The sequence below is a fragment of the Chlorocebus sabaeus genome, chromosome 9, assembly GCF_047675955.1.
Source record: "Chlorocebus sabaeus isolate Y175 chromosome 9, mChlSab1.0.hap1, whole genome shotgun sequence".
NCBI lineage: Eukaryota > Metazoa > Chordata > Mammalia > Primates > Cercopithecidae > Chlorocebus > Chlorocebus sabaeus.
This window is the reverse complement of record NC_132912.1, coordinates 52,767,474-52,910,639: the sequence shown is the minus strand read 5'-3', so window position 1 is coordinate 52,910,639 and position 143,166 is coordinate 52,767,474. Positions and strand designations below refer to the sequence as shown.

Here is a 143,166-nt window from a genome sequence, read left to right as displayed (position 1 = left end):
CTCACCTCTGTGAGAGATGGCGTATGGAGGCGCTTCAGAAGTAAAGAATTCCGTGAATGCAAAGCAGTGGGATTACTGTTATATCATTAGTGCATCCAGCTGAAGAGAATAGATCCAGTAGTCTTGGTTCACAGCCCTCTGCAGCAGGAATTCCAGGACTTACTTCCTACTCCATCCCTTTTCTCTATCACTGTGTCTTCCACCTTACATGGAAATCAGCCTGCAAGTTCCTCTCCTCGATGAGATGGCGAGCACCCTGCAGGTGAAATCCATATATCATCATGGGGCTTGTGTCTTACATGCCACGGACAGGCCCTGGCACAAGGAGAGAGCTCCAGGGAAGTTTTCCGTGGTGGGTTGATGGTAAAGGTGCCACTCACTGCTGAATATTTGGTGCTGGATAGGAGTCCAGCATGGGAAGGGGCCAGGGCTCAGGCTGCTGCAGCCACAGTCTCCTGCCTGCCTTTCCTTGCCTCCAAGGACCTCATGTGATACAGCAACTGGACTGAGACTCTGTGGCTTTCCCTACTGTTGACCCACTACAGAGGCCTCCAGAACTCAAGGCCATGGCTGCAGCTTCCTTCACTCCGTGCTCTGACCACTGAGCTGACTTGCCCCAGATAATGTGCCATGAATCTTTCAAAGCTTCCTCAGGGTATTGGGCATCCCGGGCATCCCAGTGGCCTTCAGTAGGATCGGGGCAGGGAGTCCTGGGAGTCTAACTTCATGGGGCACTGGCTGAAAAAAGCAGGGGTCCCCTTCCTCCAGCCAGCCAGGGAAAAAGGAGAAAGGGCTCCAATGAGTGTGAATATCTTACCTTGGGGGTTATGGCCTAGTCCTCTGGATGCTGAACCAGGCCCAAGGCTTCATCTGTGTGTGGACCAGACAGCCTGTCCTTGAAGGGAAAGAAATGTCAAGACTGCTTCTGGGCTGCCTTGGATGGGATGTCTCTGCATGGCTCTGTTGGCTCAGACCAACCCTCCAGCAGAGTGGACAGTGACTGGCCTACTGTAGCCTCCTAGGGCAGGGTATTCATGTGCTGGAGCCCTGGAAGAGCCTCCTCATAAGCCGGCATTGGTTCTGCACAGGGGTTCTGGCACAGGGCTCTCATGCTGACCAAGAACCCGTGGAACTGACACCCAAGACAAGTGCTCTTTGAGCCAGCAGCTCTCTTCCTGGAGCTGTTTATCTTATCGCTTCTTTTGGTCACATCTCCCATTCAGTTCCTTTGTTCATTTTTGTGTTGGATTTTGGGCAGATTTCTTGGGCCACTCTCTTGGACACAGCTTGCGCTTGTCCTGTGGTGCCATCTACTGCTGGCTGCTCCAGGTGACCACTTGCCAGCAAAGCCCAGGCTCTGGGACCCATCTATTTTGTGAAAAGGCCACATGCACAAAGCAACCCCCAAATGCCAAAGGAGCCAAGAGACCAAAGAAGGAGGCAGACAAATCCAGTTTGTTGGTATTGAGTGTTTTATTGAGGGAACTTATAGGCAGAAGGGTGGTCTTGGGTGACCACAAGACAGGCAGATCTCTGCACTGTTACACACGGAGCCAAGGCTTATATACCATAGTAAACGGATGTACGTGCTCCAGCAAGACAATGAAAGGCAGTGCACCAGACCAAGCAAGAATGCCATGTGCATCATAGCCCAGAATTTGCACAATAACATCAAGCTTGCTTTGATCTAAAAGCAGGAGTACATATTCTTGCACTCGGGACAGTAAATAAAGTAGGAGTCAGGAGGCATTCATGGGACTGGGGCTAATCAGAAGTCAATATGGCAAACTAGCATCCAAGATGGAGTCACTTTTGTCTTCACATCACCCCAGAAAGATGCCATTGTCTAAACTTCCCAAGGAATTGGGGGCCTCAGGCCCCCCTGGACCCTGCGCAGGTGCCTGGAGTTGCTTCTCTTTATTAGTCTTGTTGGTGCCAAGATGCTGGGGACACAGATGACTTCAGGTGCAGACACGTTTGAGGACGGAGGGCCAGGTCAGGCATCTGGGGAAGGTACTTGGTGCTAAGAATTGGGACAGTGGGTAGAAGCCTCAATGAGTGTGTTCTGTGCCCCAGTATCACCTGGAGCTTGTAGATAATGCAGCATCCTTGTTGCCAGCCCAGCTCGATTGAATCCAAATCAACGTTTTATCAGATCCCAGGTTAATTGTGTGCACATTAAAGTTTAAGAAGCTCTGCTCTAAGAAACAGGTTGCCCTGGAGCCTAGAGTCACTGGGTAAGCAACTGTAGACACCCATGCTAGTTTTGGGAATGTCTCTAAAATTGTTATTGCTGAAAAGGTGCATTCGGTTTTGGTTGTCTGTCTCACCTCTGGCTGCATGTAGTCATATTTTTTGTGAGGCTTTTTCATTCTTTTGATAAATATTTGCCATGTGCATAGTTTGCAAAGATATGTTCATAGTGAACATGGCTTCTTGGATTCTTGTCTATTTCACTTAAAACTGTATCATCAATAGTTTTTCATCTTGCTGGATATCGTTTTCTTTTTCTTTCTTTTTTTTTTTTGAGACGGAGTTTCACTCATGCTGCCCAGGCTGGAGTGCAATGGCGCGATCTTGGCTCACTGCAACTTCCACCTCCTGGATTCAAGTAATTCTCCTGCCTCAGCCTCCCATGTAACTGGGATTACAGGTGCCTGCCACCACACCCAGCAAATTTTTTTTTTTAATTTTTTTTAATTTTTTTTTATTTTTAGTGGAGACGGGGTTTCACTATATTGGCCAGGCTGGTCTCGAACTCCTGACCTCAGGTGATCCGCCCTGCTCTGCCTTCCAAAGTGCTGGGATTACAGGCATGAGCCACTGCCTGGCCTAGATATCATTTTTGATGGCTGCTTATGAGTGTAGAAACTGCCCCAATGAAAGCCAGCACCTCTCAGTATCTCTAGCTCCTGGGGGTGGTGGGGGGTGGGGGTGGGGGGCATCTGTAGCCAGCAAATGGACCCTCTGCCACCCATTGTGGGAGGAACCCATCTTACAGAGGAGGATCATGGCTGGAATTAGAGACTCATACCACAAAGACTGACTGGGAACCCTTGGAGGATGTTAAACTTTATCACGTCCTGGCTGAGTGCTAAAACCCTGCCTAATGCTATCCTTTCTTTATTAAAGTATTGATGTGGCCTTTTTTCCCCCCTCCTTTACAAAGGTAATCATATTCATTATGAAAGATATATAATATATACAAAAATAAAATTATAAAAAGGAAATTATCAGGAGTTCCACCACTCAAACATAATCACTGTTTACATTTTGGGGAGTCATTTTAAAAGTTTTCATATGCATAGTCATATACATATGTTTTTTTTCAAAAACTGATTGAGATCGTAGTATGTCCATATGGGTACTTATATATCATATTTAAGGATTGTTTTATATCTTTTTTGTTTAATCTGATACAAAATTTTATTCACTTGTTTATTCATTAAACAAATATGTCAGACACTATGTTAGCTGTGGGGATACAGTGGTTAGTAATCAGACATTGTCCCTGTTCTATGGAACTTAGAATCCATTGATAGATATATCCTATGTCCTCAATATCATCTGTTGTGGCATTCTAAGCGGTCTCTAGACCTGTTGCATAGAGTTTTATGGTGAACGTCTATGCAAAGAACCTTTTCTATATTTGGGATTATTTCCATAGGAGAGATTTCCAGAAGTGGAATTAACAAAGGGCATGGACATTTTTCAAGGCTCTTGACGTGTGCTGCAAAATTGATTTCCAAAAAAGGTCTGGAACAATTTGCACTCCCCGAAGAGTGCCCATTTCACCGTATCCTGGCTACTGTTGGTGATTTACCATTAACCAAAAGATTTTGACTTGAATCACCCAGACTGGAGGGTGTCCCAGCTCCTGCCTCCAGGTCCAGCAAGCATTGTGGGCACTGACCTTTCAAGGCTAGTCTAACCCTGTCCCTCTGTGAAACCTTTGGGGGTTCCACAAAGCCTTTAGGATTGCAGGACCACATAACTTATCCAAACAGGGATACTCGAGCATGAAAGGGGCCGCCATGAGTAATCACACTGGGACAACAGGCAAAACTACCCTGGGAAATGGGAACATGAGATCATCCTACTATAGATAAATCTGATCCCTTTAACATAGCTTGAATTCAACCCTCTCCACTATCTGGCCCCAACTTACCTGTTCAACCTCTTTGCATCCTGACATATCACACGATTCAGTCACACTGGGCCTGCAATTACCAACCATGCCTTGGGTGTCACTGTCTCTGTACAACTGCTCCTGCCATTCCCTCCTCCTGCCTCTAGCCACCTCACCTCCCGCCAGTCTGCAATGCCCCCCTAACCCATCTGTGTAGGTCCAAATCCCACCCTTGCTTCAAAGCACAAATTAAATGGTACCATTCAATACTGCTTTCATTCAACAAACATGTACTGACTGCTTAGGATGTGTCAGGCACATAGAGTACAAGACCGAAAACATCCCACCTCCTGTGGAACTTTAATTTCTGTGCACAACTGTGACAACTGGTCCTAAAAATGAACACAAAGTGATGTGCCAGACAGTCTGCCCTGTTATGGTTTTGAATAGACACACCCACCACCCCACAAGATTGTGAGCTCTTTGAGGGCAAAATCTAAGAGGCTCATCCTCCACCCTTGCAGAACCTGACACACCCTTGGATAGAGCAGGCACTCAAGCATTTGCCAAGTGAAGAATTAATATTAAATAAGCTTACCTATTCACCCTGCAAGAGTTTTCTAATAACCAGTTCTGGGTTCTCCATGAATCTGAGATCAAAGGGGAGACTAAATGTCCCCATACCTTAGAGAAACACCCCCAGGTCCTACCACTGTGACTCTCTGTCCACCCTGATGCTGGAAGAAACTGAAGTCACCAGATTCACTGATTGCTGCCTCTCGTGAAGTTAAGTGACTCATCCAAGGTCACACAGCTAGATAGTGACTGAGCCACTGGAGGGGTCAGGAGGTGAGACAGGAAAGACTCAGAATGCACGAGTGGATAAGTCACCAAAGGAGTCACTGGAGTGGAGGGGCCTGGAGGGGAAGGTTACACTGAGAGCTGGAATGGCCAGAGAAGAGCAAACAAGCTAATAGCCCCAAAGATCTCCATTGTCCCCAGATCCCATTCGCTGTCATCTCCTGAAGAACATCACTCTTGTACCATCTGCTCCTTTTTGCACAAAACTCCTCCAAACCCTTGTCTAACTTCTCTCTCTCTCTCTCTCTCTCTCTCTCTCTCTCTGTGTTCTTTTAGAGACAGGGTCTTGCTCTGTCACCCAGGCTGGAATGCAGTGGCATGATCATAGCTCACTGCAACCTCGAACTGCTGGGCTTAAGTGATCCTCTCACCTCAGCCTCCCGAATAGCTAGGACCACAGGTGCACACCACCATGTTCAGCTAATTAAAAAATTAATTTTTTTTTTGGTAGAAACTGGGTCTCTCTATATTGCCCAGGCTGGTTTTTCTTTTTTTTCTTTTTTTTCCTTTTTTGTAGAGACGAGGTCTCTCTCTGTTGCCCAGGTTGGTCTTGAACTCCTGGCCTCAAGTGATCCTCCTGTCTCGGCCTCCCAAAGTGCTGGGATTGGCATGGGATACTGTGCCTGGCCCCCTGTCTAATCCTGAAGCTTCCACTTCCTCTCCTCTTATGTGCTCACCAGTCCATTCATATAGCTCTTGCCAAGGTCATCAATGACCTCCATGTTGCCAAATCCTGTGGCCAGTTCTCAGTCTTGTCTGATATGGTTGTCAGCTGTACTAGGCAGTTGGTCACTCCCTTCTCCTTGAGACTCCTGCATGTGGCTTTTTCAGGGCATAATGGTCGTGGCTCTCTCTGCCTTATTGGGCTCTCCTTCCCCATCTTCTTTCCTGGACTCTTGTTGCCCTGACTTTGGGACATTGGAGCATCCCCAAGGAGCCACGGAGGTCCTCTCATTCCCTTGGTGAGCTCACCCAGTTTTCTGGTGCTAAATGCCACAAATATCCTAATGTTCCCCAATGTGTCTCCAGTCTGAACTTCTCCCTGACCTCCGGATTTGGGTGTCCAGGCATGCTTTGTGTTTCCTGGACACCAGTCGGCATCTCAAACTTGGCAAAACTCCGGATTTGTCCCTGCTACCTCCTTCCTCAGTGTCCTTTTCATGAAAGGGCAAGTCCTGCTTTTCATTTGCTTGGGCCACAGTCTTTGTGTCATATGTCTTGGGCCACACAGACATAGAGTCTCCTCCTATTCACACCCCTCATCCAATCTATCAGTGAGTTCTGTAAGCTCTGCCTTCAAAATGTTCTCAGAATGACCACTTCTCACTGCCTCCAGGCTCTGCCCTCGGGTTCAAGCCACCGTTCTCCCTACTGCAATCATGGCAGAGGCCTCCTCTCTGGACTCATTCAGCCAGAGTGATCCACTGAAATTAGTCAGGTGCCTCTACAACTTTGTTCAAAACCCTCCAGTGGCTTTCCATCATACTCAGGGCAAATTTCACAGTCACAGTCTGCACCTGTGTCTGCAGACCATCCACCCCCTCTCTGGCCTCACTTCCTACTGCCCTTCCCCTCACCCACTCCTCTTCAGCAGTGGTTGCTCCTCTGCTATCTTTTGAACAGGCTAAGACTGCTCCCGCCTCAGGCCTTTCTACTTCCTACTCTTGCTGCTTGGAACGCCACCCCTTGATATCAACTTTCTCCCTTGCTCCCTTCACCTTAAGTGAACCTTTATTAGATTAATTTCCTGGCTGGGCATGGTGGTTTGTGCCTGTAATCTCAGCACTTTGGGAGGCCAAAGCAGGCAGATCACTTGAGCCCAGGAACTCAAGACCAGTCCAGACAACATAGTGAAACCTCATCTCTACAAAAATTACAAAAATCAGCTGGGCATGGTGGCACAAGCCTGTGTTCTGAGCTACTTGGGAGGCTGAGGTGGGAGGATTGACTGAGCACAGGTCAAGGCTGCAGTGAGCTGTGATCACACCATTGCATACCAGCCTGGGCAACAGAATGAAAGCCTGTCTCAAAAAAAAAAAAGACTAATTTTTTAACCATCCTGTAAAAATATAACCATCCTCCCTCTCTCTTCCCTTTCCTGCCAGGTTTCTGCCACGGAACTTAGCACATTGACAGGTTCCTTGTTGAGGGTCTCCACTCCCTCATTAGAACATGAACCCCATGGAAGCAGGCACTGTAGATGTTTTATTTACTGTCCAGCTCTCAGCAAGCACAGCCTGTTCATGAGAGGTGCAGAAGAAATATCGACAGTACAAGTGAATTTCCAACTGTTATAATTCATCAGTGGAGAGCTGCACTCAAGCCTCTTATTTGTGGAGAGCGGGCATCTGGTATTGTAGCTGTTTGGTCCCAAGTTTGACAGTCGTTGTCTGCTGACTGTGTGACCTGAAGCAGCTCCCTTTGCATCCTGGTTTCCTGGTTTGTAATAATAAACACTGGCTGCCATGTATTTAGTGCCCCAACCACTGTGCCAGATGCTTTATACACATTGCCTCCCCTCAATCCTGAGATCAGATAGATGAAGAAACTGAAGCTTATAGAGGTGAAATAATCTTTTCCACATTTTCAGTAAGAGCCAAAGTTGAAACCCAATCAGTTGTCTTCCAAAGTCTAAGACTTAGACTGTTGTAGCAGGAAAGACAGTCGGTCAGATGACCTCCAAGTGGCCTTGAAGCTCATAGCTAGAGAGTATGAGCTTTATGGGCAATGGAGAGGCACTGAAAGGTTTTAAGCAGGGGGATGGCATGGTCAGGTTACATGGAGGGAGAGTAGTGTGGCTGGATTGGCCTGCATTCCCCAGAAAGCAGAAGCTGGGGTTGAGGTCTATGAGCTTTACCTTTATTAGGGAGAAAGATCCCAGGGAACAGAATGAAGAATACGGGGAAGGAGACAGGGAAGGAGGGAGAGTCAATCTGAAGATGTGCTACTGAGCTGGCAGCTGATTACTCGATGCCTCTTAAAAGCATCTCAGGACAGTTTGTCTGGATGCAAAAAGAGGTAAGAACTCATCCATCGGCTCCCGTATTCCCTTGGCAAAGGTTTGTACATGTAGCATTACCTCCCCACAGTCTGGGGACACACAGGAACACTGAATATACCTGGACATGAACAGAGCAGTTCCTGCGGAGGTGAGAAGGATGTTTGGGGTGTGAGGTGAGGAGCCATCAGGTCACACCTGTGTGAAGCCGGTGATCTCTCTCAAAGCTGGTGCCTTAGTGGGTGCTGGACCAAGAGGCCAGTGAGAACAAGAGGATCAGAAGCAGAGCATAAACAGCATCCAATTCAGGGTCAGAGGAGGTGGTGTGGGCTGAACTGTGTCCCCCCAAACTCATATATTGAATTCCTAACCCACAGCACCTCATCATGTGACCTTCTTTGGAAGCGGTGTCATTGCAGATATAATTGGTTAAGATGAGGTCACACTGGAGTATAGTGCGTCCCTGATCCAATCCCTTGGCAAAGGTTCTACATGGAGCATTGTCCATACAAGACTAGTGTCCTTATAAGAAGAGGAAATTTGGACACAGAAACACACACAGGGAGGATGCGTTGTGACCATGAAGAGTTCAGGGTAGTCCTTCTACAAGCCAAAGCATGCTGAAGATGGACGTAAACCACTAGAAGCTGGGGGAGAGGCACCCAACAGGCTCCCTCACAGCCTTCCGAGGGAGCCAACCCTGCTGACACCTTGACCTTGAACTCGCAGCCTCCAGAACTGTGAGACCATAAGTTTCTGTCATTTTAGCCATTCTGTCTGTGACGCTTTGTTGTGGCAACCCCAGGAAACTAACAGAGGAGGTGAGATTGGGGGCAGTGAGGCCCATCTGTCGGGGGCATCATGTCAGTCAGGCACTCAGTAGCTAGGGAAAAATCCCAAACTCAAGTGGGTCGTGGCAAAATGGGGAACTTATCAGTTCATGGAATGGGGCTCTCCAAAGGAAGTTCTTTGACTTCAGGCTTGATTCAGGGGTTTGAACGAAGATGGTAGGGCTCTCTTGTCCTTGCCCCCTTGTCTCCACATGTTTTGAACTGCACGTTTGTGTGCCTCCAGAATTCCTATGTTGAAGCCATAACCCACAATGGGATGGTATGTGGAGGTGCAGCCTTTGAGAAGTGATTAGATTTAGTTGAGGTTATGGGGATTCTTCATGATGGGCTTAGGCTCTTACAAGAAGAGACCAAAGAGCATACTCTCTCTCTCTTTCTGCCATGTGAAGATACATCAGGGAGATGTCTGTCTGCAACCCACTAAGAGAGCCCTCACTAGGAAACAAGCAGGCCAGTACCCTAGTCTGTAGGACTCCCCAGGCTCTAGAACTGTGAGAAATAAATTTCTGTTGTTTATAAGTCACCCAGCTTAAGGCATTTTGTCACAGCAGCCAGAACAGACCAAGAGAGGTACCTGTGTCTTGATCTCTTGACAGAGCCTTGGCCGAGGCCGACCCAGCCATGACAGAGAGAGAGACAGAGAGAGAGAGAGACAAAGAGAGAGAAAGAGAGAGAGAGAGGCAGGGCTGGGCCGTGCCTGACTGGGGTGTGGACTGATCCAGAGCTGGCAGTGGGCCAGAGGAAGTTCAGTTCCCCAGGGCTGGATCTGGTGAGAGGACATGGAGGTCAGCAAACAAAGTTAGGGTCCTGAGGCACAGGGTGGGGGTGGGGTTCAGCAAGGAGGTCTTGGTGGACAGGACGGGGCAGCTGGCAGAGGAGCTGGTTCTCCAGAGCTGAGACCAGAGATGACACCAGGTCAGTGGCCCTTCACCTGTGTTCTGTGGCCTCACTTCTGTAGAGAATCGAGGCCAGCTTCAGGGTCAAGCTTCTTGGCTGGAAGCTGGGAGTTGTTGCTGTGGTTCACTGAGTTGCAGGGATACAGTGATGACTGAGAAAATGCTGAAGAGACCTGGAAGTCCTCCAGAGAAGAAATCTGATTCTTACAGCCCTGTGGAGAGACAGTCTGGGAAGGCTTTTCTTCCTAGAGTACCTCTTCAAGGTTCTGATACACCTCACAACCCCTACAAATACAGACAGACTGGACTGGGGCTCCCAGGTCCGGAGGAGATATTGGGAAAGGGTCCGCGGAGCACAGCAAGATGTCTGCTTAGCTGGCGGTGGCCAGCGCTCCTGGCCTGGGCAGCTGAGCAGGCATCTGCAAGGGGTCTTGACAACGTTTGGTGGAGCAGGAGGGTGCTTGAGAGTACGGCTGCATAATCGTGGCCTTGAGGTTTCTTATTATTTAAATGTCACCACTTATTTGAAACTAATTCCTGTCAGACTGCAAAACGTTTATCAGTGTAACTGGGTGCTGGCACAAAGCTCTCTTAAAATACATATCCTTTCATTCATAAAGCTATTAATGGGACATTCGATTAGGCATCTTTTTGACTGCCAAGGAAACCATACAGAAAGCAGGGCATGCATTCAGAACAAAGAACTCCAGCTTGCAGGCGAAAACTCTGCGATAGCCATATCTCCCCCGCCAGATAGTGTGCTTTGTGATGGCTGGCAGCCTGCGCCCCTTGGAAATGTCATTTGTAGGCCCTTCTGGGTTTGTGACTAAAGGGTGGGTGGTGGATCTACAAAGGATTTCCCAAAAAGAAGGCCTTCTTCACATACCTTTTGTTCTGTGGACTGATCCACTTGTCCCACCCACATACCTGTGGCAGGTGGGAGACTTGTGCCTTAATTGGGCAGCTGTGAGCACCAGTTTTTTCCCCAAATTCCTGGGCGCTGTCCAAGCATGCTGTCATTTGGCAGTGGGGCCTCAATCACATCCTGATGGAGAAAATGTGGAGGTTTCTCATCCGCTTATATAACGATTCAGAGGCTGGAGTCTGTTCCACTTTTTGTCCAGTATGTAGCTTTAAAATAGTTATATATAACATGGAACAGTATGACATGAAAAGAGAGAGGTTTACAGAGGGAGATGGGAAGCGTGACAGTCCTTGCTTGTGGGGTTAGCCTCTCCAGTCCTGAATTCTTCTGTGTCCCCACATCCTGCTTGTCTGGAAAACGGCTGCAGCTTGCTACTTTGATTCTTGGCCTTCCAGAAACTGGACTTCTGGCCCATCTTTTCATCTCTTTGGAGAAACAAACAAAAAACAGCAATCTCGTCATAATTAAAATTCACTGTGATATAAAGTTGCTCTAAAAGTAGTACAATTAAAATTAAAATTTATTTCATTTCTTGAGCTGACATTTCAGACAGCCCAGTGGCCTCCCACTAAACTCAAAGGTGATGAGTGTCTGCTCAGTCTCACCTCCTGGGCTTCTGTTCCAGCGTGAGTCTGAGCTCCATTCAACTCTTCCCGGGCCTTTTCAGCTCTAGGTGTAAAGGTTCAGTGTGAACTCATAGAAAGAAGACATGCTTTTCAGTCAACAGATCTGAATTCTTATAAGGATTGTCTTATAGTCGTTGGTCTCAGCTTCCATATTTGTACAGTGAGGATCATGGTACAGCGGCTGGACAGAAAGCCCTCAGACTGGCTTAGGACAGACGGAGTGGTCATTTGCATTCCAAGGCGGGGTTGGACAACGAAACCAGAGCTGTCCAGTGTGGTGGCCATGGGCCACATGTGACTCCTGAGCACGTGAAATGGGACTGGCACAAATTGAGATGTGCCAAGTATAAATTACACATTACATTTCAAAGACAGCCCCAACAAAGAATGTGAAGTGTCTCATTAATAATTTTGTATATTGATTATATGTTGAAATAGTAATATTTTAGATATATTGGGTTAAAGTATGAAAATCAACATCAACCTTTTCGTTTTACTTTCACTATTTTTTAGAGCAGCTTTATAGTCACAGCGAAACGGAGCAGAAAGCATAGTGACTTCCCGTATCCTTCCTGGGCCCCAAACATGCACAGGCTCCCCGTTAGCTACACCGTCCACTAGAGTGGTGCGTCTGTTTCAGTTGATGCCAGACTCCGTGGTTTTCGTCAGGGTTCGCTCTTGGTGTTGTACGTTCTATGGGTTTGGACAAATGCCTCATGACATGTATCCACCATTATAGTATCACACAGAACAGCTTCATGACCCTAAAAGTCCTCTGTGTCTTACCTATTTATCACCTCCTTTCCTGTTAAACCCTGGCAACCACTGATCTTTTCACCATCTCCATAATTTTGTCTTTTTCAGAATGCCATGTAGTTGGAATAATACAGGGTGTTGTCTTTTCAGATTGGCTTTTTTCACTTAGTAATAAGCATTTAAAGTTCCTCCATTGCTTTTCATGGCTTGACAGCTCATTTCTTTTTATAGCTGAGTGATATTCCATTGTCTGGATGTGCCAAAGTTTATTTATCCATTCACCTACTCAGGGACATCTTGGTTGCTTCCAAGTTTTGGCAATGATGAATAAAGCTACTGTAAACATCCACGTGCAGGTTTTTATGTGAACATAAGCTTTCAAGTCCTTTGGGTAAATATCAAGGAGTGCTTTTGCTGGATTGTATGGCAACGGTGTGTTTAGTTTTGTAAGCCACTGCCAAACTTCAGCCAATTCCTGGTTTCCCTGTTCTCTACAGGCTGGTCTCACAAAGCTGGTCTCCTGCAGAGCTCCAAGGAAGCTGGTTTTTGCTGAATCTGAAGATGATCAACACTGGTAGGATGCTGCTGTGTCATAGGCTGGAACCCCAGCTCCTGATCTTGCTGGTGTGTCTGCAACCCCACCTGCCTCCCCCGTGAGCTGGAAGAGCAGGGCTGACAGCCAGAGTTCTGCCATACCGTGCTACGATTGGATCCTAGGCTCTGACCCCACCAGGCCAGGGGCTGTGTTTCCCTGATCATATAAGCCCAAGGTCCAAGGTCGCTCTCCTGGAGTCTGATATCAGCCCGGCTGGGTTCCAGCGCGCTGCCCTGGAACGGGTCAGAATGCTTGTTCCTGAGCTTATCTCTGTGAATTTTCCCTGATGAACTCTGATTTGGCAGGCAGTGTGTGGGCTGTTAAGTACTTTTCCCTTGTTTGCTCAAGTTTGGGGCACCAAGATCATTCCCACAGCCTTTTGTTTCAGCTTGCTAAAGGGAAGCTGCTCTCACCCTCTTCAGCTTGCTAAAGGGAGGTGGAGTTCTGAGGAAGGCAGGAACTTTGGGGGATGTTGAAAGTTGCCTCTGTTAGCTGTGCCTACCACCTCCTTCTAATCCTCCTCTCGCTGCCCAGATCCCCCGCTACAATGCATTACCCAGACCTGCCCCCTACCACCCAGAAGCTATGGGGGCTCTGATCCAAGCCCCACACTTGTCCGAAAGAGGTGCTTGGGCCCCACAGAAGCCTTGTCAAATGATGGCAGCTGTTTTCTGATAGTTCAATGGATCTGCCACCTACTCAGAGAAGTCTGGAAGTTGCTAACTCTCTCAGAGTCTCAGATTCCCTAGTAGTCAAACGAAGGCTTTGAACCAGAATATTTTCAAGAATTTGTGCTCTTCTAAGAGTCCATGTTTTTTTTTAAGTTAATTTAAGTTTTAAAATTTATTTTTTATTTATTTAAAAATTTTTATTTATTTTAAAAAATCTTTTATTTTAGGTTTCGGGGTACATCTGCAGGTTTGTTACATAGATAAACTCGTGTCATGGGGATTTGTTGCACAGATTATTTAATCACTCAGGTACTGAGCCTAGTACCCAATAATTATTTTTCTGATCCTCTCCCTCATCTTACTCTCCACACTCAAGTAGGCCCCAGTGTCTGTTGTTCTCCTCTTTGTGCCCATGGGCTCTCATCATTTAGCTCCCATTTATAAGTGAGAACATGTGGTATTTTGTTTTCTGTTCCTGTGCTAATTTGCTAAGGATAATGGCCTCCAGCTCTATCCTACACTATGGAATACTATGGAATGAGACCATGGAATGAGACCATGTTCCTGTAAAGGACATGATCTCATTCTTTTTTATGGCTGCATAGTATTCCGTAGTGTATATGTACCACATTTTCTTTATCCAATCTACTATTGATGGGCATTTAGGTTGATTCCATGTCTTTGCTATTGTGAATAGTGATGCAATGAACATATGCATGCACGTGTCTTTATGGTAGAACGATTTATATTCCTTTGCGTATATACCCCGTAATAGGATTTCTGGGTTGAACGGTAGTTCTGTCTTTAGGTCTTTGGGGAATTACCTCACTGTTTTCCACAACGATTGAACTAATTTACACTCCCAACAACAGTGTATAAGCATTCCTTTTTCTCTACAACCTTACCAGCATCTGTTATTTTTTGAGTCTATGATTTATCTTTGTGGGAAATAGAGCAATTTTGTGGCCCTCCAACCTCTCCATGGAATGAAGTAGAGATCTGCCAGCAAAGCCAGTATCAGGACCAAGTGGAATATCCAGTACATGGCAGGTGCTGTGTGATTTTTGTTAAAATCATAGTCTCATTTTAAGAGGACTGTCCTGATTCTTCTGGCCCTGCACACACAGGCCAAGCTTGATTCCATGGCTCTTCCAGCTAATTTCCTCATCTAAGTTAGTATTAGCCATATCCAAGTCTGAGCTGTGCTATTAAAAGCCAGAACAACAGCCTCATCGCTCCCATCGACGGGCATGTGGTACTAGATAACAAGCCATAAATGTCCAAACTGTTGAGAAAAAATGTGAGATGAGTTGAGGGGGACACAGGTTGCCAGCCTGCCACTCCAGGCCCTGTGCTGGCCTGGGTGCAGCCCTGTGTTCCGTGATGCTGCCCTGTCTCCCAGTGTCAGACTTGAGCCTTCCCAGGAAACTTTTCCATGGGGCTCTGAGCCTCCTCCTCCCTCCTGCCTCGCCTGAACTGGCCCCACACTCAGGACTGGGAAGTGTCAAAGTATCTGAGCCTGGGGGAAGGAACAAATGCAAAGCACGTGAGGATTCCTCCTCTGGGGAGAGTCTATCCCATAAGTAATGACATCACAGTTCCCCAGCCTTCCAGGATGGCATCCTCAAGGTCATCTTCATCTTCTCTTCCTCTACAGGCTCTGCCACTGCAGCTACAAACTTGGCAAAGTTTCCATTAGGGAAAATACTCCCCATGACTTTGCCAGCCCCTGTTCTGGATCTTCTTCCCCTCAGAGCCGAGCCCCGCAAGAGTGTTCTACGCACCTGGCCACCACACTCTCACTTTCTCTTTGCTTCTCAGCTGACAGGCATTCTCACCTCCATCACTGCTGAAACTGCTCTGCATAAAAGCTGGTCTCTACTAAAGATAAAGAAAATTAGCTGGGCATGGTGGTGGGCACCTGTAATCCCAGCTACTTGGGAGGCTGAGGCAGGAGAATTGCTTGAACCCAGGAGGCAGAGGTTGCAGTGAGCTGAGATCACGCCACTGCACTCCACCCTGGGCACTAAGAGCAAAACTGTGTCTCAAAAAACAAAACAAAACAAACAAAAGCACAAGTGGCATATTCTTGCCATGTGATTTTGATTCTTGCAATATTCGATCTTTGCAACTTCATTCTTGACATCACCTCCCTGAAATCTCTTCCCTTAGCTCCCATGGCATGACTCCAGCTAGGTCCTCTGTCCCTCACATGCCAGGCTTTCCTGGTTCTGTGTAGCTTTTGTGTCCTGTGCCCTCCCCGCCACACTCCATGAGCAATTGCAACTGTGCCCTGTTCCCAGACTCACACCTTCTCCAGTCTCTGTCTACCTGCAGGCTGGATGCCTCCACGGGGTGTTCCACACATATCTCAAGTGCAAGTCCAAAGCAATATGTGGGTCCTTCTCAGATTCCAGCTGGATTTTCCATCACAGTTATTCCTATTGTGAACCACTGAATTTCCCAATTAGGGGCATCTGATTCAGTCTTGTTCCTTTAGCTTGGACGACCTCAAGAACCTCCCTCAATGACATATCTGCCTCCAGGCCTTTTGTCCAGTGATCCTTTCTCTGGACAAGGTCACACATCTGACCTTGACTCTCCCACTCAGCAGTTCCTGCCCTCTGGAGGATGGGGTCCCCGTGCTTTCATATGGCCCCTGGCCATCCACAGCATCCCCCTGGCTGGCCTTCCTCTCCTGCTTGTTCCGGCGCCCCCTCACTCCCACCCCATGTTTGAATCCACAGACTCCTTATTTTTGGGTCATCACAGATGCCACACTGTGCCCAACTCAATGCCTACCGAATCTCATGCTTTCCAATTCCAAGTTTACCTTCTCTGAACATTTTTCCTGGCTCCCTTGTTTCTTGTCTGCATCCCTGGATTTTGCACTTTGCCATGTTCCTGTTGGGCACTTAGGGAATCTTAGAGCTGGAAGGATGCAAGAGAGTCTCCATCTTTCCACCTGGCTGTAACCCCTGCAAGCAAAGGGTTTAGGCTGTTATCTCCTGGGCAGCCTGCACAGTGCCTGGCCCAGAATAATGCCCCCGAGAGGACAGTAACTTGGTTTCCACCTTGAAGAACAGATGGTGGAGCTTGAAGGTGCGCTGGCCTCCAAGAGGGGACCAGGGAGCTGCAAGGCCAGCGAGCCCATCTTCCCCATGACGCAGCCAATCAAGACTCCAGAGGGCTCCAGCAACAGCATGAAAAAAATAGCTCTTCATACAAAGCATGGAAACTGGACTTCGGGGCCTAGGGGAATGGGGCTTGTCTGCCTCTATTTAAGAAAGCAGGACAGGCTGGGGGCGGTAATCCCAGCACTTTGGGAGGCCAAGGCGGGTGGATCACAAGGTCGGGAGTTCAAGACCCATCTGGCCAACATGGTAAATCCCCGTCTCTACCAAAAATACAAAAAATTAGCCAGGCTTGGGGGCAAGCATCTGTAATCCCAGCTACTCCGGAGGCTGAGGCAGAGAATTGCTTGAATTTGGAAGGTGGAGTTTGCAGTGAGCCGAAATCATGCCACTGCACTCCTGCTTGGGCAACAGAGCAAGACTTCATCTAAAAAAAAAAAAAAAAAAGGAAAGAAAGAAAGAAAGAAAGAAAGAAAGAAAGAAAGAAAGAAAGAAAGAAAGAAAGAAAAAGAAAGAAAGAAAGAAAGAAAGAAAGAAAGCAGGACAGTATATTGCAAATTAAGCTCAATACAAAAAGAGAAAGAGATGGAGAGAGAGAGAAAGAGGGAGGGAGGAAGGGAGGGAGAAGAGTGGGAAGGAAATGGGCAGGCAGGCAGACCATGGTCCCCTGCCAATTCTCTGGGCACCGGTGGAAGCAAGTTCTGTATCTCAGGAACAGTACTTTATCACCTGATTGTACTTCCTCCACCTTTCCCCAGGCAGAACTATTGACCCAGGGATCTACAACATTTGTATATATCAACACAGAAAACAATTAACAAATGCTTACATTCCTGTGCAAATATGCAAACTTCCTTCTGCAGACAGGGGTAAGCAGACACCTGGCAGTATTTTTAGAAATATTTAAGAAACACAGTCCAGGTAAGAAGCAGGCTGCTGTGCCCTCCTCTGGGAGGGCCAGTACCTGGAAGCATCTATTTTTCTCTGTCTTCCCTGCTGTGCTCTGAGCATGGGGATGGTTCTTGTCCTTGTCCTTCAATCTCTATTAAAGCTGGCATTTTCAGCTGGGCATGGTGGCTCACGTCTGTAATCCCAGCACTTTGGGAGGCCGAGGTAGATGGATCACTGGAGGTCAGGAGTTTGAGATCAGCCTGGCCAACATGGTGAAACCCTGCCTCTGATAAAAATACAAAAATTAGCTGGGCGTGGTAGCGTGTGCCTCAAGTCCCAGCTACTCAGGAGGCTGAGGCACCAGGATCGCTTGCACCCGGGAAGCAGAGGTTGCAGGGAGCCAAGATTGTGCCACGGCACTCCAGCCTGGGGGACAGAGACTCCATCTCAAAAAAAGAAAAAAAAGAAAAAACAAGCTGGCATTTTCTTCAGTGCTTACGCTGTACCAGATACATGCATTTACTGACTTCACAATGAGAGGGAAGCCACTATGTATGTCATCAGTGAAGGAGGGTCATTTGGGAAGCATTATCAAATGCCACCTACTACGGGCCAGGCCCGTGGCAACGGGAAGCAGCACTACACAGAAGGAAAAGGCATGTGGAGAAGCTCAGAGCTGACAGGGGAGTCTACATTTGATTGTAAGATTTCTGTACAAAATGCCTTTCTGTGTGCTGTATCATATGGTGAAAGATAAGAAACAATAGAATGTCCAGCAATAGAATGTCCAGAGAAGGCTGGACATGACAGGCTGCTTTTTAACAGCACGGGGAAAAGCTGGCAATCTGTTAAATATTTTAAAATCAGGATACTAAGCCGCAGACTATGTGCCTCATTATTTAGAAGTGCACTTATACATTCACAGAAATACCCCTGGAAGGAAATATCCCAGTGGTCATGGGATTGTAGTAACATTTTTGTTTGTACTTTTTATATTTCTTAAATTAAAAATTCCTTATGCATAGTTGAAAAGCCTGTCCAGGAAGCTTTGTAGGGTCCTCTGAGTTCTTGGTGTTTTGTCAGCGGAGGCTGGTTTGAGTCATTCCTGTAGGAGAGCTACCTAAAGCAAAATGAAGGGGAAGCAGGAAATGCAAGTTTCTAAACTTCTCACACCTTTTGCAAAATTGCTTTCCTGCAAGGCTGTGCTGCTTCACCTGCTCCCCCACCAGCTGGTGTGAGAGGCACAGGGTTTGGAGCAGACAGCTGTGTCCGAAGGGATGGTGTTCTGTCTGATGACACTTAGTGGCAGTCCACTTTTCTCCCACAGGATGCTGGCTGATCTAGTTGCCAAGGCTCTTGCCTAGGTCTTATCTCCAAACATGCAGGCATGGTTAAGAGATGAGAAATACACATGTTTGGACAAGAGACTGGAGCACAGTTCAGTCAGCCTCAGTAGCATTATCTCCAAGAGCAAATGCGTGCTGCTGTTGCTGGAGACCTTACTCCTCTGCCTTGGCTGAAAGTCTGTCTGAACCGTCTGTTGTCTCCAGAGCAACAGGAAGTTTGCAGGAGGCCTGTTCACTCCAGGTGTTATTGCTGTCACTGAGATGGTGCCAACCCTACAGGCAGCAGGAGACCAATTGCTATGGCAGAGAGAGCCTTAAGTGGGGAGCCAGGCAGCCTGGGGACCCTGGGCCACAGCTTCCTTCCCTGTGATGTGCACTCTCATGCCCTTCCCACTCAAACATCCAGTCATTCTGCATGTCCTGGTAGAGGGAGATGCCAGGCAAACCCTCAGGGTAACCTCAGCACCTGGAAAAACTACTCAGTGGGTTTGCTCAGTGTCATTTGAGGATCCCAACCTTGAAGGTTTTGGACTTGGGATCACACATGGTTTCAATCAGAGTGTTAGGATGGGGATCTGTCTAGTTCAGGCATCTCAAGTTAGAGATGAGAAACCGGACTCAGAAGTCTGACGGTCCTTGGAGGCTGGCCGAGAGGAAGACCTGAGGCTCCCGGTCTCCCTGCATGGGCACCTCATACCACTTTGCTTTTCCCTGCCCCATGTCAAGAGCAAGCTGGAGCTGAATTTGGGGCTCCCCATTGGACTCCGAGCCTGATTTCTTCCATACTCAATGACCAGGAGGCCATTTGTAGGAGGCTGGGATGAGCAAAGTGGGGCAAAGTGCCCCCTGCCTCCAAGTGCTCGCATGGAGGTTGGGCAGTCAGAAGCCATAGGGGAGAAACCCCAGGACTTTATCAGAACAGAGAGAAGGGCACCCTCCCTTCCTGGGCCCTGCCAGACTCTTGGCAGAAAGTCAGGGCTACTCATGGGGCGGGCAATGGGAGAAGGAGGGAGGGGCAGGGACAGTCTGTTCTAGCCCTCCTGTGTTCGTCCTGAGCCGAGTCACTGAGGCCTGCAGTACAGCTGTGACACAGCTTTTGGAGTGTCCTGGTAGAAGGGCTTTGGACTACAAGTGGGGCATTGGAAGCAGATTTCTTTCTATACTAAGGCAGTAGATCCCCTGGCCTTGCGATCTGTTCCTGAAAATGTGAGTTGTACCTTGAACCACAAAATGGGCTGTGGGGTGCAGCTTGGTGTGTTGGAAAGAGGGCTTTGGATGTGGGCTACAACTGCATCATCCTTGCTCAGTTCCCATGTGGCAGGGGTGCTCCTGCCCGGTCTGGGGCAGTCTGGCAGGCTGCTTCATAGCTCCAAGCCTGGATCTGCAAAAACTGGCAAGGAGTAGAGGTCTCCCCATGGAGCAGTGCCTGAACCTGTAGCCCTTGCAGCAGACACTCCTGGCTCCTGGGCGCCTCACTCATCATGGCTCCTCACTTCCTTAGTCATCTCGGGCCGCTATTGCAGAATGCCACACACCAGGTGGCATGTGGAAAACATGAGTTTATTTCTTACAGTTCTGGAGGCTGGGAAGTCCAGGATCAAGGAACTGACATACGTGGTTTCTGGTGAGGACCTCTTCCTCTTTCATAGACAGTGTCTTCTTGCTGTGTCCTCACATGGCAGAAGGGGTGAGGGATCTCTCCAGGGTCTTTTGTAAGGGACCTAATCATCCCCCAACAACCCAGCCTCCTGATAGCATCACCTTGAGGTTTAGGATTTCAGCACATGCACTTTGGGTAAACACAGTCAGTCTAGAGCATCCTCCCTCCCCACCACGGGCTCTGCTCCCAGGCGAATGTCCACACCCAAGGGGGGCCCCAAGTCTTCCTTAAGTCTCTTTGCCCAGGACAGACTGTGCTGAAAGGGCTCACCTAATCTCCTGATATGGTTTGGCTGTGTCTCCACCCAAATCTCATCTTGAATGATAGCTCCCATAATTCCCACATGTCGTGGGAGGGACCTGGTGGGAGGTAATTGTATCATGTGGGCGGGTCTTTCCCATGCTGCTCTCATGATGCTGATAAGTCTCACGAGATCTGATGGTTTTATAAAGAGGAGTTCCCCTGCACATGCTCTCTTTTGCCTGCCTCCATGTAGGATGTGACTTTGCTCCTCATACACCCTCCACCATGACTGAGAGACGTCTCCCGCCATGTGGAACTGTCAGTCAGTTAAAACTTTTTCTTTTACCCAGTCTTGGATATGTCTTTATTAGCAGTGTGAGAATGAGTTAATACATCTCCTGACAGCCTGGGACCCCCTCACCCCTCAACCCTCTTCAGTCTCTTCTTGTACAGGTTTCCTCTCCTCCAGCCCCATCTTGCTCCTTGTGACTTCTTTCTTCCTTAAACTCTCTGTACTCCCTCCTGCTCCCAGGATTTTGTATCTGCTGTTTCCTCTGCCTGGAATGTACTCCTCCTGGCCTACAGTTCCCAGCTAGCCTGGAGTGGAGAGCTTCTATGTCACTCTCTCTGGGATGCTCTTGCTGACCCCCAAGACTGGCTCAGGCCCTGAGTTCAACCGTCTTGTGGTTCAGAGAATTCCTGGGCGTAGCCATGCCCTCACTTGTGCTTCCAGTACCACATGGGGTTGCTGGGCTATTGTCCACCTCCTCAGGGGCATCTGCTTCCTCAGAACAGGGCCTGGGCCTTTTGTCCCCTAGGATTCCAGTGCCAGCACAGAGTGGGCTCAGCTGCAGACACTCAGCAATGTTGACTGCATCAGGAGGCAGCAGGTGACTCAATGTTATGGGCTCATAGGAAAACCCCTCTCCTCTTCAGAGGGCCTTACCCTGAGGTGGCCTCACCCCAGTTGTCTTCACTGGGTAAGGGCCTCTTTGTCCACCCCCTGCTGCCTCACTAACCTCCCTGGCCTCGGACAGATCTAAACTCAAGTCAAAACCAGGGTGGAGACGGGCCTACATCAGCTCCGGAGAGGGACAGCCTGAGTTCCCCTCCCTCTGGTCCCATTTCCTTGCGAGGATCAGCCTCTTCCTGGACGATGACACCAGGGCTCTTCACCTCCCGGGGAGGGATCCAGCCCACGTCTGTGGCTCTGGTCTGGGCCCTGAGGGGACACACAGTAAGTGGTAAACACAGAGGGACCGGGCCATGAGCCAAACAATGTCCTCAATGGTTAAGATGTATAGGCCAGAGGGAAGTTGATCAGGGAATAAACTTAGAAGCATCCAGGGACTGATGGGGAAGGAGCTCTACTTGGAGGACCTGTGATGCAAGTTATAGAATCAAAGATGTGGCCCCTGGCTTTGCTGTGTCCTCCTGGGATGGGTAGCAGGACAGAAGCCACCATGCAGAGAGTAGTCACACACACTTGGGCTTGCTTTAACCTGGGTCTTTCTTTACCAATGCATTTCTGGTTACACTGGGGAAACCTAGGTGGCTAACACATTTTTTTAGGGGTCAGAAGACATGGGTGCACTTTCTTTCTTTCTCCCTGCACCCTAGCCACACTGGCCTTCGAGTTTGTAGAATGCCTACACTCTGCTCTGCCTCAGGGCCTCTGCATATACTGTGCTCACTTTATGGAAAGCTTTGCTCTCAATCTCATCCAACCCCTTTAATTATTTGAATGCTATCCATCCTTCAACATTCAGTTCAAATATCATAGCCAGAATAGGTAAAATCTGTGTAATAAACTCTCTTAGTTTCCTCCAATTTTTTCTTCCTAACATTTATCTAGGTTTGTAGTCACGTATTTTTTGTGGCAGTTGGGCTAATATCTGCCTCCTCACTAGTGTTTAACCACTAGTTAAACACTAGAGGCTTAATCTCTGAGGTCACATCCCTGAGGGCAGAGAGAGGAGTGACTGGTCCAGTCTTATTCCCAACATCAAGGCCAGAGCCTGTCAGGCAGCAAATGCTCAGTAAGCATTTGTTGAGTTGACTTTGAATTGTCAGAGCCAGAGGGAGGGTTTAGCATTGACACATGGAGGACATCATGGGAGAAGCCACATTTCGTTAGGACCTGGCCCTGGGGAGCTTTCTTAAGCCAAAGGCTTGGGTCTGCCATCCCTTCCATCCAAGGAGGAGTCTGAAGACAGGGTCAGCATTTTGCTTGTCCTCCACAGTTGCTAACTCTTTTTTTTCTTTTTTTTTTTTTTGAGACAAAGTCTCCCTCTGTCACCCAGGCTGGAGTGCAGTGGCGTGACTAAAGCTCACTGCAACCTCCACCTCCTGGTGTCAGGCAATTCTCCTGCCTCAGCCTCCTGAGTAGCTGAGGTTACAGGCATGTGCCACCATGCCCAGCTGATTTTTGTATTTACAGTTAGAGACGGGGTTTCACCATATTGGCCAGGTTGGTCTTGAACTCCTGACCTTTTGATCCATCTTCCTTGGCTTCCCTAAGTGCTGGGATTACAGGCATGAGCCACCGAGCCTGACCCACAGTTGCTAACTCTTAACACACAGGAGATTTCATGTAAAAATTGTGACTTGCATCTTCTTTTGAAGAATCTGAAGTTGAGCAGCCCTGGCCTGCATTCGTGCATGGCTGCCTTTGTGGGATCTTGGTCACAGCTGGCCCTTTGCGTGGGCATGCTACTCTTCAGTTAGCTGGACCCTCTTCACTAATTTTTAGCCCTGCTTGCTCCTATTAGCAGGTGTGGACTTTTACCTGAGCACACAGATTAGAAAGAGATGGAAAAACCACATGGCCTTGCAGAATAAGTGAGATCTCATCTCCATGCAATGAAGAATCAGTGGCAGGCCTCTTTGCAGAACCTCCCTGGAGGGGGATTGCTATGGTTGCATGTGTCCCACAAAGTTTATGTGTTGGAAACTTAATCCCCAATGCAGCAGTTTTGAGAGGAGGGAGTAACGTAGAGAAAAATATCCAGAAATCTGTGCAAGTGATATGGTTTGGCTCTATGTCCCCACCCAAATCTCTTGTTGAATTGTGGTCTTCAGTGTTGGAGGAGGGGCCTGGGGGGAGGTGACTGGATCATGGGGGCGGATTTCCCCCTCACTGTTCTTGTCATAGTGAGTCAGTTCTCATGAGATCATCACTCTCCCTCCTGCTCCAACATGTGAAGGATGTGTTTGCTTCCTCTTTCCCTTCTGCCAGGATTTTAAGTTTCCTGAGGCTTCCCCAACCATGCTTCCTGTACAGCCTGTGGAACTGTGAATCAACTAAACCTCTTTTCCTCATAAATTGCCCAGTCTCAGGTCATTCTTTATAGCAGCGTGAGAACAGATTAATACAACAGGGTTCCCCATGGATCTGTTATAAAAATTAGGTTGAGGATGTCTATCATGAAACTCCAGGAGGATGGACAAAGGGTGACTGGAAAGCAGAGAGCGGGCACTTTCAGAGTTCATGTGGGGCATGGGGGGACTCCTGCATTCCTACCAGCCAGAGTGGAGCATCCTTGTAGAAAATCTGGTGTGTTCAGTTTAGATCCCAGAAAAGTCATATCTTGGCAGGAAGAGTAAAGAAACCCTAAAATAAAGTCTAATCCAACCCCTTTCCTTCAGCCAAAGCTTCAAAACAAACCTCAAAAGGGTCAGGGTAATTTGTATGTAACTCAGTTGGCTTCCAGAAAAATATCTACCAGTCTTTACAGGAGGACAACAAAATCCAGCATTAAGTAAGGTATAATTAATAATGTTCAGTGTCATTTAAGAAATAGAGACATGTAAAGATGCACAAAAGTGCAACTCCTACCAGGAGAAAAACCATTCAATAGAAATACACTCAGGAATGATGGATGTTGGAAATAGCACACAAAGGATTTAAAACACCAATTACAGATATACACATGAATTTAAAGGAAACATGAAAGTAATTATCAAAGAAGGAGAAAAATTCAAAAGGAAATACTAGAGCTGAAAATAAAATATCTTAAATAAAAAATTTCTTAATGAACAGATTAGACTTGAAGAAGAAAAGATCAGTGAACTTGAATGTTGCAATAGAAACTTTCGAAACTAAAACTCAATCAAAAGAGACTTAAAAAATGTAAATGAATCTTTAGTAACCTGTGGGAAAATACCCATACAAGTATGGGTCACATACTTGTAATTGGAAGCTGAGAAGGAAAGGAAAGAGGGAAGAGAAAAAAATATTTGAAGAAATAATGGTAAAAAATGCTCCAAATTTGATGAAACATATAGAACCACCCATCCACGATGCTCAATAGATCTAAAGCAAGATAAACACAAAGAAAATTATGCAAGGTAAAACATAATCCAATTGCTAAATACCAGTGCTAAGAAATGTGGGTGGGTTTCATCAAATCTAATGAAGACGTCAATAGGACAGACAGACTGACTCTCCTGCAAGTTAGAGAGAAGTTCATCCTGACTGACTGCTTTGAGCTGGGACATGGTTTTTTTCCTGCCATTGGACTTGAACTGAAATATCAGCTTTTTCTGAGTCTTGGGCCTGCCAGCCCTTGAACTGGAAGTACACCATTGGCTCTGCTCTTTCCAGCTTACTAACCGCAGATTTTGGGACTTGTCAGCCTCCATAATCATAGGAGCCAATTTCTTACACATACACACACACACACACACACACACACACACACACGTTATGTATACGTATAAAATTATATATAATTATATATTTAAGTATAATCATATCTATCTATTCCAAAATTGGTTCTCTAATCTGATTACATTTAAAGTTGCTAATAACTTTATTTCCAGTTGTAAAGAGAGCACTAATAGTCCATGGCATGATCTAGCAATAAAGATATCACCAATGGATACTCCTAATCAACCCCTTATGAGAGACAAGGAGCTGGGTGACTGTGTATACTTTCAATTATTTTCCTCAAACTAACAAATATAATAAGACTGTCCAGGTGTTTCTAATGTGAAGTGATACTAAGCGGACAAAGGATGAAAAATTACTTACTTAATAGTAAGTATGTGGGTAAATACAAAGGCTTTTCTCATTTTTAAATTTCCTTAAAAGATAATTGACTGTTTAAACAAAAATAATAACGACATACTGTGTGGTTTATAACATATTAAAGCAAAATATGTAATGATAGCACGATGGACAGAATGGAGGAAATGGAAGTATATGATTGTAAGGTCTTACATTGTACATAAAATGTTTTAATAGTGTATTTGTGACAAGCTAATGATACATATTGTGTACCCTAATGCAACCACTAAACATGAAGCCAGAGTTATAGCTAATGAACTCACAGTGGAGATAAAATAGAACCATAACATTTTTAACTCCTCTAAAAGAAATCAAGAAAAGAGAAATAAAGGATGAAGAACAGATGAAATGAACAGAGAACAAATGACAAATGGTAGATTTATACCCAACTATACTGATAATTATATTAAATGAAACTAGTCTAAAAATTCCAATAAAAAGACACATATTTTTAGATGGTATAATAAGGAAAGATTCAACTCTATGTTGTCTAAAGACCTCAATAATTTAAAGGCATATGTAGGTTAAAAGTAAGAGGATGGAAAAAAACATACAATGTAGCACCAATTACAAGAAAGTCCGAGGGGCTAGTTAAATATCAGAAAAAGTAAACTTCAGAACAAGAAATAAAAGAGAACATTTCATAATGATAAATTTATCAGAAAGAGAAAAATTCTAAACATGTATTCACCTAATAATAGAACTTCAAAATATGACAAAGAAATGGACAGAACTGAAGGGGGAAGTACAGAAATCTACACTTATATTTACAAATTGTCATACTTGTCTCTCAGTAACTTATATAACAAGTAGAAAAAATGATAAAAGGAGTAGGACACTTGAACAATACTATTAACTGACTTGATTTAATTGACGCCTATAGAACCTTCTACCTAAATACAGATTTTTAGGTGGAGTGTTCTATATCCTAGGAATGCAAAGTCAGTTTAATCAACAGTGCAATAAATCAATCAATGCAATTCACCATATTTGTAGAATCCACATTTTTTCCAATTGAACACAAAACATTCATTAAAATGGACCATATCTGGGGCAGAAAACAAGTTTTTATACATTTAGGAGGACCAAAGTAATATAGAACATGTTATCTAAATTCAATGGAACTAAAATGGAAATTAATAGCAGAAGGATATCTAGAAAATCCCCAAGTATTTGGAAATTGAGCAACATACTTTTAAATAATACGTGGATCAAAGAGAAAATCACAAAAGATCTTTTAAAATAATTTTTTCTAAATAAGAATTAGAACACAGAATGTCAAAACTTTTGTAATGACTAGAGACAAATTTATAACTTTAAATAATTTTTATTAGAAAATATAAAAAGTCCAAGGTCAATGATTTAAGTTTTACTTTAAGAAGTTGGAAAAAGAGGAACCAATTAAACCTAACGTAAGTAGAAGAAAGGAAATCAAGTTAATAGTAGAAAACAATGTAATAGAAAAAGGAATAATAGGCCGGGCGCGGTGGCTCAAGCCTGTAATCCCAGCACTTTGGGAGGCCGAGACGGGCGGATCACGAGGTCAAGAGATCGAGACCATCCTGGCTAACACGGTGAAACCCCGTCTCTACTAAAAAAAAAATACAAAAAACTAGCCGGGCGAGGTGGCGGGCGCCTGTAGTCCCAAGCTGCTCCGGAGGCTGAGGCAGGAGAATGGCGTAAACCCGGGAGGCGGAGCTTGCAGTGAGCTGAGATCCGGCCACTGCACTCCAGCCCGGGCTACAGAGCAAGACTCCATCTCAAAAAAAAAAAAAAAAAAAAAGGAATAATAAAGAAAGTCAATAAGATAAAAAATTATTTGAAAGGATCAATAAAATTGATAAACTCCTAATAAAAAGTCATAAAACAAATTACCAACATCACTAATAAAAGAGGGAATAAAAATTACAGACAATGCAGAGATTACAGAAATAATATGGGGATATTATAGAAGCTTTATGGCAACAAATTTGACAACCCAGAGGAAATGGGAACATTTTTCCAAAGAAAAATTACTGAAGGCTACTGAAGAAAAAAATAGATAACCTGAATAGCTCTATAACCGTTAAATAAATTAACTTTGTAATTAAAAACCTTCACACAAGGAAAATTCCAGGCTCCAATGACTTCACTAGTGAATTCAATCAAATATTTAAGGAAGTAGTAGTATCACTTTTATACAAACTTGCAGAAAGTAAAGGAGGAGGAAAGACTTTCTAACTTAATTTATGAGGTCAGCATAACCCTGATATCAAACGCAGAGAAAAAATACTCCAAGAAAAAAATCTTATAGGCCAATGTCCACAAGGAATATACATGCAGTTGGGCACCATGACTCGTGCCTGTAATCCCAGCACTTTGAGAGACTGAGGCGGGTGGATCACTTGAGGCCAGGAGTTCAAGACCAGCCTGGGCAACATGGTGAAATCCCATCTCTACTAAAAATGCAAAAAATTAGCTGGGTGTGGTAGTGTACGCATGTAATCCCCACTACTCAGGAAGCTGAGGCAGGAGAATCACTTGAACCTGGGAGGTGGAGGTTGCAGTGAGCTGAGATTGAACCATTGCACTCCAGCCTGGAAGACAGAGTCTTGCTCTGTCTCCAACAAACAAACAAACAAACAAATAAACCGGGAATATACATGCAAACATCCTTAAAATATTTTAGTATGGTGAATCTGGGAATATATGTAGAGGGTAATACACCATGACCAAGAGTGCTTATCCTAGAAATAAAAAGTTAATCAGTGCAATTGATCAATCAATGAATGCAGTTCTAGTAGTTTAAAGCAGAAAACCCATGTGATGATCTAGATAGATGTTATAAAAGCATTTGATAATGTGCAATACCCATTCATGATGTACTTTTTCAAAAAAAATAAAATCCTCTTAAAATGCTGGAGTAGAAGGGAACTTCATCAACCTGAAAAAACGCAGTCATGAAAAACCTACAGGTATCATCAAACTTAATAGTGAAAGACAATGTTTTCCTCCTCAGGTTGGGAGTGAGGCAGGAATGTCCACTTTTGCTATGGTCATTCAACATTGTATCAGAAGTCCTAGGTGGTACAATAAGGTAAGAAGAAATACCAACATAAGATTTGAAAGGAGGAAGTAAAACTGATTCCATTCATAGAGGAAATAATAATGTACCTGAAAATCCTAAGGAACTTACAAAAAAGTTACTAAAATAAGTAAATTTAGCAAAGTCATAAGATACAATGGTCAACAAACAAAAGATCAGTTGTTTTCCTAAATTCTGGCACATTGGAAGATTAAATTCTATAAATAATACTGTTTATAGTGCCATTTGAAAATAGTTACAAGATGAGCAAAACCACTATGTAAAAAACTATGAAACGTTGTGGAGACAAAGTGAAGCAGGCCTAAATAAAAGTAGACATGTACCATATGTATGGATTGGAAGCTCAGTATTGTCAAGAAGTCAGCTGTACTGATTTTTGGTGGAAATTGACAAAGCGATTCCAAAATCTACATGGAAGTAGAAATAATCTAGAATAGTCAGAGCAATTTTTAAAAAGAACGAATGTTGAATACCTATCTACTTTATTTCAAGATTATAGAAAAGCCAGTAATTAAGACATGTGGTATAGGTTTTAGTTTAGACAAGTCGGTCAGTGGAACAGAATCAGATGTCCTGTTTCTGGACATACATAATATGTTGATTTCTGACAAAGTTACCAAAGTAATTTGATGGGGAAAAAGATAGTTTTTGAATAAATGGTGCTAAAACAAGTGAAGATCTATATGTGAAAAAAGTGAACTTCAACTCTTACCTATACCATAACTTGAAATGGATCACAGACAAAATAAAAGCTAAATTTGTAAAGCTTCTAGAGAAAAACATAAAAGAAAATCTTCACAACTTGGGCAAGCAAAGATTTCTCAGGGCACAAAAAGTTTTCAAGGAGAAAAATTGATAAATAGGCCTTATTGAAATTAAAAGCTTTGGTCTACAAAAGGCACCATGAAGGGAAAATGAAAGGGCAAGTTGGAGACCAGGAGAAAATATACACAGGTATCTGGCAAAGTAATGGTATGCAAATTTAAAAAGAACCCCGGAAGATCAATAACAAGAAGACAATATAACTTGATCAAAATGGGCAGAAAAGTTTGAGCAGACACTTCCCAAAACAACCAATAAACACATGAAAAGATGCACTGCAGCATTACGCATCAGGGAAATGTGACAGCCCCTCACACCACGAGGATGCCTGAACTTAAAGATCGACAATTCCGAATTTTTGTAAGAATCGGGAGCAACTAGATCTCTTGTACAATGTTAGTGGAAATTCAGGATTAATACTGTCACTTCGAAAAACAGTTTGGAAGTTTCTTATGAATTTAAATATATACTTACTATACAAACCAGAAATTTCCACATCAAGTTAAAAAGCTGCACAGCAAAGGAAATGACAAAGTGAAGAGACAGCCCACAGAATGGGAGAAAATATTTGTAAACTACCCATCTGATCAATAACCAGAATGTATGGAAAGCTCAAACAACTAAATAGGAAGAAATCTAATAATATAATTTAAAATGGCCAAAATATGTGAATAGCCACTTCTCAAAAGAGGTCATACAAATGACACACAGTCATATGAAAAGGTGCTCAACATCATTGACTATCAGAGATACGCAAATCAAAACTACAATGGGATATCATGTCAACCGGGTTAAAATGGCTTTTATCCAAAAGAAAGGCGATAACCAACGCTGGCGAGGATGTGGAGAAAAGCAAACCCTATACACTGTTGGTGGGAATGTAGATTAATACAGCCACTAGGATGAACAGTATGGAGGTTCCCCAAACAACTGAAAATAGAGCTACCTATGATCCAGCAATCCTACTGGCAAGTAAATACCCAAAAGAAAGGAAATTAGTATATCAAAGAGATATCTGCACTCTCATGTTTATTTCAACACTATTCACAATAGCCAAGATTTGAAATCACTCTAACTGTTCACCAATAGACAAATGGATAAAGAAACTGTGGTACATATATACAACGGAGTACTATTCAGCCATAAAAAGAGAATAAGATCCTGTCATTTGCAACAACATGGATGGAATTAGATGACAAAATGTTAAATGAAATAAAAAAGGCACAGAAACACAAATTTTGCATGTTCTTACTCATTTGTGGGAGCTAAAAATTAAAAATATTGAACTTATGGAGACAGAGGGTGAAATGATGGTCACCAGAGCCGGGAAAAGGTTGGGGGTTGGGGGGTAGGAAACGGGGATGGTTAATGGGTACAAAAGTATAGTTAAATACAATGAATAAGATATAGTATTAATAGGTTGGCCAGTCAATGATAATTTTTAGCATATTTAAAAATAAGTAAATGTGTATAATTGGAATATTCGTATCACAAAGAAATGATAAATGCTTGAGGTGATGGATACCTTATTTACCTGATGTGATTATTACACATAGTATGCCTGTATCAAAACACCTCATGTACTCCGTAAATATATATACCTACTATGCACCCATAAAAATAAAAATAAAAAAACCCAGAAATTCCACTCCTAGGTATTTATTTACTCAAGAGGAATAAAAACACTTGTGTTCACAAGGACTTATAAACAAATATTTGTAACAATTTTAATAGCCTCAAACTGGGGAAAAACCCCAAACAGTAGAATGGATAAGCAAATTGTGATATAGCTGCAGAATGGAACACTACCCAACACTAAAGCAGGAGAGATTACAGATACACATGACAAGGAGAATGGAGCTCAGAAACATTATGATGAGTGAAAGGAGCCCACACAAGAGACGAGAGTCATGGTGATATAGTTTGGCTGTGTCCCCACCCAAATCTCATCTTGAATCCCATGTGTTGTGGGAGGGACACAGTGGAGGGTAATGGAATCATGGGGGCAGATCTTTCCTGTGCTGTTCTCATGATAGTGAATAAACCTCATGAGATGTGATGGTGTTATATGGGGGAGTTCCCCTGCACAAGCACTCTCTTTGCCTGCTGCCATCCATGTAAGACACGACTTGCTCCTCCTTGCCTCCCACCATGATTGTGAGGTGTCCCCAGCCACTTGAAACTGTAAGTCCATTAAATCTCTTTTTTTTTGTAAATTGCCCAGTCTTGGGTATGTCTTTATCAGCAGCGTGAAAACGGATTAATACACAAGGGATGCTCGATGACAGTGATGCATTCTCAGAAACACATCACTAGGGGATTTTGCCATTGTGTGAACATCATAGAGTGTACTTACACAAACCTAAATGGTACAGCCTACTACACACCTGGGCTCTATGGTATAGTCTACTGCTCCTAGGCTACCATGTTTTATTTCCTAGCATATGACTATACTGAATACTGCAGGCAACTGTAACACAGTAATATTCGTATATCCAAACATAGCTAAACATAGGAAGGGTAGAGTAAAAATATAGCATAAAAGATAAAAAGTAGTGCACCTCTGTAGGGCATCTACCATGAATGAAGCTTGCAGGTCTGGAAGTTGCTCTGGATGAGCTAGTGAGTGAGTGGTGAGTGAATGTGAAGTCCCAGGACATCACTGTACACTATTACAGATTTTATAAACACTATACCTTTAGGTTACACTAAATGTATTTAAAATTTTTTTTCTTCCTTCAATAATAAATGGACCTTAGCTTTATTATGTTATCAAGTTTAATTTTTTTAACTTTTTGAGTTTTTATAATAATAATTAGCTTAAGACACAAACACATTGTACAGCTGTACAAAAATATTTTCTTTCTTTATATCCTTATCCTATAAGTTTTTTTCTTTTTTTTAAATTTTAAATTAGAAAAAAATTAAAATGAAGACACACACACATTAGCCCACACCCACCCAGGGTCAGGATTATCAATATCACTGTGTTCCACCTCCGCATCTTGTCCTACCAGATGGTCTTCTGGGGCAATCATGCACATGGAGCTGTCATCTCCTGAAATGAGAGTGCCTTGTTCTGGAATCCCTCCTGAAGAACCTGCCTGAGTATATTTTACATTAACTTTTTTTTTTTTTTAATAAGTAGAAGGAGTGCATTGTAAAATAATCATAAAAGTATAGTATAGTAAATACATAAGCTGCTAGCAGTCATTTTTTACTGCCAGGTACTATGCACTATAAATAATTGTATGTGCTAGATTTTATACAACCAGCAGTGCAGTAGGTTTGTTTACACCAGCATCACCATAAACACCTAAGTAATGCATTGCACTAGGCTGTTGCCAGGTGACAAGATTCTTTCAGCTCCATTATAATTTAATGGGAGCACTGTCAAATACGCAGTCTGTAGTTGACTGAAGTGTCACACAGCATTTGACTGTATGCATATTCACCTCCTAGAACCCGGACTCATATGAAGAAGTAGGGAATGCCCTACTCTCAACCATGATTTATTTCTCAGTTTCTTCCATTGGCCGCTTTCTTTTTCAGGCTGGAGACTTCCCTCCCATCCCCACTCGTGTTCCCAGTCTCTCTGCCTCCTAAGTCTTCCTCTGTTGCTCTCTGGTGACTAGCTTGTGCAGCAGTTTTGTATCACTGTAGGGTAGGTCTTCAGTGAACCCTGTCCTGTGTCCTTCCCGCTCACCGTGCCCTGCCTTCCCTTCCTCGCACAGCCCAGGGCCTGACACTGCCTCCTGCAGTTGGTCATTCAGGAGCAGGGCATTCAGGGAATGAGAGAGATACTTGCTCTGCTTCGAGTATAGCCTGGGCACCATCCACAAATGCCCTGGTGTTTGAACTCACCTGTGCATCTCAGATACAGGTATAGTCTCTCCAAAAGAAAAGGTGTAGGAAATATTTTTGCTTTCCAAAGTATCCTCCCCTTAGTATCTCAGCAACCGTCCCCGGAGAGGCTGTTTGGGCTGTGGATGTAGTACCCAGCATCCTGGGCTACAGACTCATTGATTTTCTATGTTTGATTGGGTGTAAGGGTGCTCAGAGGAGCAAGGTTGGCTGTGCGTGGGCCACTGACATCAGCTTATGAATATTCATGATCTCTCTGGGCTCCAATTCTGACATGAACTTCCTTTTCTTGCCCAGAGGAGAGAGATTTCAAGGTTGTGAGCCTGAGGATGGACTGGCATGCACATCAGTTGTGTCTCTGAGGACTAGAGATGGCCAGGACCCAGGACCCCAGCTAGCCTCTGGATGCTGCTGGCTGTTGGGGACCTGTGACCTAAGGCACTCCCCTCGACACATTTCTTTCATTCCTGTCAATCTCCTGTGCTGGTGACTGGGCTGGGACCTCCTGCTGGCCTCCAGGGCCCCACCTGAGCCTCTGGTGCCAGGTCTCAGTCAGGCCCAGGCCTAGGGGGCCGACTTCTTGTTTCCTTTCCCCAGAGCTCTCTGTGAGTCCTTACAATAGATTCCAACCCGGGCACTTTTGACAGTGAAAGGAGATTTGTATTATTTTCTTAGGGCTGCCGTAACAAATTGCCACAAACCTCATGGTTTGAAAGAACAGAAATTTATCCTCTCACGGTTCTGGAAGTTGGAAGTCTGAAATCACGGTGTCACAGGGCTGTGTCCCCTACTTAGGCTCCAGGCGAGGTCCTTCTTTGCTTTCCTGCTTCTAGTAGCTCCAGGCTTGGCTCGTGGCTCTGATCTCTGCTTCCAACCTCCCACGGCCTTCTCTTCTGTGTGTGTCTCTCCTTTTCTGTCTCTTACAAGGACTGAGTACTCAAACTTATATCTAACAAAGTACTGGTATCAAAAATATAAAAATTACTCCTGTAATTCAATAATAAGACAAACAATTTAATTAAAAATGGCAAAGTCAGGATGAACTTACCTGAAGATCCTTAATTTAATTACATCTACAATGACCTTTTATCCAAATAAGGTTATAGTCACAGGATCCGGGAGTTTGGACCTGGACAAACCTTTTGTGGGGGCCACAATTCAACCTACTCCAGGATTTTAATAATAATTATTCCAGAACAAAAGGCAGAATACCACGACTGTCCCTCTGTTGGCCCGCATGGCCTTCCAGACCGAAGGACACCTTAGAAGTGGCATCTCCGGCTCAGCATGGTGGTTCATGCCTGTAACCCCAGCACTCTGGGAAGCCGGGGCCGGCAGAGCACTTGAAATCAGGAGTTTGAGACCAGCCAGAGCAACATGGCAAAACCCCGTCTCTACTAAAAATACAAAAATTAGCCGGATGAGGTGGTGCATGCCTGTAATCCCAGCCATGTGGGAGGCTGAGGCAGGAGAATCATTTGAACCCAGAAGGTGCAGGTTGCAGTGAGCCAAGATCGAGCCACTGCACTCCAGCCTGGACGATAGAGCGAGGCTCTGTCTCAAAAAAATAAAAAATGGCATCTCCACCACTGGCTCCCTGTGCCACAGACAGGCAAGGAGGAAAAGGACTTTGATCCCTCGTGTATCTTCCACCGATGGCTTTGCCTCCTCCTCTAACAGGCCTGTGGTCTGATGTTGAATCCATGTGGCCCCCGGTCTATGCTGGAGGTACTCCCCAGCTTTCCCTAGAAGCCAGTTGTATTAGTCCTTTTTCACGCTGCTGTGAAGAAACACCCAACACTGGGTAATTTCTAAAGAAAAGAGGTTTAATTGACTCACAGTTCTTCACAGGGCAGCAGGAGAGAGAATGAGTGTTAGCAAGAGAAATGCCGGGCACTTGCAAAGCCATCAGTTCTCATGAGACTCACTCACTATCATGAGAACAGCATGGGGGAAACCGCCCCCACTATCCAGTTACCTCCGCCTATCTGGTCCTGACTGTAACACGTAGGGATTATGGGGATCATAATCCAAGATGAGGTTTTGGGTGGGGATGCAGCCAAATCGTATCATCGATGTTATCCTCTCAGAACTCAAGAGAGGGGTGAGGGCTGGGAGAGGGCGGGTGGATGAGCGCATCTGAAGGGGCCAGTAGAAGCAGTTGACCTTTTGGAGAAGGAGGCAGGAAAGGCTGGGGAGGTAGGTGGCCTGGGAGGCCCAGAGGGTGGGGGGAAAACGTGGGGGTGGAGTGACAGTTGGGCATCCCGAGGTAGGGACTGGAAAAGGGGGCCTAGGGAGTTCCAGATGTACCCACCTTTCTCTTTGTGACTTAATGCTGGTTGCATGACCTGTAGGCCACATTGCAGGGGATTTGGGGTGCAGTATGAGCTCTGTGGTTCCCTGCTTTGAGAAAAGGGATCCTCCTTACCAACTTTCTATGTGATTGTGGTGGGGGTAATAATAAAGAGAGCTCCCCACTGCCCACCACAAGGGCAGTCAGAGGACCCCCATTGGCCAGAGTGTGTCACACATTGGACACACGTGATTATCTGGGATCAGCACGTGGAAAACAGGGCCAACCAGGGTCTACTGTTAGGAAACTGAGTGCTGGGAGAGGAAATGTCTCTCCTTCTGCATGTGCTCTAAGGACTCTGAGCTTGGACCTGCTAAGCACCATAGCTGTCTCCTGGGGAGCCTGTGTCTAAAGCTGAAGCCCAGGAGAGCCCTGCAGAGGCCAGAGATGGGGAGGGAAAACCGAGGACCTTGCTTGGACTCCTGGATCCAACCTCACTTCAAAGTCATGGTCACGGATTTCCCAGTTAGAGCACTCACCTTGAGAGGTGGGGTCTCTGTCCCATCCCCTGGAATCTAGGTGAGCTCTATGCCTTCTCTGACCCATAGAGTGAGGGACATGGTGCTGTACCTGCTTCTAAGCTCAGGGCTAAGAGGCTGTCAGCTTCCACTTCCTGCCTTTCTGATCCAGATGCCATGCAGTGAGAAGGCCAAGCCACACGGAGGAGCCGTGCCTAGGCCTGCAGACCACAACCCTCGCTTGGTTCCCAGCTGCCAGCTTTGTGAGGCAGCCACTTGGGATGTCCAACCCCGTCGGGCCTTTGGATGACTCAGACGCCATCTGACTAACCCAGGGAGAGACCCCATACAACACCTCCCTGGCTTAGCCAAGCCAACTCCCTCAACCATGAAAGATAGTGACAAATTATTGTTTTAAGCCACTAGGTTTTGAGGTTGTTTATTATGCATTATTAAAAATAATTAAAATTATTTCAAAAACTGTTTATTGTGACTGATATGGATGCTTAAGGTCCTAGCATAAATGTGTCTTCACTTGATTTAGATGTCAAAATAGGAATCTGCACCTTGAATCTCATCATAGAGCTCCATGAAGCTTTGGGTAGCCTCAAGAATTCTAGAGTGCAGGAGCTTAAATTCAAATAACTCTGGCAGAACACTGACGGCCTCCCTCCTCCAGCTGTATCACGCACAGCCCGCTTCAGCTAAGGGGACAGAAGGAGGGAGCCAGCATTTCTCTGAGAACCAATTCTAAACACCTTGGGGCAACTCTTGTGATCAATAAGATGCTTTCTGAGCATTGCTTTACACCTATGCTAAGAAGCTGGGGCAAGAGTAGCTTTTTTTTTTTTTTTAATAGGATATTTTATGTAAATTTTTATTCAAGTGAACAGACATATACAAAAATATACAAATTATAAGTATATGGTTCGATTAACCTTTGCCAAGGGAACCATGTCACCGGCACTCAGATTAAAGAATTGAACACTGTAAGCACCCAAGAAACCTACTTGCACCCTGTGTTGGTCATGCTCCCCCAACAGTGATAGTCACCTCATTCTCCAGAGGCCTTAGGCATTGCCTCAGGATAGTGGTGGAAGCTTCTCTGGGTGGGGCTGCTTGGGGACCAGTCATCCTGCTGTGGGCCCATGATAAGCACCTGTGGCACCACACCCCTGGCCAGCAGGCATGCTGGGAACACCTGTAGGAAGACCTTGGCAGGATCATTGGCCCTTGAGTCAGCTGCTTGCTCAACTTCATGACCAGAGCTAAAGGTAAATGCAAATACTGTGGCCATGCCATGCTTAGGACTTGAGCATGGTGCAGCCTCTCTGTAGGCCAGGGGAGGACCATTAATATGGCTCTCCGCCAAGGGTCCCAGGGATTCTGAATGGCACAGTCTCTGCAGACCTTGCACTGTGTGGCTTCAGGTCATCCAAGAGAACTAAAATGTGTGGGCCCTGAGGGTGCCTTTGGGTGCTCATAGCCTCATTAAGGAGATGGAGAGGTGAGCAGATGTCACATATGCCAGGACAGTGGAAGCATCAAGAAAGAAGAAAGGATGGGGAGGATATCATCCCAAAAGGATGGGAAAGGGCCTGGTATGTCTGGAAAGTGAAGAAGGCCAGAGTGACTGGAACAAAAGACACCTGGCCAGAGAGCTGGGAGATGAGGGCAGACAAGGAGGAAGGGGCTTTCCAGGCAAGGCTGAAGCCTGGATTTACCCAGAAGGCAATGAAGAGCCACCAGATACTTTAGGGGGCCCATGGTGTTGTAAAATGAAGAATTTGGGCTTTGTCCCAGGTTCCTGGAAGGGAGCTTCTGCACCCTTGGCATTTTCAGGGTGGCAGGAGTGTCTTTGCTATTCCTCGTGGGTCCCTGGGCCACACCGGAGTTTATGCTGACCAGGTGATTCACGGTGGGACTCCATAGTTTCAGGATGCAGGCTGGCCAACCCTGGAAAGACCAGCCATGTGAATAGAGGGTCAGGACTTTGAGCCACATGGTATCAGTCTGACCTCTGGGGAGAGAGTGGGTATCATAATTGAGTACAAAAGTGTAAGCAATGATTTCATCAGTCATGCCTACGTAACAAAACCCAAATAAAAACTCTGGACATTGTAGCTCAGTGGAGCCACCCCGGTTGGTAATTGTATAACCATATTCTGGGAGGTTTCGGATTTGGGAATCTCCCCAAACCTCTCCCTGTGCATCTTTTCATTTAGCTTGTCCTGACTTGTACCAATTAATAAAATCAGAATTGTAAGTACAGAGGTTGGTGAGGCATTCTAGTGAATTATTTATTCAACTTGAAGCCCTGAGTGGGAGCCTCTGTCTTGGTAGCCAGTGATCAGAAGTGTGGGTGCACTGGGAAAGCAGTTGGTGTCCTGCGGGGCCCTAAGCCTGTGGCATCTGTGCTAACATCCGGTGGTTACTGTCAAGACTTTCTTTACTCCGTCAGGTCTGTGCTTCAGATGCACTGCTCTGTGGAGTGGGGAGGGGACCTGGAGTGCATTTCGGCTCATGGGGCTCATGATTTGAACTCAGGCCTAATATGTTAATGAGCAGACACTTGGCCAAGCCCTGGGGAACCTCAATAAACCAAGAGAGGGGAAGCATCAAGAATGTGATGAGAGAGTATGCGGCCATGGGAGTGTCACCTTTGCCTCCTCTTCTCCCTGTGCCTGGAAAGGCTGGCCTGTCTGGCTGCCCAAGGATAGATGGGGAGAGGTTTAATTGAATCAACTACTGTGTTGGGTAAAGTAAACTGTCGTCATTGCAAATATAATCAAGACTGTATTTTAACAATAAAAAATGTGATTATAATGACATATTTATTAACTCCTTTCACCTGGGTGGATCTGAGGACATTTCAGAACATAAGTGATTAGAATTGCTTGGCCCACCTCACATACACACACACACACACACTCTCGCACACTCACAGAGACACACACTTATAAACACACACAGTCCTGTGCATGCACACAAGTGTGTACACACCCACACACATTTCCACTCGCATGTGTGTGTGCACACTCACATACACAAACACACAGAGACACATGCTTACAGGGCATCTGGCACTCCGGCCGGCTCTGACAGGCAGCCCCTCCTGAGAGTGGGCAGTAAGCATTGGGGGGCCATGTACATCCTCCCTGGGGAAGCTGGAAGGCTGACCACCTGGCGAGCAGCAGGGCCCACTCACTGGAGCCCCTGCCTGGATGAGCTGGCTTTGCTCAGCTCCAGCTGTGTTTCCCTCTATAGACTGTGGGATTGGAAAGCCCTCATCACATGATGTAACTCTCACAAGGCTGTAATCTGCTTCCCTGTCCAGGTCCCAGAGGCTCCAGGCTCTTTGTGGAGTCACCTGCTTGGGCAGCCACAGTTCTGTGGGGCTGCTTGTCAGAGAGTGCACAGGCTCGGGTCAGTCAGACCTGGGTTTGACTGCTGACTCCATCTCTTACCTGCCGTGTGGCTGTGAGCAAACGCCTATTCTCGCTGGGACTCAGTTTCCTCATCTACAAAGTGAAATGTGTTCATATTTCCCTTATGGTCAGTGAGGATGGAATGGGATAACGTTCTGCATCCTGCCTGGCACCACAGGCATATGAGGTGTTCCATAAGTGAATGTTTGATTGTGTCAGACAAGAAAGCTGCCTGCCCTCCTCCTCCTCGGCCCTGTGCAGGGGTTGGGGTGGATGAGAAAGCCTATGTTTCCTGAACACCTGTTAGCACCAGGCACCTCTTTGGCTGCTGTCTGAATGTCCATCTTAGGTTCCAGCTCACGTCTCTTGGACCAGTCTCCTGGTGTGGGGTAGGGATGCCTGGAACGGCTCTAGCGGCAAGGCCATATCTTGCCAGGTTGCCGGGATGAGCTGAGCATTGTGTCCACGGTGGGTGTCTGAAGGAAATAATGTACACAGTGGTCCATTTCCAAGACCAAGTGCCTTGAATCGGCTTAGGTCAGCAAGCTATAGAAGAAACAGGACACACTAAGCCCCTGCTTGGATAGCTGATGCCTGCTTGTCAGCCTCCTCCTTCCTCCTTCTTCCCCACCCCCTTAGTTGCCCTCACCCGAACCAAAGAAGTTTAAGTTAAAAGTTTTCTAGTCTGCAGAATAGCTTGATTTGTCTGTTCTTGTCAGCCTGCCTCGCTACTTAGGTCATAAGTCAAATACTTGAAGAGCCCCTGAGCTGATTAGGATTGCAATGCATTGTGAGCTGCAGCAAAATGCAGCAAGACAACCCTAAAAAAAAAAAAAAACACCTAAAGCCCCTGCCTAACAATCAATTGGCAACACCTGGGAAGATTGTGATCCCATAGTACTCAGTCTATGAGCAACTGGGGGAGGGACCTGTACTCTAGGGATAAACTACTTGTCGAAGCTTCCGGGCGTGCCTGTCCCTCAGACACCCCATCTTGCAAGACCATCATTAAAAGTTTCACTTTCGCTGCTCTCCAGGTCTCTGAGTCCATTCTTTGGGTTTGGATGGGTAAGTTTGTTTCTCACATGTACAAGCCAGAGGTCCATGGGTGAGAATTGGGGGCCAAGGAGCTTTGTCCATGGGGCTGTAATGGAATGAGAGGGCAGAGGTTATCCGACTCTGAGGGCTGGAGGAAGACATGGTTTCTACCTCTTGTCTCATTTCCCACTCATTTAGCCTTCGGAGGCAGGCGCTGCCACTATCCCATTGAGGAGTCTGACACTGTGGGTGGGGAAGGCTGCAGTTACCCTGTGAGTAGCCGGGCTGGACTCCACCCTTGCTCCCTCCTACAATCGACCTCCTGCTCCTCCCAACAACCTTCCTGAAGGAGGCAGTGACCACTGTGTCCTTGCAGCCTCCCTGGCAACCGACTTCTGAATCATCCCACTGCAGAGATCTCATTACCGCAGTGAGTGTGGCTCCAGCCTCCCCTCCCTTGGCTGCTAATGAGAGCCCTAATTTGATTGCCTCCAAATGAATGTGATGCAAAATTAAAAGATGCCAGAAGACATGACCATAAATCCAGTGAGTTGGCTTCAATTTATTACGTTTGAATTCAATTAGATTTCTCCTCCGATCTTTTCCGAATATTTATCTAACTGCTGACTACAGAGCGATAACTGGAAGGGGCTATTATTGTTTAATTCTAGCCTCCTCCATTCAGCTTGGGCTCTGGCAATACCGTTGGATGGAAAATCTCAGCCTGGATGTGGGGAGGTCAAGGGAGTTCAAGGTCAGTTGCTAAGCCTTCTGCCAGTCAGCCAGCATATTTTCTGTTGGTGAAGAGATTCAAAGCAATATACCCAATTAAAATGTTTTAAAAATGATTTTTAGTGCATAAACACTTCAAGAGACTCCATGGAAGGGAGTGTTGGTGTCAAGGCCTTTGTTGTGTGACAGGCAGCCAGGGGGATGGGGATCTAGGGTCTGGGCTCAGCCTGGCCACAAATTTGTGTGACTCAGGAAAATCACTAACCTTTTCCAGCCTTGGCTTCTCCATTTGCAAAATGAAGAAGTTGGACTCTGGGAACTGTTTTCAGTGACTCTGGATTCTGCACAGCTACTCTCCTTTTAGTTTCAGGGTGTTTGCCCACTCTCCTTTCCCACCCCCACAGCCATGTGTCCTGTTTGACCCTGGGAACCTGACTTCTTTAAGCTGCCTCTCGGGCTTTCTTACTGACTGGACAGAGGTTGGAATTAGCCCGTGGGAGACTCTAGCTGGAAGGCAAAAGTATAGGAAGAGAGAGAGAGTGATCAGGGTATTCCCCCACCCCATCCCCACTGCCCCTGCCCAAGACTATGTCTCTCCAAGACATCAGCTCCTGCTGGAAGCCCCTTCTCCATATCTCTAGCTCTTACTGGCTCTGGCAACACTATTCCTCTCTGTCCCTTTAGTCCCATGGGTAACAGCATCCTAGAATTGTCTTCGTGCTTCTCAACATCCCTTGTTCATCCTCTTCACCTGGCCACACTTCTGTAAGGACTACTGACATTAAAGTCTCATCATTTGAACCATTCAATGCCATTTCTTGCCATGATCCTGAGCAATGCAGATGCTAAATCCACTTTTCGACTGCGGTTTTCCATGGAGGGCTCCCTGAGTCTCCAGGGGAGATGAGCCAAAAGCAGTCCTGGCTTGGGAGCCTGTTGTGCAGTTGGGGAGGTCCCAGAGCAGGGGAGACGCTGTCCCTATGGGCACGGCCAGGCCTCCAGCCTCAGGGAGGGGAGGGAGACGGTGACAGTCTCCTGGGAGTGAGGAGCTGGGGGGATGGTTCCACCCTGCCCCTCCCCCCACCTCCAGAGAGTGAAAGACAATGGGATGTGGAAGGAGGGCAAAGGGGAGGAGGAAGAGGCTTCCTGTCCTGCTGGGTCCTTCGCCAAGTTTGAAGTGGAAGAGTGAGAAGCCCCCATCTAGAGTAAAGGCGCGTGCCCTCAAGGGAGGGGAGAGAGGCTGATGACACAGAAGGCTCATTGGCTCTGAAATGGGCCTCCCAATGGAACAGTGACGAGGAGGCAGAGTCAGCGGTGGCGGAAGAGCAGGAAGGAGAGGAGTCCCAGAGCAGGATGGAAGGACTGGCAGGGAGATGGCCCAGAGCTGGCCTATGGGGCGATGACCAAAGGTTGCAGGGATGGGTTCAGGAATGAGACCAATGAAGGCTCCTGATTTATGGCTCCCAGCTTTGATGTAAGTCGATGACCCGAACCCCTGGAGGAGAGTGGAGAATCTGACTCCGAATATGTGGCCCACGGCCCTGCATGAAGGAGCTGGGGCCTGAAGAGTAACTCTGCCTTGAGCACTAGGCCTGGGTCATGGCAGACAAGCATCCTAGGGCCACAGCTGGCTGCCTGGGGCCTCTGCTGGCAGGGCAGGCTGAGTTTTGCCTCAGTGGCTCCCACAGCTTAGACCTAGTGCTGCCCCTTGCAGGAGGGAAGCCTGGCGGTGAATGTTGATTTACCTGGAGACGTCTGGGGATGAGCAGCCACCAGGAGGGATGGTGCTCCCGGGCTTCTGAAAGACCAGGGCTGATAAAGAAGGGATGTGAATGTAAGAGATGGATGCAGATGGGAGCAGGTGGCCTTAGTGAGCTTCCTAGCCTTGGGGCTTTGGGAGGCTGTGACCTGTGAGTCGGTAGGAAACTTGGGTACCAGGTAACCAGGCCAAGACTTCTGGGCAAGCAGAGTTGGGATCTAGGGAAAGAGTCTGGGCTCTAACCCAGATCCCAGAGATGCAAAGGCGAATGAGATCCTGGCCGGCTGCTCTCTCTGATGGCTCCCAGTCCTCCCCCAGACCCAGGGCTATAGGCCAGACTGGCAGGGGCAAGAGGCAGGAGTTGAGTGGGACATGTCCAGTGACCTGGCCAAACATACACTGGACGCAGATGAGCCATATGCCTGGGAAACAGAGAAATGGGGCGAGGCCAGGTCTTCTTGTGGGAATGAATGTGCCTTACTTTCTCCTGAAGAGAGGCTGAGGACAAGAGTTCATTCATTCACTCGTAATTGCTTTTTGATTTAAGCAGGCGAGTTTGTTTAACAGGCTGGGAACATCTCTCTTTTGTTGAGACATGTGACATAGCAAGTTAAACTCCTAAAGATTCAGCACAGCAGATGAGAATCGAGGAAGTTTCCTTCTTAAAAAGCATAACTTGCATGTGAAGAAAGATGGTTGCAAATTATGCGTTTTTCCCCATGACCCTAAAATTTTATCCCAAATGGAGTTACAATATTAGATATTGATCAGATCAGCACTTCATATCAAAGCTCAGTCCATCCAAATATTTAAAAATCTTTCACTCTCACAGCACATCTTGTGATCAACATAAAACAAACAGATAGCAACAAATCAAATATGAGAGAAGGGTTTATGGTGAGAGAAAACAGTTTCTAACCTCTCCCCTCCCCAGTCCTGGCCTCACTCTCCAGAGCCAACTTCTTGTAAACATTTCCATTTTTAGTACTTCTGGTGGGTGCCTCCACAATGCTTAGCAGCATGTATAGGCACTTATTTTTTTATTCATCTGTAGCAAATGTATCTACCTCCTATGACAGAACATAAGAAATGGCCTCACTATGCACCTCTTCTTCCTCCCTTCATCCTTCCAAAGTTTTATCCTTTTGGCATAATTATTTTTAGTTTTCTGTTATTTACTTTTAAAACTTTAAACCATATAATTGTACTTTGATTCTGCATTCCGTCCACCTCAGGGAGGGTAACAGTCTGGGGCAGCCAGGTTGGGTCTGTTCCCATACCCTCCCCTTCTTCTGAAAGGACTCTCCCCTCCTTCTCAGGGGCCTGTGCCCATGACCAGCCAGTCACAGGGCCAGGCATATGTCCTGGGCCCTGGCCACTGTAGGATACAGGCATGCTCCCTAGTCTTGACCACTAAGAATCCTCCAGGACTTTCACTACGAAAACTGCTCTCTTTTGTTCTGGGATTACCTCTACGAAGGAAACGTAAAATCGGCTGTAGTAGGGTGCCTCCAGGCCCCTGACATGTGGAAAGATGGTGCAGGAGAAAACCAACCCAAAGGTCAGTGGAGGTGGAGAGGAAGTTGTGAGAGAGATCAAGCTGTGGTGGTGAGAAAGGCGGCCGCTCCTGCTCACTGACGCCTCCATTGCTTCCACACTGTCACAGTTACACTGGCCTGACAATTTCAGTATTAGCATAGAGAATTGTTTCAGCTTTCCAGCTAATGCAGGGTGTGTTGTACACCCCACCTCAGGTAAGATGAGAATTGGCACATAGGCTGCCTGTGCTAGTTTTCTGTTGCTGCTGTAACAAGTTTCCACAAATTTACGATTTGCTTAGAGCATCACACATCTTACAGTTCTGGAGCCAGAAGTCCAGCATGGGTCTCACGGGGCTAAAATCAGTGTCACAGGGCAGCTGTGTTCCCATGAGGCAGCTGTGTTCCCATGAGGCTCCGGGCGGAGACCGTTTCCTTGCTTTTTCCAGCTTCTAGAGGCTGATGGAGTTCCTCGGCCAGCCACCTTCTCCCTCCCTTCTCCTGTCACAGCAGGCGTGGCTTCACTCTGACCTCTTCTGCTTCTCCTTTCCACCAAAGGGACTTTGTGGTTACACTGGGTACACCTGGGGGCTTAGCCTGTTTAATATTGCCACATCCTCTTGTGAATCTTCTTTTTTCTTTTTTAAGAGATAGAGTCTCGCTTTGTTGCCTAGGCTGGAGCAGAGTGGTGTGACGGTAACTCACTGCAGGCTTGAACTCCTGTCCTCAAACAATCCTCCTGCCTCAGCCTCCCAAAGTGCTGAGATTACAGGTGGGAGCCACAGTGCTAGGCCTCTCATGAACCTTGTCTTCCAGAAATGTGTTGGACTCTCATCCATTAGTAAGCCATCTTTCTCTCTTTTTTAATGCTTTTCCCTTATAGATTTATTCCATTTCAAATTTATAAGCTTAAATTTCAGTGATGTCTTAGGAAGAACAGGAGAGGAGGAACAAAGGAACAAACCTCTTTAATGGGAAGGTGAAAGGACCCTTTTAAAAGTGTGCAGTGGGGACAGCCTGGGCTTGGGCTCTGGTAAGACCTGGTGAATGGTGGGTTAATACTCCCTCCCTCACTCGGTGTTGCTGGGAGGATAAAACAGAACATGTGGTGAGCAGGTGTCCAACAGCTGCCTCTTGCTTTGTGCAGCCGGCGCCACATCCAGGCCGAGTGCTGTGGGGAGTGTGGCTCATCCCGCTGGGGCCACCCCAGGCCTCACTCACTGGAGACTCTGGAATCAGGGCTGACTGAGCAGCCTGTGGCACTGCAGAATGTTCTAGGAAAGGAGGTGTGTCCTCCTTGGAGGGGGAAGCTTCATGGTGGCTGAGCTGAGGGTAAGGGGTGGGTGAGGGCCATTTGAAGAGTCACCGCCCCTACACTCTTATATTTTGGAGCCTCCACCCACGCCACTTCAAACAACAAAACACACACATTTAAGTCAGTAAGTGCACTTTGTGTATATCTATATAAGTGATGTGCAATTACTATATAATGGTTCACTAGCTGACCTGACATTATTCACATATCGTAGACATGTGACTAATTGTAGGCGTGTAATGAAGTGTTCACATCTTACTACACATTTAATTCCTAAGGCATTTCTACAATTTTATTTGAGAATTTTAGAACTGCCAACCTTTTTTTCATGTTTCAAACCTTTTTACAGGTGCTGAAAAATCCCAAAGGCCCTATATTCTGGGACCGTAATGGACAAAACAGCCCTAGGAAGTATGCTTGGGAGGATGGTGAGGCTGGGCTTGCTGAGGGAGGTGCCAGCTAAGGTGCTGGGCACACCAGAGGCAGGGGATCTGGACCACAACTGTTAGTTTGATGAACACACTAACAGCGGAATGACCTCACCGGGAGTGGCCAGCAAGCAGGGTCCAACAGGAAAGACATCTGGGAGGCCAGCAGGTGGAATCCTGGCTCTGCCACCTTCGTGCTGTGTGCTATCAGCCAAGTTACTTGTCCTCTCTGATTCTCAAATGCTTGGAGGCCCTTTGACCTCTAGAGTCTATGGGATCAGAGTGACCACAAGGCTCTGGTTTGTTGGTGGCTGCCTCTTTATTTAACCCCTTTTCTCAAATATGGTCTATGGACTTTGCTTAAAGTAAGGTGTCCCGTGCACACTCTTCTCCCTGACTTTGAGGCCATGAGGAAGCCTGCCCTGCAGAAGGACTGAGGAAACTAGTGCTGGAACCTCCTTTCTTGTATCAGTGAAAGGAAGGGGAGAGAGGAGATAAAGTGCTCAGGTTACAGAATGTGAGGATCGTGCCCCTTTTCTCCAACCGAAGACATTCCTAGGCGCTTTATCTCCCCTGTTGCAATTCCCACTTCACAAAAGCCTTATGCATCCAGTTTGGCTGACATCCACCCCCAATGGGAGTGAGAGAGCCACTCCTCAGGTAAATGGAAAATTAAGGCCAACCGAGGCCCACCCAGCGCCCCACTGTGGGGCCTAAAAGGAGCAGGCACTGGCCAGAAAGCTCTCTGGGGACCCAGCAGAAATAGCAGAGGTGGGGATGTGAGCTTCCGCCTGCATTTGTTCCAGGGTGGTCCAGTGAGGATTTGGGAGGAATGGTGTGGAAGGACCCTGCCCAAGAAGGTTGGATGCTGGCTGGGAAATGCCCAGGCTGCCAGTTCCCTACCCTGGGGAAAGGCCAGGCTGGCACAAGCCAGAGTCAGAGTCCAAAGTCACAGAGAGGCCACACCTGGGCACCCCTCCCAGCAAGGGAGGGTCCAAGCTGGGAATTACTTCTCTTTGGAAAGTGAGGTCCCAGTATGGGGTCATGATGGGGGTGGTACAGAAATATTGCTATTGTTGCTGTTGTCCTGTCACTTCTGGCACTGGAAATGGTGTTAAGCTTCTATGTGACGGGCATTGGAGGTCAAACCTGAAACAGGTGAGGTCCATCCCTTTACGAGGTTCACATTCTAGGTAGGGAGACAGGTACCTTCTCTACCTAAGAAACAACAAGAGATACAGAATGCAATAACTGTCTTAAGAGGAAAACCAGGGGATGGAGAGAGAATAATGGTGGTCAGGACGGGTCAGACTTTACGATGGTAAATAAGGAGTGGTCTCTGAGAAGGGGCGAGGCAGAGGAAGTGAGGCTCAGGGAAGTGAAGCACTTGCCCAAGGCTGCCGGCTGGTCATGGCAGAGCTAGCAAGCTCATTCCCTCCTCATTATGTCAACCTTTTAGGACAAGGGTCTGGGCAAGGCAGAAACTACTGCACTAGGGGTGTGTGGCTCCAGCAGAGAAAGCCAAGGCGCCCCATGCAATCCAGAACCTGAGCCTTCTGGGCTCAATCTTCAAAGGAATGACTCTCAGAGTTGTGTCCCCTACCTTTTCTCCACCTTCCTGAGCTTTTCCCACCTCCACTCTGGTGGGCTTGGGGACAGGACCTGCCCTCTGCAAAATGATGACCGAGAATAAGTTGGGTTTTCAAGGAGACCTTGGAGAACACCATCTGCTTACTGTGCAAAGGAGGAAACAGGTCTGGAGAGGGTGCACCATTTTTTCAGCATCATACACCTGACCTGGAGCAGAGTTTCCTAAAGGCTCCCTCGGTGCTCTTTCCAGCGCTGTGGCCAGATCCCTCCACAGGAACTTACAGGAACCCAAAGGAACGAGTCACTCATGGCAGAATCACTAATGTGATGGAAGATGGGAGTGAGAGACGGCATAATGTCAATTCTGGCACACACCTGGCACATGGGAAACTGTCCAAGAGTGGTTGCTTCCCACCACTTCCATCACCTGGTTTGGGACATGTCTAAGCTCCACTGCTGAGCTCAGGGTCTAGCACGTCATGGGAGCTCAGGAGCTTGCTAACTGACTGCATGAATGCTGAGGTGTGGGATGTGCTCCTTCTTGCTTTCTCATTCTCAAAGAACACTCTTATACACCTGGGTTGGGGTACGGTATACAGGCAATCGACTTTTGCCTACCCACTTCCTTTATATGATCATGCATGCATGTGTGCATGCACACGCGTGCACACACACACACACACACACACACACACACACCTGCCTTCTCAAACTTATGGAACCAGAAAAGATGCTGCAAGGCCTAAGATAATAATTGCTGGTCTCTTTTTTCTTATGCTTTAGCAGAAAAAACGCATTCCTCCAAGCACACAGCTGCAGAGGTCTTTCGGAGCAGCATGCAGTCTTTAATCACGTTGTGGAGGACAGGATGATCTGTGCCTCAGGAATCTGCTTAGTTGATAACTCAATTCCATGGTTGGGCCCCATTTGTAAGCAGTCATGGCACATCCCACGGAAACCTATAATCTAATTATGGCTGCTGCATCAGTCCTCATCCTTCATGCTGTCATCCACAGCTCCTCACTGCCCATCTTACTTGGATGAAGGCTCTCTGAGGTATGAAGGGCAAACATCTGATGTTCCCACTGGAAGCCTGGGCTGCTTTCCTTATTCCCACAGCAGCCACAAGTATTGGGATCACAGCTTGAAAGGCTCTTCTTGGTCCCTGGGACTGGGGTAGTCAGGACAATTTCAGGCCTTTATGAATGGAGGCATTTCATTACTTCAGATCTCACCTAGTCTTGGAGGTCCTGGGCATTTTTAGAACTCACCCAGCCAGATAGCCACTCAGGCTGAGGCTACCTGGATTGTTTACTGGCAACGATTGTTGAATCAGAGACTGTTAGAAAACCAGAAATGAAGATTTTAACAACACACATAGCAGAACCTAAAGAGGTTTAATCAGCAGGATTGGTACCAGTTCTTTGTACGTCTGATAGAATTTAGCTGTGAATCCATCTAGTCCAGGGCTTTTTGTTGTTGTCGTTGGTAGGTTTTTTATTATTGGTTTAATTTCAGAGCTTGATATTGGTCTATTCAGGGCATCAGTCTCTTCCTGATTCAATCTTGGGAGATTGTATGTTCCCAGGAATTTATCTATTTCCTCTAGATTTTCTAATTTGTGTGCATAGAATTACTCACAGTATTTTCTGAGGATCTTTTGTATTTCTACATGTATCAGCATGCCATACTGTTTAAGCACATGGACTTTGCAGTTGGACATTCCTGAGTACAAACTCTGCTTCTGACAGAGCATTTAGGTGACTTAGTCTGCTGACTAAGCTGCAGTATCTTCATCTGCAAATGAAGATAATACCCACGTCACAGGGTAGCTGGGATCATTAAATGATATCAGATTTTGAAGCAGTAGATGCTCACCTTGTAGTAATGATTACTATTGTAATTACTATTGGTGTGGAAACACATACAGGCCTCTAAACTGTCCTGGGTACACAGAAGGCTCTACAGACAGGCCCTGTTTTAAATTGCAAGAGATACTCAGGCAGTCTTCAGTAGACAAAGGCAGAGACCATTCAGTGCAGAGGAGGACATTCTGTCCCCTGGTTAGGAAACCTGAACTATGAAAGGGAAAAAAATATTGAGTTAATATTCAGAACAATTTTCCTGAAGTAAATAAATAAATAAAGGAAGACTTGAATTTTCAGACTGAAGGGAAAACTGATTTAGAGAAGTTAATGCTGAGATGACAGATCCTAACAAAATGAATATTTGACTTTAAGGAAAAGAATCCTAGGAGTATCCAGTAGAAAACCATCTCTCCAAAAACCAATCAAGACAACAACAAAAATAAAAACAACTACCCCCACACAATCACATGAAAACTCAAACCAAGAGAAACACTTGCAGAATGTCAGAATAAGGACTTCTGAAAATCCTTCCCTAATAACGAGTGCACTAGCAAAAATGTCAAAATCAACCTTTTCAGAGTTCTGGAAATTAACCAAAGGCTTTCAGCAATCCAAGTTAGATTCATTCAAGAAACATAGCTGAATCTCAGTAAGAATAGCAAATTTTGTGGTGTTTTAATTTGCCTTATTCATAGTCATCTTTTCTAAGCTCTATGATCGACTTGAAAATAAATGTTCTCAGTTAGGCATGGTGGCTCACACCTGTAATCCTAGCACTTTGGGAGGCTGAGATGGGAGGGTTGCTTAAGTCCATGAGTTTGAGACCAGTCTGGATAACATAGAGACAACCTCTGTCTCTACACACACACACACACACACACACGCAATTAACATTCTCACAACCATGGCAGCTGTGAAAACCAGCAGCCTGGTAGCCACTGGGGAGGACAGAATAGTTTTGGAGCCCTCCAAAAAATCCCATCCTCAGAAGGTTGTCACTACTTGATCCGTCTGACAGCTCCTTGGAAAAGGTACATTCTTAAGGATTGTCTTTTTGTTTTTGTTTTTGTTTTTGTTTTCGAGATGGAGTCTCGCTCTGTCGCTCAGGCTGGAGTGCAGTGATGGATCTCGGCTCACTGCAAGCTCCATCTCCCAGGTTCACCCCATTCTCCTGCCTTAGCCTCCCGAGTAGGTGGGACTACAGGCACCCACCACCACACACAGCTAAATTTGTTTTTGTATTTTTAGTAAAGATGGGGTTTCACTGTGTTAGCCAGGATGATCTCAATCCCCTGACCTTGTGATCCACCTGCCTTGGCCTCCCAAAGTGCTGGGATTACAGGCGTGAGCCACTGCACCTGGCCCTTGGGATTGTCTTTGCTTAACATGGTTCGGAGCTTAGTCTGTGTGAACAGCCCTATCCTGAGGGAATCTGTCAAAAAACATCAACAAAAATTGTTTAACATTGCAACTGCCTGAAATGGCAGTACCAGTTGGGGCTAATGAGAGGCTGACCAAAACACTTAAAAGGCAAAACTGGGGAATGAGGTAATCATAGTGGCTTTGGAAAAGCTCTGATATATTCTTAAGAACCTAGAAGGCCATCCATGTGCGTGTGCAGGGTTGTACACATGTCCAAGACAGATCTAACTAGAGCTTAACTTTTGTTTAGCTTTGAGGCTCTGTGCAAGCAGGAAGTAAACTCTGAGGTAGAGTTGTCAGCTGCTCGCTGAAGCATTGAAGGCATGGCCCAACATGCACAAAGCTTCTCAGGAAAGATAGGGAGATTTAGTGGTGCAGGGAATTTAAAGAAATCTCTGTCCAAAAATTAACGGACAACTAAACTGAGGAAAGACTTCAGTGGTTACACATGATAAAAAGTATACATTAAAACTTAGTCCAGGTAATTCACTAAACAGAGAGAAACAGCAGCATCAGCAACAACAACAAACAGAAGCAACAACAAATTGTGAAGAGGGGTGAGGTCTGATTTCTAGAGATGCCATGTTATTTATTTAAAGCATTCAGTTTTTAAGAAAAAATTATGAGAAATGCAAAGAAACAAAATGTGTGGCCTATTCATAGGGAAAAAGCAGCCATTAGAAACTTTTTCTTGAGGAAGCCCAGACATTGGACTTACTATCAAAGACTTTAGAACAAGTCTTAAAAATATATTTAAACAACTAAACAAAAACATGTTTAAAGAATTTTAAAAAGCATGACAATGATGTCTTACTAAATATAGCATATCAATAAAGACATAGAAAGTTATATAAAAAAGGGAACAAAATAAAATTCTGGGTTGAAAGTGCAACTGAAATAAAAAATTATTAACCAGAGGGGCTTAACAGCCAATTTGGGCAGGCAGAAAAAAGACTCAGTAAGTTGAATATGGGTCAATTGAGATTATACAATCCAGGGAACAGAAAGTCAAAAGAATGAAGAAAAATGAACACAGCCTCAGAGAGCATACCAATATGTATATAATGAGAATCCCAGAAGAAGAGGAGATAAAGGGACAGAAAGACTATTTGAAGAAATAATTGCCATAAACTTCCCAAATTTGATGAAGAACACTAATTTACATGCTCAAGAAGTTCAGTGAACTTCAGGTGGTATAAAAACAAAGAAATCTATACCTAGATACATCAGAGTCAAACTATCAAAAGCCAATGACAAGAGAATCTTGAAAGCTACAAAAGAAAAATAACTCAGCATATACACTCTAGTTTCAAATACTTCAATAAGATTAACAGCTGACTTCTTATCAAAACCATTCAGGCAAGAAGGCAATGGGATAACATATTAAAAGTATTGTAAGAAAATGACTGTCAACCAAGAATTCTATATTTAGCAAGGGTATCTTTGAAAAAAGAAAGAAGAAATGCCCAGATAAATGGAAAATGAGAGAATCCACCATGAGTAGATCTTACCTACAAGAAATACTAAAAGGAGTACCTCAGGCTGAAATGAAAGGACACTAGATGGTAACTTCATCCACACAAAGAAATAAAGAGCACTGCAAGGTAATTACATAATTAAAAAGACAGTATAATGTATTTTTATTTGTAATTCTTTTCTTTTCTTATCTGATTTAAAAATAGCTACATAGATGAGTAATTGTAAAACTGAGTTGTTGGGCTTATAATGTATAAAGATGTAATTTGTATGATAATATTTACACAAAGGAAGGGGGCAGGAAATGGACCTATATTGAAGCAATCTTTTAATATATTGTTGAAATTAAGTTGGACTGATATGGATTAGATTGTTTTAAGATAAAATGTTATAATCCCCAGGGCAAGAATAAGAAAATAACTAAAAATATATGGTAAAACAAATAAAAGAATTAACATGATATGCTAGAAAATATCAATTGAATTCAAAAGAAGGCAATAATGAAGGAATAGAAGAACAAAAAAGAGTAGGACATATAAAAATAGCAAAATGGAAGGTGTAGAGTCTATCTTTTCAGTAAATCATATTAAATGTAAATAGAGTAAACATACCAATCAAAATGCAGAGGTTGTCAAAACTGATTTTTAAAAAATGAATCAACTATGTGTTATCTATAAGAGACACATTTTACACTCAAAGATACAAATAGGTTGAAAGCAATAGGATGGAAAAAGATAAACAATGAAAGTAGTAACCAAAGGGGAGCTGGAGTGTCTGGCTATACTAACAGTAGACGAAATAGACTCTAAGGCAAAAATTATTACAAAAGACAAGGAAAAACATTTTATAATTGCAAAGATTTCAATCTATTAAGAATACACGGCAATTAAGAATATATATGCACTTAATAGCAGAGATCCAAATACATGAGGCAAAAACTGAAGTGAGAAACAGAAAATTCGACAGTTATAGTTGGAGACACTATTACTGCACTTTCAACAATGGATAGAACAACTAGGCAGAAGATCAACAAGGACACAGAAGATATGAAAAAAAACAGTAAACCAACTAGAGCTAGTAGTTACCTATAGAACACTCCACCACCACCAACAGAATAGACATTCTTTATATGTGTATATGGAATGTTCTCAAGAATAAATCTTGTCATGAGAAGAATAGTGGCCCCCAAAGATATCTATGACCTAATCCCTGGAACCACATTATATTACATGACAAAAGGGGCTTTGCAGATATGATTAAGGGTATAAACCTTGAGATGAAGAGATTACCCTGGTTTGTCTGGGTGGGCCCAATCAAAATACATGAGTTCTTAAAGGTGGAGACACTTTCCTGGTCATGGTAGGGAGATGAAATGGAAGAAGGAGGAGACAATTGAGGTGTGAGAAAGGTTTAAGTGACTACTAAACTGATGGACTTGATCCACCATTGCTGCCTTTGAAGATGGAGGAAGGGGACTGTTAATAAGAGAATGTGGGTAGCTTCTAGAAGCTGGGAACAGTTCAGCTGACAGCCTGCAAGGAAGTGGGAATCTCAGTCCTACAACTTGCAGGAACTGAATTCTGCCAACAACTTGAATGAACAAGGGAACTCTCCGAGAATTTCCACAAGGGAATACAACCACACAGATTCCTATTTTTAGCCCAGTAAGACATGTCAGACTTCTGATCTTCAGAACCACAAGATAATAAATTTGTGTTAGGTGCAAATTTGTGGTAATTTGTTAGGGCAGCAACAGAAAACACATACATGTATATTCAGCCATAAAACAAAACTCAGTAAATTTAAAATAATTGAAATCATATAGAATATGTTCTCTAACAACAGTGGAGTGAAATTCAAAACAAAAAACAGAAAGAAATTTCAGACATCCACAAATATGTAGAAATTAAATGACACACTCCAAAATAATCAATGGGTCAAAGAAGAAATCACAGTGAAAATTAGAAAATTATTTGAAATGAATGAAAATAAAATAACAACATATCAAAGTGTATGGGATGCAGCCAAAGCAATGCTTACGGAGACTTTTATAACTGTAAATGCCTACATTAAAAAGAAGAAAGATCTTGATAACCCAAACTTCCACATTTAGAAAGTAGTAAAGGAAGCACAAACTAAGCCCAAAGCAAGCAGAAAGAAGAACATAATAAAGATTGTAGTGGAAATAAATAAAATAGGGAACAGAAAAAACACTAAGGGAAAAAACAAGAGTAATTGCTTCACTGAAAAGAACAATAAAATTAGTAAACCTTTAGCTCGACTGACAGGAAAAAAGTTATGTGTCCTATTTCATTCCCTATACATTAAATCATTAAATTATTAATGTATAGGCAGTTAAATTATTAAATTATTAATGTTTAGAGAATGAAATAGGGCACACCACTACCACCTCATAGAAATAAAAGGATTATAAAGGAATACTATAAACAATTGTAAGACATCAAAATTTTAACTTAGGTGATATGGAAAAATTCCTAGAAAGACAGGAACTACCAAAACTGACTCAAGAACAAATAGAAAATTTGAATAATAAGTAAGTCCCTTAGTAAGTAAAGGGATTAAATTAGTAATCAAGAAACTCACCATGCAGAAAAAACTCAGTACCAAATGGTTTTGCTGATTAGTTTTCCCAAACATTTAAAAAATATTATTGTCAATTCTTCATAATCTTTTCCAAAAATAGAAGAAACAAACTTCAACTCATTCTATGATGTCCTTATTATCATGATACCAAAACAAAAGACATTCTAAGAGAACAGAGCAATATCTTTCACGAATATTAATACAAAAATTATCAACAAAATACTAGCACACTAAACCCAGAAACATATAAAAATGATTATGTATCACAATCAAGTGAAATTTATTTCAGGAATGCAAAGTTGGTTTAATATAATAAAACAAATCTAATTAATACACCACATTAATAAAATGAAGGACAAAATCCACCTAATCTCAATAGATGCAGAAAAAGCATTTGACAAATCAATATCCTTTCATGATAAAACACTCATAAAACTAGAAATAGAGGAGAATTCATGAAATCTAATAAAGAGCATCTATGAAAAACCACAACTGACATCATCCCAAAGGGTGAAAGAGTGGATACTTTCCTTCTAAGATCAGGAAGAAGGAAAGGAAGTCCATGCTCACCACTTCTATTCACCATTTTATTAGAGATCCGAGCTAGGGCAATTATGCAAATAAGTAAGTACATAAATTTAAAAAATAGCATCCAAATTGAAAAGAAAGATGTAAACTATATTTACAGATGACATAATCTAAGAAATTCACAAAATAACTATTACAACTAATAAATGAGTTCAACAAGATTGCAGATACAAGAACAATAAGAAAAACAATTATATTTCTACAAACTAGCAATGAATAATCTGAATATAAGATTAAGAGCACAATTCCATTTACAATGGCATCAGACAAAATAAAAGGCTTCTGAAAAAATTTAACAAATAAGCCTAAGACTTGTACGTACTGAAAACAATAAAACACCACTGAAAGAAATTAAAGAAGACCTAAATAAATGAAAAAACATCCTATGTTCATGGATTTGGAAGACTTAATATTGTTAAGATGTCAATGTTTCCCAAATTGGCCTACAGATTCAATGCAATCTTGATTGAAAGATTGTGTGCCTTTTTCTCAGAAATTCATATGCAGATGCAAGAGACCCAGAATAGCCAACATGATCTTGAAAGAGAGAGGACTACACTTCCTGATTTAAAAACTTACTACAGGCCGGGCGCGGTGGCTCAAGCCTGTAATCCCAGCACTTTGGGAGGCCGAGACGGGCGGATCACGAGGTCAGGAGATCGAGACCATCCTGGCTAACACAGTGAAACCCCGTCTCTACTAAAAAAATACAAAAAACTAGCCGGGCGAGGTGGTGGGCGCCTGTAGTCCCAGCTACTCGGGAGGCTGAGGCAGGAGAATGGAGTAAATCCGGGAGGCGGAGCTTGCAGTGAGCCGAGATCTGGCCACTGCACTCCAGCCTGGGCCACACAGCGAGACTCCGCCTCAAAAAAAAAAAAAATAAAATAAAATAAAATAAAATAAAATAAAAACTTACTACAGGTTGGATGCAGTGGCTCACACCTGTAATCCCAGCACTTTGGGAGGCTGAGTTAGGAGGATTACTTGAGCCCCGGAGTTTGAGATCAACCTGGGCAACATAATGAGGCCCCATCTCTAAAAAAATTTTTAAAAGATTAGCTGGGTATGGTGGTGTGTGCCTGTAGTCCCAGCAACTTGGGAGGCCAAGGTGGGATGATCACTTAAGCCCAAGAGGTCCATGATGCAGTGACCTATGATCAAGCCACTGCACTCCAGCCTGGGCAACAGAACAAGACCCTATCTCAAAAACAAAATGAAACAAAACAACCCCTGCAAACCCCAAAGAAAACCAAACTTACTACCAACGTCTAGTAATCAAGATAGCCCAATATTAGAAATGTAATAGAATTGAAAATCCAATATTAAACCTTCACATTTATGGTTAACTGATTTTTGACAAAGGTGCCAAGACAATTCAAGAGGATTTAAAAAAAAGCATTAACAAAAGATGCTGGGACAACCGGATTTCCACATGTAAAGGAATTAAACTGGACACTTACCTTACATCATGTACAAAACTTGACTCAAAATGGATAAAAGTTCTAAATGTAAGAGCTAACACTATAAAACCACAGAGGTAAATGTTTATGACCTTGGATTGGTAAAAGGATTCTTAGATATAACACCAAAAGCAGAAGTGACCAAACAAAAAAAAATAAGCAGGACATTATCAAAATTGACAGCTTTTGTGCTTCAAAGGACACAATCAAGGAAGTCAAAAAGCAATCCACAAAATGGGAGGAAATATTTGCAAATCATATATATATAATATATGTGATATATATCATATATATAATTTGATAAGCGACTTGTATCCAGAATATATGAAGAACTCTAACAACTCAGCAATAAAAGACAATAACTTAATTAAAACATGGGCAAATAATTTGAATAAATATTTGTCCAAAGAAGATATACTCATGATCAAAAAGCACATGAAAAGATGCTTGACATTATTAGTCATTAGGAAAGTGCAAATAGAACCACAATAAGATACAACTACACACCCATTAGGATGGCTTTCATAGAAAAAGACAGGAAATAAGAAGCGTTGGTGAAGATGCAGGGAAATTGAAAACCCCATTCATTGCTATTGTGAACATAAAATGGTGCTGTCACTTTGGAAAACAGTTTGGTAGTTCCTCAAAAAGTTGGGTGTAGTATTATCATATGACCAAGGAATTCCACTCCTAGATACATACCCAGGAGAACTGAAAACATATATCCACACAATATATTGTACAAGCGTATTCAAAGCAGCATTATTCATAGTACCCCAAAAGTAGAAACAATCCAAATGTCTGTCAACTAATGAATGGGTAAACAATTGTGGTATTCCTTTCCAGTGGTAGGAGAGAGAATTGATTAGGGAAACATGGCAGATTCGCTAAACTCCACTAAAAGAGGGACCTGAGCTAACAGTTCACAGGAAAACAACACAAAAGGCCTTTAAATATATAAAAAGCATCATTTTTAAAACTTGACTTGTCATCACAGGAAGTCAAACTGAAACACTGAATTACTATACTTTGTCCACCAGATGAGTGAGGATCAAATTTTGAAGATGTACTGTCTTAGTAAGAGGTTTAGGAAATTGGTATTTTCCTTCTGTACTGATGAGAATGTTATTTTTGGGACATCTTGACAAAAATATATCTTAAGTACAATTTCACATATCCTCTGATCTAAACACAATATTTTAGGAGTCTATCGTATGGTGATACAAAGTAATATAAGAATGTTTATTGCAATAATTTCCAATAACAAGTTACTAAAACCAGCCTAAACAACCAAAAACAGACTAAATGAGTAGAGATTGGTTAAATAAATTATGGTCCATTCACAGTGAAATTTTACACTGCTATTAAAAAGTATTAATTTTTCCCAAAGATATATTAAATACATATAATTTCAAATTGAAAGAAGACTAGCATTAGACAAAAGCTAGAGAAGGAGGGAAAGTACATATATTTTTGCGTATTATCTAGAGAATTTCTAGAAGCATATACAAGAAACTTAGTAACTGTGAGAGCGTTTGGAGAGGACTTTGGCTTGGGGCTGTAGAGTGGTGCAGAGATTTATTTTCACCATTTACTCTTTTGTAGTACTTGATTTTTATCAAGTGCATGCATTACTTTTTTGCCTTTTAGGTTTTTATTTTAGGTATGTTTAGACTTTTAAATTTTCAAATAATCGTAGATTGACAAGAATTTGTGAAGGGGTCCCAATATCCTTCATCCAGTTTCCCCAATGTTTACGTTTCACATTCTATAGAACAATATCAAAACAAGGAAATTGACATTAGCACCATGTGTGTTCTTCTATTACATTGTATCACATGTGTAGATTCCTGTAACCACCAAGACACAAAACCATCCCATCAGCCCAAGATCTCTCCTGCTACCTCTTTGTAGTCACACTTCCCCACCACCCACTCTAATGCCTGCCAACCACTAATTTGTTTTCCATGTTTATAATTTTGCCCCTGGAAGAATGTTATACAAGTGAAATCGTATAGTATGTGACTTTTTGAGATTGCTTTTTTTTTTCACTTGGCCTAATGCTCTTGAGATTCATCCATTTAGTTATTTGCATCAATAATTTGTTTCTTTTTATTGCTGAATATTGGCATAGATGTGTCACTTAGTCTAAGTATTCACTTAGTGAGGGACATTTTGGTTCTTTTCTAGTTTCTGGCTATGATAGGAAGACTCAGGAGAAAATCATCTGGACCCAGGAGATGAGGATGAGTTCACAGGCATGGCACCCAAGTACGATTCATTAAAGAAAGAATTGATAAATTGGACTTCATCAAAATTAAAAACTTTGCCTCTGCAAAATATTCTGTTAAGATGATGAAAGGACAAGCTACAGAGGGGAGAAAATATTTGCAAACCGCGTATCTGACAAAGGACTCACATTTACAATGCATAATGAGCTCTCAAAACAAGAGGAAAAAAAAGATCTAATAAGAAATTGGGCAATAGACATGAAGAGACATTTCATGGCTGAGGAAAATAAGCATGTGGAAATATATTTAACATCCTTAGCTTTTGGGGAAATGCAAATTGAGATCATGAGAAACCACTACACACTTATTTGAGCGGCTGAAATAAAAACGTAGTGATAAAACCAAATGCTAGCAAGGATGCAGAGAAACCAAATTTCTCACCCCTTGCTTGTGGGAATATAACATGATACACACAGCCACTTCCAAAAATAGATTGGCAGTTGCTCAAAAAACATGCACTTATCACATTAGTCAACAATCACATTCCTGGGCATTTATCAGAGAAATTATAATTTAAGTTTGCACAAAAATCTACACACAAATGTTCATAACTGCTCTATTAATAGTGTTTTTATTGGCAGGTAATTTACATACAATGAAATGTAAAAATCTTAAACTTTACAATTCAATGTGTGTTGTCAAATGCCTGCATTCCTGTCCCTCCCCCACTGTAAGATTTAGAACATTCTGGCACTCCCCAAAAGTTCTTTCATGCCCCCTTCAGCTAACCTCTGCCATGCCACTCCATCCACAAACCCCGACGCAACTATTTTTATTTAAAAAAAAAAAAAATGGCAAAAACCGCAATTACTGTTGCACCAACCTAATAGTAGTCTGATTTTTAAACCACAGATCTGTTTTCATATAAATGGAATCATACAATGTATATTCTTTCATACCTGACGTCTTTCATTCAGGAACACGATTCAGAGTTTCTGCCATGTAGTAGGTGGTATCAATAGTTCATTTTCTTTTTATTGTCTGCTAACATCCCATTGTATGGATTCAACCTAGTCTGTTTATTCGTTCTCCTGTGAATGAATATTTGGGTTATTTCTAGTTTTTGTCTTTTATGAATAAAGCTTCTATTTTCATTGTTTTATAAGTCTATTTGTTAGATGTGAGTTTCACTTCTTTATCCTTGGATAAAAACCTAAGGATGGACTCGCTGGATTATATAATAGGGTATTTGTTTAAATTTACAAGAAACAACCAAACCATTTTCAAAAGTGTTTGCATTCTTTTCCTTACTCGCCAGAAATATATGAGGTGGGCTTGAAGTTTGTGGATGTGTATGCGTTTCTCATGTGTGTACTGGCATTTGTCTACGTTCCTTTGTGAATAGTTTACCCAGCCTTTTGCTCATTTTTTAAAAAGAATGAACTTTTTGTTGAGTTATAGGAATTATTAAATACTTCAGAATCAGGAATCCAGTCACTTGTTATGTTTTATGCATATTTTCCGCTAGTCTTTGACTTGTCTATTGATTTGTTTCTTACTGAAGTTTTTTTTCTCACGGATTAAGTCCAAGGTGTGTCTTTTTCGTCCAGCCAGGTGGCCCTGGCGGGTCGCTACTCAGGGACCCACGTGGGCCAGGGCGGTGCAACAGTGACCCACAGGGGCCACTGCAGTGAAGTGGCTTTGAAACCTGATTGGAGAAACAGACTGCTCAGCTGTGAGAACACACAGCGCTCCAGAAAACTGGTGTTCAACAGAACGCGTCACTCTGGCTTCCGCTGCTGCTGCGGAGAGTCAGGTTCTCCCGCAAGGCCCCGCGCGTCCGCCCCCGCGCGTCCGCTTCTCTGTCCGGAGAAAGCCTTTCGGCGGGCGGAAGCCGCTACGAGAGGGCGCTGCGGGAGCGGGTTTCCAGTCACGCCTGGCGCCACTAGGGGGCACTGAGGCGGCGCTGCGCCCTGACTGCCGGTTGGAGGCGACACGGGCTCTGGGGCAGGGACCAATTTTAAGAGTTTGCTGGTCACGAGGGGAGGCATGGGGACGCGACCTTGTCCAAGATCTGTCTGCAAGGGACTCTTCCCAGCCTATGTGAACACAGCCCGGGGAAAGGGGCCGTCCGGGGAGCAAAGGCAGCAAAGGCAGCCCGGGAAGAGGAGGAGGGGCTGAAACCAAAGGCATCCTGGGTACCCAGTTGTTCCTAGGGGACAAGTGCCCCGGTTAGCTGGGCACAGGGAGGCATGGGGAACGGCAGCGACTGCGTTGGGATGGGGCGGCTGCCCCCAGGTTGGGGCGGTGACCCGTGTTCCACCAGGCCAGGCACAGGGCTGAGGTGGCTGACTCCTGTTTCACAAGTGAAGACCTGGTCACCCCAACAGCAAGGCATTCCGGAGTAGGAGAATTCCTGAGTCCTGGGAAGGAAGCTTTGGTTACAGGGCTGTGGCCCTGAGCAGGAGCTGACTGGCCCAGCAGGGTGGGCCGAGCACTTAAGTCAAGGCTGAGCGCCAGGCACCAGGGACTCGGGTCTGAGAGACCTGATGTACATCCTGCTCCAGAGCAGATTACAGAGATGCGCCCGCATGAATCCCCAGGCTGAGCCCAGAATTCCGTGGAAGATGCCCAGGAACACAGGTAGTCACTGCGCTAGGGCATCACACAGGGCCCACCTTGGCCAAATACCACGAGGGATCTTGGACACCTGCATGGAGTCATGGAAGTGCCTGCAAACTCACACTCAGGCCTAGTGCTCACCGAGGTATTGCAGATATTTGTGGCCTCAGAGTAGGAGCTTGGGGAATCAGTGTTTGCTCTTCACTGCAGGGACAGAGATGCAGTGACCTAGGACACATCACAAATATTTAAAACGACGTCCTTGGTCAAGGACAGAGGTAGCCAAGGCCAGCCTTCTCCCAGGAAATTAACCCAGGACCCCAAAGCGCAGGGCTGTTAGGTGGGAGGGAATTGGTCTGTGTGTCTCCCTAGAGTGTTGCAACACTTTGGCGCTGGGTTCCCTGGCACAGACTCACCTTCCATACTTAAGCCAGAGGCTTATGAAAGCCAGGCTAAGATCCTCCCCTGCCTATCCCTGTAAAGCCTCCCGAATGTCCCTGGAAATCCTTTGAGCTTCTTAGCCCCCCAGCATGAGCCGGCTCTGACTCAGGCCCTGACCTGCTCTTTCTCTTCTGTCTCTCCCTCCTCTGTTGATATGCACACACCATTCCTTTTGCATGTCCGGTACAGACCAGACCCCCTGCTGTTGTTAGCATTCCTCCCTCTCCCTGGAATGTTCTTTCCTATCTGTCTACCTGATAAGCACTGAGTCGTCCTGCAAAACTCTGCACAGCTTTCATCTTCCCTGTGGAACCTCCCCTGGCCAGCCCCACCCTGTTGCAGGCAGAATGCTTGGCGGTGTAACAATGTGGGTTGCTGACCACAAATCCATTCCCCTTTATTCCTTGCCAAGGGAATGCTGATTTTGAGGTCTGTTTTCACTTACTGGAATAGTCCTGAATAAAATCTGGTTTTACTACTTTATTGTCTAGCTCTGGTTTTTCTTTGCCGTAGGTATTCCCTGCTTGTAGCCTTGCCATAGCTCTATCTTCGTTGCTGATGATAGTTGTCAACCCTCGGGAAGGTGACCCTAAACAAGCCAAGTCCAACATGCTAGCTCTACCCCCTGAGAGCATGAAACCAACATGGGTGGGCATGTGCCCGGTTCTGGCCTTGCCCTCATGGACTGCGGGTCAGGGGTGGGAAGCTCTTACGGAGCAGCTCCAGCGGCCCTAGGGGCCATCCTGCAGGCCATGCCATGGCAGTGTCAGAAGCCCAAACAGCACCTGGGGTGAAGGAGCTGCTGAAAGAGTGGAGCGACCCCACTTTGTCCTGTTAGATCTGTCTGGGAAGTATTTTTATTAGGGTTGGCTGTGTAAGTTTTCTTCCATAGGGAGCCTAAGGGGGCCCAGAGAGTCTTCTCAGAACTGGAGGCCATCAAGGATTGGCTCAGGCTCGCTGGCTAGTAGGCTCTCCTGTTCCCAAAGTCCATACTCTCGTTTGTTGTTATTAAAAAATATTCGTTGAATGCCTGCTATCTACTAGGTCCTGAATGTTTAAAAACAAAGTTCCTGCCTTCAAGGGGCTCACAGTTTTTCTGAGGGGACACGTAAACAGATAAAATGTCGTTAGGGTGTAGTTCTGCGTAATCAAGAGTGTTCTTAGGTGCTAACAAGAGCATCTACTCTGTAGTTTAAGCAGAAAACAAATGTATGAAAGGTTATTGGACAGCTCACATAATTCTGCGCGGCACGAACACTGTGTCTCAAATCATGCTGCAGGACAAAGTTGGGGCTCAGTATGCTGGACCATGTTGTGCCTTCTCTCCCAGCCAGTGCTGCAATGGAAGAAAAGGAATTCAGCTCCTAGGAAATGCAAAACATTGATTTGTGGATAGAGAGGGAGTATATGTACATATCATCTCTTGGAGGGAATTAAAAAGCAACAATGATAGAGCTATGGCAAGGCTACAAGCAGGGAATACCTACGGCAAAGAAAAACCAGAGCTAGACGATAAAGTAGCAAAACCAGATTTTATTCAGGACTATTGCAATAAGCGAAAACAGACCTCAGCATACAGTCAGGCTCATTCTAAAAACAGCATGAGAAGTTGAGGCTTGGAGCCATGGAGCAGGTAGGAGTTGAAAGATGGATAATTACCAAGAGGAAATGCCAGGGGTGAGGGTGATGCTGGCTAAACTGACCTAACAGGATACCTGCTGAAGAAAGGCCAGGGTGACCAGACATCACCTGGGAAGGTGGAGGATGAGGACCCTGATCAGATATTGGGAGTGGTCAGATAGGAACAAGGTGGGGGTTCTTGCTGAATTGACTTTGTGGGGTTCTTGCTCAAACTGGATTTTACAAGAAAGTACACAGATGAGCCTAGAAGGTTCAGGAGCCTGACTCTAGTTTGCTCAAGCAAAGAATCTTTGTCACTACTCCCTTATTTTTCCCCTATGCTGAAATTAAACTAGGCAGACTCCAAATTATCTTTAAAAATATAGGTGTGTTTTTAAAACATTCCAAAGAGCAATTGCAAAAGCACCTGTGGAATGTGTCTGCTTTAACAGAAGTGCCCGAAAGGTTACTCCAGCAAAAATGATTAGCAGGTGCTGTGGATGCTGCTGGTGTCTTGGCCAGGTCCCCTTTGCTTCCTTCCCCAGGTGCCATGGAGGTCACCTGGTGGGAGTCAGCACAGGGGGCCGTGACCCCCTACACCTATGCTGTTCCAGCTTTGACCCCAGGCAGAGAGAGCTTCCCTCTAATCTGAGGAGACCTCCTGCTTCCAGGCCTGTCCCAGCTTTCTCTGCTGGCAGGAAGGCAGTAGGGGTGATGTCCATTCTGCCCCATCAGGGGAGATGAATCAACTTTATGGCTCTGCTTAAGCAGATCCCCTTGCTGGGTACGTACTTGGATGTGACCAGATTTCCTTGGCTGCAGCTCTTCTCAAGGCTCCTGTTTGGCCACATGAGGACTGTTTTGGGGTGGGCTGCAAGAGAACTCATCGAACCAGTGGTCAGGAGGGCTTGCGGGGCAGAGAGATCCCCTAAGTCCGTTCCTTCCTTTTCTTTTCTTTTTTCTCTTTTCTTTTCTTTCTTTCTCTTTCTTTCCTTCTTTTTCTTTCTTTCTTTCTTTTTCTTTCTCTCTCTCTCCTTTCCTTTCCTTTCTTTCACTCACTCACTCCTTCCTTCCTCCCTCCCTCCCTCCCTCCCTTCCTTCCTTCCTTCCTTCCTTCCTTCCTTCCTTCCTTCCTTCCTCTCTCTCCCTTTCTTTCTCTCTCTTTCTTTCTTTTTCTTTCTCTCTCTCTCCTTTCCTTTCCTTTCTTTCACTCCTTCCTTCCTTCCTTCCTTCCTTCCTTCCTTCCTTCCTTCCTTCCTTCCTTCCTTCCTTCCTTCCTTCCTTCCTTCCTTCCTCTCTCCTCCTCTCTTTCTTTCTCTCTCTCTTTCTTTTTCTTTTTTTTCTTTTTTCACTGTCACCCAGGCTGGAGTGCAGTGGTGCGATCTCCGCTAACTGCAAGCTCTGCCTCCCGGGTTCACGCCATTCTCCTGCCTCAGCCTCCCCAGTAGCTAGGACTACAGGCGCTGCCACCACGCCCGGATATTCTTTTTTTTTTTTGTATTTTTTAGCAGAGAGGGGGTTTCACCGTGTTAACCAGGATGGTCTCAATCTCCTGACCTCGTCATCTGCCCGCCTCGGCCTCCCAAAGTGCTAGGATTACAGACTGAGCCACCATCCCCGGCCCCTCTAAATCCTTTCTAAAGGGCTTTGGTGGAAAGCAGCTGGGCATTGGCTCAGCACTGAAAGCAAGTCTGCACACAGAGCTTGACTTGAACTGAAAGAAAAGGAAAAAGAATCCTCATCCAGGGCTGGGATCCAAGAGACACACACTGACACAGCTACTAAAAGGTTGTTAAACTCCCGAAGGACCCCCGCCTTACTGTGTTATGGTCTGACTGTGTGTTGTTGAAGCCTTTACCCCCAGTTTGATGGTGTTTGGAGATGAGCCTTTGGAAGGTAATTAGGGTTAGATGAGGTTAGGAGGGTGGGGCCCTCATGATGGTATAGTGATCCTATGAAAAGAGCAAGAGAGAGAGAGAGAAAACTCTTCCCCCCGTGACCATGTGTAAGCACAGAGGAAAGGTCATGGAAGGACGTGTCAAAAAGGCAGCCTTCTGCAAGCCAGGAAGAGACCCTCCCCAGGAACTAAATTGATCTTAGACTTTCCAGCCTGCAAAACTGTGCGAAATAAGTGTCTGTTATTTAAGCCACCTATTTATGGTATTTTGTATGTCAGTCTGAAAAGACTAAGACATGTTGGTGAATAGCTGCTGCACCCCCAACACCCAGGAGCCTCCCCTGGGGCCCCACAGACTCCCTGCCATCCAGCACTAAGGGTTGAGACCTGGCCCTGCAGGGGCCACTATTCAAGCTCTGCTCCACCCCTGCAGACAACAGCCATTCAGGTGAGTGGGTTGTGCCGCACCCGTTGTTAAATATTCTGAGCACCACTTGTGGTGGATTTAAAAACAGTCCCCAGACTCATTGAAACTCTTCTCATTGACAGATGGGGTCTGTGTCCCCTTTCCTTGAAGCTGGGGTGGCTTGTGATGTCTTCAGCTGATAGGGCACCGGGGAAGTGATGCCATGTGACTCCCGACACTAACAGAAGGCAATGTGGTGTCCTCCTTGTCCACTGGGAGACCGTGGAGCCCCACCCCTTGCTACCCTGAGGCCGTCATGCTGGAGAAGCTACATGTAGGAGCTCAGGGGACAGTCCCAGTTGAGCGTGGCCTTTCAGCCATCTCACCAGGGGCCCAACATGTAAGTGAAGAGGCATCCAGATGATTGCAACCCTTTGCCCTAGAGTCACCCCAAACTTCAGGTCTTCCCAACTGAGACTGAGTCCCCTTACTTGTTGGGGCAGAGACAAGCACCTTGCTGTGCCCTCCAGAATTCCTGACCCACAGAATCTGTGAACATTATACATGAGGATTTTACACCACTGGCTCTGGGGTGGTTTGAAAGGCGGCAGTTGTAACTGGGAGCCCACCCTGCATAGAAAGGTGAAGAAACTGAGGCTGAGAGAGCAAGTGACTCAGTCACTGATATAGTTTGGATGTCCACTCCAAATTTCATGTTAAAATGTGATCCCCAGTGTTGGAGGTGGGGCCTGGTGGGAGGTGTTTAGGTCAGGGGGCGGATCCCTCATGGCCTGGTGCTGTCCTCACCATCCTGAGCTCTGACAGGATCTGGCTATTTAAAAGTGTGTGGCACCTCCCCCCACCTCTCTTGCTGCCACTCCCACTGCGTGATGTTGGCTCCCCCTTCACCTTCCGTCATGACTGTAGGGTCCCTTCAGAGGCCTCCTCAGAAGCTGAGCAGATGCTGGCACCATGCTTCCTATAGAGCCTGTAGGACCGTGATCAGTAAATTACCCAGACTCAGGTATTGCTTTATGGCAACACAAGAATAGCCTAACACAGTCAAAGTCATGGAGCTGGCACAGGGCAGAGCCAGAATCTGCCTCCCATCCGAGTGAATTCAGAGCCCACGCTGTTCCCATCTCCCTGATCAGGCTGGTTCCTGGGCACACGCTTACCCCTCAGGGCCACTTGAGGGGAAGTTCACAAACTGGAGCATGTTCAGGGGTGATGGCCCCAAACCAGGCTCCAGGAGGGACCACTGAAGGGACTGGGGACACCAGGCTTTGACAGAAGTCATCGCAGAATTTGTGGGGCTTCTTCAGATATCCAAAATGTTGTTACTGGGAATGAATAAGTGTTGTGGCCCCAGATGGCAGAGGTGTGGGCTTGATGCGGCTGATTTTGGTTCAGGTAAAGCAAGAACTTTGCCGGTCACATCCACTGGAAAAAGACTGGGCTGTCAAAAGATTCAGTGAGTCCCCATCTTTGGAGGCAGCCAAGTGCACCCGGAGTACTTAACTGCATCCTGAGTACCCCCAGTATACCCTGAGTACCCAAGTGCATCCCAAGCACACCAAGGACCACCCCCGGGTGGATGCCAAGGGGATAGTCAGGCTGCAGGTTGGAACAGGACCAGCTGACTTTAAATCCCTCTCTAACCCTGAGATACGAGGATGTAGCCTATACATCAAGAAGTGAATAGAATCTACCCTCATTTGCAAGGGTTGTCCCCAGGGCAGCGGTGGGTGCGGCCCATCCAGTGTTCCCACTGGGAAATGCCCACAGGGTGCTCAGGCTTTGTGGCTCCCCAAAGCTCTGTTTCTGACAGATTAAATTGCTCCTACTCTGGTGCCTGCTAAACATCCAAAGACACTTTGAGTTGAATACAAATCTTTATTATTTTGAAAACCACAGCAAAGGCACTTCAGAATCTCCAGGTACCCAGTCTCAGTTGCCATTCAGTGGGGACAAGAGTGGTGCTGAGGGCATGGTCACGCCCTTCTGTGCTACATGCAGAGGAGTGCGAGGCCAGGGCAGCTGACCTGGTCAGCCACCAGGGGAACCCACGCCGCTTAGAACACAAAATTCCTTAGGTCAGGAATTTGTCGTTTGTTTTGTTATTAAGGTGGTAAGAGAATTTTTCATCCATTTAGAGCCTAACATTTTTAGATGAATGTTAATGGCTTCTTGGTTGGGATGGATACGTGTTCGTTTCTCAGCTGCTGAAGGATGTGTGTTCTAAAACAAAGGGGCTCCAGCCAGCTTTCTGGCTGCCTGATAGAGAAGCATATCAGTAAGACACTTGTTAAAAACCCATATTCCCTGGCCCCTCTTGTGGAGACCCTGTCTCAGTAGATGGGAATGGGGCCGAGGTCTGTATAACCTGTGCCCAGGAGACTCTGTGACCAGCTTGGGAAGCTCCTGCAGGGAGGAAGGAATGACCCACAAGCCCCCAGCCCCTTCATGCCGAGGCATCCGTCTGGCTGGAGAAACGCTAAGGTTGGCATTGTGCTCACACTGGGAAATGACGTGGAGGAAGTTGGGAAGAGGAGCCCAGGTTGGTTCCACCCTCTGGGTCAGAAACCCGGCTGGAAAGCACTGGAAATAGGGAAATAGAACACTAAAAGGCTGGGACTCCCCCTCCTCCACACCCAACCTGCGTCCATGGCTGAGGTTGAGTGAGGAGGCTTGGAGACTGTGTCCATGGCTGAGGTTGAGTGAGGAGGCCTGGAGACTCTGGCTTCATGGCCTTTGCCCTTGTTCTTCTGTGCCTCAGGGGTCGCTGCCCACCAGGCTCAGCAGGGCGTTCTTGTAGTCACCGCTGGTGTCTTCCTGTGGGCAGGAGATACATGAGCATGAGAAGGGTCTTGTTTGTGCCTGGCTTGGCAATGGCAGCATGTTGTTATGACTAACAGCTGTGCCCCTGTCCTGCACCTGGCCCGGCCCTTCAGGGTTCCTAGTCGCAGGGGTTGTGCCGTCACCCCTCTTTCCTTGTTTTTAATTTCACACCATTCCTTTGCATATCCTTTTGATTCTCTTAGCAACTACATGCAGGAGTGATGTGGAAAATGAATCAGAGACAGTTCAACTTCTAAACAAGGAAGATGTCAGCTGTCCCAGGGTTCTTTTCGGGAGCCAGGGGTGCCCAGCCATTCATTTACACAACACGATGCATCATTATTCAACACCTGCTGTGGCAGCTTGGGAACCAAGGCTGAGAGTGAGGCACCAGCACACACCTGGGGGCAGGGCCGGGGGTGGAAGGAGCCTGGACCATCGCGCCCTGATGGTGTGGCTGAGGCAAGCCCCTTCACCTCCGTGGGATTCATCTATGAAATGAGATTGATGCTGCGCTGCCGTACATCTTGCTGAGACGTGGTGAGAGCAGAGCAGGAGAAAGGCAAGCTGGTCTACCCTGCAGCTGACTCGCATCGGGTCCACAGTGTTTGTCTCCTGATGAGACTGACCTTGTGGTCTGATGGCTGAGGAGCCCTGTTTCTTAGATATGGGTAGGTCCTGATGGGACTGGCTAGTCCAGGGTCTGCACACAGAGCTGGGAAATGGGCCAGGTCAGATCACCCAGATTCTTCTTCATGCAGTTGAGAACAGTGGGGCCAAGAGAGGGGAGTGGATTCATTCACAGCAGCATGGTGAGGAAGGGGTAGGCTGGGGCTAGACTTTCCACACTCTGGAGCAGTTTAAGTCTCATGGTTATTGTCTGTTTTTCACCGCTTAATAAAATTTGCCTGTTTTGAACCTGAAATCTTGTCACAGGTTTCAAACTACAATTAATTTTTTTTTAAACTTTTTTCTTTCTAGACACAGTCTCACTCTGTCACCCAGGCTGGAGTGCAGTGATGCAGTCCTAGCTCACTGCAGCCTTGAACTCCTGGGCTCAAGCGATCCTCCTGCCTTGGCCTACCAAAGCACTGGGATTACAGGTGTGGGCCACCACGCCTGGTGATTTTTATTACTTTGAAGACAATTTTTGTAATAGTTTTTAGAAAGAGAAGCATTAAGTTTGTTTACTTTTTCAAATACATGAGTTATACTTGGAGTGTTTATACATTTGCCTCTTAATTTCAATGCAAGAGTTTTTAACTCATATTAGTATTGAAAACCATTTTTGCTTTAATGACATCTGTGGTCTACACTAAAAAGAAAATGTTTCGTCAAGGTATTCGTGATTCTAACCCAATTTTCTTAAGTTACAACATTAGATAAAATTTGAAGAGGGTGGCTTCATCTATCTCTAGAAATCTCTCTGATGCCATAAGGTACCATGTGTGGTTACAAGGGTTAATGACAATCAGCTCAGACCGTCTGCAGGTGATAGCAGCAGTCCAGGCTGGTGTGTGCCTTGCCCTCCTGTCTCCCAACAAGATTGGCTGGGGAGCCTAAAGTGAAACCAAGAATAATTCCAACCATCCCTTCCCCATGCCCACCTGCTGCCCCATCTTGAAACATCTGGAAACAGAAATGTCTTTTCCATCTATGGTCAGCTATGTTTCTTGAAAAGTGCACTTAACAACGACATCTGCGGAAGAGCTAGAGACTTGACGTAGTAGCCAAAGAAGACTTGGGGATATATTTGTCTTAATGTGACTTCTGCTAATGAAATCATCAAGACCTCAATTTGCAGACACCCCTAGATGAGCTGTTTCTCCCAATTATCGCAGTGTGATAATCACTCTGTGTTTTGAAGGCTCCAGAACTCTTGCTAATTGTAATCGGGTTAGACAGTCTATTGACACTCATCTGACTTAGAAGTTGGCTGCCAGGACTACTTAAATCTGGATTTGAGCGGTGGGCCCGATTCCTACCGGACTAGTGCATCTCATTGACTATTCAGAGGTGGCTTCTTCTGCAAGGATTTGGTGTCTTTTCCAAGGAGCCACCATAACTCAAATGTGAAACCAACTTTCTGAGTGGGACACAAGGGAGCCTCTGTGCCCTGGTCTCTGCATCTCCCCTCTGCCCCCAACTCCCCTTGGGATCCAGCCACACTGACCTCTGCTATTCCCTGCACACACCACATGGTCAGGAATGCAAGCTCATGGTGCCCACTGGGAAGGGAGGGGCTCACGTGGCGTTGGCCACAGCCTCCAGGTCTCCCCGAATGTCTAGGTTTCAGGCTGGCCTCAACATTGGGAATGGCTGCTTACCATGATCATGTTGCTGAGGGTCTTGCCGTACATCTTCTTGAAGTGACACTTGATAAGATTTAAGTCAATCTCACTCCTTGAAACGATGTTTCTTATCAGAGTCCCATCGCGTGTCCCTGCTCCCTGGGCAAGACAGCGGCCATCAAAATCCTGCCTCACCTTTCCTGTCCATCTCTGAGTGATGGACAGATCTGTGTGGTTGGGTTCTGGGGCTTTTAGAGGGAGGGAAGGAGCCTGTGCTTCAGTCAAGGAAGCATTAGGAGGGATGCTTTGGTGGCTTAGGGTGTCCACTCCCTCAATCCCTTCTCACCCACTGCCCAGAACTCTTCCTTTATGATGCCAGGTGCTCCAAACTGCATTATGTTTGGTTTGCCATATCATATTCTAGACACGAAATACTGCTCCAACAAGACTTCCTACTAGAGCAACAGCAGCAGTCAGCTCAGCCAGGAATTTCACAGGCAGGGCCTTCCTGCTCACCTTCATCCCTGACCAGTCTCATGTCAGCTGGGGCCACATGGCCAAGGGAATCGCATGCCCTCTCTCATTTCCTAGGCAGAAGTGGCCAGAGGGCTTGGGTTTCGGGTGTGGACCTAACTTCAGGGGATATCAGCAACCATCCATCAGAGAAAACAGGCATTGGTTTTAGTTTCAGGGAATTATTCACCTCCGGAGAGGCAGCGTCCCTTTCCCAGACTCAATTTCACCTCTGAGAACTAAAACCTTTCTGATCCACAACAGGTTGGGGTAAGAGAACTCCCCAGTGTGGAGGATGGTGGTGGCTTTGAGCTCCTTGACTTTGCACTTGGTGCTATGTAGGGTGACTGTCAGGAAGCAGAAGACAGGACATACCTTCATGGCATAGTAGAGTCTCTCTGCAAAGTAGCTGTGGAGGTTTCGGGTGCATTTCACTGGCAAACAAGAAAGCTATGTTAATGTCTGGAGCTGTTAGGTGGCACTGCTACAACTTTATCTTGCCTTGGGTCTTAAGAGTCAGTGTTGTGCGAGGCTTGGCATATTTCTTTGTGCCCTGCCTTTCCCAAAGTGAGAGGCTTTGTGTCAGGTGGTGTGGGACAGGGAAGGAAGCCCAGGGCACTGGGCACAGCTCCAAAGGCCCAAGCAGGCAGGCAAAGGGTAAGATGTGAAATGCACCGGACTCTGGGGCTTATCTGAAGACACCAGCTCAAGCCCATCCGAGGGCAGCTCAGACTCAGGACAGGCCCTGGGCTCTCAACCCAGAGGCACCTCCACCGAAAATCCAGTCACTCAGCTCCACAGAGGCACTGTGGTATCGTGGCTGCTGGCCTCAGAGTGCCCTCTCTCTGTCACTTATCAGCAGGAACCCTGCATTTTGAATTCCCATGTGACAAGTGGAGTTTGGCCCCAAAGGACTAAGGCACCTGGGGGCATCTGGTCCAGAGAGTGGGCCCATGCTTGCTCCCATGGGTGCTGCTCAGAGACTTGGCATCTGAGTGGGGAAGGTTGGCGTTTTCACCCAGAGCTGTAGGAGGAGCATGGGCTTTCAGTGAGGTAGGCATGTATTCACTTCCTGCCTTGATGGTGCAGTATGGTTTCATTACTTGACCTCCCTGACTCATCTGGGAAGTGAGACTGATGCAAGGTTTCAAGGGTAAGTAAATAGGAAGGCCCAGCATGACAGGGCACTGCATGGCTTCACTGTTCCCTGCTGGCAGACTTCATTCATGGCGGGTTCAGGCCAGATCCAGGGGTGGACTTTGGAAGCTGAGATTGGAGCAGGGGTGTGATTAGACGTCCTGACATAGACCGGATTGTGTCACAGCATCCAAGGCCAGCTGGGGTGTCTCAGATGGCCCTGTCCACCCAGAGAGGCAAGGACACAGCAGGGAGCCTGCTGGCTGCTGTCCTCTGCACGGAGGCAGCCTGGTGTGGAGCTGAGAGCTGCAGGCCAGGAGTCCGGACCTGGGCTCTGTGTGTAAGTGGGAGAAGAGACGTCCCTCTGCCCTGGGCCTCAGCTCTTTACTCTGCAGTGACTCTTCCCATTGTGATCTTAGCCCTGGACCCCACGAGAGCTCTGGAGTGGGTCCTCCTGAGAAGCCCTGACTTCCTGCTGTGGGGAAGATCCCCAGTGTTTCTCAGCACCAGACCATCTGTCACTCAATTTGGACTCAAGCTACACATCACTGTTTCTTCAACTGGCAATGAAGGCAGGGGCCAGGCCCCTGGCTCATGTCCAGAAAGGTGACTTTGTGCTGGCCAGGGCTTCATAACTAGAGCCAGAGTGCTCCCTGCATGGCTGCCATGAGTACACAAAGGGTTGAGGCTGGCATAATCACTGGCGTATGTATTCGTGTGTGCACACAAACACTGTCTCTCTCACACACACTCACATCCCACCCACACAGTCATGCACACACACCCTCAGGCACACTCTCATGCAAACACATTCTCACGCACACACACTCTCATGCACACACACTCATGCACACACACACTCATGCACACACACTCTCATGCACACACACACTCATGCAGACACACTCTCATGCACACACACACTCATCCACACACACCCACATGCACACACACTCACACAGCACTGGTCATCACGTGGGCATCACAGAGACCAATCCTTGGCAGCACACACTGGGACTCTAGAGGTGGAGCAGTCCCTGGGTGAAGGGGACAGGCAGAGCATGCATTGAGGGGACATCCCGTGAAGGTGACATGGATTATTTCTCTTGCGGTCACATCTCTAGGCCCTTTGTGCTTTTGGTGCTGCCCCACGGTGAGCCCTGTGGCCTGAAAAATATGCATGTCTGAGCTCTTACCCACAGTGAGCATGGCCTCCTCCAGCGAGCCGTGGGTCTCACTCTTGATGCTGTCGTCAATGCTCTTGTTGGCAATTTTCTCATACTCTTCAAACACTGTGGAGAGGGCTCTGCTCAGCGGATGGTCAGACCTCCTTGCGATGCCCCTCAGTGTCTCGGATCAGAGACTGCACATCAATGTGCTGCCCTGACCTCCCACTTGGTGGCCAGGGAAAGAGTCCTGGCCTCCCTGGCTCTCTCCCTAACTCTAGACTTGGCAAGGCAGAAGCATGAGGGAGAGACTCATGACCAGGATACCCGCTGTGACCCCGGCCCCAGCCCCTCCCTCCCTGGTACCTCTCAGCAGGTGAGTGGCACTGCGCGTGCACAGGATGGTGATGAATTTCATCTCATCAGTCCCACGGATCTTCTCGCCTGCCGCATACAGATCCTAGCATTGGAACACCCACAATAAGCCGGTGAGGGAGACCAAGGAGGTGAGGGACTGAGCCCCAGAGTCCCAGAGCTGCAGCCATGGCCGGGCCCTGTCCACTCTGACAGGCCAGCATGCTCCTCTGCTTGGTCATCTCTGACAGGGAGCTCCCCTTTCTCTAGCAGCTCTGGCTTAGAATCTTTTCTCCATCCTGGGCTACAATCTGCTCTAGGAACTGCCCGGTCCCCAGGCTTCCCTCTGCCAGCAGGCAGACCTACAAAACCCGGACACATTGTGTCCAGCACTGGGGCTCAGCATCCCCAGGTTCATGGGCTGTTGCTGCCAGGACAGAGCTTTAGTGCTCCCCGACCCCCAAGTCACGCTCCTTCCTGGCGAGTCTCCCAACACCCTCACTCTCCTCCCCAGACACCAGAGGGCAAAGGCCTACAGGGAGCTGAGCTGGGTGGGTCCCAGCTTAGTGTCAGAGAAAGCCCCCATGGGCAGAGGAGCTGGAGCCAGATGGCAGGGGGTGGGGCCACATGGCCAGCTGGGCGCAGCCTCACCTGTGCGTCTTGGAGGGCCAGTCCCGGGTCCACAAAGCTGCTCACATCATCCCTGCTGCCCTAGGAACAGAGGAGGTGGATCTGTAAGGCAGGCCAGCTGACAAGAGCATTAAGGGCAGAGGGGGCATCCTGGGCTTGGAGGGTAGGCATGGCTCTGCTGCTTTTTGGCTGTGGAAACTTCAGCAAGCCAGTTATTCTCTTCAGTCCTCGGTTTCCTCATTTGTACAATGGGGGTGGTAAGGACTGTCTCATAAGGCTTGGGGGATTCAGTGAGCTAAGGTAAGCAAAGTGCCTGGCATGAGGCCTGCATGAAGGCCCTGCTCTCCTCCCCCTTCCGGGACACTCTCACATGGCTGAGTAAGGACAGGTGTGGGGGCTCTGCAGTCAGGACCCTCTAATCATGCTGAGACACACCCAGTGAGCCCTGACTGCTGGCTATCCATGCCCCTGCCTTGACTCTTGTGGCTCTATTCAAGGGCTGCTCCCTGGGGTGGAGCTCTTAGGACCCCCAAACCACAGCACTCCCAAGAGCCTAGGCTGTGATACCTGCAGGAGGCACACCAGGATCCTCTCCAGGTAGCCACTTGTGTCTGCTTGGATGTCCTCCTCCAGGCTGGACCCGTAGTCTGCAGGGAAACAGGACCATGAGGCACAAGCAGAGGTCCACAGCCTACCCAGGGCCTGATTTCTTCCTTCCAGCCCTGTTCCCCATACTTCTCCTGATTAAAGCCTTCTAGGAAAGAAAGTCCTTGGCACAGGGCAGGGATGCAATGCCCGGGTGTCCAAGTGACTGCCACCTGGGTGGTGGTTCACGACTAGAAGCAACATGCATACACAACCAAGCACAAAGCACAAGCTGGACCAGATCAGAGAGCCAGGCCAGGGGCTGCCAACCAAGCTCCATTTCATCTCAAGGCTTGGCAAAGCCAAAGCCTCCAGCAAAACTCCCCACTGGCTACACAATGTGGAGGACTGACTGGCCTCTGCTAGCCTGGGGTTCACACCCCCCACTAACACCGTCCTCAGCGCAGAGATTTGAGTTGGTCACGTGCCTCTCTCCCCTGTAAGAGGAGCTGGTGAGCTTACAGATCAAGTCTGAGTCAAGTTCAATGTCACCATCAGGCACAGATCTTGGCACACGGTAGGTGCTCAGCACCTGTGGGTAAAAAAGTCCCCAAAGGGTCCTTTCTAGTGTGGTCCAGGTTACTTCTTGATCCTTGTTCCCTGCCAGGCTGCCAAAGCTTGTGGCCACTCCCGAGCCCCTCCATCTGTGCCACCCCTTACCTTCCTCATATGCCTTCATGATCTCCTGCAGCTGGTTCTTGGTCCGAGAGGCCAGGATCTCAATGATGACGCCCTCCTTGGTTCCTAAGCCCTGTGGACAGAAACCTCTGCCTGTTGGAGTGCTCTGCCATGACCTTCTGCTCTATCCACACCTTCTTTTCTCAAGATGCCTAAGCCTCAGGAAGGACCTCACTGCCCTGTCCCACTTGGAGTGGGAGGATGTGATGAGAAAATCACATGCTTGTCTTCAGTGATGGACATTGAGGGCAAGTGGTATGATGGGGAAGCCCTGTCTCAGCTCTCCCTCCTTAGCTGGGTGGTGTCAGACAGGCTGCTCCAGGTCCCGCAGCCTAAGCATCCCAATCCATAAACAGGAATAAGCCTCCCCTGCCCCAAAGGTAGATTAGGGGACACGGGTGTAAAATGCCTGGCAGTGCCCACGCAGCAAGTGTCTTTTCAAACAAAATGACGATCGTTACTGGGTCCCCATCCCTATTAATCTGCAAAAGCAGAGTCGTGAGAGGTAAAGGGAAACCCAGGGAGCTATGCCTGGGACTGTAGAGGCGGGTTTCCAATACCACTGTACACCTGAGCTTGTGAGGTTCTGAGAAGTACCGATTTTGGCTTCATCATGGCCACTCAACATGTCAGTCAGGGACCAGTGACCCCAGGTGTTGGGTGGTCTGAGCACCTGACTGGCTGCTCACTGGGCCCAGCTGTGGCCCATGTGGCCATTCCAAGCAGTGGCTCAAGGGGAGCTCGGGGCTGCCGGTGCCCGGTCCCCGCATTGCCCCTACCCAGTCATGTGAGCACCCCTGCCACTTCCCTGCCCTGTTTGCCTGGTTACCTTCACGGCGTCATGCAGCTCTTTGGCTTCGTATCTGTATGGCAGGTACATAAGGGCCACAATGAGCCTCTCGAACTTGCCGCTCAGCTCCGACTTCAAGGTCTCAGTGAGGTCCTAATGCAGGCACAGGGAAAGGTGGTATTTGTTATAAGCCAGGCCCACCTGAGTGCAGGCAGCGGCGTGGTGGCTGGGCCCAGGGGCTTGGGCTGGATTCCACGTGGGCCCTGCCACGTGCTGGCTGGGTTTCTTGGGCCAGCTCCTTAACTTCTCTGAGCATCAGTACCTTTACCAGGTACACGGAGATAAATATGCTCCTGCTTCATCCCATTGCTTTGGGTGTTGATAGACAGATGTGTGTGACTCAACTCAGCATTCAGTGCAGTGCTGGGCACATTATAAGCTCTCAGTAAAATGAAATTGGCATTGCTAGCTAGACTGCAAGCTCTGAGTGTGGCATCAGCATAAAATACGTGTGCCTCCTTCGAAGGGCACATATTGCTACAAGGAGCCACCAGGCTACATCAGCTGATCTGCAGAGCAGAAGAGAGATCAACGGCTTTGTCAGACCTGGATTTTAATCCCCACCTTGTTGATTACAGGCTCTGGGACCTTGGGCAACTTACAACCTCTCTGAGCACCAGTTTCTCCAAATGTTTGAATGCAAAGTAATGTATAGCTGTGAGGACTAAGAGAGGGAAACTGTAAAAATGCACACTGGGTTCTCCAAGAGAATATTTGAGCTGATCTTCCCTTCTTGAATCTCCAAACTAATGATTTGAGTCACTAGAGGCTTCAGGCAACCATGGCTATGTACATATTTAATCCTGTGTTTACTGTGTACCCCCAAATGTCAGGCTTTGCTCTAGAGGTGGAGGGCACGTGGGAGGAGAAACAAAGGGTCTGGCATACTTGTTCCAGGCTCTTAGAATTCCCAGGTGGCAGAAGGGACAAGGTGTGGGTGCAAGCAGCTGGACCGAGGAAAACGTACCCACACCCCAGAACAGAGCGAAGCCAGGCCTGCGTGCCCGGGGCATGGGAAAGAGAAGGTGGTCTGGGCTCAGGGGACAGGGCGAGATAGCCTGGGGGCAGGGAGGCAGACCTCCAGTGGGGCCTGTGGGGTGCATGAGAAGGAATGCTGTGAGAAGAGGCAGGAAAGGAAGCAGGGAAGGCCAGCCCCTGGCCCGGGCACTGACACCTAAAAGTAGGTCTGCCAGATAAAACACAGGGCGGCCAGTTACATTTGAATTTCGATAAAGAACAATTGTTTTCGTGCACACAGGTTCCATGTGCCCATGCTGCCAGTGGGCTGGCTCTAGGGGAAAGTCGTCCTGAATGGAGCTGCCTCCCAGGCTGTACCCCCAACCCCAAGGCTCACCTATCCCCACCCCCACCAGCCTTCCCCTTGCCTTGCCAAACTGAGCCTTGAAGGACTTGGCGATCTGCTGCCGCTGCGCGTTGCTTCTCTTGGTGAGCACATCGATGATAGCCTGCTCGTTGGTCCCTGCAGGGATACAGCGCGAGTGACCCTCTACCCCCAGGGTGACGCACTGGTAAGGGTGGAGGAGGGCAAGGTGAAGGCAGCTGCTTGGTGGCTAAGCAGCTGGGACCCGACACCTGGATAGTTCCAAACCCCTGGAACATTTTCGTGGTGTAAACAAGGCCCTTAGGAAATCTGCCTCCCCATTTCCTACCCCACACCACCACAATGCTGGGGTGTGCCCAGGGCCAGTCTCACAAGATGGAATCTGAGGTCTGGGTGGCTCTGGACATCAGCCCAGGCCTTTGGAGCTTGGCCGAGTGAGAGCTCCGACCCTGCCCTCCTTTGTGTTGGTTGCAGTAGGGGAAGGTCAAGACTAAGAGTCCAACCCCTGGATCTGAGGCCTGGCCCAGCAACTGCGTGGCATTGGGCAGCCAGCCTCATTTCCCTGGGCCTCCGTTTTCTCATTTGGGAAGTGGAGATAACTTTCTACTTCACAGAAAGCAGAGGGCATGAGAACGTTTTCTGGGCTTGTCAGGAGCGGCAGTTCTTGTTAATGCCCCTGATCCTCAGGCAGAGCCAGCTAAGGGGTCAGTCCCACCTGGGGTGAGGTCAGGGTGCATGCTCTGCTCTCAGGTCAGGAGGGCTTTCTGGGCAAGCTGTTTAAATCTGGCCTCAGGTCAGCCCTCGCCCACTCACAGTAGTGCTAAGGGCGGCACTGGGCAAGTGCTGGAGATGGAAAGGGAGCCGGCTCCATGGCCATCAACATGCGGCAAGGGGACCTTCAGTCAGCCCCACAAACTCCCCATACCTCACACTCCCAGCTCTGTTCCTGGCGTCGTACAGCACCATCCCCTTCATACTTCATGTGACACACGAGGCCAAGAATTATTGGGGCCACTTTACAAGTGAGAAAGCTGAGACTGATGCGAAGTCACTCACAGGGACACACAGCTGACCTCCCCACCCCTATTACCCAGGGAAGAGCAGCACCCTCCTGTCCAGTCTTGCAGGGTGGGTGCTGACCTCACTGCAGAAACAGAAGGCTGTGTGATTCTCTGGGTAGTGGAGTCAGTCTCAGAGTATCATGGGACACCCGAGCTCCCCAGATGTCCCCTGGCACCCGCTTGCCAGGGCTATGAGCAGAGAGGTCTTGAGCAGAGGTGGCAAAGCTGCCAACACCCACTCACCGATCCCCTTCATGGCTTTGTAGAGGGTCTCTGCATCAGGGTCTGGGTTGAAGTGGGAGCTGCTCTTCACTGTGACACCCTCCTGTTCAATCTGCAAGAGAACCAGGCCTGCTCAAAGCAGGCAGGGACAGGGAGGGCAGAGCAGGCTCCCAGCCCATCTTGTAGCCTGCCCTGACAGGGTAAGCCCCTCCCCTGGACATGGAGATCTGCTCAGCCCTTGCAGGCCAGTACTCAGCCCTTCAGCCCCTTGGACAACAGGGTGGAGTAGCCAGAGCCAGAGTTTGTGGGGAGAAGCCATGAAACCTTTCCTGTCCCTGCCTGTGCCATCTGAGGGCAGATAGCAGCCCCAGCCACACCCAGCTCCTTCCAGCATCACCCACCAGCAGCAGGAAGGGACAAACTCACCCAACGTTAGGGGAGAAAGAACACTTAAAGGCTTTCTGGAGCTGCATGCGCTGCCTTCAGAGCGTGCAGATGAGGCTGGAAGGCTGGGCATGGTTCTGCCTTTCTGAGGAATGGTTTGAGCTCAGTCTGCCCTCTTCCTGCGGAGTTAGGACTTACAGGAACTTAGAGGGCGGGGGCTCAGCTGAGCATCCTGATAATTCAGGGTATTTGCAAGTCCACAGGCCCATGGGGCTCAGAGCATCAGGTTTAGAAAAACCCGCAGGATGCTCTGCAGATTGTGAAATAAACCAGATAACCAGGTGCCTGAGCCCTTGACTTCCAAGCCTCCAGTTCAGGGCTTGCCTGAGGGCTCTTTAAACTGCAGAGTTTCTCAGATGATTAAGACAGACGACTCCTCATAAGTCTGTTTATGTTTCGGGTGGAGGAATGGTAAAGAGTGGAGGGATATTGGAGATAGGTATTGAATTAGAGGGAGACTCAGAGATACTCCAGGATGAAAAAGAGTTTAGTCCCATCCAGTCTTGTCTTCCATTCACCTATTCACTTATTCCTTCCATCACCTCCATCATTTGCCCTTCTACTTTCCCACCTACCCACTTATCCATTTGACTACCACATCCATCCATCCATCCCTCCATCCAGGCCCTGGGTTAGATTCTGAAAATACAGAGATTCCCATGGATGGCATATCTGTAAGTATCTTTCCTTTGAGTAAGAGGTAAGGCATCTTTCTGAACCCTTTGCTTTAATTTCAAATGTCTGGTGACAGATCTTCGTGAGTCATTTCTTAGCACCATGTTGCACAGCAGAAATTATTAGAAATAATTCCTATAGAAATTCCATCCAGGGACAGCCAATGTGGTCCCAGATATTGCTCATCAGTGTACACACACACACGATATCCCTTGCTTGTGGAGTAACGCTCTGCTATTACTCCTCTTAGCACTTTGAGCCCCTTGTGTGTACCAGACCTGGGCCAGGTGCTTTAGATGCAATGCTTATGTCACGGCTTCCTCAACAGTTGTGCTAGGTAAGTACTGATGCCTCACTTTACAGAAAGGGAGCTGGACTGCCTTACACGGATAGTAAGCAGTGCTGCTGGGACTCCCCAGCCTGACTCAGAAGCTGAGCTCTATCTACCTCCCCTGCCCTACTGATGACTCAACCTTTCCCAGGCAATGAGTGTTCCTGGAACATTCCACTGAAGGAATCTTCACCCACAGGAATGCAGGTCGTCTGGGAAGGTGGGGGGCATCTCAGCTCTCAGTGCCTGCCAGCTTCCCTCTGTCCCGGCTCTCTCGGGTGCTGTGGTGCACCAGCTAGTGGCCAGGTTGTGTGACTGCATCCCTCAGGAGCATGCAGTCCAGCAGGGGTGCGGTAGGGCTCAGGTGAAGCATTTGTAAGCAGCTCCCAGGCTGGTTCTTATTTTGCTGCATTAAGAAGCCTGTGTCTCACTTCTCACTCTAAGGTTTTAGAAAATAAGTGTTCTAGGCATTGGAGCCCTGGCTATCCGTGTGGAGTCCTGGAGCTCCAGAACCCCTGCTGAGAAGGAAGGGTCAGCCTCAGGCTCCTGCAGGGTCTTGCCCAGGGCCGTGCGAGTACAGACAGGCACATTTTCACTGAAAAGGTGATTCAGACCAGCCTGTGACTACATCTATTGATATAACTTGTTCTGTGACAGGCGCGGGGGAGCTGCCACACCTCGGCCTTCCCCTGCTATGTGGCTGCCCAGAGGCCTGGGAGATGGGTTTGTCTCTATGAGACACAGAGGAAAAGACAACACCAAAAAGAGAGGTGCAAAGGGGCTCTGCCTGCAGACAGAGTCTCTCCAGTGGCTCCCTCATCCCCTCCCATCCGTTCCTGGTCCAGCTTTGTGCCCAGAGGACACTGGGTCCTCGCTGGAAGCTCAGCTCTTGCAGGTGGGGTCTACCTGTGAACTTGCTGCCCCGAGCCAGCTCTCACATGAGGCATGGACGGCCAGGGTACAGTTTTGGCCCTGGAGTCAGGCTGTTCAGATTCTCACCCAGACTCTGACACTTACTAGTGAGTTCGGGCACCTACCCAGCCTACTTGTGCCTCAGTTTCCTCATCTATGGATAAGGATACTGGTGTCTAGTTCATAGACTTCTTTTTTTAAAATTTTTTTGAGTCGGAGTTTCGCTCTTGTTGCCCAGGCTGGAGTGCAATGGTGCAATCTTGGCTCACCGCAACCTCCGCCTCCCAGGTTCAAGCGATTCTCCTGCCTCAGCCTCCCTAGTAACTGGGATTACAGGCATGTGCCCACCATGCCCGGCTAATTTTGTATTTTTAGTAGAGACAGAGTTTCTCCATATTGGTCAGGCTGGGCTCGAACGCCCGACCTCAGGTGATCCGCCCGCCCCGGCCTTCCAAAGTGCTGGGATTACAGGCATGAGCCACCACGCCTGGCCTTCATAGACTTCTTGTGAGGTTCAAGGAAGATACTGAATGTGAGGTGCTTAGAGCAGGGCCCGGCACACAGTAGGGACTCAGTGAGTGCCACAGTGATCCTGTCAATTTGGCAGGTCCCTACATGGAGAGCCCTTTGTCCTGCTGCACTGGGTGCAAGGCCCAGTGTCAGACCACCTTGGCCAGCAACTGACTTTGGAAACCACCCAGCACTGGGCTCTCCCTGCCATGTCCACCTCCTCAAAGGCAGGTTCTCAGCAGCCTGGTTGAAGCTGGAGGCTGCCATGGCCCCTTGTCCTGGAAGATGGCTGCTTCCCTGGGGGCCAGGACAGCTGCCCCACCTCCCCCTGGCTTCCTCTGTGTCCCACCTGTCCAGAACCTAGCATGTCTGACCCTGAGGACCCTTGCCTGGGTTGTGACATCTATGATCCAGAGATTCCCTGAAGCTGGACAAGCCCGGTTCCCCACAAAAGCTCACAGAGAGCCTGGGGCTGGGCAGAGAGACCCAAGTGCTCTCTGACTGGAGCCTGCTGGCCATTGGACCCTAGCAAGTCACTCAGTGTCTCTGAGCTTCCATTTCCTCATCTGCAAAACAGAAAGTGCAGCCCTGACATCCTGAGGCTGCCTGGGAGGAAAGGAAAAGGGTGTGCAGAGCCGGCAGCCAGGAGATGTCACCTCTGTTCCCTCCTGGATATTCAACTCCTTAGCACAGCGATGGCCTCAGCCTCAAGCATAGATGGAAAGCTCCTGAGAACCCATCAGTTCTACTGGGGATGGGCTGCCCTGAGCCCCGGGTTTCTCAGGGTTCTAGTAGGCCAGGTCCTCCTGCTTCCCTCCTTCCCTCTCCAGTCTTGACAAATGAACATCATTGATGCCGGAGGTGAAGGCACTGATGGGTCCACAACAGCATGCTCAGGTTACTCTCCCGCTCAAAGCCCTTCAGTGCCGTCCCACTGCTCTTAAGGTAAAGCCTGGACTCCTCAGCCTGCCAGGCAAGGCCTTTCAGGACCTGGTCCTGCCTTCTTCCCCAGGTCCATGTCCTCTGAACCAGGACTCTCGAGCTGTGCTGAGTAGCTTCCCTCAAAGCCAAGCTCCCCGCCCTCTGACCCTCTGACACAGTTCCCTCTGCCGGGAGCAGTATGCCTGATTCTTCCCACCCAAATGCATGCGTGTGCGCACCCCATACACATTTACACACAAGGCTCAACCATGACACCCCCTCTTTTGAGTGGCCTCACCCCTGCAAGGGTCTCCCCTGGACTCTTCTCAAACCTCAGCTTCCCCCTTGCATTTCTAGGTTTCTTCATCGGCCTGTCTCCCAGCTCAGGTCCCATCCCTGCCATGGGCACTCTAGGCCTGGGGCTGTTTCATCTCGGCCCCTCCCCACCCTCCATGCTTGGCCCAGGAGGCAGCCAAATGTAGAACGAGCCACTCCCAGCCAAGGGCGACTTTACATTTCTCAGGACTCCCTGGTGACCAGCACCCAACACCGTGCAGGAGCCCAACTCTCTTGCCAGCTCCCACTTACCCAGGCTTTCCACCAGGCCATCTCGTTCACCTCGGGAGCACCTTTCCCAGGGAGATGAAGAGACACAGGTCGGCCTCCACTGGGACTCCACACGTCTGGCTCCTGCAGCCGAGGAATGAGCCGGCCGCTGCCTTGGGTGTGGGGGTGCAAGCCCGCCCTGGGCCACACCCAGCGCCACACCTGCCAGTCGCCCCCTCGCCCCCAGGCTCTGCCTGGCTTTGGGCGTCTCCTGTGGCTCCCAGGCCCCACCCAGACACTGTCCAGGCCTGCTCTCGGGAATTATGCAACTCACTGTCAGATATTTGGGCTGTGGCTGTTATGCATACTGGAAATTCTTAGCTCCAGCCTGTGAAATCCCCACTCAGTAAACACAGCTCCATGTTGATCAGGCTGGTCTCACACTCCGGACCTCAGGTGATCTGCCCTCCTCGGCCTACTAAAGTGCTGGGATTACAGGTGTGAGCCACCACACCCAGCCCATTTTCATCATTCTTAATAGCCATGGAGCATTCCATTTAATCAACTGTATATGCAGTATTTTTTTTCCCCCGGGGGCAAGGGGCTCACATTCACCACAGTTGGGAGGCCAGTTAGTGAGAAGGTGGCAGGCGGCACAGCCACCTTATACAGCATGCCATACTGGTCCACTGTCAGACCGGTGATGGCCTCAGTCCACCACCCCCCGGCTGACTCTGGCTCCTGCCTGACTCTGCCCACCACAACCGCTTGGGACCATTCAGAGGCATCACTGGAGGGTGTGTGGTTAGTGGAGCAGCTGGTAGTTCTCCGCATATCCCCTCTGGTCATGGGAAGGTCTCGTTTCTTTGGTGGAAGCCATTCCTGACTCCTCTCATGAACAGGTTTCATATTGCTTTGTGGTGTTCCTGGAGCCTGGAAGGAGTCGGCTTGCTCCCTGGGGCATCAGGAGAGGCTTCTCTGTAGCTTCTCTGTACTCCTCTCTGCTTCTGGCGGGGGCGCCCACATCTGAGCTTCCAGTGGTGCTTCTGAGCAGCTGTAGTAAGTATCCTCCCATCCTCCCAGCTGTCAGGCCTCTGAGCCCAAGCCAAGCCATTGCATCCCCTGTGACTTGCACAGACACGCCCAGATGGCCTGAAGTAACTGAAGAATCACAAAAAAGTGAAAGGCCCTGCCCCGCCTTAACTGATGACGTTCCACCACAAAAGAAGTGAAAATGGCCGGTCCTTGCCTTAAGCGATGACATTATCTTGTGAAATTCCTTTTCCTGGCTCATCCTGGCTCAAAAAGCTCCCCCACTGAGCACCTTGTAACCCCCACTCCTGCCCGCCAGAGAACAACCCCTCTTTGACTGTAATTTTCCTTTACCTACCCAAATCCTCAGCCCACCTGCACCCAGGTGATTAAAAAGCTTTATTGCTCACACAAAGCCTGTTTGGTGGTCTCTTCACAGGGAGGCGCATGACACCGGCTGGCTGGGGAGCCAGCCCATTTCACAGCACTTCCCGGGATCCATCTGCTTGTCCTAGAGCCTTGGCAACGAAGGCTGCTGCCATCCCCCGCCCCGGAGCCACCCCACACCCCTGTATATGCAATATTTGTTTACCGGTCCCTTTTGGTGTCCATCTAGGTACAGGTCTCATTTTTCGAGCTAAAGTATTTAGAATACACTGGAAGTAACAGATGTCACCTCCATATTGCAAGCCAAACCTAATAAGCAGAGCAAAACTTTTCATCCAAGTGATTTGGTTAACATTTTAGGATGTTTCTAATCTCTCAGTAATACAAATATGCTACAATAGATCTGTGTGTTTATCCTTTGGGCACCTGTGTGTACCTGTGCACACCTGGAGAATAAAGTCCTGTGAGAGGAACTGCCATCCAAAGAGGGTGTTTCGGTCTATAATACTGCCACCAACAATATGCTCGTGCTTCTGAGTTTGCGTTTGGATCAGGAGAATTTGAAAGTCATCAGGAACCAAACGAGGCTATAAGGTTCAGCTGTAGCTGGAAAGTGGCAAATGTTCCAAAGCTAAGACATTGGCTATTCCTGGGCTGTTCACAAACTGTGAGGCCAAGTCTAGATGAGATCCAGAAATACGGTGAGCAACTCACTTATTTTTTAAGCAAAACACCTTTTCTTCTAATTTATGGTAAGAACAAATAGCTTCCAGCAGAGAAATAGGGGATGCAATATTTTTACAAATTGCTTCTCTTTTTTTTTATTAAAAAAATTTTAAGTTAAATGCTACTTAAAGATATGTTTAACCTCTGTGATACTGACTTGCTCATGAGAAGAAAGAGAGAGGGCCAGGCCTCTGCCCACTACTACCCACTATCAACACGTAGGCCTGACATCAGTCGCTAAATATTCTGGGCCGGGCGCGGTGGCTCACGCCTGTAATCCCAGAACTTTGGGAGGCCAAGGCAGGCGGATGGGATGATAACGTCAGGAGATCGAGACCATCCTGGTAACATGGTGAAACCCCGTCTCTACTAAAAATACAAAAAATTAGCTGAGACTGGTGGCGGGCACCTGTAGTCCCAGCTACTCGGGAGACTGAGGCAGGAGAATTGTTTGAATCCAGGAGGCGGAGGTTGCAGTGAGCCAAGACCATGCCACTGCACTCCTGCCTGGGCAACAGAGTGAGACTCCGTGTTTAAAAAAAAAAAAAAAAAAATCAACAGTGGCTTCTAGGATGACTAAGCAGTGACTCAGTCTCTCCTTGACCGGATTCTGTGACTATCCAGCAGAAATGCTTATCTGATCTCTGCGAGAACAAGAAGCAGCTCAGTGGGGGCCTTCCTTGCTAAATTCTTTATCAAGCTGGTCTGTTATCTGCCCTGAGTCCTGCAAGAACATCTAAGAAAAATCCCCTAAAACATGCGAGACAAATGAGGGTCCTCCCTTGGCGTGTTCCTGAAGCACTGAGGTGCCTGAAAGTTTGTATAGTTTCTGGGGAAACAGTTTTTTAGGAAATGTAGCACAGACACTAACTATTCTTCCAGAAAAGCCCCTTCCTGACATGAAAGGTCTTAGCATGAGAGAGAAGCATCTGATTCATCATGGGAGCCTATTCAACCAGCAGCAGGGGCCCCAGTGCCAGTGTCCGCCTCAGCAGAGGAGACACGGGGGACATGCAAAGTGTTTCTGTTGAAAAATATTTCACCTAGGGTGACTATAGTTAGCAGGAATATATTGTATGTTTCAATGTAGCTAGAAGGCTAGGCACAGTATCCCATGCCTATAACTCCAGCATTTTAGGAGGTCCAGGCAGGCAGATCACTTGAGGTCAGGAGTTCAAGACCAGCCTGGCTAACATGGTGAAATCCCATCTCTACTAAAAATACAGAAAAAAAAAAAAATTAGCCGGGCATGGTGGCCTGCGCTTGTAGTCCAAGCTACTCGGGAGACCGAGGCTGGAGAATTGCTTGAACCTGGGAGGCAGAGGTTGCAGTGAGCCAAGATCACACCATTGCCCTCCAGCCTGGGTGACAGAGCAAGACTCTGTCTCAAAACAAAAAACAAACAAACAAAAAAAGTAGCTAGCAGAGGGGACTTGAAATGTACCCAACACATAGTAATACCAAATATTCATGGTGATGGACACCCCAAACACTGATTGATCACCACACATTCTGTGCATGTAATAAATACTCAAATGTACTCCATAAATACGTAAAATATTTTATATCAACAAGAAAATACTTTGCCTAGTGTTTCCATCCAAATGGGAATAAATCCAGGGCTTGATGTACTCGTTTCATGGTTTTTTATTGAGACTCGGGAAGGGTGGGCCGTGGTAGCAGGTGCACTCACTGTCCAAGTTTGTCCAGACTCTCTGCTGCATGGGTGATGGCATTTGTGACTGTGTTGGTCACTGTCTCAGTGACTTCCTTCATCTTTTTGTCCGCTGACTCTTGGGCTTTCTTTACAGCTTCGGCAATGGCTGTTGGAAAGAAAGAGGAAGAATGTCCTAGTGATCCACCCGCTGAACTTGTGTCCCCTTGAGTGGCCTGTGGGATGTGGCCATCTTAATGGATTAGTCCCTGGAGTGGCCCAATGGGACCAAGGGCAGCAGGACTCCTGGCAGAATGAATTTGAGTTTGGTTTTAATTTCCCCAACAGCTTGTATTTCTTCAGCTGTGAGTGAGACTGAGCATCTCATGGGTACATTGCCTGCTTATCCTTTTTTCTGGAAAATGCCTGCTCATGTCTTTTGACCATTTTTATATTGGATCGTTATATTGGATTATCATTTTTATTACAAATATTTTTAATGAGTTTTTCTTTTGCCTTGGTTTATAATTTTTTTTTTTTTTTTTTTTTTTGGCTATAGAAAATTTCAAAGTTTTGGATTGCTAAATTTACTTAATATTCCCTTTATGGCCACTAGTTTTTTTTGTCATGGTTCTAAAGATTCTCCCCTCTCCAAGATTAGGCCAAAGTCTCTTATGTTATTACAATGTCTAAATGTTTATAATGTCTTCCCCCTCAAAACTCCTATGTTGAAATCCTCAGCCTTAATGTAATGATATTAAGAGGTGCAGCCTTTGGGAGGTTGAAATTAGCACCCACATAAAAAAGACCACAGAGTAAGCTAGCTCCTTCCACCATGTGAGGACACAGCTAGGCCCATCCACGAACCAGGAAGACGCCCTCACCAGATGCCAAAACTGCCATTGCCTTGACCTTGGACTTCGCATCCTCCAGGAGTGTGAGAAATAAATTTCTGTTGTTTCTAAGTCACCCAGTTTATGGTTTGTTTTTGTTTTTGAGACAGTCTTGCTCTGTCACCCAGGCTGGAGCACAGTGGTACAATCTCAGCTCACTGCAACCTCTGTCTCCCTGGTTCAAGGGCGTCTCCTGCCTCAGACTCCTGAGTAGCTGGGATTACAGGCATGTGCCACCACACCCAGCTAATTTTTGTATTTTTAGTAGTGATGGGGTTTCACCATATTGGTCAGGCTGGTCTCGAACTCCTGACCTCAGGTGGCCCACCTGCCTTGGCCTCCCGAAGGGCTAGGATTACAGGTGTGAGCCACTGCACCCGTCCTATGGTATTTTATAATAGCAGCCTGAGCTAAGATGGTTATCTCCTAGTAAGTTAATAAATTCATATATGTAAATTTAAGTCCTTCATCTACCCGGAATCTATTTTGTTGAAACAGAATGAAATATACACATGCTTTGTGCATAGTTTTACTCATAGCTCACACATATCAATTTAACATTTAACATAGAATTTTACAAGTTTTTTTTTTTTTTTTTTTTTGAGACGAAGTCTCACTGTTGCCCAGGCTGGAGTGCAGTGACGCCATCTCGGCTCACTGCAAGCTCTGCCTTCCGGGTTCATGCCGTTCTCCTACCTCAGCCTCCCAAGTAGCTGGGACTACAGGCGCCCGCCACCACGTCCAGCTAATTTTTTGTATTTTTAGTAGAGACAGGGTTTCACCATGGACCTCGTGATCCACCCAGCTCGGCCTCCCAAAGTGCTGGGATTACAGGCATGAGCTGCTGCGCCCGGCCGTGTTAAATGTTTTGTCCCAGTGTGCTGTCACATAGTCTTTTGTGACTTTGTCTTCTTATCATTCCACAGAGAGAACCATCTAGACAGTGCGCTAATGCAGTACGCTCTGTGGCCTCCGAAGAGCATAGATAACTGCCCCAGCCAAGAGGCTCTGAAAGGCTGCGACATCAGGGACAGAGTTTGACCTGGTTAGTCAAAGAACAGGTTGGCCCAGCACCTGGCTTCCCTTCCTCCCTCCCTGCTTCCCTGCCCGACCTCAGCCAACTGTACCTTTCTCTCCAGTCTCCTTGGCATGTCCCACGACCTCCTTCACCACTTCCTCCACGGCATGAACTGAACAGAGGAGACAAGTCCAGGGTGAGGGCTCAGAGCAGGCCCACTCCCTCCCAGTCCAGGGAGAGGTCTCAAAGAAGGCCCACTGCTCCCCAAGTCCAGGGTGAGGGCTCAGAGCAGGCCCACTGCTCCCCAAGTCCAGGGTGAGGGCTCAGAGCAGGCCCATGCCCGCCGAGTCCAGGGTGAGGGCTCAGAGCAGGCCCATGCCCGCCGAGTCCAGGGTGAGGGTTCAGTGCTGGCCCACTTATCCTCACAATGGACCTATACGTCCCTGGACATCCAAGGTGGGGCTCTGGGATGCCACCCCCAGCCGGGACAGACTGGCTCATGAGAAGGAACTTCCCCCACAGCTGGCTTCATTTGGAGATGCTGGGCCCTGGCTGCCTGAAGATGAGCTCAGTGAGTCCCATGAGGGCACAGGTTTCCCAAGCCCCTTGGCCCTGCCCGGCCTGGAATGGCAATGAGCAGGCCGTCTTGCCAGCTGAGACATGAAGCCCAGGCTGGGCCTGTGTGCCAGGTCACACCCCTCTCAGGATGTGCTGGTGCCTGCCTCAGGTCGGTTTCCAAAGCCTCATCCAGTAAAACCACATCTCTCAAAGCAATTCCTCCAACAAGAGGGAATTCTCTGCCTACTTCAGGGTTTTTAAAGTGTGGGTGGTAGCGTGCTAGAACTGAAAAATTTCGGAGTCAGAAGCAATGGTTCTTACTCTAACTCTACCTTCCACCTCTGGGTTCCCTCATCTTTAGAATCGGAATTTGTTGGGATGATGAGACCAACACCAGGTCGTGGGGGCGACAAAGTCCCACGGAGACAAAGAAATGAGAAAAAGTTTGAGAGAGAAAATAGGACCAAGAGGTCATCGTGAGTGTGGAGGTTGCAAAGGCCCCAAGCTCTGGGAACCCACCTATTTATTGGTCATCTAGCAAGGAAACAGGTGGTGAGGGTGTGGGGGTTGAAAGGAAAAGGTGTATCAGGTGGATGAGAAACGTATGGCTACTTGAGATAATGGGAGTGCTGGAAGCAAGGAGCCAGCAAGTCTAGCAGACATGCAAGCACCGCCTCAGCTTCTCTCCCAACACTCAGCTTTTCTCCCAACAGGAATCAGAAAACTCAGAGGCTAGTGAAAGGTTAAAGTAGGTGGTCCACACCAGCTGCAGAGTCAAAAACAAAATATGCATCTGCTGCCATTTAGAAAGAGGACACAAACTCAGGCAAGACTGTTTTTCACACAATGACCCACGGGTGGGGTCTGGCTGGATCTCCCCACACACAGCTGCTGACTTCTGCCTACAAAATACACTTCGGGACTGGGCACGGTGGCTCACGCCTGTAATCCCAGCACTTTGGGAGGCCAAGAGGAACGGATCACTTGAGGTCAGGTGTTTGAGACCAGCCTGGCCAACAGGGAGAAACCCCGTCTCTGCTAAAAATACAAAAATTAGCCGAGCATGGTGGTGGGTGCCTGTAATCCCAGCCACTCAGGAGGCTGAGGCAGGAGAATCACTGGAACCCAGGAGGCAGAGTTTACAGTGAACCGAGATCGCACCACTACACTCCAGCCTGCGGACAGAGCAAGACTCCATCTCAAATACAAATAAAAATAAAAATAAACATGCTGTAGGGGACTTGGATGACATTGAAAATGTCCTTTTTGACTTTGAACAGATCAGACTTGGTGACTTGTTAAGAAATCTCTGAAGCTTTAAAGTTATGGTAAAAATAAAAATCTATCTTCCTTTTCCTGCATAGGTTATTCAGAATAGGCTGTTTTGACAAGAAAGGTTCCCCAGATTTCCAGAAGGAAGGGTCCAAGCTGCCAGTGTTCACCCAGCACCAGAACTCATGCCCTGCCCCCAGGAGACCTCCCCAGCTCTGCACCCCTCAACTCCGTGCTGTCCTGGTGGGGCTGGAGACCAGGGTTCCTGAAGGACCAAGGCCTCCCCCCAGGTCCTCACCTGCCTACTAAGATCCGCCTCCAACAGACCCAGTCTGCCCCAGATCCCCCCAGCCCAGGTAGAAAGGAGCCCCAGGTCCTCACTGGCTCCCTCGGTGGCCTTCTCGGTGCGGTGGGCCATGCCCTCAGCAGCCAGCTTCCCCAGGCCTCCCAGCATCGCGTGGCAGCAGACAGTGGCCAACTAGGATGCTGAGGACTGGCCCAACGTGCTTTTATAGCTGCCTCTGGTGCCTGTTTACGCTCTGGCCCCAGCCCAGTAGGAGGCTGGACAGGTGAGTCAGAGAGGGCGGCAGCAGGAAGGGGCTGGGTGGAGCCACCCTGGCACTGGGGTAGCAGCATCCCCTGACAGCACGAGACTTCTATAACCCTGTCCTAGGGACCCCGTGAAGGACAGGGGCAGGGAGCAGGGCTGAGGCTGGACAGGAGAGATCTGGACATGTCTCTTCCTTGAGGCAGGGGGCATGAGTCCCAGCCCCCCCGAGACCAAAGCTTCCCAAGCCTGGGCACGGATATGTACCTGGAGACAAGGCCCAGGATTCCAAGCCTGCTGCTCAATGTCTCCAGTATGGCCCAGTGGGGGGTTTGGGGGTTCTATGGGCCTGGAGACCTGGGCAGTGCTTTGGGTCACAAACACTAGTGGAGTGAGGGTGACTGCCCTCCCCATTCCTGGAGACCCTGGCTCTGCAGAGAAGTTTGTAAGCCTCCATGGGATAGGTGGGGTGTTCAGGGTGGTGCCTTGCCCAAGGCAGAGGGGGGCACAGCACTGAGCAGAAGCGTAGTCATCTGGGACTGCTAAGCTGATGCTCACTCACCCAAGAGGCTCTGTGACGTCAGCGTTGCCCTCCTATCCCCTGGCAGTCCTGGAGGAGTAGACAGAGGCCTCCACCACCACTCAAGGAGATGCTTCTGGCCCTAGTTAGAATCCCCAAGAAAGCAGCTTCCCTGGCTCCTGGCACATCGCATGAGGAGTGGCAGGGCTGCTCCCTAGTCACTCATGATGGACAGAGATGCCTCAAGCCACCTGCCACATGCTGCTTCCCTTAGTCACCAGCCCAACCTGAGCCTCCGTTTCCTCATCTGTAAAATGGGGATAGCATGCCTTCCTGGCTGTGTCACTAATCATCCCTGAGACAAAGCATGCCAGCTCCTGGTAAACACCTGTTCCCTCCACTCGTCACTGAGGTGCTGGGCGGTGCCCTTTGGCAGTGAGTTCTGACCAACCGGTGGGGTGGGCCAAGGAGTGACTGGGACATGAGGCTGCCTGGAGCCAGAGGGCTGGGGGATGTGACTTCCGCTGGCCGGGAGCCAAGGAGAGGTGTTCCTGTGCTCCTCCTTCTGGGGTGCAGGCCTGGGGCAGGGGTCTGAGGCTCTCTCCCCAATGCAGGCTCCTGGAGCTGCTCTCCTGGCTGTGTTGGAGCTTGATTAGTTTACTGAACTGTGGGCCCTCCCAGCCTGGGACTCGGGAGCTGAGACCCTCTTGCATGCCTGCATGGTGTTTGGGGGCTCCAGGGCTACGGCCAGTCCCCCTAGGGTGGGCAGTGGGTATCGTGGGCAGCAGGACCTCTGGGTCTCAAGGGCACGGCCCCACACATGCCATTGCTGTCTCCTTTGGGCAGGGGTGAATCAGGGCTTAAACAATTTAGAGGGGCCCTCTTTATGAAAGGGAACAATCATATGATTCCTGCTCATTTTTCATTTATATACACATGAACTTCTGGACCCAGACGGGGCTGTGAAAGTCAGGGGCCTGGAGCTCGGGCGGGTCCAGATGACCCTGTCCTCCTTTTGTAACAGCCAGAGTCCAGGATGTTTTGCCCAGGGCATTGGGCTGGCACTTCAGAGGGTTGGGGGGCGGGGTGACCCTGGGGACACGGCTGGTGGGAATTGTGCTAGGAAACCTCAGGGATGCTCCCTGGACCTGTCAAAGCCCCTTCCCTGCTCCTTCTGAGGCTGTGTGTCCCCCACCCCCACAGGGGTCCTTTCTATGCCTGTTCCCCTGACAAGTGTCATCTGCCTGCTCTAGAATGGCTTCCACACCCCACAGACCCCCTCCTCGTGAGCTCCCACCCTAGGGTACTCTGCACCAGTCCCCTCTCTCAGGAGCTCACCAGCCCCAGACAGCCTGTTGTCAGAGCTCAGCCACACAGCAGGACCCTGGCCCACTGCCCAGCCCAGAGCCAGGCCCACCACAGCCTCTGGGGACAACTGCCCTTCCCCCCACCCCCTCCATATGGTCCCTGCCCATGAGACCCTGCCCTGCTAATTTAATGCACTGCCTTGGTGTGAGCACTGCGATTCTAATGACAACACCCCACGGCCCTAGACCTCCTGGGCAAGGCTGGGTCCAGACACAGATCCCGAATGCCCGCGGGGTAGAAGGCAAGAGGCCTGGGGAGGTCCAGGACCAGACATGGGCCCCAGGCCCTGGTGCCCTCCCACTTGACCTTCCAGCTGCTGCTGCTGTGACCAGAACCCTGTCCACCCAGCCCAGCCCATGGACCCCAGCAAGCCATCTGTGCCCCACCTCTGGGGCAGACCCCTAAGAGTGGGACCCCTTTCTAGCCAAAGAACCTAAGATAGCCCCAAATCCTCCTAACCGTGATGGATCCTGGTCTGAGGGGCTGGGCTCAGGTGACTCCTGCAGGGAACTTCACCTGCCTGGATGAGGTCAAGGGTGAATTAGGTGTGGCCTGCACCCCACCCCATCATGGAAGAGGTTCAGCCCACAATGGCCCAAGGGGGCCACCCCTGGACCCAGGGACCCCAGTCAGCATATCCTGAGTCAGAAGGTCAAGTCCAGCCTCAGGCAGGGAGAATCTGGCTTTGACAGGAGCAGATACATTCTCAAGGTGGGATTTGCCCAACAAACTAGCTTGGCAAGGGACTAGCTGGCTGAATCACTGAGTCAAGGAGAGCCAGTGTTTCCAATAGCAATTTGCCAACTTAGCAATTACCAATTCTGAAAAACAATTTGTTTATTTGAAATAAATACTTAGGCTGTCTCATGTCTGAAGCCTGATGATGCCTTGTGTGATTTAAAGGACAGACGTCACGAATGCCGAGAGTTTTGTGGCAGTCCATCCTGCCGGTGTCTTCTCCCACTTTTGTTCTGTGGATTTGAGCTCACAGTTTGTGCTGTGCCCACCGCCTGCCCCCGCTAACGAGACTCCCGGAGACCTGGCTGGCCAGTCACCAGAGGAAGAGGGGCCAGGCAGCACGCCAGCATCCACCCACCTGTGGGTACCAGTCAGGCTCCTGGGGGAAGCCAGAGGACGTATTTGAATGGGTACTTGAGGAAAGGGGCTGTTCACAGAAGTGTGGACAGAGTTAAGGGAACCAGTGAGAGATGAGGAATGCCCTGGAGCAGCAAGAGGGCGAGTTGTTCTCTCCCTGGGTCTAGAGGGACAAGAAAGGTGTCCGCAGACCCCAAAGACAGCTGTGGGTGTAGAGGAGGATCATCAGGAGCTGCAGTCATCAGTAGAAAGATGTGGCCACTGCCAAACCAGCAAGGAAGAATCTGAGCAAATAACAACCTCTCCTCTCTCTCTCCCACCTCCTGTGACATCCCCCACTGTCTAAATTCCACTAGGGCCAGAGAGCGAGGCATGCTGGTGATGCAGTCCAAGAGAGAGCGGGCAGAGAGGAGCCAGTGGGTATGGAGGAGAAACAGAGAAACAGAGAATTCCAGCTCACTCTGCGGGATGTCTGGGACTGATAGAAACATGGCAGCAGCTTTATTATTATTATTATTATTATTATTTTGAGATGGAGTTTCACTCTTGTTGCCCAGGGTGAAGTGCAGCAGCACGATCTCGGTTCACTGCAACTTCTGCCTCCCAGGTTCAAGAGATCCTCCTGCCTCAGCCTCCTGAGTAGCTGGGATTACAGGCACACACCACCATGCCTTGTTAATTTTTGTATTTTTGGTAGAGATTGGGTTTCACCATGTTGGCCAGGCTGGTCTCGAACTCCTGACCTCAGGTGCTCCACCTGCCTTGGCCTCCCAAAGGGCTGGGATTACAGGTGTGAGCCACTGTGCTCAGCCTACAGCAGCTTAATTTTACAGTGTCCCTTTTCTCCTTCTGGAAACTATATGGAGCAACAAGAAGACTGAGGAGGAGGAGGAGGAAGAAAAAGCCCATCATCAACACACACATCAAACTCAACTTCAGAGAAATTAGGAAGCTGGGAAGCCACGTAAACCCAAAAGCAGGTGACACCAGCAGAACCAACACAGGAAGCCAGGGAAGTGCAGAAGAACAGGGCATGGGGGGTGGCCAGGGGGGATCTTCATTGTTGCCAGCAACACACACTCCCAGGAGGAGAGGACCCTCAGAGTGAGAACGGAGAGCTGCGGAAGTGAAGAATGAAGGAGCAGGTGCTGCCCGGGGAAGTCCGGGGTGCAGAATCTGAGAGCATCCCTTCCCAAGAGAGGCGGGAACACTTGGGAAGGCAGGGCTGAGTCCCTGGAGGCTGTATCTGTGAAAGGAGGCTGGCAGTAGAAACTTCCTGAAGCCGAGTGGGTTCTGAGAGGCAGAGGGGCAGCGCTACAGAGGTGAGGCTGATGCTTCTGTGCAGGAAGGGCAGGCTCCTGAGGAAGGGAGCCCCGAATGCTCGCCACTAGATTCCCAGGGAGCCCCACTCCCTCCACAGGGACCTTGTGCTGACATCTGGGAAATGCCATTCATATTGGAACCTCTGACACACTGCCGTGAATGTGAGGGTTTCGTGACTGATGGGGTAGGTTTCTCTTCCAACTCAATAGTATAATTTCCATTTATTCCTCCCCCAGCCTCTCTGAATGTTCACCTCATAGATAACCACAGTACGGCGGTCAGAACAAGGAAATCCACATTCTCATATTTAATTATATTAAAATTATTTCACAAAATAAACAATTTTATTAACGTAATACATTTAAATAATGTTTAAATATATTTAAATTATTTAATTTAAAATGAACATATTAGCTAAACTAAAGTCCTTATTGGAGTTGCACCACTTTTTCCACTAATGTCCTTTTTCTGTTCCCAAATGCCACCCAGGATCACGGGGCATTTAGTTATTTCTTAAGTCTCTTGCCATTTTGTAGGACTGCAGTGACAGTTCCTCAGTCTTTCCTTATCTTTTGTAACCCTGACACTTTGAACCAGTACTGATCGGTATTTGTCAAATGTTCCTCGATTTGGGTTTGTCTGATGTGTTTCCATGACTGGACTGAAGTTATGCACTTTTGGCCATTACAGTACAAAAATGATGTGGAATCCTTCCCCGTGCATTCCATTAGAGTTATGGCACTGATAGTTCTTCTTACTGATGATGTTGAACTTGTTCACTTGGTTCAGGTTTCTGCTTGAACAGGGACCTGGGAGGCAGAGCCTGCAGGGAGCCGAGATCACATGATTGCACTCCAGCCTGGGCTACAGAGAGAGACTCCACCTCAGAAAAAAAAAAAAAAAAAAAGATACATTTTCTGTTATTTGGATAATATATTTACTCATACTAGCTCACTAACTAAACAGAGTTGCAGATCCATTCTTATTCCAGCACATTCTTTTTACAACACTTAAGATGACTAAATATAACATGAAATGGGGAAGATTTTATAAAAGATGCCTTTGACTTCAGCATGAAACAGATACAAGTGTATGATGAAAATACAACCTCAATAAAAGCACCACTTACCGTAAATGAGTATAACTCTTCATCACATACGCTCAAAGATCCATCTGCATCTCTATAAAATAGGAATGTGCATTACTTTGAAAACTGTTAATATCTTACTGTAGTATCTGTTTAGTAAAATACTGCCTTCTGTGTGCTTTGGTGTTTACCAAAGCAGTTTTTACGAATTCTCCTGGATCCTGACTTGCAGAGGATTTCCTGACTTCTTCTTTCTCAGCACTTCATGTCCTGTACTGTGAAGTCTTTTATATGATAACCAGTCAGAAGTGCCCATAAGTATTGACTCTCCCTAACAGGCAATGGCAATAAACCAAATATATTTTCACTCTTCTAACCACACCACACATTGAAACACAAGAACGTTTTACAAAGCAGTAGTGATGAACTTTAATAAATGTAAACGTGATTCAGATTTCCTAGCTTCCTTTCTCTTTAGTTCTCTGTAGTATACTCTCGTGACATATTTATGTGTTTTCTGTTGTTTGAATTAAAAACTCATCTGCCATTTTAAGAGGCCAGTCTTTGATGAACTTTAAACTTTGTAAAGCTAATGCATTGTGCCTGTGCGATAAACCAGTGGTTCTCCAAATGTGCTCTGTGGACCTCTCAGGATCCCCAGGACCCTTTCCAGAAGGCCTAAGAGGCCAACTGTTCTTTTTTTTTTTTTTTTTTGAGACCGAGTTTCACTCTTGTTGCCCAGGCTGGAGTACGATGGCATGATCTCGGTTCACGGCAATCTTTGCCTCCCAGGTTCAAGTGATTCTCCTACTTTAACCTCCAAAGTAGCTGGGATTACAGGCGCCCACCACCACGCCCGACTAATTTTTGTATTTTTAGTAGAGATGTGGTTTCACTATGTTGGCCAGGCTGGTACTGAACTCCTGACCTCAGGTGATCTGCTCGCCTCGGACTCCCAAAGTGCTGAGATTACAGGCCTGAGCCACTATGCCTGGCCAACACTGTTCTGAATCATACTAATTAAACCTGAGAAAGCTGATTAAAAAATTTTAAAATTTGTAAAAGTTATACAAAGTCATCGCCTGCTTTTTCGTTGACACTTGCCATGATTGTATAAAAGCAAAAGTGGGTAAAACTGCTGGTTTCTCAGCATAAATCAAGGCAGTGGTACCAATTACATTAGTCACTCTATTCTTTACTGTCCCCTACAGTTAAAAAAGGTAGCTTGAATTACTTAAGAATGTCTTTGATGAAGCAGTAAAAATTAATGTTATTAAATCTTGACATGTCTCTTTAAGATTCTGGTAAGTGGAAAGTTAACAAGAAGCGCTTCTGCTGACTGCAGTACAGTCGTCGTTGTTTTTTTTTTTTTTTAAAAAAAGAATTCGTGATTTAATTGTGAACTGAACCACCAATTTTTTCACAGAACATTGCTTTTATTTAAAAGTACAACTGGGCCAGTGCAGTGGCTCATGCCTGTAAATCCCAGCACTTTGGGAGGCCAAAGCAGGCAGATGGCTTGAGCTCCTTCAGGAGTTCGAGACCAGCCTCGGCAACATAACGAAACCCTGTCTCTACCAAAAATACAAGAAAATTAGCCTGGCGTGGTGCCACACATCTGTGGTCCCAGCTACACAGGAGTCTGAGGTGAGAGGATTGCTGGAGCTGAGATCATACCAATGCACTCCAGCCAAGTGACAGAGTGAGACTCAGTCTAAAAAAAGAAGTACAACTATCATTCTCAAAAATAAATGAAGTGAGAGTTTGTTCCTTCAAGGAAATTGAGTATTTGTTCCCAATGATGAAATTTAAGCTTTCTTGAGGACTTTGAAAAACTTGTTCCTTCTACTGTAGGCTTGACAGCTTTTCAATACTTAAAGGCGTTTTAAAGTAAGATTGGTGGTTAAACTAAAAGTGATTTTTGATATAATAAAACATAAACCAATATATTCCAAGTAATTCATGCATAATATTATAAATGCAAGTATGGGGGGGAAGATCCATTTACTGTGCAAGAAAGATCAATGAGTACTGATGGAATAAATTTATTAATATGGAAAATGCCACTGTAACTAATTTAAGAAACTAGCACTTGTGAAGTTTTGATTTAGTATTAAAGAATACCCACAACTGTCTGAAAAGTTTAAAATACACCTTTTACCAGCTACCTATTTGCATGAGGTTGGGTCATCTTATTGCTTCTTTTTTTCTTTTCTTGAGATGGAGTCTCCCTCTGTCACTCAGGCTGGGGTGCAATGGCGAGATCTCAGCTCACTGCAACCTCTGCCTCCCAGGTTCAAGTGATTCTCCGGTCTCAGCCTCCCAAGTAGCTGGACTACAGGCATGCACCACCATATCCAGCCATTTTTTGTACTTTCAGCAGAGGCGGGTTTCACCATGTTAATCAGGATGGTCTTGATCTCCTGACCTTGTGGTCCACCCACCTTGGCCTCCCAAAGTGCTGGGATTACAGGCGTGAGCCACCGTGCTCAGCCTCTTATTGCTTTTTTAAAGCAAATTGCAAAGAAACATCTAGAGAATCCAGTTGTCTCCTATTAAGCTCAGTATGAGAGACTTTAAATAATACAAATACATGACACACTTTTTACTCAACTTTTGATTGTAGAAAAATTATTTTTTCAATGAAAAATTTCTGTTAATAATATTGTTCTCAAGGAATATTTTCTGTTGTTACAACCTGGGCCATGGGTTACTACTGACATCTAGTTGGTAGTGGCCATGAATGTTACTAAACTCTCTGCAATACACAGGTCAGTCCTCACAACAAAGCGTTATCTAGCTCATAATATCAACAGTGGTAAGGCTGTGAAATCTAAACTAAAAATAGATTTTGAAAAAAAACTCAATGTTATATTTCTACCACAGTAAATATCAGTATAATCAATATAAACACACACTCTTTGAGATGCTCAATCATTTAAGAATTAAGAGTCTTAAGGAACAAAGAAAACACAAATAATTTGCTTCGATATTTTAGCAGGCACAGTACAGCTTATGATGTCTAGAGCTGTGACCTAACACTGAGCTTGATATCTTGCAAAGTAATTAGCTACAATAACAAGACAGGTTTCTAAAAAGCTCACCTTTGCGTGATATCATGATGTATCTCCAAGGTCACTCTGTGGAAGGAAAAACAATTCATAACAATAGATGTAATCATTTGTTAGGCCTTAAGATATTTTTTAAAAGCGGGGCAGAGGAAACTCTCCTAGCGGCCCTGAAATTCAAATCTTCTAGTTCAGAACAGCACCATAAGGGCACTTCGTTTCATTTCTTGGTTTTTCACAAAAATACGAGAACCAAAATGCGAGGCAATATGCTGTTAAGAAGACGTGTTTCTGTTGATGATTATAATATATAAATAATAACAGATTTCCCTGTTATATGCTCTTTTACCCACAAAACCTTTCGTCCCATCCAATTTATTTTATGTGTTTATTTTTTGACCCAGAATCTCGCTCTGTTGCTCAGACTGGAGTGCAGTGGTGGGATCTTGGCTCACCACAACCTCCACCTCCCAGGTTCAAGCGATTCTCATGCCTCAGCCTCCCAAGTAGCTCGGGCTCACTGCAACCTCTGTCTCCCAGGTTCAAGCGATTCACCAGTCTCAGCCTCAGCACAGTTTTGTGCCACTATGCCCAGGTAATTTTTTTTGTGTGTGTTGTTTTTGGGATAGAGATTCACTCTTGTTGCCCAGGCTTGAGTGCAATGGTGCGATCTTGGCTCACCACAACTTCTGCCTCCCCGGTTCAAGCCATTCCCCTGCCTCAACATCCTGAGTAGCTGGGATTACAGGCATGCACCACCATGCCCAGCTAATTTTGTAGAGTGAGGCTGAAAACAACTGAGGGAAGGCAAATCTCAATTTTAGTAATAGGTCTACACAATATTAGCACTTTTTAAAAAGCCTGAAACATCAGCATGTAAGAAGGATATGTCTATAGTGCTTCAAGTACTTTTCATCTCTGAAATAATTTTAAAATCACGGAATTTAAAGTTACATGCTGGAAAGGACCAATGACCTTACATGACATTTAATTCAACACTCATTTTACAGATCAGGGAAACAAACCTTAAAACTGACTTGCCCAAGGTCCCACCAAATAGGAGCAGTTTCTTGTCCTAAACTCAAATTAAGCCGTGGCTCTCAAACTTTGCTGCACATTAAAATCATCTGAGAAGCTTTAATAACGGCCTCATCTTCAACATGAGACATTTTAATGTAATTAGTGTTGGGTATGACTTTGGGCATCAAGGTTGTTGGTAAAAGTTTCCCAGGTGATTTCAATGTGCAGCAAAGTTTGGAATGATAGAGCTGGGGTGAAAATCAGAATCTTCTGGGATGCTTTTCTTCACATAAAGATGCCTCACATCCATCCCTATTTTCCTAAAAGGCTTCTCAGTGCCTAGAGATAGAGGGAAGGTGAAGATGGGAAGATACATGTGTTTGCAGACCTGTATTTTGAAAAAAAATATTGCATAAGTGATCTCAGTGAGTTCCACCTATCCCACTGACAACAGTACACTACTGACTCATGATAAACATTTTCCAAAATCTTTTCTTGAAGCCAATTTGCCCTATTAATTTGCTCAATAAACCTTTATTTCACCAATTGTTAATATATCAAATGATTATTTCTCAAACTTGCTGATGGCAAATTAAAACTTACTTTACTTTCAAAAGTAGACTTCTAAAAAGTAGAATGAGGAAAAAAAACATGAAGTATGTTTGAGCAAGATTAATCTTCAAAGCTATTTTTGAATTGTATGCTAACACATCAAAATCTTTTGAACTCAAAAGAAGCCAGGGACTGTAGTCAAGGTAGTTTATGTGTATGTGTGCTCAAAGATTTAAGAGACTTGGCTGACTACAGACATTTAATGATTACTCAATAGGTCCCAAAGCTCAGGACTTGATACAGAGTTTGAGTCCAGTTTTTGCTGAAACAGAATGTCATCACAACTATTGTTAAAAGGGAGGGAGGAGGCCGGGCGCGGTGGCTCAAGCCTGTAATCCCAGCACTTTGGGAGGCCGAGACGGGCGGATCACAAGGTCAGGAGATCGAGACCATCCTGGCTAACACGATGAAACCCCGTCTCTACTAAAAAATACAAAAAACTAGCCGGGCGAGGTGGCAGGCGCCTATAGTCCCAGCTACTTGGGAGGCTGAGGCAGGAGAATGGTGTAAACCTGGGAGGTGGAGCTTGCAGTGAGCTGAGATCCGGCCACTGCACTCCAGCCTGGGCGACAGAGCGAGACTCCGTCTCAAAAAAAAAAAAAAAAAAAAAAAAAGGGAGGGAGGAAAGTGACATTATTATGAGTGTAAACTTGCCACTTTTATTGAAGTAAAAGTTACTGACAATTGAATTAGCTAAAAAGGCTAGTGCATTTGAAACGAAATTGTTTATAAGCTAGTTATGTTTACAGAATGAATAGTAAAATTAAAGATAAAAATATTAATATTCTAAATTACTACTTTCCAAACTGTGTTCTAAAAATCAACACTCATAACCCAAGGAGATGATAATAATGTTCACTGGACAGCTCCTATGGAGCTGGTGCTGGTGTTGGTTGTTCCTTTTAAAATAAACTTCATCTCAGGGTGCTCTCAAAGCGCATCTTTGTGGCCCATGAGGTGCTCATGCACAATGGGAGAAATTCAAATGCAGATACACTGTGGTGCCAGAAGAGAAAAAGCTGTTCCTTCTTCTGAGTTGAATGTCGAAAGTAGTACACACTGATTTAGGCCTATAATGCACTGAACAACTAAGTTTTCACAAAGAAACATTCAGTAAAGGGAACCTATCCTTCTCACTGAGTTCAACAGTGTCTCAAAGCATAAAGGCATAAAAAAAAAATACGCTTTTTCTGGGATTGTTTCTTTGCTGATTTTTCCTTTCACCAAGACATCTAAGATTAAAAGAGAAATTGATACTTAATATTTAGAATCTAGATATCAATATATAGTTGACTCCAATTTCTTAAACTGATTGCTGAAGAGGAAAAACAAATGGCTGAAATAATTTTAGAATAAAGGAATCTGTCCCTTGGCAGTATAGCTGTACTCACGATATTATTGTCATTGTAAGATAAGGCTGGCTGGCTGTGCTGTCATCGAGAAATATTGTTGAACATGAGCTATATTGTTGACTGAAACGCACAGTAGATACCTGAAGGGGAAGGGAAGTGTAAGTTAAACTTATCAAAGTGTATTTTTTCTTGGTTAAAACGTGAAATGACAAAGCACTAAGATATTTCTTACACTCCATGAACTGCCTGAGTGTGGTATCATGTGCACTCTACAGAAAACCCATTGGAGACTCTTAACTTCCAGAGACGATGTTTAAGATACGGGTTATAAAATGCTGCCCTTAATATGGTACCTGTCATCAAACCTAACAAGGATTTTATGAATTCCCTTTAAAAATCATGAGAAAATTTTAAAATAAGACTTCACTGTTTTTTTCTACAGCAATATAAAGCAGTCAAGAATTTCTATTTCTATGATTTATTTATTACAATAAAATCTAATGTATTAAATAATACTGGTACAAGAGCATTTTATTGCAGTGAATACAAGACTAATGCATTTACTAAATTACTCATCCTAAATGTATTATTTCAGGTGATATTGGGACAAAACAAGTGTTTCAGATTCCGAGGCTCTGTGTGCCAGGGCTGCTAGGCCACCAAGTGAGGAAGCCATAGGTTTCTCTAGTCCTATTTTCTTATGTGGAGGATAAAAAGAGTATCACTTAAATATTCTCTCACACCCTGAAAACAGATGACAACTTAAAAAATCTAACTTTCACTTCATGTTTAAATAAGACTGCCATGACACGACTCAAACGAGACTCAGAGAGTACTTTCGATTCATTTCAAAACTTGATCCATTTCATTCAATAAATCATCTGACCTGCACCTAGCCATTTTCCTGCTCTACCCCTGCTCTCTGCCTAGAATACTGCTTTTCTCTTTCCTTGCTTCAGCAAGCTCGACTCCATCTACCCTCTTGGATCTCTTTGCACCAAAAAAAATTTTTTTGTACACTAATTAGTAGCATTCACCACTGCTTACAAGATATGAATTCTTGCAGAGTATTCCCCCCATGAGAAAGTATGCCTCTCCATAAGAGTAACGGAGGCCCCTTACTCTTCCTACTTCCAGTGCTGAGCATAGAATTATGAGTAAATCCAAAACTTTGACAAGTGTTTGACAATTCAGTTATAATTTGGAAGATAAGTCTTACAACATTTAATTATAGCAAAAACATTACTAACGGTTTACTGTTTATAGGTATTATTTAAGGTAGTCACAAAATAGAAACAATCTAACATCAGTCAGCATAAATCAGAGTTTGAAATGTTATGATCTTTAACAAGAAATGGAAGGGGTTACTTAGTAGTTTTAAGGTTTAATAACAAAAACTAGAAAATAATTGTACCTAGTAATTTAGTAAGTCAAAACCAAAGCCTTACCATCAAAGGTCCAGTACCCATTGGACGCTGATGCCCACCGACTTCTTCTGCTGTACCTGCTGCTTCTCATTTTAACCCATTAAAAATACTAAAGTTGTTTTCCTTGTAGAGGTCTTTACCTCCTTGGTTAGGTCTATTCCTAAGTATTTTATGTTATGTTATGTTATGTTATGTTATGTTATGTTATGTTATGTTATGTTATTTTTGCAGCTATCATAAAAGGGGTTGAGTTCTTGGTTTGATTCTAAGGTTGGTTGCTGTTGGGGTATAACAGAGCTACTGATTTGTGTACATTAATTTTGTCTCCTGAAACTTTCCTGAATTCATTTATCAGTTTAGGGTTTCCTAGGTATATGATCATATCACCAGCAAATAGCAACAGTTTGACTTCCTCTTTACTGATCTGGATGCCTTTTATGGCTTTCTCTCGTGTGATTGCTCTGGCTAGGCCTTCCAGTACTATGTTGAATAGAAGTGGTGAGAGTGGGCATCCTTGTCTTGTTCCGGTTCTCAGGGGGAATGCTTTCAACTTTTCCCCGTTCAGTATTATGTTGGCTGTGGGTTTGTCATAGATGGCTTTTGTTACATTGAGGTATGACCCTTGTATGCCAATTTTGCTGAGGGTTTTAATCATAAAAGGATGCTGCATTCAGTCAAATGCTTTTTCTGTGTCTATTGAGATAATCATGTGATTTTTTGTTTTTAATTCTGTTTATGTGGTATATCATATTTATTGACTTGTATATGTTAATCCATCCCTGCATCCCTGGTATGAAACCCATTTGATCGTGGTGGATTATCTTTTTTTTTGAGATGTAGTCTTGCTCTGTCACCCAGGCTGGAGTGCAGTGGGGTGATCTTTGTTCACTGCAACCTCTGTCTCCCAGGTTCAAGTGATTCTCCTGCCTCAGCCTCCTGAGTAGCTGGGATTACAGGCACGCACCATCACACCCGGCTAATTTTTGTATTTTTAGTAGAGACGGGGTTTCACCATGTTGGTCTCAAACCCCTGACCTCCTGATCCACCCGCTTTGGCCTCCCAAAGTACTGGGATTACAGGTGTGAGCCACCGTGCCCGGCTGGATTATTTTCTTGATATGCCATTGGGAACTACAGAACATTGCTGAATGAAATCATAGACACAAACAAATGGAAAGACATCCCATGCTCATGAATGGGTAGAATGAATATTGTGAAAATGACCATACTGCCAAAAGCAATCTACAAATTCAACCTAATTCCCATAAAAATACCACCATCCTTCTTCACAGAACTAGAAAAAACCACCCTAAAATTCATATGGGACCAAACAAGAACTCACATAGCCAAAACAAAACTAAGCAAAAACCACAAATCTGGAGGCATCACATTACTTATTTCAAACTATACCAGAAAGTGACTGGAACAGAAGTGAGCCAGTTTGTCTTGCAGAACTAATGGCAGGTTGTGAACTTACAGGCAAATGGCACTTTGGAAAGTAGGGTAAAATGTAAAACAGTAGGCCATAGTCACCAAAATAGCATGGTAGTGGTACAAAAATAGGCACATACACCAATGGAACAGAATAAAGAACCCAGAAATAAACTCAAATACCCATAGCCAACTGATTTTCAACAAAGCCAACTAAAACACAAGGTGAAGAAAGTGAACCCTATTCCACAAATGGTGCTGGGATAATTGGCAAGCCACATGCAGGAGAATGAAACTGGATCCTCAACTCTCACCTTACACAAAAATCAACTCAAGATAGTTCAAGCACATAAATCTATGACCTGAAACCATAAAAATTCTAGAAGATAACACTGGAAAAACCCACCTAGACACTGGCTTAGGCAAAGATTTCATGATCAAGAACACAAAAGCAAATGTAACAAAAGCAAATGCAATAGAAACAAACAGGTGAGACTTAACTAAAGAACTTCTGCACAGGAAAAGGAACAATCAGCAGAGTAAGCAGACACCCCACAGAGTGGGAGGGAATCTTCACAGTCTATACGTCGGACAAAGGGCTACGATCCAGAATCTACGAGGAACTCAAACAAATTACAACTACAAAAATATGGAACCAGCTCAAATGCCCATCAGTCAATGAGTGGATAAAGAAAATGTGATCTACATATACACACCTATATATATATAAGGAATACTACTCAGCCATAATAAGGAAAAAATTAATGGCATTCCCAGCAACTGGATGGAAGTAAAGACTATTATTCTAAGTGAAGTATCTCAGGCATGGAAAACCAAACATCATATGTTCTCATTCATACATGGGAGCTAAGCTATGAGGATGCAAAGCCATAAGAATGATACAATGGACTTTGGGGACTCGGGGAAAAAGCTGGGAGGATGGTGAGGGATAAAAGACTACAAACTGGGTTCAGTGGATACTGCTCAGGTGATGGGTGCACCAAAATCTCACAAATCATTACTAAAGAACTTAGTCATATAACCAAATACCACCTGTTCCCCCAAAAACCTATAGAAATAATAAATAAATAAATAAAGTACAGCATTTTTTCTCAGCAAACATAAATAAAATAAAACAAAGACTAAAGTTCACATTTTTTGCTCTCCTTTTGGGCAGGACAAATTTTAGATATGTTTTTAAAGAATTAATAACTTTTTTCCTTTTTCTGAGACAGGGTCTCCCTTTGTTGCCCAGGCTGGAGAGCAGTGGTACAAATATAGTTAACTGCAGCCTCAAACTCCTGAGCTCAAGCGATCCTCTGCCTCAGCCTCCTGAGTAGGCAAAACGAAAGGCACATGCCACCAGGCCTGGCTAATATGTTATTTTACCTTTTTGTAGACATGAGGTCTTGCTATGTTGACCAGGCTAAAAATGAACAAATCTTAATTAACTTAAATATTTCTAACACTTTGGGCATTCATGAAAACAGCTCCATCTCTGTTGTGAAGTAAAGGGAAGTATATGGCAGTGGATAAAGTTTGAAAGAAAATATTAAACAAGGCCTTAGGAGAAAAGTGTAATATGATTATAGATACATTAGTTTTAAAACTTCTCTAGGTTAATATCATTAATTATACTCAAATTAGACTTTGATTTAAACATAGGTCCTAAATTTGTATTAAATATAATAGATTGACCACAATCCAGAAGTCTCATTAGTCATAAAATAAAGGTTACACACATGACCAGGAGAGAAGGTTGACACAGATAATTTTTAATAAATGCTGTGATATAAAAAGTAGATTAAGGAGTGGTAAATAACACGGAAGCACAACTTTGGTCCCTACAGAAAGTGACTGGAACCAAAGCGAGCCAGTTTGTCTTGCAGAACTAAAGGCAGGTTGTGAACTTACAGGCAAATGGCACTTTGGAAAGTTGGGTAAAATGTAAAACAAAAGCCAGCAAGGTCAGTTGAAAATCTCTAACCAGAGGCCCAAGTCCACCTGTCCTTCCATCTGACAAGGAACTTAGATGTGTGTTCTCTGGATATATCAAACCTGAGAATTCCTGGCTCAGAGATACCATGGCTTAAACCTGAGACATAAAGAAAACTATATACCAAAAATGGATTTCCAACTTCCTTCGCTAACTCTGCTTTTGGAAAGCAAGTGGCCACGCTTTTATTTTCCAGGCAGAAAATTGGGAGATCCTTCTCAGAAGAAACTGAAATGTTTCGAGTAAAGATCCCCAGACAATACACTGAGGTCCCCCAAATGAAAAGCTAGTTTGGCTTCCAACACCTCACACTGAGTGCTATCAGTTAACAGAAGTCCTGCTTCCAAATAAAGCAGGCCAGGGACCACCACACATTGGAGGGAAGCCTCCAACAACAGAAATCAAAACAACAGAAAAAAGGAATTCATAGGAGCAGTCAAAACCAGGAGCAAAAGTTAACAAAAAATCTTAAAACACTCTCAAAAATATAAAATTCAATAGAAATAGTAGAGGATAAAGTCACAGAATATCCCAGAACTAGAATAAAAAGACAAACTGAAAAAAACAGAAGAAGAAAAATTAAACACCAATGCAGGTGTACTGGTCTAAGCAGCCTAGCGTCTGAATAACAAGACTATCAGTAAAAGAAACAGAGAAAATAAATAAGTTTTCAAGGTTTAGTAGTCTCAATAAAATGAAAAGATCCCCAACATGCTGTTATTATAAAATTTCAGAACCTCAGAGAGAGGGAAGATCCTAAAAAGCTTCCACAGATACCTAAAACCTGGTTGTAAATAGTGTATCACACACTGGCAACAGATTCAAGAACAACACTGTAATGACAGCGCAACTGCAAAATGTCTTCAGAACCATAAAATTTAGATTCAACCTAGAGGTGTCCTCTCTATCAAAGAGGAGGGATTTTAAGACTGGCCAGCTCTCTAAACATCTCCACCCAGGAAAATGTGTTCAAGTACAACTAGAGAGGATAACAGGACAGAAGGAAACACAGAATCTAGGACTCAGGTGATCCCACACAAGACAGCAGTTATGTGAGATCCCAAAAGACTTTAAGGAGATAGCACAGAAAAGCAGACATCAAGCCTATCTAGGGAAAGCCACTCCATATTGAACTAGGATGACAAAAGGCCAAAGAAAGTTGCCCCGCCAACACACACAGAAAAGGAACAGATGTGTTTTCGCAGACGGAAAGTATCTTTGAAAGGCATGTGATAAATGCTACAACACTTGGGGGAAAATAGCTGTTAGAAAATAAGCAAACGAATATAGTCTGAAAATTAACTTCATGCTGAAAAATAATGGATGTGAAAGCAAACAGACCACCCAGAGGCTCCTTACCATATCTGGATGGATAAACTCACATCGGCTAGGAAAAAAGAGAAGATCCAGGAGAATTGCAGAAGTGCTCAGATTTCAGAACTGTTTCAGAGACAGGATGAAGGACATGTAATGCAGAGGCACAGTGAAAACACCATATGACTTAGCAGTGAATAATATTTGCAGAGTCATAATCATGTAAATATTACTGATTTAATGAAGAAGTGTGCTACAATTGGAAGAAACAGAGGGAGGAACATAAGATCATGGTGTAGCAAGGAAGGTATGCTTTCACCTGCTGTGACAGAAAGTCAGTAGACAGTGCTGGCATTAACTTAGCTATTCTATTTTTGTTATTTCGTTAAAAATAAGATTAAATATTTAAGGCAAAACTTTTTTTATTTTTATTATTATTTTTTTTTGAAATAGAGTTTCACTCTCTCACCCAGGCTGGAATGCAATGGCATGATCTCGGCTCACTGCAACCTCTGCTTCCCGGGTTCAAGTAATTCTCCTGCCTCAGCCTCCTGAGTAGCTGAGATTCCAGGCATGCACCACCGTGCCTGGCTAATTTTGTATTTTTAGTAGAGACAGAATTTCACCATGTTGGTCAGGGTTGTCTCGAACTCCTGACCTCAGATGATCCGCCCGCCTTGGCCTCCTAAAGTGCTGGGATTACAGGTGTGAGCCACTACGCCCAGCCTTAAAGCAGATCTTTTTACCACAACCAGATTATTGAAATTTAACTTAAATATCAGAAATCCTTAAAAGGACACCCTAAGCTAAAGACTTTTCTGGATAAATTTAATACTTAGGAAAATAGAAGAGATTTAGAAAATCCAGGCCGGGCGCGGTGGCTCAAGCCTGTAATCCCAGCACTTTGGGAGGCCGAGACGGGCGGATCACGAAGTCAGGAGATCGAGACCATCCTGGTTAACACGGTGAAACCTCGTCTCTACTAAAAAATACAAAAAATTAGCCTGGCGCGGTGGTGGGCGCCTGTAGTCCCAGCTACTCGGGAGGCTGAGGCAGGAGAATGGCGTAAACCCAGGAGGCGGAGCTTGCAGTGAGCTGAGATCCGGCCACCGCACTCCAGCCTGGGCGACAGAGCAAGACTCCATCTCAAAAAAAAAAAAAAAGAAAAAGAAAATCCACAAAAAGGGGTCCATACTATCGCCACTGGGTCCATATTGTAATTTAAAGAAATCAAGAGAGAGATACTTTTATGTCAAACTATCTATTTGTTAACTATTTGACTGTTTACTTACATGGTTTGTACAGTTGCTTCTTCTTATTTCTACAACTAAGAATAAAAAAAAAAAAACTGGTCACTTCTGATACAAATACCATAAAATAAAAGTAGTTATTAACATCTTACTGATTACTCCTATGTAAAATGAGGCAAAATTCCATTTAAAAAATTATTTTCAATAATTTATAATTTAAATTATCTGGCATGATTAATTTCATAAAGTTTCTATTATGTACAAATGAAAGTTTCTATTTCATAAAGTTTATATTACATACAAATGAAAGAATCCTCATGTACAAAAGAAAAGGGCAAAAAAATTAGGCCAGATGAAAATTTTAGCTAATAAAAAGGTTTAACTGTTGCATATATGAGCCATGATCCATTAGTATTCTCTCATTCTGTATTTACACATAGCTTACTTTAATTATCAGAAGCTAAGAGCTAACAGCTCTAAGAACTACTTCCTGACCAGGCACCTATCTAGATGCAACAGAATCCCCATAAGCATCCTGAATCACACTTAGCAGTTATCTACTAATATGTCACTAAAAACAGAACAAAACAAAAAATGGTCTTTGCACAACTGGAAAGTAACCTATCTTAATTTTTTTTTTTTTTTTTTTTTTTTTTGAGACGGAGTCTCACTGTCACCTAGGCTGGAGTGTAGTCGTGGGATCTCAGCTCACTGCAACCTCTGCTTCCCAGGCTCAAGCAATTCTCCAGCCTTAGCCTCCCGACTAGCTGGGACTACAGGCACACGCGACCATGCCTAGCTAATTTTTGTTTTTTTATTTTTAGTAGAGATGAGGTTACACTGCATTAGCCAAGATGGTCTTGATCGCCTAACCTCGTGATCCACCCACCTCGGCCTCCCACCACCTCGGTCTCCCAAAGAGCTGGGATTACAGGCGTAAGCCACAGAGCCTGGCCTAAATTTTAATTTTAAAATGAGTATACAAACCTAATTGGACATGGTGTCTGCAGCACAAAAAATCATTTTTTTTTTTCCCTAAAATAAGGCCAGAATAATAAAAGCCCCAAGAGGGACTTGGGCCATGCTTTGTTTCCTACACTGCCTCTGCCTTTGATGCTGGAAGGGCCTTGTAGGCAAAAGTTCCTACCACTGAAGAGTGAGGGACATGGAATAGCTTTTCTTTTACCGCTTCCATGCTCTCCCATGGCTCTAGAAGGAGCTGGGAAATACAATTCTGATATGTTTTGGATATGTTCCCCCTCCAAACCTCATGTTAACATGTGACCCTTAATGTTGGAGACAAGGCCTAGTGGGAGGTGCTTGGGTAATGGTGGGGGATTCCTTATGAATAGGTTGGTCCCATCCCCATGGTAATAAGCAAATTGTCATTATGGTAGTTTAAAAGACTGTAGTACCGGCTGGGTGTGGTGGTTCAAGCCTGTAATTCCAGCACTTTGGGAGGCTGAAGCGGGCAGATCACCTGAGGTCAGGAGTTCGAGACCAGCCTGGTCAACATGGTGAAAACCTGTCTCTACCAAACATACAAAAATTAGCCAGGTGTTATGGTGCCCGCCTATAGTCCCAGCTACTCAGGAGGCTGAGGCAGGATAATTGCTTGAACCTGGGAGGTAGAGGTTGTAGTGAGCTGAGATCACACCATTGCACTCCAGCCTGGGCAACAGAGCAAGACTCCATTTCAAAAAAAAAAAAAAAAAAAAAGAGTGTGGCACCTTCCCTCCTCCCCTCTCTCCTCCTTCTTTCACCGTGTGGAACCACCTGCTTCCCCTTTGCCTTCTATCATGATTGTAAGCTTGCTGAGGCCCTCTCCAGAAGCAGATGTTGAAGCCATGTTTGTACAGCCTAAAGATGTATAAGCCAATTAAACCTCTTTTTGTTATAAATTACCCAGCCTTAGGTATCTGTTTACAGTAATGTAAAAAATGAACACAAATTCTAACCAGAAATAACTGACTCAGGATGGGCAAAGTCTACTCAAACTATAAAAACAAAGTTAGAAACTCCCATATTTTACTGTGCTGCGTTACTTCACATATTATTATAGAACCCTCACTTGTATTCTTGCTGTTTAAGTCAACTGGAAAACTTGGCTGTGTATGGCTTTTTAGCAAATAAATGAGGATTTAACATAACATTAAGAAAAATAAGCAAGAGTAGGGCATGTTTAAATTGACATTACATCAAATGAAAAGGTTAATAACTTAAAAGTTTTGAGTAGCATGAACTTGGATGTGGTAAATGAATGTGGTCAGAGGACTGTGTGAGAGGAGGCCCATATCACAGATTCAATCCCCGATGATAAACAACTATGTTTTTAAATTTGTTTAAATGAAAACCAAGCTGAAGCCTAAGTTCTATCATTCATCTTTAAAATGTACTCTTTGGAGCAAGGGAAAAGGGGCCAAGAATTATGAATAAAGAGAAATCCATGACTCCTCCATCACATGACAAATTAATTGTGTTGATAAAATGATGGCAAAATGTATAAACAAAAGTTTACATGTTTTCACTAAAATGGTAACAACTAAAGGAAAGTATATCACACATTAAAATAAGACAAGTGAATATGTGAAAAGTTGAAAAATTTAAACCAGTATGAGTTTTTCTAAATACTTCCTATAATACACCTGGTCCAACAAGAGTTTTTACTCTTTCTCTTGGTGGAAAAAACAACATTGTCTCACCATCTGTTTGAGAGTTCCTGTGGAATACTGTGGTTGCCTCTGGATTGGCAGGAGGGTTAAACTCCAAAGCTAAATGTATAGAGGGAGAAAGGAAAAAAAGATGTAATCATTTATAAGAATTTATCAATTCGTTTATTCAACTGCTGCATTTAGGCTATGTCACTACCTCTCCTTTTATTCTTATCCACTGAAATGAATGTATAGACATAAGAGAGAGCCAAGCAAGATGGCCATGCTTGTAGTCCCAGCTACTCAGGAGGCCGAGATGGGAAAATCACTTGAACCCAGGTCAGGAATTTGAGGCCAACATGTGTAACATAGACACCCACCTTTATTTAAAAAAAAAAAAAAAAAATGAAGAGGTAAATGTCGGCTTTGAGTTGTGTAAAATCAACTTTGCATAAAATAAATCGAGATGGCAGTAAGTTTTAAAAGGTCTATTTTATAGGCAAAATATAAGACGTATTCTAGAGTTTAAAAAATTTTTAAAAAGTAAATTCAGCGTATCTGTCACTTCCATGTCATTCTGAGGACATAGAATGTTAGTTCTGTTGAGTAGCTATCTTCCACAGTCATGCGATATCTCTAAGTCTTCATTTCTTCATTAGCAATACATAGGGAGAATATACACAGACCTTATTTGTATTGGAAAGGGCCAAGTGAGACATACATAAACTGTGTTGTAATCCTAAAGAATGACAATAAACAACCATTTTTGGGCTCTCATCCAATACTACCCATCTACTAACTGGTGTGTAACATCAATCAGGTTTTCCTTACATCACCAAACAGACTATAAGTTTACACAGTACTTACATGCTTTGTAACTACTTTAATTCACATATTTGTTTATTCTAAAGCAATCCTTAAATATCTTGAAAAGTGAAGATAGTACTTATAAGTTACAAAGTCATACTCATCATGAGTCTTAATTATCCTACCTCTTAAAAAATTAAGAGCCCAACCAAAGTTTAAATAGAAGAGCTATAAGATATCTCCTCTACAGCAATGAAATCTCTGCCATTTAAATGAAACCAATAAGCCGACTGGATTTAATATCTTTATGATGCAAAGCTTTCTATTTTGAAAATTTTAGTTTTTATTCAAGAATCATGTTATTATCCAGAATTACTTTTACCTAGAGTCATCTCTTTGCAAAATTTTAGAGGCAAACCAACTGTTTTCTCTTTTCTACTGGCTCCCATCCCCCGCCTCTCCCAGCAGTGTAGAGACTTAAAAATCTCCAACTTTCTTCCTTTTCTTCTTTTTTTCTTGTGAGACGGGGTCTCGCTCTGTCACCCAGGCTGGAGTGCATTGGCATGATCTCTGCTCACTACAATCTCCGCCTCCCAGGTTCAAGCAATTTTCCCGCCTCAGCCTCTCGAGTAGCTGGAACTACAGGCATGCGCCACCACACCCAGCTAATTTTTGTGTTTTTTTTTTTAGTAGAGATGGGGTTTCACCATGTTGGCCAGGCTGGTCTCGAACTCCTGACCTCAGGTGATCCACCTGCCTCAGCCTCCCAAAGTGCTGGGATTACAGGTGTGAGCCACCATGCCCAGCCAAAACTCTGACTTTCCTATCTTTGAACAAGATGCTATTGTCAGGAGGTGAAAGGACAAAGGAGGAGTCTCGGCAACAAACACTCTTACAGGGAAGGTCGGAGATTTTAACCGGCAATCTTTATATTACACATTAAAAGTCTACATTGCCGTTTCATGTCTTTTGAAAGTTTTGACCATGAACCAATCCTCACCTCTCTTTTAGAATAAGGAGGTAAATAAAGTCTGTTAAGTCACCAGAATAAATCTGGAGACACATTTTGTGTTAAAGTAAGAATTTTAAAGTAATCAGAGCCTCATGGGTAAACTCCTTTGACAAACCCTCCCCCCTACAACGCACAACAATTTTTCTGCAGTCCTGGCAGTGACATTTCACACCTTTCACAATTATTTTAAGCACCCTCCTTTTTTTTTTTTCTTCTCTGTTCAAATTACAGTTAGAAGAAACTAAGCAGCCTCTATCAAGGTGACTTACCATTAAGAATACCATACAGCCTCTCCCGTGGCAACCTCCATTCTGATTTTAAACAAGAAATCCCCGAATATCTGAATATGAACTGTCCTGAGATTTAGCTACTTTAACAAAGGAAACAATTAGGCACTTACCTGGTTCCTTCACTTAGGTACCATCTGGACAGGTACAAAGAAAAAATAAGATGGGTTCTGGAAAGTTGGGATATTTGAATTTTTATTGAGAAAAGGAAGAAAATGGTGCAAAGCCTCAACAAAGTCCCACAGGTTAATAAATAGAGCTACAGACAACGTTGTCTCACCATCTGTTTGAGAGTTCCCATGGAATATTGTGCTTGCTTCTGAATTGGCAGGTTTAAACTCCAAAGCTATATGTATAGAGGGAGAAAAGAAAAAAAAAAAGATATAATCATTTATAAAAATTTATCAACTCGTTTATTTGACTGCTGCTTATTCGACAAGAATAGCCAGAAATAAATGGTCCCGTGCCAGCCTGGGAGAATGAGATGAGAGAGCAAGAACTGGGCGATTGGGAGGGGAGACGAAAAGAAACTGCTGGACTTGGTGGGGAAAGACTAAGGGGTGGGAATGCAAGGCAGAGTCAGCTTTTGTTCCTGGCCAGCCCCGGGAAAGCTGGCTACAGGCAGAAAGGAGCTCAAAGTGGGCGATGCCTCCCAGGGGACCTTGGGGACCAGAGGCAAGACGAGGGCAGATGGCACCCGTCACCTCCTTACCTTCAGGCATCTCCTGGTCATGGATGTGGTGCATGTGGAGGTCCTCACCAACTTCAACAGTCACTGCAGCAGGCTGTACAGCAGCAGCCATGGGCGCTCCTGCCTCATAGATCTTAGACTCCGAGGGGCACACTGACCCCTGCTACTGGTCAAACTCAGGGCTGTCCCTGGGGCACACACAGCAGGTCAGTATGTTCCCCATGGGGCGTCTCTACTGTCTGCCACCACCTGTGCCTCTGCTCACAGCTTTGGCCACACACTCCCGCTGTCCTAGGCCGAGGCTATGCTGCACTTGCAGAGATGGTCTTGCCTGCTGCTCGCCTGACTACCTCACAGCCCGGCCCTGGCCCCAGATGGGGATGCAGGCCAAGGCCTATGCCCTGCCGCCTTCCCTGAGTTGACTTGTCTGGGAGGGTGAAGACCAGCCGGCTTATTTAATAGGTTGTGAACCCAACAAGCGCTGAGAGACACAACTGCCTAAGGAGAGAACAGAGGGAGCTCCTCCTCCTTCTGTAGTCACCTACAGACTGAAGCCCACTGGCCCAGGTGGGAGCCCAGGCATGTGGCACACAATGCCCCACCCCACACATCACAAAGCCCTCCCTGACAGCTCACAGTGCCCCACCCTGGTTGCCACCCCTCCCCAACAGCTCAGAATGCCCCTGTCTGGGCTGCCCCACCCTGTGGCTTATGATGCTGCTGCTCTCCTGGCCCCTCGTGCAGTGCCAGTGGGACTAAGGTTTTCATCCATCACCAGCTTCCTGAGATTTTTAGTCCTAAGAAAAGCACAGGGTAGTTCGTTGCTTGAAGCCGTCTTCCTCTATGAGTTCTACACAAAGCATCAGTAGAGTGGGTCCCATTAGCAACTAAGTTGAACAACTTTTATTTGCTGACTGAATATAGATACACCTGAATGGCTGACTGCTTTTGTAACTAAACACTCCCCTCCTGTCTTCCAATGGGTGGTTGTTTTTGTCTGCAAATTGACCACAGCAATCCCTGGGGCCCTAGCTCTATTCTCAGTAAAGAGTTATGGCTGTGTGTCTTGAATGACACCTTAGGACCCATCCTGCCTCCACCTCCTTCTCCACAAAATAGAAACCTAACTTGTCCCTCCAAGCTCTAAAATGGTGAAACTTACCAACTCCCTTTTCTCCCCGCTATTTCTTCCTTCCGCGGCAGGGACTTTCAGATTTTCTTTCTTTTACTAACAAAGCACTAAGCATGATTTTGTCATACAAAATCGAGAGCCATAAAGTGGGTTACCACAGTCCTAATTTAATAAAGATGAATACTCGACATGTGGCAAGCAGTGTGTGCCTGACAGTGTCCCCACTGTGCTACGCTCATTTAACCTTCAGAAACAATCTCATTTTACAGATTTTACAGAATAAGTTGAGATGGAGAAGGTAAGTAACCTCCCCAAGGTCACATGACTGCTAAGGGTGGGGCCACAATTTTATCCCAGGTAGTCTGAATTCCCCCAATTCCTCAGGCATGATTATCAGAAAGTATATTAGTCTGTTTTCACACTGATATAAATACCTGAGGTTGGGTAATTTATAAAGGAAAGAGGTTTAAATACAGTTTCACATGGTGGGGGAGGCCTCAGGAAACATACAATCATGGCATAAGGGGAACCAGGTCCCCCTTACATGGTGGCCACACACAGTGTGTGAACATGTGAAGGAGCAACCGTCAAACATGTATAAATCCATCAGATCTCAGCTGGGCACAGTGGCTTACACCTGTAACCCTAGCACATTGGGAGGCCAAGGCAGGTGGATCAACTGAGGTCAGGAGTTTGAGACCAGCCTAGCTAATGTAGTGAAATCCCATCTCTACTAAAAATACAAAAATTAGCTGGGTGTGGTGGTGCATGCCTGTAATACCAGCTACTCAGGAGGCTGAGGCAGGAAAATCGCTGGAACCCAGGAGGCAGAGGCTGCAGTGAGCCAAGATCATGCCATGGCACTCCAGCCTGGGCAACAGAGCAAGACTCCATCCCCAAAAAACAAAACGAAATGAAACCCTATAAGATCTCATGAGAGATCACTGAATATCACAAGAACAGCATGAGGAAAACTGCCCCCATGATCCAATCACCTCCCCCCAGACCCCTCCCTTGACACATAAGGATTATGGGGATTACAATTCATGATGAGATTTGGGTGGGGACATAGCAAAACCATATTAGAAAGTAAAGGTAGAAGTCAAGCTTGGAAGGGAAGTGGCACTGTAGATTATTATTATCATTATCTTTTGAGATGAAGTTTTGCTCTTGTTGCCCAGTGAAATTGTTTCTCTAATTTCATTTTCAGATTGTGTCTTGCAAATGTACAGAAATACAATTGAAAAATGATTCTGGCTAATAACCTTTTATGCTTCTGAGAGGTGACAGCGTGCTAGCAGCCCTCGCTCTTGGCACCTCCTCGTCCACGGCATCCACTCTGGCAGTGTGTGAGGAGCCCTTCAGCCCACCACGTCATAGTGGGAGCCCCCCTCTGGGCTGGCCAAGGCTACGCATGCTGCTCTCAGGCCAGCACAAGTTTCAGGTCGGTGTGGGCTTGGCAGGCCCTGCACCCAAGAGTGGCTGGCTGGCACCGCCGGCCCTGGGCAGTGAGGGGCTTAGCACCTGGGCCAGCAGCTGCAGAGGGTGCACCGGGTACCCCAGTGGTGTCGGCTTGCCAGGACTCAGCTGCCTCCCCGCGGGGCAGGGCTCGGGACCTGCAGCCCGCCATGCCCAAGCCTCCCCCTTTCTCCCCACCCCCCACTGGGCTCCTGCTCAGCCCAAGCCTCCCTGACGACTGCCCAAGAGCTGAGGAGTGTGGGCGCACTGCGCGGCACCAGTGGGCAGGTCCGCCTGCAGCCCCTATGCGGGATCCACTAGGTGAAGCCAGCTGGGCTCCTGAGTCTAGTGGGGACTTGGAGAACCTTTATGTCTAGCCAAGGGATTGTAAATGCACCAATCAGCACTCTGTGTCTAGCTCAGGGTTTGTAAATACACCAATCAGTACTCTGTGTCTAGCTCAGGGTTTGTAAATACACCAATCGGTACTCTGTATCTAGCTAACCTAGTGGGGACTTGGAGAACTTTTATGTCCAGCTAGAGGATTGTAAATGCACCAATCAGCACTCTGTGTCTAGCTCAGGGATTGTAAATGCAGCAGTCAGCACCCTGTCAAAATGGTTCAATCAGCTCTCTGTAAAATGCACCAATCAGCTCTCTGTAAAATGGACCAATCAGCTCTCTGTAAAATGGGCCAATCAGCAGGATGTGGGTGGGCCAGATAAAGGAATAAAGGCAGGCTGCCCCAGCCAGCCAGTGGCCACCCTTGTGGGTTTGGGTCCCCTTCAACACTGTGGAAGCTTAGTTCTTTTGCTCTTTGCAATAAATCTTGCTGCTGCTCACTCTTTGGGTCCATGCTGCCTTTATGAGCTGTAACATTCACCGCAAAGGTCTGCAGCTTCATTCTTGAAGTCAGTGAGACCAAGAACCCACCAATTCCGGACACACTTCAACCTTGCTGAACACATTTTTTTTTTTGAGATGGAGTTTCACTCTTGTTGCCCAGGCTGGAGTGCAATGGTGCAATCTTGGATTACCGCAACCTCCACCACCCAGGCTCAAGTGATTCTCCTGTCTCAGCCTCCCAAGTAACTGGGATGATAGGCATGCACCACCATGCCCGGCTAATTTTGTATTTTTAGTAGAGATGGGGTTTCTCCATGTTTGTCAGGCTGGTCTCGAACTCCCAACCTGAGGAGATCCACCCACCTCAGACTCCCAAAGTGCTAGGACTACACGCATGAGCCACCACACCCAGCCTGATTAATGTATTTTTAAAACAACTTTTTTTTTTTTTTTTTTCGGAGACAGAGTCTCACTCTGTTGCCCAGGCAGTGACACATCCTGGCTCACTGCAATTTCCACCTCCTGGGTTCAAGTGATTCTCATTCAAGTGCCTAAGCCTCTCAAGTAGCTGGGATTGCAGAAGCCCACCACCATGTTCAGCTAATGGTTGTATTTTTAGTAGAGATGGGGTTTCACCGTGTTGGTCAGGCTGATCTGGAACTCCTGACCTCACGTGATCCACCTGCCTTGGCCTCCCAAAGTGCTGGGATTACAGGTGTGAGCCACCACTCCTGAACAAAAAAACCATCTTTTTGATGTGGATTTTAAAATGCCTCTCCTTCTTTCAACATTAAGTCCCTTCTACATGCCAGGGACGGTATGTGTGAAATAGTCCCAATGCTCAATGAGTGCAGGCAGATACACAAAGGCTTAAGGAGTTCCGTTTTCTGAGACCACACTGCTGGACAGTATATGAACCTGGGATACAAACCCACCTCTATTTGACCTCAAATTTGATGCTGGGGTGGTTTTAATTTTATTCTGGGAATTTCAGTCATTGAACCATAAAAAGGTGAAAAGTCTCTGTCAGATGTGTGTGTAGCAGTCTGTATAATAAGGTATAATAAGGAAGAACTGAAGGAAGCTACCAGAGCAATTAAGAGACTATCTAAAGGCAAAGTAATGCTAAGAGCAGTGGCAGTGACAAAAGTGGAGGAAAAAACCTGTGATCATTTGGGGGAGAGAATAGGAAGTGCTTGGTCATGAGATGTGAAAGAAGAGGGGAAGCAGAGGAAAAACAGATCTGCTTAGGCTCTGCTGGCGAAGACTGGGTATGTAGCGGTGCCTTCCTCCTGGCAGAGAATGTAGGAAGAGAAATGGGTAAGGAAGAAAAGATAGTTTTTTACTCTCAGTGTCACATTAAAATGGAACTCTCTGATCAAAAGTTGAATATAGGCCGGGTGTGGTGGCTCACGCCTGTAATCCCAGCACTTTGGGAGGCCGAGGCCGGCGGATCACGAGATCAGGAGATTGAGAATATCCTGGCTAACATGGTGAAACCCTATCTCTACTAAAAATACAAAAAAATTAGCCAGGCGTGGTGGTGGGCGCCTGTAGTCCCAGCTACTTGGGAGGCTGAGGCAGGAGAATGGTGTGAACCCAGGAGGTTGAGCTTGCAGTGAGCTGAGATGCGCCACTGCACTCCAGCCTGGGGAACAGAGCGAGACTCCATCTCAAAAAAGCAAAACAAAACAAAACTACTGTGGGAAAAAGAATATTATGTATAGAAAAGTCTACACTTCTTGATACAACTAATTAAAAAAAGCCTGTCACACTAAACAAAACCCAAAAAATACCTTCCCTAAAAGTGGGTAATTTGAAAAGCAATTTGAGCAAAAATCAAGGAGTTGAATTATAAATAAGCATATCAACAAAGTGAAAGATGTATTTAATTTTTCCCACAAAAAGTTAAAAGAAATAACAGCAACTTTAGAGGAAGAGGAAAAAATAAGAAAATTATATGCAATTGCAAAATGTGTGAATATTTACAAACTCTAACATATAACTACAAAACGGACCAGAAGAATCATTATTAATGGAAACAAGGGTCGTTTCAAAAATCAGAGAAGGAGGGATGATTCATATTTAATTTAATTCTGTGGAAAATATTTAAGTAATGTTTGAGGACAAAACTCGGTGATATGTTGAAATGCAGGAAACCACAGTGGAAGGAAAAATAATTCAAGAAAGCTCAGTTTCAGTAACCAATATCTAGTAAAATCTTCAAGACCTAGAGGCTACAATCTGTGTTAAGTGTCTGAAGACCTAGAAATGTCATTAGATACCATTTTGGATAATTCTTGTAGACTTGAGATAATGTCTGTTTAAAGTTACAAAATAGTGCCTGTATTTCTGTATTCATTACAGAAAACAAATGCATATGGAAAGGAAACTAGCATGCTATGCCACAATCTCTAAAGAAAGATTAGGGAAGTTTCAGCTTAAAGGAAAAATAATCACAACAAAGTTTTACAATTCTTTGCAAGCATATATGAAAAACATACAAAAAGTTTGTAATGATCTTTTCCTAAGCTAAGAAAACAGAAAAAATGAGAAAAATTAAATTATAAAATGAACCTTTGGTTTAGAGGTAAGAAACATTTTATGGCAGTCAGGAGATCAGGGCTGCACAGTGTATTATGTGAATGTTGTGACTTATTGGTTTCATCTTGGACATCATAACTTGACATTTTGTAAAAGTGATTTTGCATGGGAATTTTTTCAGGTGCCCTATAAAGTCCTTTCCCATGAGAAGCAAGTAATAATCTTCCATGTTCTTGAGATACCTTAATGGCATCTTTTACAGTCTTCCATTGCTTAGGTAAACCTGGGAATCATGTTTGGGTATCGTCTCATCCAACTTCTTTACCCATCCCCACCATAAGTCAGGAAGGTTTTGGATATTTTCTGCTCTAGCAATTAATTCATCATTAATCCTGGAGTTATTTGCTATTACAGTCATTTGTCCTACTTCACTTCTCATAAGCATGATGAATTTAACCACCATTAACTCCTAAACCATATTGAATTTGTACATCTGATTTGACTTTGTGAGCAAAAGTTCTATGTATATCCTGTAATTCTTGCCTAGTATGAAACTTACTTTCAGTAGAGATTGTATTTCTGCACTCATGCACCTATGCCACTTGCACTGTTACTGCTGGTCAGGCTTTCCAGGGGTCATGATAACCTCCTGGGTTCTCTGGAAGAGGGACATATTCTTCAGGATGACATTGTAATATTTTATTAGCTAAAATCGTCTATCTAAATGGACAGTTCCTAATGTCTTGAGTAATAAATCTGGTATTTTTTATTTTTCTTCGCTCTTTGAGTTGATGTGGCCAATTCCTGAGGTTGGATAATCAGGCCAGTATCAGACTGGTCTTTGCCAGAACTTTTTGCCTAATATATTTCTCTACTGCTTTCTACAGGTCACTGGATGTTAATATGGGTTCTGGAATGCAATTTTAAAAAATGTCTTGTGAATGACTTGCAACATGGTCATTTAATTTTCAAATATAATTTGCAAGTGAAATGTGTAAGACTCCGATAAGGCACAATGACCTAGGTCCTGGGTATGATCCCCTCCAAAGAGGCAAATAGTGAATTGAGCAAGCTCCCTTATGTCTGCTTACACCAGTCACTTCTGAACTGCTCAATGGCAGGCAGGGGGAATGACCCCTGGTTGGCAGATGCCCACTCACTATGACCCTGGATTGGACATATAGTTACCTTGAGTCAGGTCAGTCATGTGTTGTTGGACTGTTCCTTGGAGATACATTCATTAGTGACTGTTAAGGTACCTGAGTTATTAGGTGCCTCTAGACTATGCCCAGTGATATGTGCATTAAGTACAAACTCCCTAGCTGTGCTGACACTGACTGAAGCTGTGAGGTTTCACAATGACACGTCAGCCAAATACAGATGTTCAGATTTACCATTTATCAAGAGGTCTTCACACTATTGATTATGCAATTATCATTCTACACACAGGCAGTGATAAAGGGAGTAAAAAGCCACAGCCATGGCTCGGGAGACCAGTGTACCTCCAGAAGAGTCCAGTGGGTCCAGAAGCCCTTTGGATGCTGGTCAGAGGCTCCTTTTGGGCAGAGATCACAGCAGCAGCCACCAGGTCTGGAGAAGTCCTTAGAGTTCTCATGGACAAAGCTTCTGAAGGCATCTTAGATGAGACCTTGTCTTTGCTGCTTTTATGATCCTCTGCAGATGGGTCTATTCTCATTATCTCAGCCACCTTTCACTTCCTATCAGTTCATTTCAGGTCTCTCATGATCCCAGGCAGCAGTACTTGTTATCTTATCACTTCAGTTCATTCATATATGTTTATCTCTTTGGGGATGAGGGGACAACTTCACTGTGGACTTATTTCTACTGGAGATGTGTGACCCCATTTTAAGACAACAGGATCACAAATTAATATCACCTATCGTCAGGGCAGACAATAGCTACCACCTGGGGCTGAAAGCAGGTAACTCCATTTATTCTGCAAACATTCTGTCTTGATTATGGCGCCAGTTGCTGCGAGGGACTTCCTTTCCACCACCTGTTTTTCACAAGGTTTGAGTCTGAACTGCTAACATTCTACTGATTTCTGGGTGAAGGGACTGACTGCACCATCCTAGCCTGTCACAGCACTTACCCCAGTACTTCCACTTTAAGAGTTTTCCACCTTGTCCAGAACCACAGTCCATTAATCCCCTCATTTTCCCTCTTAGAGAATAAACAGGCTGGGCGCAGTGGCTCATGCCTGTAATCCCACCACTTTGGGGGGCCGAGGTGGGCAGATCATTTGAGGTCAGGAGTTCGAGACCAGCTTCACCTACATAGTGAAACCTCGTCTCTACTGAAAAAAAAACACAAAAATTAGCCGGGCGTGGTAGTGGGCGTCTGTAATCCCAGCTACTTGGGAGGCTGAGGCAGGAGAATTGCTTGAATCCGGGAGGCGGAGGTTGCAGTGAGCCAAGATTGTGCCACTACACTCTAGCCTGGACGACAGAGTGAGATTCCCTCTCAAAAAAAAAAAAAAAAAAAAAAGTTACCTTCATTCTGAGAAGGTATAATCATCAACACATTCTTGAGCACAACTATGCACACATGCACTTCCGCATTCACAAGCCATGCTGTGTGCACACACTGATGCCCCTAGATTCCTTTTTTGAAGAGATGGTGTCTTGGTTGTCACTCAGGCTGGAGAGCAGTGTTAGGATCGTAGCTCACTGCAGCCTCAGACTCCTGGGTTCACATGATCCTCCTACCTGAGGCTCCTGAGTGGCCTGAACTACAAGAATGAGGCACCATGCCCAGCCAATGTTTTGTTTTTTTTGTAGAGATGAAATCTTGCTATGTTGCCCAGGCTGGTCTTGAACTCCTGGCCTCAAGGAATGAACTCCTGCCTTGCCCTCCCAATGTGCTGAGATTACAGGTATGAACCATTGTGCCCAGTCACTAGATTCTTTATTAAGAACAAAATTTGTTTGCTGACATGTAGGCAATGAATTGCTAAATAGTAGTTCATAAATTGCTAATTTACAAGTCAATATAAATGAGTTGAGTAAACACAAAAATAACAGCATAAATTAATAAACAGTTTACGACTTCAAGTTTCTTTTTTTCCTTTAAAATGTAGTTCTGACAGAGACTACTACTTATTCATTCCATGGAAAAGTCAGAGGTGGCTGAAATGTCAGAGGTGCACTTATTAACACCTTGCTGCCTTTTGTGTAGCTTCCTCTCAGTATTTCACCAGTTGGGACTGACACACCTCTCCAGCTGGGTTCGGGAGCTAGACAGGAACACACAGAACTGGGAATTCAAAGCCATCTCTGACACTAAAAGCAATGAAAACATAAGTAACCAAATATATTACCAAGAAATGAACAAGAGATTGACATTAAGTACGGTAGGAAGAAAGCATTTTCTTTCGGCCAGGCTTTCATTCTGACAAAATAATTTACCACACGCATGTCTCTATCTGACATGTGTGAATAGAAAAAGAAGAGGTGACAATAGAGTAGAGGATTCCTCTTCCAATTGTCTCTGATCTATTCAACCTTTGTTACAGGTCAGAGAGTTCTCCAATTTATTAATAAACAATAGAGATAATGTGGCAACCAGGACACAGAGACATACTGAGAGTACTGCTCAGCTCTCTGCCTAGGCCTGATTCTGCTGATTCGTGACAATGAGCGCTGTGAAATTTCGAGGCAGATCAATACACACACACAAACACACAAAAGAGATACTTCATGGGCAAAAAGCACCGAAGATATAAAACAAAATGTCTGAAAGACCATAAGACAACTTCTGATGAAATGCTGTTTGCATTTTGCAGAAGCAAAATATTCACCACCAAACCTACAATTAGCTTAAAAATTACAATAAGTACAATAATTTTGGATCCCACCTCCAATTCATACCTTATCAACATGTAATAATCACATTGCATCTACAACAAAGCTGGATGGACTTTATATGCTGAATACAACTTGTACAGTAAGAAGGAAAGTTTTTGAAATACTGAGAATACAACATTTGTATGCCATGCTCTACTTCACAAGTTAAAAGAAAATACAATCATTTCTATTCTTAAAATGTGTTGAAATAAAATACAGAAAAGAGTATTCTAATACCAATTAACATTAAGAGAACATATCTCTAAACCCAAGATCTTGGATCTTCTAGAAAGACAAAATCAACCTGTATATATATATCTGGGTAAGAAAAAAAAAATAAGAGACCAAGAAAGGAGAGAGCATGTTAGCACAGAATCATCTCCCAAAATGGCTTTCCGACACATTCAACCAGTTTTCAAGTCCATTTGTTTTTCCTCCTTTGGCATCAACAGCCTATATTACCAAGGAAACGCAAAATAATTCAATTTGTACATTGATCAGCTCATCTACAAATGGCAATATAGTCAATGAAAATACAAAGAAACAGAAAACGTCAAGGAATTGTTTAAGATGTTTAAGATGACATAGCATAGTGAAAAAATGATCTGATAACACTGGAAGAGTTAATAAGCAAACTCAGGCATGGTTCCCTAACACCACACTTCAAAAGAACTTACAGAGAGAATAAAGGAATAATCCTTTAAAAAAAATCTAATTTTAGAAAAAAATTGCTGAACAGGGAAGTTAGTGTTTTGTAGATCTTTTGGAAAGCTGATTAATTTCTAAGCTAAAAACACATGATCCTTAAGAGAAATGGCTGAGTCCAGGCCCAAGGTAGAAAGAGGGCAACATGAGCCTGGATCCTCTTGTTCTGTCAGAAAGGAAGAAATGCTCAAAGACTAACAGAGACAGTTGAAAGGGCACAGGAGACAGGCTGAAGGCTCCCGTGGCCGAATCTGGGACACCATAGGCATCAGAAAGAACAATGACAGTGATGGAAAATAACCCATGGAATAAAACGCAAGTGCATTAGTCAGCAGTGATACCAAAATAAAGGGAAGAACTGAAAGCTCTTTGCTAAAAATTCCAGCTAACAAATGTAGGAGGAATGACAGAGGAAGAACATCCAGTTTAAGTCACCAGTGCCATAACTGATAGAGATCATAAGGAGGCTAAAATCACCGGATGAAAGAAAACTATGCGAAGCACAATAGATGAAAATATGAAAACATAAATTAGAAAAAACTAAAAATTATACCATAAGAGATGGATAAGTTAGAATACAGGAATAATAGGCCAGGCATAGTGGCTCACATCTGTAATCCCAGGATTGTGGGAGGCCAAGGCAGGAGGATTGCTTGAGCCTAGGAGTTCGAGACCAGCCTAGGCAACATAATGAGAACTCGTCCCTAGAACAAAACAAAAAAAGTTAGCTTGGAGTGGTGGTGTACTCTTGCAATCCCAGGTACTTGTGGGGCTGAAGCAGGAGGATCACTTGGGCCTGGGAGTTCAAGGCTGCAGTGGGCCAAGATCATGCCACTGCACTCCAGCCTGGGAGACAAAGTGAGACCTTATCTCAAAATAAAAACAAAAACAAAGAAACCACAATAACAAAAAAACACCAGTAACAACAAAATCATGACTACATAAAGACTGTATAGGAAAAAAAAATGCTCAGAATATAGAAATAAAATTATGTATTTTACCTGTAACTATATTAGAAGAGAATATTCTTGTATACAAGGATAACTAGAAGGATATGCAAAAATGAAAATAGCTAATAACACTCGTTATCTTAGGCACTGCGGTAGGTAGTTTATGCACATTGTAACAAATTACATACTAGATTATCTCAAAATTATCAGATAAATTTTACTGGGAATCATAAATCAATACAACAAAACCAATGTTTTGCAAACATCCACTAAGCATAAAGGTATACAAATTCTTAACCCAGGCTAAAAAATAATTCACATAAGCCATACATCAGTGGAAACTTACCCATGGGAGATAATACAACATAATCTAAATGAAACTTTCAGAGACAAGGCATGCAGCCTCTGGACAGCCACAAACTCCCTGACTCTCCTCTAGTGTTTTGGCCACCAAAAGAAAGCCAAGTGGCCTCAGGTCTCTTAAAAAACAAAAAAGCAACCTATGGAAGATGGCGTGGTATTTAAGGAATATTTGGGTCTGTTGAAAAATGCATCCTGTATTTTATTTCTAGAAAAGACTCCCTCGTAATGTCAGGTAAGTGAAGAGCCCTCAGAGACACATGCATACACAAAGAAAAACAAAACAACATAGAATGAATCCCACCAAAATGTGTTATAATGGCAGAATTACAGGTGATATGATCTTCTGTAGTATATCTTTTCATTAAAAATGGAAAAAAAGCAGACTTCCCCTTGATTATCTATAGCCTCTGACCCAAGTGGCTTGGAATCAGAAAACAGCATCACCCGACTTGAAGTCATCTTGGCATCAATGGTGGAGTGGGTGGAGAAGAGACTCTGGACCAGCTCATGGGTGGGCCCCACCTCATCCTGTAAAGACCACCAAGAAAGGGCACATGAGGAAAGCACAGAGATCCTGGAGAGACACTGGTTTCACTCAGTTTTCAAAATTATCTTAGACATATTTCCTGAGAACCTTTCCTAAGGCCTCAAAAACCAGAGAAGAAAATCCTTACAACAAAGTTTGAAATGGATCCCCATCTCCATTAAACTTTGCCAAAGCTCAGTGAGTATATAACCTGATAACCTAAACACCTAGCTAGAAAAACCTCAGTTCCAGTGCTACAACAACGCTAGCTTTTCTAACATTTTTAAATAGCCCTGATTTTAACCCAATAAAATTCCACTTGAGAACTAAGAAATAAATATTGGAAATCCGCTTTAAAATAAAGAACGAGGAGACCACTGTGAATGAGAAAAAGAAAAAGACCAACGAGAGCTGGCGAGCACACTGGTTTTGTAGAAACGGAGATAAGCCGTGCAGGTGCCACAAGGGCAGCAGGGTCCGCGCCGGGGCCACGGATCAAGGAGGCATGGAGGAATGGAGGACAGGACGCTTCTGCTTGGTATAATGAAAAAAAGGTATTCTTTTTATTCTACATATTTACAATATGCATTTGGGCCTTTATTATAAGTACAAGAGAAAAATCTTCAATAAATAAAAGCTGAGTACATTACTTTTTTTGATTAAAAAATAGACTCGGAAAGAATAATGAGAGTTCAGAGCAATGACCCCCGTCTCACCGATGCCTGAAAACTGTGGCTGCCACCAAGGTCAACATAGACAGCGTCTTTGTCATACAGCACTCGCCCAACTCCAGAAAGAGGCGCATAAACCAGCTTCTCCTTCTCATTTAAACAGCGCTTCTTTCATTGTTCAGGAAGAGTGCAAGGGTCTGGGAGGAAACTGATGTCATGCATGGCAAAATCTTCTATTCCTGGAAGACAGGACCCAAAAAGCAAGCTTCAGCTGACAGGAAGTCAGTATCTACTGTTGACTGGGGGGTTAACAACGATCCACAGTCCAAGGGCTTAACCCATGACCCTAAAGAAGGGCATCATGTCACACGGGAATAGTGTCCCTCTAGCTACAAGACAAGAGGTCAGAGAAGAGGGGATTCGGTAACACCTTTGCAGGCCTACACACAGCTGGCTTACTTTTAAAACCTCCAGCAAGGCCATCTTCCCTTATATGGTCATTTTTCAGTTTTCCTGAGAAATGAAGCCATCCCAAGAATCCTATGTGTAATTCTAGTATGTTCTACAACAAGAGAATACCTGCCATGTGAATTTGGCTTTTATTTTTCAAGTGTGCTCCTCTTAAATAACCATAAAGTGACACCTGCCGGTCACATTTCATGTTTGTTCGGATATCCTCTGGGTTTGTCAAATCTTCCATCCTAGAAAAATAAACACGACCATACAGCAGAAATCAATGCCAAAAGTTCCTCTACCTCCTTTCATGTGTCAGTGACTCATCACACTCTTGTCCACTAAGCACGCCGTTTAGAAAACTAGAAAATGCAGAAATAAGGAAGCGCCATTCACCATCCAGCAGCGGAAAAGGGGCAGGAACACAATTGTGTCTCTAGACTGAAAGTGACATTCATTCCGGAAGACACCAGACAGGGAGATGACATCTACCTGGGGTCAGGGAGGAGTGAAGAACACATTCAGAAAACCCCTTTCTGGAAGAGGGTGAGCCTGTGCTCTGGTATTTGTGCTGTGGCTTGGATTCTGGCAGGTGGAGAAAGGGTATTCCAGGCTGAGAAAACCACAGCACAAAGAAGAGCACAAAGGAAGGAAACTGAAGGCGCACACGAGGACTCAAGCACCCGGGCACGAAGGCAGCATCACTGAAAACTGAGGATGAACGTAGGATGGGGCCACATCCTGTAGCCTTAAATGCTTCCAAGTCCTCCCATTGTCCTAAACTTCTCATAGTTAATTTACTCCTAAAGGCACAGCATCTTTGAGCAATGATATAAGTAGACATTTTCCATCAACTACACTTCTACCTCCGACTATTCAAATAGGCACAAAATAATCCTATCACTGTTCTTTTTCTAGCCTTTTTAGCTTTGAAATATATGGCCCAGAAAGAAAAAGTTTACAATCACTTTTTACCTGTCTGCCAGGACATAAGGGTGAGAAGTTTGCCATGTGAAAGGCCTAAACTTCATAACTGTAATAAAATGGCCCAGATTGTGCATTTCTTGGTTTTGATATTCTCCATGCACCATTCCAGAAAGGTAGAACAGTTTGTTACCCTAAACATTAAAGGAAAATTAAAAATTAAATTTCAATTAAATTCTCATCACTACTGCAACAAAATAAAAGCTCTAAAAAAGAAGCAATCCTAAGAAAGACTTCCAGCAAATCCACTGTCCTCAGGCTTCCAGAGCCTTGCTGGCTTCTTTCAGGACTTATTAGAACCCCACAGAGGCAGACTGCTCTGCACCTGAGCAGGGGCATCCATCTAAGTATGGTGAGGAGAGGGAGGTGAGGCCTCTGAGCACAGAAACGGTTCTGTGGCCCATGGACCAGAGCAGTATGGAAAGGAAGGGGCAGTGCCTGGTCCTGTAACTGGGAGAAACTTCTGATGTACTCTATTAAGTCCCCACCCCCAAACACCCAGACACTGCCTGGTGCAGCAGGTACAGAGACAAATGAGATACACCAAGAGGCCCAGAATAAGCGCTCTCTTGAGGGAAACCTTCCAGAGACTGTGAACACATACACAATGGGGATTCAGGAAGCAAATTCTAGAGATGTTTAGCAACATCTCCTCAGTCTTTTTGTTTGTTTGTTTGAGACGGAGTCTCACTGTGTCACCCAGGCTGGAGTGCAGTGGCACAATCTCAGCTCACTGCACCCTCTGCCTCCAAGCTTCAAGCAATTCTCATGTCTCAGCCTCCCAAGAAGCTGGAATTACAGGCGTGCACCACCACACCCAACTAATTTTTGCATTTTTAGTAGAGACGGGGTTTGGCCATATTGCCCTGAGCTCGAAACTCCTGGCCTCAAGTGATCCGCCCGAGTCTGCCTCCCAAAGTGCTGGGATTACAGGCATGAGCCACTGTGCCTGGCCTCTTCAGTCTGTTTTAAAAGGATTATACTGCTGCTGTCTAACAATTATTTCTCTTCCTACCCGGTAAACTTCTGTCCAGAACCTGTGTTTTAATCGCTTCTTTGTCTTCGTTTCTTATTATACTTGAAGGAGTTGAGGTGGGTGAGAACTCCCATAATTTTAGGAAAGCCATGTACTTGACAGATGTTTAGAAACTCAAAGGTTTCCATTTCAAACCCAAAGCTGGCATCTATAAGCATCGGTATCTACAAGCAGAACACATCATTTCTCAAAGAAACTACCAAAACAGACCACCTACACTAGGGGTTGGCAACTGGCCCACGGGCCAAATCCACCCATCACCTGTGTTTGTAACTAAAGTTTTATTGGAACACAGCCACATTAATTCATTTACATATTGTCTATGGCTGCCTGGGCACTACAACTGCAGAGCTAAGTAGCTGCAAAAGATACGATCCACAAAGCCGAAAATATTTACTATCTGGCCCTCGACAGAAAAGTCCCACTGCAGAGTAAATCAAATGACTACACAGGCATCACCCAGAGAAACCACCACCCTCTGACTTGCTCTAAAAGGCAACCATAAGACAATGCCCACTAGGATATAAACTTGCATTTTAAGAATTCTAATGCGTGAGAAGTAACTCAGAAAAGGCTGGGTCTAACCTGGTCCTTACTTAAGAAATCCTAATTTTAAAAAATGAAGTTTTCTATAATATATTTTTAAGCCAAATAACAGGTCTCTGACACCCAAAGAATGGGAAGAAAGTGATAATCAATGAAATATATTAAATAGGTACAGAAAACCAACCTCTTCTTTCAAGCTCCTCACACACATACACACACACACACACACACACACACACACACACACACCCCTGTTTTTTGCTGGGAAGTATGCAGTGTACACCTCTATCTTGTATGTTAATTTGTATAACTCAATTGCTTAGAAATTTTTTTAAACAGCTACCAGTTTAGAATTAAGTCAAAAAACAGTAATATTATGATGAATGGTAGTCTATAAGAAAATACAAGCAGATAAGACCAATTTTTAAAATTTAAGACACTTCAAAGATGCAAAATAATTTCAGAATTGATTCCTGGAAACTTCTAGTTTTAATATTAAAGATAGTTCTGTTCTTATCTTTCCATGGATAACTGAAAATAACACAAAATGGAAACAGAAATGCCCACCTTTGATTAAACTAGGAAACATTCAAAACCCAAAACCACAGAATATATGAAGTTGGGCTTGCAGGAAAGCACAACAGCCACTGCAGACCGAGGCAGCAAGCAGAGCTCTCCAGCAACACTGGACCAGCTCGAAGAACAGGTGGAAAATCCTCACACCACATCTGATGCCACAGAGTGCCAAGGGGCAAGCAGCTGGTTGTAGGGTCAGGAAGAACAGGGAGCAAACAGTCCCTCAGCTGCCAATCTTTGTCATCTAAGCCAATGTTACTCCCCTAATCCACACACGCACGTACACACCCAAATCCACGTACTGTGTGTGCCTTTGCCGTAGTCAGGAGTCTCTGACAACCCAGAGCAGAGCAATCAACATAAGCCAGGCTAAATAAATTATGGTGCATCCATAGAATGGAATATTATATTAAAAAGAAGGAGGCAGAGCTACAGTACTTACTGATTATATACCTCCAAGATATATTACATGAAAAAAACAAAGCATAGAAGAGTGTGTAAAATAAGCTACCATTTGTGTTTTTAAAGGGTGGCATGTGTGTTTATATGTATCTAGAAAGATACTGCTCTGCAGGGCCCTGAGAGACCAGCGGTTAGGGCAAGGAAAGAGAAAACTGCATTGTGTGTACCCTGCATTAGTTAGAGTGCTTTACCAAATGTGTGTGCTCCTTTTGAAAATCTGAAAAAGATTTACATAGGCATCTCTCTCAATGATGGTTAAGAGGCTGGGAAGGGGAGCAGGGAGGGAGGGACAAAGAGGGAAAGGTTAACAGGTACAAAAATACAGTTATATAGAATAAATTGTAGTGTCCAACAGCACAATAGGGTGACTATAATTTATTATATAATTCAGAATAACTAAAAGAATGAAATTAAAATGTTCCTAACACAAAGAAATTATAAATGTTTGAAGTGATGGATATCTGAATTACCCTGATTTGATCATCACACATTGTATGCTTCTATCAATATACTACATGTCCCCTATAAATATGCACAACTATTATGTATCCATAATAATAAAAATAAAAAAAGTAAAGGCATCTCTTAACATGTATGTCTTTAAAATTAGAAACTTGCTACATTTTAAATAAAAGAGAAACAAATGACTTCTATGAACTGTTTCAATCTTTTCAAGTATACAAGGTTTGGTAATCTTTACACAACTTTACATTAATTACACTTATTTTTACTAATAGTAGCATTACATGTTCAAAATTTGAATGATATTTAGTTTTCTGACATTAAATGGCACAACTTTAAAATCTGTATTACTTTTTCCTTTATATTTTAGGAGTCTTCCTGGGCCAAAGTATAAAATCTGTAGCTCTAGAAAGAACTAAATAAAAATGAAAAAACCAAGGTATCTGTCACCCCACACTTCCTAATCAATATGGCTTATTTTTTTGCTTTTTTTTTTTTTTTTTTTTTTTTTTGAGACAGAATTTCGCTCTTGTTGCCCAGGCTGGAGTGCAATGGTGCGATCTCGGCTCACCACAACCTCCGCCTCCTAGGTTGAAGGGATTCTCCTGCCTCAGCCTCCTAAGTAACTGGGATTACAGGCATGCACCACTTCATCTGGCTAATTTTATATTTTTGGTAGAGATGGGATTTCTGCATGTTGGTCAGGCTGGTCTCGAACTCCTAACTTCAGGTGATCCGCCCACTTCGGTCTCCCAAAGTGCTGGGATTACAGGTGTGACCCACCGTGTCTGGCCTTTTTTTTTTTTTTTTTTTTTTTTTTGCTAATTTGTATTTTATCTTTGCTAATTCAAAAGACAGTTAATAGAATATCAGAAATAGTGAACATTATCATTTCCATAAATGCAAGAGCGTGTACATTTTCCACACACTGAGTACTATCTACATTTTCTATTGATAAACTCTGACCACTTCTTCAGGCAATTCATGTACTTACTTTAGCGTTATCATTAAGGATGAAGGTTCTAGAACCATCAGGAACAAGGGTCCCATCTTTACACAAATTACTTAACTGCTGGGAGGCTCTATTTCATCTTATGTAAACTACAGATAATACCTACTCACCTCAAGTGTGTATCAAGGGTTTATGTAAGCTAAATTTGTAGAAAGCAGTTAGCACAGTGCCAGAAAGGGTCCAAGAAGAAATGGTACTTACTATGATATATTTGTACGTATATATGCATGCATGTTAATGAGCTCTTATTAGCTGTGTTCATTAAAGGTTTTCTCCATGCTGTCATTTGCTTTTAGATTTTGGAATACGTTTCATTGTGCACATTCCATCTGTATTATTAATATAACAACATTTATTACTATTATTATCGTCATCATCAATTCAGTCACATCTACTGTATCCCTGATATTGACCATGATTCCTTTAATAATCATAAAACTCTCTTCCCTTCATCACAGGGTAAATAACCTATACAACGCTGTAAGTATCCATCAGCACCCCAGGCTACCCCTGCTGACTTACCAGATCTGCTGCTTTAGCCAGATCAACCATCATGTTAATGTCACACCCGCATTCAATAATGGTGAGTCTGTGCTTTTTACCTATAAGTGAAAAGATGAAAATTTTACTTTAAAAAGACCCTGAAAAAATTCTAACCATGAACTCTTAATTTTCATTTTTTAATTGCATCCAGTGAAACACCATATACATTTACAGGAGTGTACCAGAAGTTCATTTTTATAGGCAAAAACTGGTAAAATAAAATAAATTCCATCCTGTTTTTTTCCCTGTGTTCTAAATTTAGATAATATCAAAAGTCTACCCAGGTGAATAAAAGTGCTCAAACAGGGAAAATTCTGGCTCCACAGGCTCCATGATAACCATGATCCTGCTGTTCAGCTGCGGGCCAATGTCTTCACCTCTATCAAAATTTCCTGTATTCCCCCTATCGCTAAAAACATCCTCAAACATAATGCAACAGAATACTTATAATGATAATTATTTCTAAATTAAGGTAGTAAGAAAATGGTCAAGAAAATATGGGCTGGGCACAGTGGCTCACGCCTGTAGTCCCAGCACCTTGGGAGACCAGGACAGGTGGATCCCTTGAGCCCAGTTTTAACACCAGCCTAGACCACATGGGGAAACCCCATCTCTACAAAAACGTAAAAAGAAAAAAGAAAGAAAAAAAAAGAAAAATTAGTGAGGCATGGTGGCATACATTACTCAGGAGGCTAAGTTAGGAGGATAGCTTGAGCCTGGGAAGTTGAGGCTGCAGTGAGCTGTAATCACACCACTGCATTCCAGCCTGTGCCACAGAGTAAGACACTGTCTCAAAAAAAGGAAAAGAAAATGCAAATGCTCCAAAGATAAAGAAAAGCCTCAATCCAACTATATTACTGCAATAACAAGAGATTTCAGAGTGTACATTGCCATTCTACCACTGGAAGTTTGTTTCATCTTCCCTCAAACTTGGAAAGGTCACCATCTCCCAAAGCAGACAAATTCTCATAGGGAAAAGAGAAAACGTGCACTTCCACCAGCATGTGGTTTCATAAGGGCAAGCATGTGCACCTGGCACATAGGAGGTACAGTCTATCTGTTACATGATGTGTTCACAGTGACCAGGCCTGCTAAGCCCCTCCAAGGAACATGCTTGGCAAAGCCATAGAGCAGTCAGGATAAGATATGTATCACATCCTTATCTCTGGGAACTTACCCTTTTCTGAAGTTATAACTAACTTAGTAAAAGTATAAGAGAGGTAACATAATATGAAAATAACATGTTCCACTCAAGAAAACAACAAACACACGCATGTCCCTCAGATGACAACAGTCACGCCAACTCTGTGTCTGCAGCAGCATCTCCTACCTGACACGATCATCACAGGGCCTCTGATCTCGGTCAACTTCTGCAGGGTGAAGTTCCGAATGAGGCATTGTATCAAAGTGCTCTTTCCAACTTTGGAGGCCCTGTCACCACTGCCACTATTGGTGGGGGCTCTAGTGGAGTTCGATCAACCACTGGAATATGATGCTTTTTTGTCTTCAAATCCTGAGTCCTATTTATTTAAAAAAAATAAATAAATAAACTCACTTTCAAAATAGAGTAAAAAGTATCAACCTTATAAGTAAACTTTTTAAAGTATACTTACAGATATGAGTACTTTAGTATATTTTATAGAGAATATGACAATATACAAATATAAGTAACTTGTCAATTATTAACTTCTGACCCCCATCCAAATCAATTGCTGTTCAATAAAGATGTAACAAGATGACTTCAATAGTATAGAGTTGAAAATTAAATAGTCCTTAAATCTGACTATTTTATGAGTGATTTTAATAGTTTTTTAAAAACCAAAAGGTAAATACTGAGATAGTGCATCATAACAGATAAGAGCAGAGGCTCTGGAGTTAAATTTGGCTCTCCTACTTACTTGTTATATGATTGGTGGTAACTTGTTTTCTTGACCTCAGTTTTCTTGTCCATAAAATGAGGGCAAGAATGATTCCTACTTCGGTGAGGCTGCTGGAAGCATTTAGTTGAATAACGTTTAAAGTACACTGCTAAGAATATCACAAGGACTCACTAAATAAAGCTATGTTAGTATTACATATTGTAATTTTTGTATTTTATATTACAACTTTGTAAAACATATCCGGAGGGAAAAAGCACACTTATCACCATAGAAACAGTTTAAAGTTTAGAAAGAAACAAATTCTATAAATTCTTGTATCTTGGGCAAGAAACACCAACCAGTGTACAGATGCTGGAGGCAAGGCAGCTTCTATGGCAAAGCTTCTCACATTTTAGTGAAAGCCACACAATATGCATCTGCAGGTCCTTTGGAGCGGGACTAAACTCGTGAATCCAAATGTCACCTGTGAGAGGCTCTTACTATTTAAAAAGAATCAGTGGAAGAACCATCAGACTGTAGCTAAACATACCTGTGATCGAGCCATCCACACAGCAGACTGAACTGCAAAAGCTTTGGGATTTCTCTTCCCGGCATCTTTGTCTCCTAGCTGGAGATCCTGCAGATGCCGCTTCTTTTTCTTTGCAGCTTTGGTCCACTGTTTTTCTTTCTGTGTTTCTTCTGGTCCTTAGTCTCCATAGTGGCTACTTACCAATAACAAGTAACTCTAACCTACAAGGAAGAAGGTTGGGGTAAGGAGGTGGGAGAAGCATTTTACAATCCAGGCAATACCCAGGCAAAAATACTAAATTTCGTTTATTTCTTTATGAAGAGATGATGTATTTGTTCACTGAACAAGGGTAGAAACTGCTTAACCATCCCTAATTTAATTTCTCTCTGTTATGCTATAAATTAGATGAGTTACCTCTACTAAGGTTACATTTCATGGTTAAGTTACTTTTTATTCATCTTAAGTGTCAACATCAGCACTATTTCTGCAAGGATGGAAATATTCTATATCTGTACTTTTCAGCTATTTAGCCTTTAGCCACATGTGGTTACTTAAAATGTACTTAGAGAAACTGAAAAAATGAATTTTTAATTAATTTCATTCTAACTCTAAATAGTCACATGTGGCTACTTGACAGCTCAGACCTAGATATCAACGGGACTAATGAAGTGGTTTCCTAATTTAAACTGAAACTTAGATTTTAATAAAATATTTAAAACGTTTTTATGAACTTCCAATATGATCGCAGTATTACTTTTAGTACCTGTTGACTCTGTAAAACTCCTAAATTACAGCTCATCTACATACATTTGAAAAATAGCAATATCTGTATGTGCCAGATATGAATGGTTTGAGGTGATGCCTGGAGATCCCATGGACTTACAGAGACCCAGTGATTTCTGAGGTACCTAGGAAGCTGTGGCCAATAAATTGGTAATCACTGAATTAGTGAGTTTTTTTAAGGATATCGGGCTGCATAAAATCTGACAGTTTGATTGAAGAAAAGCGGGGCAGGGTGCCATTTCATTCAATAAAGGTCTTATATTCATTCCGTTTAATAAATATTTGTGTCTGTCTATGATGCGCTAGCCACTGTGCTAGTAAATGGATATAGCTATGATCTGACTGGCTGAGGAAATCCAAACTAGTGTCTTCCGTGCCATGCAATAAGGGCTACACTGCAAGGCTGCACAGGGTGCTACTGGAGCACAGAGGTGAGTCAGAGGCTTCCCACAGACACACACACGAGCGGAAACGGAAAGTCTTTATGTATCACCATATTGTCAAGGAACACTGGCCGGGAGTTAGGAGAGCTGGGCACTAGGAACGCTTTGAAACTGAATAGCTGTGTGATTTCAGGGGTTATGTTGCTTCTCTACTATATTTTAGTACCAAACTTGTACTGTTTCTCTCCCTTCTCTCCTTGGTGGGAAAAGCACAATTTGGGCTCAACAGATTCCGCTCAGGTCTAAGTAGCCTGCCGAGGCCACGTCGCCAGGAAACCAAGTCTCCCCGACACCTTCCCTCCCAGTCCGGGCTCTCTGCAGGGATTCATCCCGTCACTCTCCCAACGACCCCCGGGCACACTTCTGGCAGATGCTAAATATGCTGCTCCTCGGGAGCAAAGATGACCCGGAGGACGGGGGGAGGACCTTCCCACACGCACGACTCGCGATCTTCCCAGTGCCCCAGAGCCAAGGACCCCATGGCCGCCTGCCTCAGCCCGCGCACCGAACCTGCTCAAAACTACAACTCCTTAGGTCCGCTTGGACACCGCCGGAAACGGAAATTCACCCTCGCGCCAACTCGCCGGAGAGAAACAAAAAGGCAGAAAAAGAGAGACCGCCGCCTGGACCACTTTCAGGGGTGAGCAGGCAGAAAGACTAGTCAATAGCTGAGTGCGGGCGCCGGCGCGGTCTGCGCGGTGCGTTCCACGGGCTCCCTCCGGATTCAGCCCACCCCGCTCTCGGAATCCGCCGCCTCAACTCCCCCGGTGGGACTCCCTAGCAGCGTGCACCGCGATCGCCCCAGTCCTCACCGAAGGCCAGGGCAGCTGTGCTACTGGCGCGGGTTATCTGGTGCCGTGCAAAAGCCAGAAGGAGATGTTATACCCAGACCGTTTGTTCCCCAAAGAAGACCACCAGAGTCCAGAGTCAAAGCCAAGCGGCAAGGATCTTTATTACAAGTTCGAACCTGGTCCCTCCATTCCACAGCATAAAGAGGGCCTCGAACAATGCGAGTGTTTGCTTTTTATAGCCCGAAAATTACAGGGGAACAAAGGAATTCTTTTGGTTCCCGCGCTTTCAGTAAAACTTTGAATGGCTGCCTCCTTATCGGAGACTTTCCAGGTGGTGTTTGTACTGGGCTCAGGAAGTTTGAGAGATATATGGCGATATGTGGTGGGATGGGAGGATGGGATGTGTTTGTACTGGGCTTGTTTGTTTTGAGCCCGGGGCTGAGGAATGTGCCCAGCTCCTTTCAATGACCATCACCAATATGGGGAGTTTTCTGAAAATAAAAGGAAAGAATAATTTCAGAGGGGAGACCAGTTTCAGGAAAGTTTATCCAAGCAGCTGGGGAGACCTTGAGCCATCTGGGGAGTCTGAGATTTCCTAGGCATGGGCCTGCCTTCATATCCCTGCTGGCCTCTGGCTGGAAGAAGCCTGTGAGGGGTATGGTCTTTCTGTGAATGTGGTGGCCCATTGTGGTGATAGAGAGTGGATTTCCAAAACACTCCCTTCCCCCAGTCATACTCCCCACAGTCAGAGATCTGATTGGTGCAGTTTTGTGCTCCCCACAATGTACTCAACTTGCCATTTAAAGTCAGAATTTGTCTGCTAAAATCCAATCCAGCACCGTGGCTTATGCCTGTAATCCCATAGCTCTGGGAGGCAGATGTGGGAGGATTGCTTGAGGCCAGTCTCTGCAACATAGCAAGAACCTTTCTCTCAAAAACAAACAAGCAAACAAACAAAACAAAACAGAAAAACAAAAAAACCACAGAAAACAAAATTAGTTGGGTGTGGTGGCACACACTATAGTCCTACTTACCAGACTGTGGGAGGCAGGAGGATCACTTGAGCCTAGAAGTTCCAGGTTATAGTGAGCTATGAGTGCACCACTGCACTCTAGCTTGGGCAACAGAGTGAGACCCTGACTCTTAAACAGAAATTGGCTGGGCACTGTGGGATCATGCCTGTAATCCCAGGACTTTGGGAGGCCAAGGTAGGCGGATCATTCGAGGTCAGGAGTTCGAGACCAGCCTGGCCAACATGGTGAATCCCTGTCTCCACCAAAAAAAAAAAAAAAATACAAAAACCGGATGTGTTGGTGCGCACCTGTAGTCCCAGGTATTTGGGAGGCTGAGGCACGAGAATGTCTTGAACCCAGGAGGTGGAGGTTGCAGTAACCCAAGATCGCACCACTGCGCTCCAGCCTGGGCAACAGAGTGAAACCATGTCTCAACAACAACAACAACAACAGCAACAGCAACAACAACAATAAAAACAAAAATGAAAACAAAACTAGCTATATATTTTCAAAAAGAGACACATCTAATACATAAGGACATTAAAAAGTTTAACATAAAAGGATGGGAAAAGATACAGAGATATGACCGGGATGCTGGGAAAACCAAAAGGAAGTGGGAGTCTTCAGCACAGAGAAAGCGTGACCAGGGTTTGAGAGGATCAGTTCCCAATCAGTTGCATTTTACAGACAGCCGTAACAATTCTAAACTTGCATGTGCCTAATAAAATAAAACAAAAAACATAAACTATAAGGAGAAATTGTGAAACCCAGTATGCATTTGAGAAATTTCAACACGCATGTGTTGCGTAGACACAATATTTCTAAAAATTTAGAAGATTTGAACAACACAATTAATAAACTTGGTTTTAATGGTCTTCTAAAGAATCCTCCCCCAAATCATGTATTGAAACAAATCTCAATAAAATTCAAAGAAATAGTGTCATACAGACCATGTTCTCTGATGATAATGCGATTAGGTTGGAAATCAATGACAAAAAGAATTTTTTAAAACCACATAAAATTGGAAGTTGAAAATTGAATATATCAAAGTAGAAATCAACACTGAAATTAAAATATTAAAATCAACTGATAATAAAATATCACATATGAAAACTTATGAGATTCAGTGAAAGAGAAACTTAGAGGGAAATTTGAGACCTATTAAGTTTTTTTTGCAGCAAAGAGGGGTGAAAATAAAGAGCTAATAATCCAAATGAAAATATGAGAAAAAGAGTAGCAAAATGAACCCAAAGAAAGTGAAAGGTAGAGGATATTAAGTAAATAACTATAAATAGAAAACAAAAATACAATAGAGAGTAATAACAAAGCTAAAGGTTATTTGAAAGCTTTGCTAACATAGACAATACTCCAGTGAAATTGATCAGAAAACAAGACAGTGCTTCCTATCCTTTTTTGTTTTTCATTGTAATCTCCCGACCCTGGGAAAT

The 143,166-nt window shown here is 45.2% G+C and overlaps 3 protein-coding genes, 2 long non-coding RNA genes and 1 pseudogene across 8 annotated transcripts; all 6 read right to left on the bottom strand.

The window, feature by feature from the left end:
- Window positions 1-61,524: 61,524 nt before the first annotated feature.
- Window positions 61,525-67,998, bottom strand: LOC119627886 (uncharacterized; annotated as a pseudogene).
- A 576-nt stretch (window positions 67,999-68,574) lies between these two features.
- On the bottom strand, window positions 68,575-85,062 carry ANXA8L1 (annexin A8-like 1). 2 transcript variants are annotated; one of them, XM_007962690.3, is made up of 12 exons: window positions 84,810-85,062; window positions 80,450-80,540; window positions 79,189-79,283; window positions 77,783-77,896; window positions 76,936-77,026; window positions 76,198-76,277; window positions 75,652-75,711; window positions 75,013-75,106; window positions 74,677-74,772; window positions 72,719-72,777; window positions 71,867-71,989; window positions 68,575-69,533 (listed from the first exon to the last, which is right to left on the bottom strand). In XM_007962690.3, the coding sequence occupies exons 1-12, from the start codon at window positions 84,828-84,830 to the stop codon at window positions 69,474-69,476; spliced, it is 984 nt and encodes a 327-aa protein (XP_007960881.3). In that variant the 5' UTR covers window positions 84,831-85,062; the 3' UTR covers window positions 68,575-69,473. The 2 variants fall into 2 exon arrangements, with proteins under 2 accessions (XP_007960881.3, XP_007960879.3); XM_007962688.3 differs by lacking the exon at window positions 84,810-85,062 and adding an exon at window positions 80,855-80,960.
- Window positions 85,063-88,467: 3,405 nt separating this feature from the next.
- LOC103215866 (uncharacterized) lies at window positions 88,468-92,795 on the bottom strand. The gene is made up of 3 exons (XM_007962691.3): window positions 92,689-92,795; window positions 90,587-90,649; window positions 88,468-88,735 (listed from the first exon to the last, which is right to left on the bottom strand). Exons 1-3 carry the CDS (start codon window positions 92,759-92,761, stop codon window positions 88,602-88,604), a joined length of 270 nt encoding a protein of 89 aa, XP_007960882.1. The 5' UTR covers window positions 92,762-92,795; the 3' UTR covers window positions 88,468-88,601.
- Window positions 92,796-98,127: 5,332 nt separating this feature from the next.
- Window positions 98,128-118,488, bottom strand: LOC140712462 (arf-GAP with GTPase, ANK repeat and PH domain-containing protein 5-like). Its single transcript, XM_073019527.1, has 8 exons — window positions 118,482-118,488; window positions 117,187-117,285; window positions 116,755-116,820; window positions 114,420-114,488; window positions 111,760-111,794; window positions 104,339-104,439; window positions 101,352-101,387; window positions 98,128-98,341 (listed from the first exon to the last, which is right to left on the bottom strand). The coding sequence occupies exons 1-8, from the start codon at window positions 118,486-118,488 to the stop codon at window positions 98,143-98,145; spliced, it is 612 nt and encodes a 203-aa protein (XP_072875628.1). The 3' UTR covers window positions 98,128-98,142.
- Window positions 118,489-122,930: 4,442 nt separating this feature from the next.
- LOC140712391 (uncharacterized) lies at window positions 122,931-130,925 on the bottom strand. Of its 2 annotated transcripts, XR_012093972.1 has the most exons (3): window positions 130,806-130,925; window positions 130,272-130,465; window positions 122,931-129,557 (listed from the first exon to the last, which is right to left on the bottom strand). It is a non-coding gene; the product is annotated as an uncharacterized lncRNA (long non-coding RNA). The 2 variants fall into 2 exon arrangements; XR_012093971.1 differs by having other exon boundaries at window positions 122,931-130,465.
- A 736-nt stretch (window positions 130,926-131,661) lies between these two features.
- On the bottom strand, window positions 131,662-141,784 carry LOC103215868 (uncharacterized). Of its 2 annotated transcripts, none has more exons than XR_012093973.1 (7): window positions 140,425-141,784; window positions 138,710-138,909; window positions 138,199-138,290; window positions 137,631-137,820; window positions 136,280-136,359; window positions 135,959-136,086; window positions 131,662-131,797 (listed from the first exon to the last, which is right to left on the bottom strand). It is a non-coding gene; the product is annotated as an uncharacterized lncRNA (long non-coding RNA). The 2 variants fall into 2 exon arrangements; XR_012093974.1 differs by having other exon boundaries at window positions 140,276-140,433.
- Window positions 141,785-143,166: the final 1,382 nt, after the last annotated feature.

What these genes read in the sequence shown, in the direction of transcription:
- ANXA8L1 (XM_007962690.3), bottom strand. Translation starts at nt 84,830, where the DNA reads ATGGCCTGGTGGAAAGCCTGG. An exon ending in CAAAGCCATGAAGGGGATCG is followed by an intron (nt 79,284 to 80,449) that starts GTGAGTGGGTGT and finishes GTATCCCTGCAG; the next exon opens with GGACCAACGAGCAGGCTATC. An exon ending in CCCTCAGCAACATGATCATG is followed by an intron (nt 69,534 to 71,866) that starts GTAAGCAGCCAT and finishes TCCTGCCCACAG; the next exon opens with GAAGACACCAGCGGTGACTA.
- LOC103215866 (XM_007962691.3), bottom strand. Translation starts at nt 92,761, where the DNA reads ATGCTGGGAGGCCTGGGGAAGCTGGCTGCTGAGGGCATGGCCCACCGC. An exon ending in GAAGGCCACCGAGGGAGCCA is followed by an intron (nt 90,650 to 92,688) that starts GTGAGGACCTGG and finishes TCCTCTGTTCAG; the next exon opens with TTCATGCCGTGGAGGAAGTG. An exon ending in CAAGGAGACTGGAGAGAAAG is followed by an intron (nt 88,736 to 90,586) that starts GTACAGTTGGCT and finishes TCTTTCCAACAG; the next exon opens with CCATTGCCGAAGCTGTAAAG.
- LOC140712462 (XM_073019527.1), bottom strand. An exon ending in TGACCAGGAGATGCCTGAAG is followed by an intron (nt 116,821 to 117,186) that starts GTAAGGAGGTGA and finishes CTATACATATAG; the next exon opens with CTTTGGAGTTTAAACCTGCC. An exon ending in TGGGAACTCTCAAACAGATG is followed by an intron (nt 114,489 to 116,754) that starts GTGAGACAACGT and finishes CTATACATTTAG; the next exon opens with CTTTGGAGTTTAACCCTCCT.